General features: G+C 39.5%; 2 protein-coding genes across 7 annotated transcripts; one reads left to right on the forward strand and one right to left on the reverse strand.

Annotated features, from left to right (window-relative positions):
* Positions 1-22,787: 22,787 nt before the first annotated feature.
* On the reverse strand, positions 22,788-32,299 carry LOC115518621 (translation initiation factor IF-2-like). The gene is made up of 4 exons (XM_030322209.1): positions 32,293-32,299; positions 31,152-32,210; positions 29,426-30,836; positions 22,788-23,917 (listed from the first exon to the last, which is right to left on the reverse strand). The coding sequence occupies exons 1-3, from the start codon at positions 32,297-32,299 to the stop codon at positions 30,820-30,822; spliced, it is 1,083 nt and encodes a 360-aa protein (XP_030178069.1). The 3' UTR covers positions 22,788-23,917; positions 29,426-30,819.
* Positions 31,663-118,109, forward strand: WAC (WW domain containing adaptor with coiled-coil). 6 transcript variants are annotated; one of them, XM_030321171.1, is made up of 14 exons: positions 31,663-31,746; positions 32,726-32,762; positions 34,317-34,530; positions 81,855-81,961; positions 87,628-87,743; positions 88,305-88,417; positions 92,739-93,047; positions 105,705-105,950; positions 107,331-107,453; positions 108,378-108,526; positions 111,235-111,353; positions 112,845-113,031; positions 114,523-114,650; positions 116,647-118,106. In XM_030321171.1, the coding sequence occupies exons 3-14, from the start codon at positions 34,392-34,394 to the stop codon at positions 116,714-116,716; spliced, it is 1,806 nt and encodes a 601-aa protein (XP_030177031.1). In that variant the 5' UTR covers positions 31,663-31,746; positions 32,726-32,762; positions 34,317-34,391; the 3' UTR covers positions 116,717-118,106. The 6 variants fall into 6 exon arrangements, with proteins under 6 accessions (XP_030177031.1, XP_030177030.1, XP_030177028.1 ...); XM_030321170.1 differs by having other exon boundaries at positions 34,335-34,530; XM_030321168.1 differs by lacking the exon at positions 31,663-31,746 and adding an exon at positions 31,919-32,342 and having other exon boundaries at positions 116,647-118,109.
* The last annotated feature ends 26,070 nt before the right edge of the window (positions 118,110-144,179 follow it).

The following is a 144,179-nucleotide window of genomic DNA, read 5'->3' on the forward strand; positions in this document are numbered from 1 at the left end:
TGCCCCGCCCCCCCCCCCCCCCCGAAAACAACTACAATAGTAACAGCAAGGATCACTGATCAGAGATCACATAACAGGTATAATAATAATAACAATAATGATAATGATAATGATAATGATAATGATAATGATAAAATATTGCTAGGGTTACCAAAACGTGACACAGAGACACAAAGTGAGCAAATGCTGTTGGAAAAATGATGCTGATAGAATTCATTGATGCAGGGTTGCCACAAACCTTCAATCTGTAAAAAACACAGTCTCTGCAATAAAGTGAAGTACAATAAAATGAGTATTAGGCAGTAAATTGTAGGCAATATGACACATAAAAAGGGGATGGCCGGGGCGGCTCCGTTGGTTAAAAGTTCCACTCTTGATTTTGGTTCAGGTCTTGATCTCACGATCATGAGATCGAGCCCCAAGTCGGGCTCCGCCCTGAGAGTGCAGAACCTGCTTGCGACTCTCTCTCCCTCTCTCTCTGCCCCTCCCCCTCTTGCACTTTCTGTCTCTCTCTCTCAAAAATAAATAAACAAACATTCAAAAAAAAAAAAAAAACCATGAAAAGAAGGATAGCAGCCAATCCCAAACTTTTTCTCCTCTTACCTGTTGCTTTAAATCAGTTCTCAGAAAGAGAAAGTAGAGTGAGCTGCATTATTATTACTATTATTTTTATTTTTACTCTGCAGAATTATCTTTCAGATTTGAGTGATTTCATTGAATGGAGATGCCACAACTAGCCAAAATTAAACAACTTAGAGCACAACAAGGTATATTTCTTTCCGTATTTGAGAACTGAATTAACTACAAGAACAAAAAAACATCCAAAATCACGGTGGCTTAACAAAATAGCCGATTATCCTCTCTCCCACATTAAAAAAAAAAAAATCTAGCAGTAATCTCTCTTGGGCTGGTAAACTATTTCATGGTGCCAGGAAACCAGGATTCTATGTTTTGCTCTCTCATCCTTAGCACATGGTTGCCACGTCATAGTCTGAGATGGCTTCTTCAGGCTCCAGATATCACATTCACATTGTAGCTAGACGAAGGGGAAACGAGTAACAGCCCTTTCCCTTTAAGGACATTTCCTGAAAGCTCCTTGTGCAACATCTGCTTGTATCATATGGGACAGAATCTAGTCACATGACCACATCAAGCTACAGGAAAGTGGGGAAATACAGTCTTCTTCTGGACAGAGATAGGGCCCCTCAAAAACTAGGGATTCCACTGAGAAAAAAAAGGAGAAAAATTATTAGAAGAAAGCCTCTTTGTCATGGAGGGCTTTTAGATTTCTAATGTTCCATAGGTAAATTAAACACATGTTTTTAAATGTTTATTTATTTTGGGAAGAGAGAGACTCACAGAGTGCAAGTGGTGGGAAGGGCAGAGAGAAAGGGAGACACAGAATCTGAAGCAGGCTCCAGGCTCCAAGCTGTCAGCACAGAGCCTGACATGGGGCTAGAACTCACGAGTTGTGTGATCACGACCTGAGCTGAAGTCAGACGCTCAACCGACCGAGCCACTCAGGCACCCCATGTTCCCATAGATAATTTATTATGTAAACAGGTCAGTAGCTCTTCAAACAGCAAAATAACTCCCACAGAGTAAACATCAAAAATCTATTTTAGAATTTTGCAAACTAAATTTAACTTTCCAAATGATGATTTAAGATGGCCTTTTTTGATAGAACCGATGAATATTCCTTTTTCTAGAAGCATCCTTCATGATGAAGAAAGAATGAAAGCCAGTTGGAAAACAACATCTTTTTTTTTTTTTTTTTTACTGTTTATGTATTTCTTTTGAGAGAGAAAGCATGAGCGGGGAGGGGCAGAGAGAGAGAGGAAGAAGGAGAGAATCCCAAGCAGGCTGAACACCGTCAGTGCAGAGCCCAATGTGGGGCTCGAACGCACGAACCGTGAGATCGTGACCTCAGCTGAAATCAAGAGCCGGACACTCAACTCACTGAGCCACCCAGGCACCCTGGAAAACATCTTAAAAGGAAGGAATTTGGTGCCACCACCCAGTTGCATTCCGCTTGGCAAGCAGACAACACTGATACAAGTTTGGAGCCCTGCTGATGGAGTCATATGTCCCTGCTAGGCTGGAAGGACCACATGGCCACACACCTGCTCACATGGGCCAAGGGTGCTCCCTGTCGCAATGTATTTATTGCAGTGGCCCAAAAGCGTATAACATGGGCCAATGGTGAGCTTAAAATAATGTCCCTACAGAAGTCATATCATCTCAATATGATAATGAAGCTTGATTAATTAGGAAGTATTGGACATTTACATGAGCGAAATTATCATAGCATGTCCTGAAACACTGCAAGAAAAACTGGGTCCTAATTATTCGATCCTAAGTTGGATTCAGCTATACTCCTCATGACTCCTTTGATCTATCTCCCAGGAATTCAAGTTATGAATAAATACCTGAGTATACATGTTAGAAAGGTTTTGCAGAAGCGGATCCTATGATGTTTTGCTGGAGCGTTAGAGTCTGTCAGGAGAGTGTTGACAGAGGTAATGATTGCTAGCTGCACAGCCCAGAGAAACCCTACTTTTACGGGAAATAATTGTAGAACGAATCGGAAACCTCTAGTGTTCTACACCACACTGTACCTATAAGCAAATTTTGCTTTATCAAAGATCCCTCAGATGGGCTTAATTTTTCTAAATTTTAAGAAAATAAAAGGGTCTGAAAGAAACCACTTGTAGGATTTCCCTTTGCATTCATTCAAACACAGATAATAATAGCTAATGGATGATACAGAAGCCTTTGAAGGCAGTGATAAACTCTTTGGCGGGGGGGAATGTTGCTAGAGTATGAACTTCCTACACTATAAAAAATAAAACCACTTATTCTTTTCATTCACAAGAGTAGCTTGGTATAAGTAGATAAAATTATGAACATTTTTTGAAATAAAAATTGGCTTTCCTATTTTAAAAAAGTGCTTACCACTCTCTTCAGATTTTATACTGTTTTGCAAAAAGAGGTTTGCAAAGGGAAGTTTGCATTGCAAAACAATCTGGATAAACCAGGGATCTGAATAGTAAGACCTGAGCAACTGTTATTACAGCACTTGAACTCGCTGGCCAAGGGGAGTTGCCTCACAGTTGGATAACTGGTGCTTCTGTTTTGGGGTAACTTCCTGGCACAACTGAGTGCTTCCTTTTTGGACACAGCTGCTCTATTGTAATACTACCAATGTACAAGAGAAAAGTAAGGCCTAAAATGGGGATCCGGAAGCAATGTCTCATCAGTTTAAAATTTTAATCTGTGAGTAAATGAGCATATGTACAAGTGGACAACACCGTGCAAATTACATTGAATATTGTGGTTTTGTGAGCAGGGATCGGTTAGTATCTTGGGGTCATCTGTGCTATCTGTCTGATTAGCCATTTCATATAAGACATGTGGTATCATTTTTTTATACATTTTTAAAAATTATTTTAGAGAGCAAGGGAGAGAGCGCGTGAGTGGGGAGAGGGGCAGAGGGAGAAAGAGTCTTAAGCAGGTTCCGTGCTTAGTATGGACCCCGACATGGGGCTCAGTCCCATGACCCTGGGATCATGACCTGAACCAAAATCAAGAGTCGGATGCTCAACTGACTGAGGCACCCAGGCGCCCCGAGTTATGTAATGTTATCATTCAGATTGGACTCTAAGTTAAGTAGATAATAATTCCCCACACAGAGCTTTATTTTAATTTTTTAGTTTATTTGTTTGTTTGTTTATTTATTTATTTATTTATTTAGAGAGAAAAGTGTGAGTGGGGAGGGGCAGAGAGAGAAGGAGAAAGAATCCTAAGCAGGCACTGCGCTGTCCGCACAGGCCCCAACTCGGGGCTCGATCTCATGATTGGGAGATCATGACCTGAACCGAAATCGAGAGCCACTTGCTTAACCGAGTCCCCCAGGTGTCCCTAATTGTGGTAACACTTGTAAGTGTTCTGTGACATTAAGTACATTCACATTGTCGTGCCCCATCACTACCATCCACATCCTGTTTTCCATCATATCATACTGAAACTCTGTACCAATTAAACACAGCTCTCAATTACTCCCTCAGCCCCTGCTAACCTCTATTCTACTTTCTGTTTCTATGAACTTGACTAAAATCGGTACCTCCTATAAATGGAATCATACAATATTTGTCCTTTTGTGACTGGTTTATTTCACTTCGCATAATGACCTCAAGATTCATCTGTGTTGTAGCATGTGTCAGAATTTCTTCCTTTAAAAAAAAAAAAATGTTTATTTATTTTTGAGAGAGAGAGAGACAGAGCTCGGGTAGGGGAGGGGCAGAGAGAGGGGGAGACAGAATTCGAAGCAGCTCCAGGCTCTGAGCTGTCAGCACAGAGCCCAACATGGGGCTCGAACTCATAGACTATGAGATCATGACCTGAGCTGAAGTCAGACGCTCAACCGACTGAGCCATCCAGGTGCCCCAGAATTTCTTCGTTTTCAAAGCTGAATAATATTCCAGTGTATGTGTGTACCATATTTTATCCATTTATCTGTCAATAGACACTAGTTTTCTTCCATCTTTTGGCTATTGTGAATAATGCTTTTATGAATATTGGTGTATAAGTACCTGTTCTTGGGACGCCTGGGTGGCTCAGTCAGTTGAGCATCTGACTTGATTTCGGCTCACAGTTTGTGAGTTCGAGCCCCACGTCAGGCTCTGTGCTAACAGCTCAGAACCTGGAGCCTGTTTCAGATTCTGTGTCTCCCTCTCTCTGTCCCTTCCCCTCTCACGCTCTCTCCCTCTCTCTCTCTGTCTCCCTGTCAAAAATAAATTAACATTAAAAAAATTTAAATATCTGTTCAAGTCCCTGCTTTCTTTTGGGTATATATCCAGAAGTGGAATTGCTGGATGATATGGTAATTCTGTTTTTAACTTAAAAATAATATATATGTATTTATTTTTGGGAAAGTGCAAGCAGGGGAGGGGCAGAGAGAGTGGGACAGAGGATGCGAAGAGGCCTTTTCACGGACAGGCTGACAGCAGTGAGCCTGATGTGGGGCTCGAACTCACGAACCATGAGATCACGGCCTGAGCCGAAGTCAGATGCTCAACCTACTGAGCCACCCAGGCGCTCCAACTATTTTTAACTTTTTGAGGAATCTCCAGACTGTTCTCCACAGTGGCTACACCATTTTACATTCCCATCAGCAGTGCACAAGTGTTGCAGTTTCTCATATCCTCATCTACACTTATTATTTTCCGTTTTCTTTTTTAATAATAGACATTTTAATGGGTATGAGGTAGTATATCACTGTGGTTTTGGGTTTTTTTTTAATTTTTTTAACGTTTATTTATTTTTGAGACAGAGAGAGACAGAGGGGAGGGGCAGAGAGAGAGGGAGACACAGAATCGGAAGCAGGCTCCAGGCTCTGAGCCATCAGCCCAGAGCCCCACGCGGGGCTCGAACTCACGGACCACGAGACTGTGACCTGAGCTGAAGTCGGGCGCTCAACTGACTGAGCCACCCAGGAGCCCCTCACTGTGGTTTTGATTTGCAATTCCTTAATGATTAATGACATTGAGCACTTTTCCATGTGCTTATTAGACATTTATCTTCCTCGGAGAAATGTCTATTCAAGTTCTTTGTCCATTTTTAATCAGGTTTGTCGTTGTTGTTGTTGTTGTTGCTGTTGTTGCTGCTGTTGCTCTTTAGATATCCTGGAAACCAATCCCTTATCAGATATATGATTTCACATAGTGTTTTAAGGAGTAATTAAGTCCACAGTTATGGCTAAGTAGTGGAGGACTCATGGGATGAACATAAGTTTTGTGTAAATGAATGAAACATACTGATAAGCAGGTCTCATGGGGGAAAGAAGTAGTCCAGAAATCCCCCACAAATGCCAAAGTGAAAGAGTTTGATCTTTCAGTATTAGGCAGAGTCTGTTTTTTATCCTCCTTGGTTGTGTGGGTGTGGCATTACCTGAAGTTTCTTCCTCCTTTTCTCAACCCCAACAACCCTATCAAAGACCCACCCCAGACAGATCAATGATTTGCTTTAGGGCAGTGTTTCTGAAACTTTCCTCACTTAATAATTTTTTCCATATTCACATAATATGTAACATTTCTTCTAACACTTTTCTTTAAATCAACTCAATTATTTATTTATATATATATATTATTTATTTATTTATTTATTTATTATATTTATTCATATATATATATATATTTTTTTAAAGTAGGCTTCATACCCTGCGTGGACCCAACACAGGGCTTGAACTCATGACCCTGAGATCAAGACCTGAGCTGAGTTCAAGAGCTGGATGCTTAACTGACTGTGCCACCTAGGTGCCCCTAAATCAACTCAATTTTCAGAATTGAATTCATCTTAAAAGAAAACTTTAAAATCAATATTGTAAATGGAAAACCAGAATCAGGTGCCCTTCCAGCCGCAGCAGATTATAAACATCAGTTACTCCTTTGTCATCCAGGATATCCCTTGCTGCTGGCCCTAGAGAAGCATGCCTTCTCACTAACAGTGGGCCCAATTACATCTGCCAGCATTTTGGGGTGGGACTATTTATTTGACAGAAGGTGCCATTCAATGGACATTCTGTACTTGTGCACAGGTTTGTGCCTAACGAGTAGAAATGGTCTGATGGTGGCATAGTACCATCACAAATGGTTTTCTTTTCCCTTTTTTTTTTTTTTTTGAGAAAGAGAGATGGCTCAAGTGAGTGAGGGGCAGAGAGAGAGAGAGAGAGAGAGAGAGAGAGAGAGAGAGATGGAGAGAGAAAGAGAGGCCGGGCTCACCTGAAGCAGGGCTTGTGCTCACCTGATATGGGACTCCAACTCATGAACCATGAGATCATGACCTGAGCCAAAGACAGATGCATAACTGACTGAGCCACCCAGGCTCCCACAAATGGTTTGTATTTTTTTTTACTTTAAAAAAAATTTTTTTTTTAACTTTTATTTATTATTGAGAGACAGACACAGAGCATGAGCAGGGGAGGGGCCGAGAGATGGAGAGACACAGAACCTGAAGCAGGCTACTGACTCTGAGCTATCAGCGCAGAGCCTGACGCTGGGCTCGAACTCACAAACCACAAGATCATGACCTGAGCCGAAGTTGGATGCTTAACCAACTGAACCACACAGGTGCCCCAGAAAATGTTTTGTTTTTTTTTTTATAACCATACTACGTGAAACACTACTCTAGCTTAGAGAATAGTTCTTAAGATTTTCTTCTTGGTTGGGGAAAGCCACAGATTCCCACAGGGTATGCTTTGTATATGTGAGAAAAATGTCAGTTGTCTGAAGGTAATTCTTTAATTTGGTGGTCCTCAAACTTAGTAGCCTCAAGACTTCTTTACATCCTTAAAATTAGTGAGCTTTTGTTTATGTAGGTTTTATCTACTGATATTTAACATATTAGAAATTAAACCTGAGAAAATATGAAAATTTCTACTAATTCACTTTGTTTTTTTTCTTTTTTTAACTTGTTTATTTTTTATTTTTTTAAATTTACATCCAAATTAGTTAGCATATAGTGCAACAATGATTTCAGGAGTAGATTCCTTAATGCCGCTTACCCATTTAGCCCATCCCCCCTCCCACAACCCCTCCAGCAACCCTCAGTTTGTTCTCCATATTTATGAGTCTCTTCTGTTTTGTCCCCCTCCCTGTTTTTATATTATTTTTGTTTCCCTTCCCTTATGTTCATCTGTTTTGTCTCTTAAAGTCCTCATATGAGTGAAGTCATATGATTTTTGTCTTTCTCTGACTAATTTCACTTAGCATAATACCTTCCAGTTCTATCCATGTAGTTGCAAATGGCAAGATTTCATTCTTTTTGATTGCAGAGTAATACTCCATTGTATATATATATATACCACATCTTCTTTATCCATTCATCCATCGATGGACAGTTGGGCTCTTTCCATACTTTGGTTATTGTCAATAGTGCTGCTATAGACATGGGGGTACACGTATCCCTTCAAAACAGTATACCTGTCTGTATCCCTTGGATAAATGCCTAGTAGTGCAATTGCTGGGTCGTAGGGTAGTTCTATTTTTAGTTTTTGAGGAACCTCCACGCTGTTTTCCAGAGTGGCTGCCCCAGCTTGCATTCCCATTTGCTAACTCATTTTAAATAATAATAAAGTACATGTTAACATTTTTATGAAACATCACCATATTTTTCAAAACAAAAGACAGTAGCTTCGTTCACATTTTTTAAAATCACTTTAATATCTAGCTTAGTGGAACTCATATCATATCTCATATCTACTTCTGCATTCAGTCTTTTGCAACATCACACATCATGAAGCCTCAGTAAACACTGCACTGTACATTCATGAAAAAGAGTGAAAAAGTCAAAAAATGCTTTATTATTATGAAAAGTTTTGAGGTTCCTGGGTAGTTCGGTCGGTTGAGTGTCTGACTCTTGATTTCAGCTCGGGTCATGGTCTCACAGCTTGTGAGTTCCAGCCTTGCATTGGGCTCTGCACTGACAGTGCTGAGCCTGCTTGATATTCTCTCTCTCTCTCCCTCTCTCTCTGCCCCTCCTGCACTCTTTCTCAAAATAAATAAATAAACTTGAAAAAAGAAAAGAAAAAAAAAGCTTTGACTTCATTGATCTGCAAGAAGGCTACTCTCAGATCTCACTGGAAAGCTCTGCTTTAATTCAGAAAGCATAGTGGTTTAAAAGGCAGATCTTAGAGCTAAACTGTCCCAGGTTTGCCTGCCACTTTAAAAATTTCTTTTAATGTTTATTTATTTTTGACAGAGAGAGAAAGACACACACACACAGAGCATGAGCGGGGGAGGGGCAGAGAGAGAGGGAGACACAGAATCCGAAGCAGGCTCCAGGCTCTGAACGGTCAGCACAGAGCCTGACGCAGGGTTTGAACCCACGGACTGTGAGATTGTGACCTGAGCTGAAGTTGGACGCTTAACCGACTGAGCCACCCAGGCGCCCCTGCCTGCCACTTTTATTATCCATTTGACTTCGGTCAATTAATTTAACTACTTTGTGCCTTAAATAAAATAAAGATGATAATGAGGTGGTAAACATAAGGGTATATATCTATGACATTAGTAAAATAAAATAGAACCTTGAAAGGGAGGTGTATGCAGGCGCTCAGTTTAATCTTGAACTGGAAGTTCATTTTTACTTGTATTTCCTAGTTTATATGTGAAGTTGGACATTTTTGGTATGTTTATCAGCCATTCGTATTTCTGTTTTTGACTCATTTATTAGTTTACTTTATCTCCCTTTTTGTAGAAGTAGTCTTTTTACTCTTTCATGACCTCTTTATACACCATATATATATTCTCAATTCTTATATGTATTGCAATTATTTTCTCCAAATCCATAATTTATTTTGTAACTTTATTTGTGGTGCATTTTTTATCATGAAGAAGTCTTAAATTTGTATGTCAGATCTATCAGTCTTTTTCTTCCTGGCTTCTGGTTTTCATATTTTGTTACACCTAGATCGAAAGTATTCCACATTTTATTTCAGTAGTTTATATTTTAATCTTCAATATTTGGAAATGTAATACACTAAGAATTAACTTTGGAGTATTATGTGAAGAGGGGATCTAATTTTTTTCTTCAGAATGGGTAGCCAATTGTTTCAACATCATTTCTTAAATATTCTATTAATTTGCTGCCGATTAGAATGTTTTCTTTATAATACACTGATTTGTTATAACCATGTGGACCTATTTTTGGATTCTCTGTTTTGTTCCATGTGGTATTAGTCTCTTCCAATATCCATAACATACATTTTAAATTACTTTAGCTTTATAGTAAATTGTAACGTATGGTATGAAAAGCTCCCCTTCATTATTCTTTCTCATAATTTTGAATTTTTCCTGAATTTTAGAATGAACTTGTCAAATACAACCCTAACTCCCCCCAAATTGTGACTGTGATTGGAACTGTATTACATTTATATGTTAATTTGGAAGCACCATCCTCCTTTACAATATTAAGTTATCCCGGGTGCCTAGCTGGCTCAGAGAGTGGAGCATGAGACTTGGGGTTGTGACTTTAAGCCCCACGTTGGACTGTAGTTTAATTAAAAAACAAAACAAAACAAAACAAAAACCAGATTAAGTTATGCCATCCAGGATTTTAAATGGCTTTTAATTTAGTCCAATTGTTTTATGTCCTTCAGCAAATTCTTAAGATGTTCTCAACATAGGTCTTGCTACTTTTTAAAAAACTTATTCTTGGGTATCAAATGGGCTATTCTGTAGAGATCTGTCTGTGATTATTACCCTCAATCAGGATAAAAACTGTAGATAAAAGTCTACAACTGTGAATTTTCTTACGCACCATATTTTTGTTTTGCCTCATCTTGAAAAATAGAAGTTAAGGCATTCAAAGTTTATAGGATGAACAAAATACATCAAGAATTAAAGATGATTTTTTTACTGGCTAAGATAGGTGAACTGTTTGTCTACTAAACTTGTCTGATCCATTAAATTTGTCTCCTCAAGCAAGATAAAATGTTTGAGTCAAAAGTAGATTCCATGCCTCTCCCTGGGTCGTGAAAAGAGAAAAGTTAGGAGTAAAATCCTTACTTTTAATGTGTAGAATCTCAAACAATCATGTGCATCAGAATCACTTGAAGGGATTATTAAAACAGAATTTGCATTGTAGCAAGTTTCCAGGTGATGCTGATGGTGTTAGTCCAATGATTACACTTGACCTCCACTGATGTAGTGAAATGATGCTGGGAGAGAAATTCCAGTAGCCTTGCTGAGATAGATGCAAAAGGAGATGGTAGAGAGAGCATTAAAAGTTAGATCTTGGGGCACCTGGGTGGCTCAGTCGGTTGAGCGTCCGACTTTGCCTCAGGTCATGATCTCACAGTTTGTGGGTTCGAGCCCCACATCAGGCTCTGTGCTGACCGCTTGCTCAAAGCCTGGAGCCTGCTTCCGATTCTGTGTCTCCTTCTCTCTCTGCCCCTCCCTCATTCACCCTTTGTCTCACTCTGTTTCTCAAAAATAAATAAATGTAAAAAAAAATTTTTAAGTTAGATCTCTTTCCACAGTAAGGATTATTATGTTTGGCATTATACTCCTTTAAATTTATGATTTTTTCCTCTGGGTTTAGGTCTTATTCATATCTCATATATTTTTGTATGAAATGTTCTGGTTTTCTGGTTTTTCAATTTGCATACAATTGGTAATCTCAACTTTGAATTCTGCTGTGACCCAAACATTATGTAGTAGAGTGCTTTAAAAATTAGTAAGGTTTTAAGTCTTTTTGTCTCATTTGTTCATTCATCCATCAAATATTTATTGAGCATCATCTGAGTCACATGCTTGGGATATATCAATGAGTAAAAGAGACAAAGATTTCTACCTTGTGGAGCTTACATTAGTGGGCAGGAGATAAGCAATCCACAATAAACATAGTAAGTAAGTTATATAGCATGCCAGAAAGTGTTCAGTGTTATGGGTAAAACAAACAAACAAATAAAAAAGAAAACACATACACACACAAAAATAGAAAAACAAAACAGAGACAGGGGAATCATGGATGCAGGTGGAGGGGGCTGCAATTTTAAATATGCTAATCAAATTAAGCCTCAGTGAGAAGGTGAAATTTGAGCAAGGCCTTAAAGGAGATGAAGGAGTTAGCCAAGTGGACATGTAACAGAAGAATGCACAGTTTATAGCTTGTGCAAAAGCCCTCAAGTAGTAGCATGTCTAGAGTATCTGAAGAACAAGGAGGCCATGGGAACAAGCAAGGGTAGAGAACTGGAGATGGGTCAAAAACGCGAAAGGGTGAGTTCTTTATAGATTTTGGATACTAGCCCTTTGTCCGATATGTCATTTGCAAACATGTTTTCCCATTCTGTCGGTTGCCTTTTAGTTTTGTTGATTGTTTCCTTTCCAGTACAGAAGCTTCTTATCTTCATGAGGTCCCAATAGTTTATTTTTGCTTTTAATTCCCTTGCCTTTGGAGATGTGTCAAGTAAGAAATTGCTGCGGCTGAGGTCAGAGAGGTTTTTTCCTGCTTTCTCCTCTAGGGGTTTGATGGTTTCCTGTCTCACATTCACATCCTTTATCCATTTTGAGTTTATTTTTGTGAATGGTGTAAGAAAGTGGTCTAGTTTCATTCTTCTGCATGTTGCTGTCCAGTTCTCCCAGCACCATTTGTTAAAGAGACTGTCTTTTTTCCATTGGATGTTCTTTCCTGCTTTGTCAAAGATGAGTTGGCCATACTTTTATGGGTCCAATTCTGGAGTGTCTATTCTATTCCATTAGTCTATGTGTCTGTTTTGTGCCACTACCATGCTGTTTTGATGATTACAGCTTTGTAGTAGAGGCTAAAGTCTGGAAAGCAAAATCTATAAAGAATTCACCAAACTCCACACCTGAAAAACAAATAACCCAGTGAAGAAATGGGCAGAAAGCATGAATAGACACTTCTCTAAAGAAGTCATCCAGATGGCCAACAGGCACATGAAAAGATGCTCTAAGTCACTCCTCATCAGGGAAATACAAATGAAAACCACACTGAGATACCACCTCATGCCAGTCAGAGTGGCTAAAATGAACAAATCAGGAGACTATAGATGATAGCAAGGATGTGGAGAAACGGGAACCCTCTTGCACTATTGGTGGGAATGCAAACTGGTGCAGCTGCTCTCGAAAACAGTGTGGAGGTCCCCTCCAAAATTAAAAATAGATCTACCCTATGACCCAGCAATAGCACTGCTAGGAATTTACTCAAGGAATACAGGAGTGCTGATGCATAGGGGCACTTGTACCCCAATGTTTATAGCAGCACTTTCAACAATAGCCAAATTATGGAAAGAGCCTAAATGTCCATCAACTGACGAATGGATAAGAAATTGTGCTTTATATACACAATGGAATACTACTTGGCCATGAGAAAGAATGAAATATGGCCTTTTGTAGCAACGTGGATGGAACTGAAGAGTGTTATGCTAAATGAAATAAGTCATACAGAGAAAGATACCATCTGTTTTCACTCTTCTGTGGATCCTGAGAAACTTAACAGAAGACCATAGGGGAGGGGAAGGAAAAAAAAGTTAGAGAGGGAGAGAGTCAAACCATGAGAGAGTCAAAAACTGAGAATAAACTGAGGGTTAATGGGGGACGGGAGGGAGGGGAGGGTGGGTGATGGACATTGAGGAGAGCACCTGTTGGGATGAGCACTGGGTGTTGTATGGAAACCAATTTGACAATAAATTTCGTATTAAAAAAAAAAAACACAAAAGGGGCCAATTCGTATATGGTTTTTGTAAGCCACTGTTATGACTTTAGATTTCACTTTGAGTGAAATAGGGAGTGATTGAGGGATTCTGAGCAGATGAATGACACAATATAATTTATATTTTAAAAGTATCACAGGCTGTTATGTTCTGCATAGACTATAGGGAGCAAAAGTAGAACCAAAGAGATCAACTAATAGGCAATGGAGCAGTAATCCAGATGAGGGATGATCGGTTCCTCAAAAAATTAAAAATAGGGGCGCCTGGGTGGCGCAGTCGGTTAAGCGTCCGACTTCAGCCAGGTCACGATCTCGCGGTCCGGGAGTTCGAGCCCCGCGTCGGGCTCTGGGCTGATGGCTCAGAGCCTGGAGCCTGTTTCCGATTCTGTGTCTCCCTCTCTCTCTCTGCCCCTCCCCCGTTCATGCTCTGTCTCTCTCTGTCCCCAAAATAAATAAACGTTGAAAAAAAAAATTAAAAAAAAAAAAATTAAAAATAGATATACCCTATGACCCAGCAATAGCTGGGTCAATAGTGGAATCAGAGTGGGGGCAGTGGAAGAACTGAGAAGTGGTCAGACTCTGGTTCCATTTCACAGAATTTCTTGATAAAATGAATGCGTGGTGTAAAAGAGGGAAATCAAGGATGACTCTAAAGTTCTTAGCCTCAGCAACATGAAAGATGGAGGTAACGACAGTGAAATGAGAATAACAACTGAACAGGTTTAGGGTTGAAGATCAGGAAATTAGTTTCAGATGTCCTCTTGACATCTAAATGGAGATATGGAGTAGACAGATATAGGAAATTGGGTATCAGGAGAAAAGTCAAGGTAAGATATACATTCAGGAATTATCAGCAAATGTTTTTGAAAGCCATAAAACTAGATATCATCACTGAGACGTATAAAGGACCAAATCGTGGGACACTCCAATGTCAAGAGACCAGAAAGAAGCATCAGACCAGTGGAGGATACAACAGTACTATAGGGAGAAAACAGAATTTGGCATTCTGGAAATTAAGTGAAGAAAATATATCCAGAAGTAAGGAGTGACCCACTGTGTCAAATATTGCTGTTAGGTCAAATAAGATTAGGATTGAGGATCAATCATTGGGAGATGGGGGGTATTAGTGACCTTTACAAGAGTGGTTTCGGTGATTGGGTGAAAGCCTGATTGAAATAGGCTAAGGTGAGAACTGGAAAGGAGGAATAGTATAGACAAATAAAGACTAGTATTTCAAGAAGCTGTGTTACAAAGGGGAGCAAAGAAATGGAACATAACTGTCAAGGGAGGTGGAGTCAAGAGTTTTGTACTTTTTTTTAAATATAGAAGAAATAACAGAATGCTTGAATGATAGTGGAGATAATCTAATATGGAGGCAAAAATTTGTTAACAGAAGAGAGAGAAGGGAGAATTGTTGAATTAATTATCATTGAGCAGCTGAGCAGATACGATCTAACAAACTTAAAGGGCCAAATAATGACTATTTTAGGCCTTGCGGGTCACAAATATTCTCTGTTGTATGTTTTCCTCTCACACCCAGCCATATATAAAAATGCAGAAATCATTCTTGGCTCATGGACTATGTGAAAACAAATAATAGGATTTGGCCCACAGGTAGTTTGCCAACCCCTGAGCTAGTACACAGGCAGAAAGGCTGATTTTAATAAGAGCATGGAGAATATGCATAGCTTTTGTATAGTCATAGGCTGAAAAGCATAATACACGAATTCAGCTACTGGTAGGTAGACACTTAGAGTAGCAGAAGCTCTCCTGATTTCTTCAATTTTCTCCAGGAAATGGGAAACGTTATCACTAAGGGTAAGATTGAGAGCAGAAAGTGCTGAATATCTGAGGAGGAGAACTGTATAAAATAGTTGTCTATGAAAAGGAGAACACGGATAAACTTGGAGCCAACATAATTGGATTGCCTGCCAGCATTGTGAGATCACTTGAGGATTGTGTTCATAAATTTAAAGTGAGACCTCTTCACACTGTCATTTTTCTTCCAGTCATGGTCAGCTTCCTGGGAGCAAGAGTGGAATAAACAAACACTGATTAGAGTTACAGTTTTGCCAGGTGAGTATGATGAATCAAGAGAGAATATTAAGGAAATGTCCAAAGGAGTGATCAATAATAGACCATGAAATTTAAACAGAGGGAAAAAAGGGTGAGAGGCAGTGAAACAGTGATAGGATCAAATATATTGGAATTCCCAATGAGTTGGAAGAATTGTTGGGAAGCAGGTATTTAGATGAGGTGAGCTGGAAAGATAGAAGAAGGTGGTCATAGAGGGGGATGTGTGAAATTTGGATACTGGTGAATTTGTAGTTACTGGTAATAAGTAGGGAATGACCAAGGGAGTGGCTTAAGTGCCATGGAAAGGAAAGCTAGTCAAGATGAAATCAAAACATTAGAAAAATCATTGAGGAGCGCCTGGGTGGCTCAGTCGGATAAGTGTCTGACTTCAGCTCAGGTCATGATCTCACAGTCCCTGAGTTTGAGCCCCACGTCGGGCTCTGTGCTGACAGCTCAGAGCCTGGAGCCTGCTTCTGATTCTGTGTCTCCCTCTCTCTGCTTCTCCTCTGCTCATGCTCTGTCTCTCTCTCTCTCTCTCTCTCTCTGTCTCAAAAATAAATAAAAACATTTAAAAAAAAACTTAAAAAAAAAAAGATCATTGATATGCATATTAAGATCACCCAGAATGGAGGCAAGAATGTTGGAGAGACTGACAAAGACAAATCATCAAGAAATAAAGGTAACTTTTGTTGACTTGAGGTTTTATTGTTTCGAGCTTAAGAGTAGGTTTTAAGATTTCTACCTTTGAAAGTTTCACTAAGGTTTTCTATGTAGCCAAACTTGATTAATAGTTGGAAATGCTCCATAGACATAAGACAATACGAATTTCCTACTTGTAAGATAGAAAATTATGTTCATAATTATTTTTCATTAGGTTTTTCTCAGTAAATATGGAGAGATCAGTTAGGAGGACATTGTATAGACAAAAGAATGATGGTTTAGATGAGGCTGGTGGTAGTAGAGATGAAAGGAAACAGATGGGGGGACAGAAATTAATGAAGTCAAATCATCAAGAACTAATGATGAATTGGATATGGCATATAAAGGATGCAAGCAACAAGGATGTCTTCTAGGTTTCTATAAAAAGGTGAATGATGGTCTAGCATTATCATTAAGAACAGAGATTCAGGGGCGCCTGGGTGGCGCAGTCGGTTAGGCGTCCGACTTCAGCCAGGTCACGATCTCGCGGTCCGTGAGTTCGAGCCCCGCGTCAGGCTCTGGGCTGATGGCTCAGAGCCTGGAGCCTGTTTCCGATTCTGTGTCTCCCTCTCTCTCTGCCCCTCCCCCGTTCATGCTCTGTCTCTCTCTGTCCCAAAAATAAATAAACGTTGAAAAAAAATTAAAAAAAAAAAAAAAAGAACAGAGATTCAGGATACCTTTGTTCAAAGTTAGCCTTACTTACAAGGTGTGTGATAGCAACATGTTATTTTGCTTCTCAGTTTCCTCACTACAGAGAGCAGGTAATAAATAATATATGAGATTTTTGTGAGGATTAAATGAATTAATGGATGTAAAACACTTATTTCAGCCCTAACACATAGTGAGCCTTCAGTGAGTATGAGCTATTTTTAGCCTTTACTGAAACATTCAAAGGTCATCCATTTTGAAAGGCAAGTAATGATCTCAGCTTCGTATGTTTCAAAGCATATACTGGAAGCACACATGTGGAGGTGTTAAGTAAGTAAGCAGTTGGATAGTCAGGCCTGGAATACAGAAAAAAAAAAAAAAGATCTGGGCTGGAGATACAAATTAGTGTCATGTGTGTTCAGATGGTACCTATTCACAGAAACCGTTGGGGTGGGTAAGATTGCCTGGAAAAAACAAAACAAAACAAAACAAAACAGTGAGGAGAAGACTGATTTTTTAAAATTATTTTTTTAATGTTTATTTATTTGAGAGAGAGAAAGTGGGAGTGTAGGAAGGGCAGAGAAAGAGGGAGACAGAGAATCCCAAGCAGGCTCCACACTCAGTGTGGGGCTCGATCTCACAACCATGATATCATGACGGGAGCCAAAATCAAAAGTCAGTCACTTAACATACTGAGCCACCCAGGCACCCTTGATTTTTTTTTAATTGAGGTAAAACTCAATTTTAATATGACATAAAATTCACCATTTTAACCATTTTAGTACAGAATTCAGTGACTTCCCAGTACATTCACAATGTTTGCAACCACCACCACTGAATTTGAACATCATTCAACAAAGGCAGTATTACTACCATTGGGCAGTAACTCCCAATCCAACCTCTTGCTAGCCCCTTGCAAATACTAATACTGCTTTTTATATCTATGGATTTGGCTGCTCCTGATATGTAAGTGGAATCATACCATATGTGGCTTTTTGTGCCCGGCTTCTTTCACTTAGCATGTTTTTCAAGGTTGATCCATATGCATTGGTACTTCATTTCTGTTTATGGCTGGATAAAATTCCATCCCATCAATATACCACAGTTTGTTTATCCACTCCTCAGTTGATGGACTTTGGGATTGTTTCTACTTTTTGGTTACTATTTGGCTATACGCATTCCTGTACCAGTTTTGAACACTTATTCTCAGTTCTCTTGAGTGTGTATTTAGGAGCAGTATTGCTGGGTCATACAGTAATTCAATGTTTAAACTTTGAGGGCCCCAGAAACTGTTTTCCATAGCGGCTGCATGATTCTACATCCCCACCAGCAATTTATGAGGGTTCCAATTTCTCCTCATCACTGCTAATACTTGTTTTCAAATTATAGCCATCCCAGTGGGTGTGAAGTGGTATTTTACTGTGGTTTTGATATGTATTTTCTTAATGGCTTACATTGTTGGGCATCTTTTCATATACTTCTTGGCCATTAGACTATCTTCCTGAGAGGAATATAGTCAAATCCTTGCCTATTTTTAAATTGGGTTGTCTTTTTATTGATGACTCACAAGAGTTATTATATACTTCAGATTACAGACCCTTAACAGATATATGACTTGCAAATATTTTCTCACATTCATTGGGTTCTTTTTCTTGATAATGTCATTTGATGCATAGACGTTTTAAATTTTGATAAAGTCCAATTTATCTATTTTTCATTTTGTCACTTGTGCTCTTGATGTCATGTCTAAGAATCCACTGCTAAATCCAAAGTCATGAAGATTTACCCAAATATTTTCTGGCATTTGTACAGTTTTGCTATTACACTTAGGTCTGTAATTCATTTTGAGTTAATGTTTTTACATGGTGTGAGAAAAGGGTTCAAATTCAGTCCTTTGCATGTTGATATCCGGTTTTCTCAGCAGCATTCATTGAAAATACTATTCTTCCCTCAGTGATCTGTCTTGGCATCTTTACCAAAAATCAGCTGATCATATGTGGTGCCTAGGGGGGGTCAGTTGGTTAAGCATCTGACTCTTGATTTCAGCTCAGATCATGATTTCATGGTTTGTGAGGTTGAGCCGTGTTGGGCTTTTTACTGACTGCACAGAGCCTGCTTGGGATTCTCGCTCTCCCTTGCTCTCTACCCCTCCCCTGCTCATGCTGTCTCTCTCTGTCTCTCAAAATAAATCAATAAACCTAAAAAAAAAAAATCAATTGACCATAGATGTATGGGTTTACTTTTGAGCTTTTAATTCTATTACATTTACATATCTATTCTTCTGCCAGGACCACACTGTTTTCATTACTATAGATTTGTAGTAAGTTTTAAAATCAGGAAGTTGAGGGGCGCCTGGGTGGCGCAGTCGGTTAAGCATCCGACTTCAGCCAGGTCACGATCTCGCGGTCCGTGAGTTCAAGCCCCGCGTCAGGCTCTGGGCTGATGGCTCAGAGCCTGGAGCACGTTTCTGATTCTGTGTCTCCCTCTCTCTCTGCCCCTCCCCCGTTCATGCTCTGTCTCTCTCTGTCCCAAAAATAAAAAAACGTTGGAAAAAAAAATTTTTTTTAAAAAATAAAATCAGGAAGTTGAGGTGCCTTGGTGGCTCAGTCAGTTAAGCATCCAAATGGGTTTTGGCTCAGCTCACAATCTCATGGTTCATGGATTTGAGCCCCACATTGGGCTCCATGCTGGCAGCATAGAGCCTGCTTAGGATTCTGTCTCCCTCTCTCACTGTCCCTCTCCTGATCTCTCTCACTCTCTCTCTCAAAATAAACAGACATTTAAAAACACTACAAAAAATAAAAATGAAAAAAAAAGTCAGGAAGTATGAATACTCCAACTTTGTTCTTTTTCAAGATTATTTGGGGATCCTTTGTTATTTCATATGAACTTTAGGATCAACTTGTCAGTTTCTGCAAAAAAAAAAAAAGATGTTGGGATTTTGGTAAGTATTACAATGAATCTGCAGATCAATTTAGGGAGTATTGTCATTCTAACAATATTTGGTCTTCCAACATACAAACATAGAACTGTCTTTCCATTCATTAGGTCTTCTTGAATTTCTTTCAAAAATGTTTTGTAGTTTTCAGTGTACATTTTTTACACTTCATTTAGACTGAGTTCTTGGTATTTTATTATTTTGATGCTGTCAATGGAATTGTGTTCCTAATTTCATTTTTGTAATATTCATTGCAAACGTAGAAAGGCAACTGATTTTTTATAGGTTGATCTTGTGATTTTGCCAAATTTGCTTATTAGCTCTAATAATATATTTTGTGGAGGGGCACCTGGGTGGCTCAGTTGGTTAAGCGTCCAACTTCGGCTCAGGTCATGATCTTGTGGCTCGTGGGTTCTAGCCCCGCATAGGGCTCTGTGCTGACAGTTCAGAGTCTGGAGCCTGCTGTGGATTCTGTGTCTCCCTCTCTCTCTGCCCCTCCCCCTACTTATGCTCTTTCTCTCTCTCTCTCAAAATTAAACATTAAAAAAATTCTTTTTTTAAATTAAAAAATATTTTTTTGTGGATTCCAGTTAGTCATGGAATAGAATCCTTTTACTATGCTGCTAAATTCACTCTTGTTGAGATCTTTGTATCTATATTCATTAGAGATATTGGTCTGTAGTTTTATTTTCTCATGGTGTCTTTGTCTGGGTTCAGTATCAGGGTAATGCTGACCTCATAGAATGAGTTAGTGTCTCCTCTTCATCTGCTTTTTTTTTTTTTTTTTGGTAAGACTTTGAGTCTTCAAAGAAGACTTTAAGAAGGTGTTTTTTTAAATGTTTGATAGAAGCCACCAAGGAAGCCATATGGTTCTTGGCTTTTCTTGTTGAAAGTCTTTTTGATTACTGATTCAGTCTTGTTACTTGTGGTATTATAGGTCCATTCTATTTCTAATTGAGTCAGTTCTGGTAGCTTGTTTTCAGGAATTTGTTCCATTTAGATCATCTAATTTGTTGGCATATAATTGTTAAACAATTCCATTTATTTCAAGGTTGGTAGTAGTAGTATTAGTAGTAATGTCCCACGTTATTTCTAATTGCAGTAATTTGAATCTTCTTTTTTTCTGGTTTATTCTATTTAAAAGTTTGTTAATTTTATCGATCTTTTTAAAGAACCAACTTTTGGTTTGATTGATTCTTCTGTTTTCTATTGTTTATTTCATTTATGTCTGTTCTAATATTTATTATTTCTTTCCTTCTGCTTGCTTTGGATTTCATTTATTTTCCTTTTTCCAATTCCTTAAGGTGGAAGGTTAGGTTACGGATTCTAGATCTTCTCTTTAAATTTAGGCATTTACAACTATAAATTTCCTTCTTAGCTCTGGTTTTGCCGCATCCATGTTTTAGTGTGCACTGTTTTTCATTCCTCTTATTTTAAAATTTCTGTTGTAGTTTCATACCATTGTGGTAAAAGAAGATAATTGATATGATTTCAATCTTTTTAAATTTATTGAGACTTATTTTATGGACTAACCTATATTCTATACCAGAGACTGTTCTGCATGCATCTGAGGTATCTTGGAATATCTCCTTCCATCCTTTCAACTCATTGGTTCTTTGGTTCTAGAGTGAGTCCCTTGTAGAGAGGATATAATTAGAACATTAAAAACATCCATTCTAAAAAAAAAAATCCATTCTGCCTGTTAATTGGGGTTTAATGCATTTATATTCAATGTGATTAGTGATAAAGACTTACTTTGCCATTTGCTTTCTCATATGTTGTATATCTTTTATGTTGCTCAGTGCCTCCACTACTGACTTCTTTTGTGCTAGCTATTTTCTAGTGTATCTTTTACTTCTCTCGTCATTTATTTTACTACATAATTTTTAGTCTTAATAGTTGCCCTGGGGACTATAATTAGCAACTAATAACAATATTGTTCAAATAAAAATCAACTTAGCTTCAAGGGTATAAAACAATCTTTGCTCTTAGGCTTCATCCTATGTTATTGCCAATTACATCTTTATACACCATGTGCCCAATCATATAGATTTATAATTACTGGTTTTTGTTGTTGTTGATTTTAAGTCATACAGAAAAAAAGCTACAAATCAAAAATACATTAACTCTGACTTTTACATTACCTATATAGTCACCTTTAACAGTGCTTACTCATGTGGATTCAAGTTATTGCCTAGTGTCCTTTCATTTCAGGTTGAAAAACTCCCTTTAATATTTCTTGTAGGGAAGGTCTACTAACGACAAATTCTCTCAGTGTTTGCTTTTCCGAGACTGTCTTAACTTCTCCTTCAATTTTGAAGGATAGTTTTGCTGGATATAGAATTCTTGACTGACAGTTGTTTTTTTTCTTTCAGCACTTTGGATGTCATTCCACTGCCCCCTGGTTTCCATAGTTTCTGTTGAGAAATCAACTGTTAATTTTATTGAGGATCCCTTGTATGTGGGGACTTGCTTCTCTCTTGTTGCTTTCAGGATTCTCTCTTTGTCACTGGCTTGTGACAGTTTGATTACAATGTGTCTTGGTGTGAGTCTCTGAGTTTATCCTACTTGGAATTCATTGAGCTTCTTGGATATTTAAGTTCATGTCTTTCTTCAAATCTGTGAAGTTTTTGGCCATTATTTCTTCCCTTTCTCTCTCTCCTCTCCTTCTGGGATGCCCATTATGCATATATTGGTATGCCTGATACTGTGCCACAGGTCTCCTATATTCATTTTTCTTCATTCTTTTTCTTTTCTGCTCCTCACGTTAGGTAGTCTTAGCTGACCTATCTTGAAGTCTGCTGAGTTCCTTAACTGATAGCTCACACATATTGTTGAATTCCTCTAGTGAATTTTTAGTTTGTTATTATATTTTTCAACTCCAGAAGTTCTATTTAGTTCCTTTCTGTGATTTCAACCTCTTTATCAATATTCTCTATTTGGTGAGGCTTCAACCTCTTTATCAATATTCTCTATTTGGTGAGACACTGCTGTCCTGATTTCGTTTAGTTCTTTGTTCATGGTTTCCTTTAGCTATTCCAGCATATTTAAAAGAGTTGGTGGAAGGTCTTTGTCTAGTAAGTCCAGTGTCTGTGCTTCCTTGGGGACAGTTTCTATTAGCTTCTTCTTCTTTTTTTTTTTTTTTTTCCCTGTATATTGGTCACACTTTTTTTCTTTCTTTTCTTTTCTTTCCTTTTTTTTTTTTTTCCCCCTGCCTGGTTATTTTGTGTTGAAAACTGGACACTTTGATTATTACAATGTGGCAAGTCTGGAAATCAGATTCTTCTTCCTCCCTGGAATGTTTTCGCTGTTTACTGTGGTTGCTTTTGTTTGTTTAATGACTTTTCTGAACTAACTTTATGAAGTCTGTATTCCTTATTTGTGACCACTGAAATTTCTGTTCTGTTGGCTTAGTGGTCAGCTAGTGATTCAACAGAGATTTCCTTAAGTGCCTAGAGTCAAAAAATGAAGAAAACAATTTCCAGGCTTTATCAGAGGGCTCTTTGTGTGTGTTGGAGCATGTCTTTATCACCCAAATGGGCAATTTATAAATCTATCTTAGATTTCATTAAGCAAATCTGAGCAGATCCTGAACATTAGCCAGAGGTGAGACTTAGGAAATTTGTAGGGTTTTTTCTGACCATTTGCCCCAGGTAGTCTTTTAGATTCCAAGGAATATGTAGGAGCTTTTCAAAGATTTTATTCTCCAAAGTATTTCACTCTTCAGCCTTTCCTCCCAGGCCTTCTGTTGTGTCTATTGTTTGCCCCAACTGTTACTCCTTTCCCCAACTAGCAGCAGCTAATAAACTTGCCTTTAAATGTTCTTGACAAACATCCCCTCGGTAGTCACCTTTGACTCAGGAGAGTTCCACATCAGGCAAAATAAGGGCAAGCCCTTGCCCCAGTCCTTCAGGGAGCCACCAGACAGGTCAAAATAAACTACTACAGTTCTCCAATAACAAGGTCCATTTTGCTACCTCTGGCACCAGAAACCTACACCAGAAATGCAGGCTGTTGTCTTCAAAACTGCCACTGAACTGGGGATGAAGAAATGGGGCTAGGGTTAGTTTAAATAACACAAAGCTCTCCTAATGGGATTCTACCACCTTGTTCTTGATTAAATGTTTGCCTGGTTACTGTAACCTTTTACTAATTTCCAGTTCACATAAACTTGCTTTTGACAATTATTGCCAAATTATTTGCTGTTTATGTGGAGGGACAGGTCCCTGGAGTTCCATAATGGACATTTTTGTTGACATAACCCACAAGAGACTGATTCACGGAGAACTTCAACATTTGGTAGTGGAGTAGAAGAGGATGAATCTGCAAAAAGGAATGAGAGGGGCTGTCAGAGAAGTAGAAAGAAAACAAAGAATGTGATGCATTATAGAAGCTAAGAGAGAATGTAATGCAAACAGTAGCTATTCCTGCCAAATATTCTAAGACCAAGTAGGAAAAAGATTGGAATATGTTCAGTGAAAACAGGTACATAGAAGTCATTTGTGACCTTAAGACTGTTTTTCAAGAAGTTTTCTTCCTTCCTTCCTTCCTTCCTTCCTTGCTTCCTTCCTTCCATCTCTATGCCCAATGTGGTGCTTGAACTTACGACTCCAAGATCAAGAGTTGCATGCTCTACCAACTGAGCCAGCCAGGCACCCAAGACTATTTTTCAACATGATACTGGTATTTTGAGAAGGGTAATTCTTTTTTTCTTTCTTTAAAAAAAAAAATTTTTTTTTACATTAATTTATTTTTGAGACACAGAGCACAAATGGGGGAGGGGCAGACAGAGAATGAGACACCAAATCCAAAGCAGGCTCCAGGCCCCAAGCTGTCAGCACAGAGCCCAACATGGGGTTTGAACCCACAAACTGTGAGATCATGAGCTGAGCCGAAGTCAGATGCCCAACCGACTGAGCCACCCAGGTGCCCCTCTTTTTTTCTTTTAATAATTTTTTTTAAAGTTTATTTATTTATTATTGAGAGCACAAGCTGGGGAGAGGCAGAGGGACAGAGAGCTATCAGCACAGAGCCCGAGGCGGGGCTTGAACCCACAGACTGTGAAATCATGACCTGAGCCAAAGTCAGATACTTAACTGACTGAGTCACCCAGGCACTCCAAGGAGGATAATGCTTAAAGGTGAGGGACTGTCCTACACATTGCAGTATGTTAGGTATACTTGATCCCTGATAACTAAACAGCAGTGGCATTCTTCAGCCTTAAGTCATAACCAAGAATATACAAATCAAAACCAAGAAGTACTGCCACATAGCTCCAAATGCCCCCTAGAGAATAATTAGCACTATCTCTTCATGAACCACTGCATTAGAAAACTGTATTTTGGTGATATTATGGGGGCAGATGACAGTAACCTGGAATGAAACCAGTGAGGTGCCAGAGACAAGGCTTACTGGAAGTTTAGCTGAACTGAGGAATGGGACAGTGTAGCAACTGGGATCAAGGAGGGGATGGGGTTTTTTGACATAGGATTTTTTTTTAATTTTTTTTTTCAACGTTTTTATTTATTTTTGGGACAGAGAGAGACAGAGCATGAACGGGGGAGGGGCAGAGAGAGAGGGAGACACAGAATCGGAAACAGGCTCCAGGCTCTGAGCCATCAGCCCAGAGCCTGACGCGGGGCTCGAACTCACGGACCGCGAGATCGTGACCTGGCTGAAGTCGGACGCTTAACCCACTGCGCCACCCAGGTGCCCCCAGGCATGTTTTTAAAAAAGTGGATACAATCCAAATAAAAGGGAGAGTTTAAACACACAAAGAAAGGGGTAATTGTTAGTGTAAAGTAACTTAAGAGGTGGAAGGAAATCATGGGGAAAGGAAATAACCTTAGAGAAGCTTAATTCCTGTTTTGAAACAGGGACCTTAGGATGATGCAGTAGCATCCCAGCTAATTTCTCTGGCTTCTTCCTTGCCATATAGACTATTCTTAACACAGTAGCTAGCATTACTTTTCTGCTTTTAACTCTCCAATGGCTTCCCATCTCACTCAGAATAAAAGCCAACCTTCTCACAATGGCCTGTTAGATCCTTCATGATCTGCCCCTTAATCCCCCTCCTTTAACCTATTTGACTGCATTTTCTAAAACTTTTCCCTTCTGCAAAAAGGAATGAGAGGACCTGTCAGAAGTAGAAAGAAGTAATCACTCTCCCTCCACCCTCCCCCCCCCCCCCCCCCGCCCCCCGGCTTCCTTGTTCTTACACACCAAACTCCTGCCTCTAGATGTTTGCTTTTGCTGTTCCTCCTGCCAGGAATACTCCTCTCCAAACCGCCAAACAGCTTGCTCTCTCACCACCTTTGAGTCTTTGCTCAAATGTCATCTGCTCAATGACTACTCTATTGATTACTTCTTAATCAAGTCCTTATAACCTTCCGCTCTTCTCCATAGTACTTACTACTTTGTAAATTGCCATACCACGTGTTTGTTTTATTCCCATCTTCCCCCACTAAAAGGTAAGCCGGTGAGGGGGAAGGGAAGATTTTTCTTTGTATGGCTGGCTCATTGATGTATCCCCAGCACATAGTGGGTACTCAGTAAGTTGTTAAGTAGGGAGGATGAGTGTAGGTAGATTTGCAAATTTGGAAAGATAAAATTTCTATTTGATGGCTTCAGTTTGGGAGGAAAGTGATGATGTGATCTTCTGAGAGTGTCGGGGAGGTAGTAAAGTGAGGGGGGTAGATTTGAGGAGAGTGGAAGTTTGAAAACCTGGTTAAAAGTTGAAGAGATGGGGCGCCTGGGTGGCTCAGTCGGTTAAGCGGCCGACTTCGGCTCAGGTCATGATCTCACGGTCCGTGAGTTCGAGCCCCGCGTCGGGCTCTGGGCTGATGGCTCGGAGCCTGGGGCCTGTTTCAGATTCTGTGTCTCCCTCTCTCTCTGATCCTCCCCCGTTCATGCCCTGTCTCTCTCTGTCTCAAAAATAAATAAACATTAAAAAAAAAATTTTTTTTTAAATAAAAAATAAAAAAAAATAAAAGTTGAAGAGATATATAAATAGAAGATTGTCTAGATGTACTTAGGGTTCATTTGATTTTGGTGATTATGAAATTTTAGTGGAATCAGACTGCTGTATTTTCCAATAGCCTTTGGCAGTGTGCAATTGCTCAGATGTTTGGTCTAATTCAGGCCGCAGTTCTGCCAGACAGAGTCAAAGGGTTTAGGGTACAGTTCTCAGTCTTGGCTGTATTTTACCATCTATCACTTGGAAGGACTTTAAAAAGTGGCTAGTTTGTAAATTCAGACCTCACATGAGTAAATAAGGCCCTCTGGACCTGTTAACTATTTACACTATTATCTCTGCTTAAAAAGATACACCATTTACTAATATGGTGCTGTCCTGGAGATTTTTACTCCCCTTTTCTAAATACTGATTTTGGTTACAGCTTTCCTAGTTTTCCACATATTTGAATGAAAGCCTTACATCACAACTCTGAGAACTCAAATGGTTTCTTTTTAGTTATATATTGCAGTTAAAATACAAACTCTCTTGGGGGCACCTGGGTGGCTCAGTTGATTAAGCGTCTGACTTCAGCTCAGGTCATGATCTTGCAGTCCGTGAGTTCGGGCCCCACATTGGACTCTATGCAGACAGCTCAGAGCCTGGAGCCTGTTTGAGATTCTGTGTCTCCCTCTCTGTCTGCCCCTCCCCTGCTCATGCTCTGTCTCTGAAAAATGACTAAAACCTTAAAAAAAATTAAAATATGTATATATATATATATATATATATATATATATATATAAACTCTGTAAGAGCAGAAACTAAGTTAATTTGCTTAATACTGTGTTCCCAAGACATGATACACAGGTCAATGTTTTTGTTTTTTTTTAATGAATGAATAATAACCACCAGCAGTAGGGCATGTATATGCCAGGTGCTGCTAAAGTTTACTTCTGACAAACAGCCTTATACCCTATCAAGCCAATTTTAGAGACAAGGAAGCATAATCACTGAAATTTTAGTAATTTACCTGACGTCACACTGCTTGCTAGTCAGTGAATAATGTAGCCAGAGCTTTATATTATGTCATTCTGATTCCAAAAGCCATGATTTTAACCACTATACTATGCTGTATGGGAGGAAGGCAAGGACAGAGAAAATAGGTAAAAATTTCAGGGAATACATTCTTATTTTGTGATCCTTTAGAAATTCTAGCAAAACTGGGGCACCTGGGTGGCTAAGTTGGTTGAGCACCTGACCGTTGATTTTGGCTCAGGTCATGGTCTCACAAGTTGTGAGACTGAACCCTGTGTCAGGCTCTGTGCTGGGTGTAGAGCCTGCTTAAGATTTTCTCTTCCTCTCCCTCTGCCCCTTCCCGGCTCTCTCCCTGTCTCTCTCAAATACTCCCGCCCCTTCAAAAAACAAAACTAAAAAAATAAATTCTAGCAAAACCTTTTTAAGTCACTTTTACAACTAGAGGCTTGAGGACTTCACTTTTTGACTCTCCTCCATGAATAGGATCACATTAAAATCATGGTCACCTACAGCCTAATGGGCCAATAGTTCTTCCTCTCTATTGGCTGATACGTTAATCTGTTGGTTGAAATATGGATCTTTTGTGCACATACAAACTTGCAATCTCTCAATAGAGAGGAATGTAAATAGTTTAAGATTTGTTATACATGTAAGTTTTCAAATGTTATCTAATACAATATTTTATCCGCATTAGGAATAAGCCAGCTTTTCTCTATTTTATTTGTGACAGCCAGACTGGATCTTATAGCCACATGTCTTTTCTTCTTAAGATTACAATACTTTGCTAGTTTCCTTTTTTAGTGTTTATTTATTTTGAGAAACAGTGAGCCCAAGCAGGGGAGGAGCAGAGAGAAAGGGAGAATCCCAAGCGGGCTCTATGCTGTCAGCACGGAGACCAATGTAGGGCTTGATTTCATGACCATGAGATCATGACCCGAGCCGATTATCAAGAGTCAGATGCTCAACCAACTGAGCCACCCAGGCACCCCTTCTATTTCTTTTAGCAATTTTGTAGGTAAATATCCTTTCATTCAACATATTTTTCTGATGTCACAGAGATATCATTATAGTGGGGGACAACCAATAAACAAAATATGTATTATATGGCAAATAGTTAAAAAAAAAAAAAGAGGATGACAGAGAGAGAATGGTGGGGTGCCATAAACAGAGTCTTCAGAGGAAAGACCTTTCTAAAAGTGAAATAGTGTGAACCACTCAGGCGGCCCAAGTTTTTTTTTAAATGATGGCAGCTATTAAAACATGTTTTTAAGTTGACAGGAGTGAATCACTTAAGAGTGAAAAAATCGTAAAGTAGACAATTCCAAGAGTTAAACAGAATTCAAGGCAAAGGTGGCCAAGTTTGCTCTTAGTAATTTTGACAGTTTATCCACAGTTACTGGAGTATAGCAGCATATTCAGATATAGAAAGGTTGGTAGATGCAATGGTGAGTAGCAGACAGCTGTTATTGATTTCTGATTTTTTTTTCTATTTCCCTGGAGAGATTAGAAGCATGATAAGGATCTACTCAGGAGGAGTGGGATTAAGAAGTTAAACAGCTGTTTAAGAGAACAGGCGTAAACGTATTAGGGAAATTAGACTAAGGGTATGGGGAGAACACAAGGAGCTCAATCCGGAGTTAGCAGGGCTGTGTTTTTCTCCAGCCAAGTTCAACTGCTCCGCAGCAAGCATACAGTGAATTAACCAGGACTGTGGATTAGAAAGATAAAATGGAAGAGAGAAGGAAAGGATTGAAGGTATTCACAAAGGGTTTATAACAATGGATAATGGAATCTAAAAATAGGCAAGGAATTTTTTAAAACATGGGTATAACATTTAGATGTACCTTTTGGTAAATAACTGATTCTTATTTTGTGAGGTAGTTCTATGAAGCCACTGTGAACACTGATCTGTTCCTAGGGGAAAACAGGGTTAGGTTCCAGAAACACTCTGGTCACAACATTTTCATCAGTTTCTATTTAAACATCTTATATTCATTATTGATTCCTTAACACTGAACTCATCACAGTCAAGAGCACAAATAAGAAGCCTGAAAGTTTATCTAGGGCCTGTGTTTTCTCCACAAGGCACATCACATTTTGTGCTTAGGAGTACTAGACAGCACTTTAGCACTATGCTTGGAGGGGCATTTAAAACAGCAAAACCAATAAAAAGCATGAAAAGTGCAAAAACCACAGAAGTATATATATTATGAAAAGTACATTTATTTACAATATGAGAGCTGAATTAATAAGGGAGTGCTATCTTGTTCAACACAGCTGGGAATGTTACATTGTTTGCCACTGTGTGCATGCCCATGAATGCTATGCACACTGATTTGGTGGTTACAAATTTTTAGTGAGTAGGCAAATTTGCAAATATGGAATCTATGAATAATGAAAACTGTACATTGCCTTGTAGTTTCCTCCAGTTCGCGGCTTTTGATCAAACGGTATATGTCAAAGTTTCAGCACATGATTACCATCAAGAAATTAGTAATAATTTTTGCTGCCGGTTTTCAAAAACATTCTGCAAAGGATTTATATATTTGTGTGTACTCTGCTAACCTGTATCTTCAGTGCATTTGTTACAAACGTGTTAGAAATTGCACGTAAGACTCTAGGTTTTTAATTTTTTTCCCCATTTCAGTCACTAGCAGTTTTGTTTTAGTTACCAATAGCTCAATACTTAATAAAAGTATTAAGCTTTTACTGGTCCTCACAAAAAGCAATAATCTTAACATCTGGCAGGGGGACTTGACAAATGAGGGTATGTAAGCATTTTTTCTTCAATCAATTGTGATTTCAGGGCCTCTTCCCCACTTCATTCCTTCTCTTTATTAGGCCCAGCAATAAGGATAATTGTTGGAAACCAAGTCAGCTACTTTTGGATACTGGTTTTTGGTGGGGTCTTGTTTTTTTCTGGTTTCCCGTTTTACCTTTCTCTTTTACGCAAATAAGTATATACTTCCTTTATGTTTATTACAATCTATTCGTTAAGTTAATGCTGCCTTATAAGAAATTCAGCGCAGGGGAAAAACCCCACCTGAATATCAGCCACTAACCACCCCACGCTTAATTTGGGGGGGGTACAACTGACTTTTCCCCTCCCAATACGCCAATGTTGGCATTGCGCGGGTAGCAGTTTATAAAATTCAATTCGTAGCAACTCCATTTAGCACCCCCTATGCCTTTATTCACATGCAGAACGTTCGAATGAGTTTTCTTTCACCAAAGGACTTCAAGGACAAAGAGGAACTAGAAGAGAAAAATGGGAAATAAAGGTGAGGGTGGGGAGGACACTGCCGCGGACGGAAAATACTCCTCAAGGATGAGGCGGGTCAACCCTTTTCCCCTGGAACCCATCCCGCTCCAGATCAGTTTCGGTTTTAATTCACTGCCCCGAGCCGCGCGCGCCCGCGCGCGCGCGCTCCCTCCTCGAACCGGGCACCTTCGCCTTACAGCCGCTGGGGCGCCCGGTCCTCCCGCATTCTGTACGACACCCCGTAACGCCTGCGTCTTTCCTCGCCCGGCAAGCTCGCTTTCCTGCACGCCTCCGGGGGTGACACTTACTTCTAGCGCGTCGACGGGCGAGCTCCGCGCAGCCCCTGCCCACCGAAGGCCGGCCGCGCGCCCGGCTTCCGGTCTGAGGCAGGTGCCCAGGCCCGGGTTCCGGCTCCCGGGAGCGGGCCAAAGGGAGCAGCGGCACGCTCCCCACCTCCCCGAGGGCGGCTGCTGTCGTTGCCAACCGAGGAAGCTCCTTGGTAACCGTCCGCCCGCCGCCTAACCGGGGAGTGGGGGGGGGGGGGTCCGACCACCCCGCCGGAGCCCGAAGGGGCGGGGGCCGGCGGCCGAAGAGCTCACTCAAGGGCACCCGCCCACCCCCGCGCCTCTGGGCGCACGCGCAGCAGCCGCAGACTCCTTTATTTAGTCCGCGATGGCTTCTCTCGCGCCCCACCGTCCTCCTCCCGAAGGCGGCTCCCTCCCCGCGCATCCCGGAGCCCCCGGGAACAGCCTCGAGCGGGTCCCCGAGCGGGACTATCCCTAAACTGGAACGGCAGCGGCCAGATTTGCGTGTGAGGAAAAGAAGCGGTAACCGGAAAGACCTGCCGGGTAGCGAGGAGGCGAGCCAGGCCTCAGAGGAAGAGGAAGGCCGGGGCGGGCCGAGGTTTGCCGAAGGCGGCGTTCCGGAGCCGCGCGGGGCGGGGAGGCAGGCAGAGGGTGGGAGAGGAGGGGCGCGGCGGAAACTGCCGAGGTTTTCCGAAGGCCGCGGCGTCCGAGTTGCCCGGATGTAGTTGGTGGAGCGGCAGCGGCGGCACCAGCGGCGGCGGCGGCGGCGGCAGGAGGCGGAGGAGAAGGACCAGGCAGCGGCGGCGACGGGGGGAGGAGGGGAGGAGGCGGCGGAGCAGGAGGAGGAGAAGGCGGAGGAGGCGGTAGCTCTCCGCGGGGCTGAGCCGGACGCGTCTTCTTGCCCCCTCCCCCCGGTTCGCCGCTGCCGCCGTGTAGTTGGCGCCGCTGCCCGGGCTGAGAGTGAGCGTGGTGTCGGCGGAGGGAGATGGCCCGGGAACGCCGGCGCCACTAACGGGGAGGTGCTGAGAGTCGCCGAGGGCGCGCCGGGCCCTGGTGCCGGTGCTGCCGCCCGCCCGCCGCCTGCGCGCCCGCCCGCCCGCCTCTCGCGGCCGCTCTCCCCCTCCCCCGACACACACTCACAGGCCGGGCATTGATGGTAATGTATGCGAGGAAACAGCAGAGACTCAGTGATGGGTAAATTGTCTTTTCGTTTCGGGCCGGGCCGCAGCGCGGGCGGGGGGCGGTGGCGGCGGCGGCGCGGGGAGGGGGGGGGGCTGTTCCTCCTTATCTGGTGCTGGCCGAGCCGCCATTTTTGTTGTTAACCCTGATCCGGATCGGGCTGGGGAGGAGGAGCAGCCGCGCGAGCAGGCGAGGACTGAGTGAGTGTGGAGGCAGCGGAGGGCCGGGTTCGCGGCGTTTCGCCCTCGTTACCGCCTTTGAGTCGTGTGTGTGTGTGTGTGTGTTCGTTGCCGGTACGTTTGGTAGGTCTCCCGCGGGGAGGGGCGCTGGGGGGGCACCCGTTTTCTTCCTCCCCGCCCGAGGTGTCTCATATCGCCGTCTCTCTTCCTGTTTTTCAGCTGTCACGACCGGAGGGGGGACTCGCAGCCTTACCAGGTACCAGCCGAGGCCGGGGTGGAGGGGTGGGTGGGGGGACGGAGGGGGAAGGGAGGAACTGCTACTCGAGCGCAGGCTTCAGAAGTCGCTACAGGCCCTTCGGTGCAACAAATCTGAAACTAGCACCGCGGGTCCCCTTAAAATTCGTGTTTGGTGCCATTAGCGCTCTCCAGCAACGTTGAGTGACTTATTTTGACAGGTGACTGGAGGAAGTTCAGGGTTTGTTTTTTCTTTTTCTTTCTTTTTTTCTTTTTTTTTTTTGGAAAAATATTCCTAGCCAGGAAGGACCTGACTCGATTATTTCAGTGTGAAGGAATCCTTGGGATGAGGTGATAGGTGACTTCTAAGCAGTATTTATTTATTGTATTTGGGCACTAAAAACAACGTAATGATATTTAAATTAGGAGGGCCTAGGAAGAAATGATTAATTGATCTGCAGCTCTTAGTATGTCCTAAACTATCTCCTCCCCGTTTGAATGGTTTTGGCGCAAGGAATTGCCTTACTAGTGAGAGATAGTGCTTTTCTCTTTGTACGAATTGAGATCTTTGGATACTTGGATAATTCATTCTAATATAGATGGCTCTAGGTATGTAAGGTTCCTTTTTGTTACTGCGGTTTCTGCATATCAAGTTTTTAAAAATTATAGAAGTGGGCCCTGTTTTGAGGGGGAAGAATCTCATAAACGGTAACTATCAGATGACACCAGAAGTAAATACATTCTGCTTAGTACATTTAATCGCTTAAAGGGGTTTCTAAGCTGATAGTTCTGTTATTGGCTAGCCGGAGTTAAAGCTCAAGTTAAAAGCCTTAGGTCCCTTGAAGTGTAAAATCGTTGTTCATTACCTTTGGATAGTCAAGAGATTAAACTCTCTTGAATCTGCTCCTCTGAAACATTGTAATTACACACTGTGAAAGACTGGTCTATTATGGTTGTCTTAAATGTGTGTTAGAATAAAACTGAACCATTTTTCTGAGGGAGTTCCATTAAGTTATGTTAGGAAATAGGAAGTATTGACCAATGTTTTTATACCTTAAAATTATTTTTCCACACCTGCAAGAGTAGGTAAGTTAGGCCTGAAATGTTTTATTTGAATCAGAAAGCTGGAGAACCTGATGCTTTCTTTTTTTGTAGGTTTTCAGAAACCTGCTTCTGCTTATTTATGCCTATCAGTTGTAGAACACAAGATTACACTAGTATACAAGATCATGGACGATGGAACTAGTACATGAGTTTCTACTTTGGGCTAAACTTTGTAATTTGCAGGAAAACTTACTATGGAATTAATGTGCCAAGGTGTTTGGTTTCTGGTATTTACAGTATATTTAATGAAGTGTTTTTTTGTTTCCTTTTTTGAACATGATTTGTATGAGGAGCCTTATCATAACTATGGGGCATTTAAGTCTTGTCTGAAAAACTTAGAGGCAGAATTGAAAATGGAAATTTTAATTTTATTGATAAAAGTTCACGAAACTGAAGTTAATACGCCATATGCTAAAATTGATTTGGTTTATTGTTAAGTTTAAAGTTTCAATTCTTTCTCTCTTTTTTTTGGGGGGGTGATGTTTTACAGGCACTTAAGTATTCATCGAAGAGTCACCCCAGTAGTGGTGATCACAGACATGAAAAAATGCGAGACGCCGCAGATCCTTCACCACCAAATAAAATGTTGCGGAGATCTGATAGTCCTGAAAACAAATATAGTGACAGCACAGGTCACAGTAAGGCCAAAAATGTGCATATTCACAGAGTTAGAGAGAGGGATGGTGGTGAGTAGCTTTTTTAATGAAACTTCCACATATATTTAACAATAGCTCTGTGTAAAACAATAGGTAGCAGTGATATTTCCAGCCTGTGGACATGACCATATGGTTGTGTCATCAAAATATTTTATTTCCATCAATTAATCCCTAAACAAGTCACTATAGAAGTAAGGTGCTGATCTGAAGAGCATCTTAAAATGGATACCAATGGCATGTAATAAGAGAATGCCTTTATATGAATATAACCTATCAAATGCTTTATTAATGATGAGAGAAATGCAGAACATTTTTCCAAGGAAGGAATTTTCACCTTTTCAAGTAAAGATTTCAGTTTATTTGGCTCAGTTTAAAATTTTTATTGCTGCTTCATTTACTTTTATAAGGAGTTCAAATGTATTTCCTACTGATACATTATGAATTTAAAAGTTCAGTAGGGTTTTTGAGATACTTTACAGGTTTAAAAAACCACTTGTGATTATAAAATTCTTATGGGTTTTTGTTGTAAGGATTTAAAATGTTACTTTCTGTATTCTCCAGGGTCTTATTAATGTAATTTCTATGCTGTGTTCATACAAATATTCAACTTTTTAAAAGTATGCCTCATTTCTTTTGTATAGTGCTGTTACCCTTAAGTTACTACCTTACCTCATCTTAAGTTCGTTGTGGTGGGAGGCTAAGAAAAAGTAAATAAATTCAATAACTTCAGATTTAATTTGCCCAGAATTTATCAAAAAATGCAATTTCATGTCTAAAGCATGTATTGAGCAACAAACCAATTTCACTAAGGTGATTAAAACATGTTTTTTTCCCCACTATAAAATTTCTCCTTAATAGGTAACATGTTTGATATACAAATATTCAACAGTGATTGTGCTTTTAGAAGCTACTAAGGAAACTCGAGTGCCATGTGGCTTTCTGCCTCTGACTGCCAACTACCTTCTCAATACTTCCTTTTAAAAAATATCCTGCATCTTCTGGTCTTCTTTTTTGCCTCTTGGGATGGAGAACTGCTTTGTTCAGTGTGCTCAGATAACTCGGAAACATGGGTCTCCTCTGTACATAGTTACTGGGTTGAAATTAGCGATGGTCAGAAGATGGTCAGATTGTGTTGAGATGGAAGAATTTAGATGGTTATTGGATGGGAGGTGAATATAGTTCTGATGAACATAGCTGTAGTTCTGTGCTACTTATGCAGATAAACTATATTTTTGTTTGTAAGTAACCAGTAGCAGGTGGGTTTGGTTATTAAGTGTTAGAAGTTCTTTGATGGCAAAATTACTTAAACTATTAATATTTTTAATTTTGTGGATAAATTTTCCCTTGTGTTATGTACAGTCTGAGATGATACCATTCTCAATCACTCTTATGTAGTGGATTTCATCTTAAACGTTAGCTCTTGGAAGGCAGGTACTGTTTGCATTGTACTGTGCTTTATTTTTCAAATTTTGGTGATTGTGACAAAATAGGATGTGGCACTTCATCTCCTTATGGATAAGTATCTTGGGTTCTCTTTTAGTGATTGTGATCTGGTTTAATGTATCATCAATTTCTAAATCCAGGAAGAAGTCAGTTAAGGTACTCTAGGAAAGTTCTGTAAATGCTTTCAAACATTTATAGTTAACTGTACCTGATAATTCCTTTATAGGTGAAATAATCCCAAGACCATTCTGTTACTTATTCAACAAACATGGGGCAACAATTGTGTTGTATTCCTGGAAGTAAAGATAAAATGTGATCCTGTCCTGGAAACAAGTTTGGAAGACTGACTCTTGTCAGCTAGTGGTGGTTTTAGCTTAACTGCTTACTTTCTCTGTACTCCTTTTTTCTTCATTTTTATTTTTATTTTATTTCTTATATGAATTCCAGATACCTTTTCTAGGCTTTTAGTTTTCTTTCTTTGCATCTGTTTGCTGATTCTTCCATTTGTAAGAAACTTCCTTGTTTTTCTGATAGTCATTTGCCGAGTTAGGCCCTACTTTCTGATTTGCTTTTTAGCTGCTTATCTGTCTTCCTCTGGAGACTTTAACTAATAGAAGCTCTGTTCTGAAGTTTGGAGTGCAGATTTGGTGTCCATTCTTTTAAAGATATGAAGTCATTTTCTCATTTTAATACTTATTTTGTCATTATACATTGACTCCAGGTGTTTGCCTTGATTGCTGATACGTGTTTGAAATGGAGTTTTTCAAAGTGTATAAGTATCATCTTATTACAAACATTTGTATCTTTTTAGATTTTAATTTTTAAATATACATTTACGTATAGATATCTGTACATAGATAGATATTTGTCTATTTAAACGCGAAGCCATTACCCAAAGTCAGATGGAAGTGAGTTGGGTTCTCTGCCCATGTGTTAAGAAACAACTTGATATAAGAATGGGTTACTACATTGTTTATTGATTTAATATCAGATGTGTTTTCATTTTAGTGTTTTAAAAAAATCTAATGAGTTTAGTAAATACCTAATAACGTAAAAGCCTACGTGCTATAAAACAAACGGATGTGGAACTTACAAAATGTGTTTGTTTTTTTCCGAGATTGGATTTTACTGGCATCTATCCACATCGCAACATATTTTTTACAGTAATTACTAGATGTCTTCTGTAGCACCTTGGATTTCCTTGAAAAGTGCCAGTTCAGATGTATAAAATGACTTTAAGTAATTTACCATGAAAAGTAACAAAGCAATTATTGAGAAGGATTGTCTATCGGATTGTTTGTCCTAGAAATCCTTAGCTAAAAGACTGACTGCAACATAATATGTGCAGTTAAGAGTTAAATTTTGTCCTTTAGGATTTATTAAAGGGAATGTGGTTTATTGTAAGTAAAGGGAAGTTCTATGAGAGTATAATATTTTAACTTCGTGAATCAAGCTATTTTTTATGTATTCTGGGATTTATTTGCAAAGCAGTCTTTTGTTTAAAATGTTTTGTTTAAAAATAACCAAAACCAAGAATCTTAAGGGTTTTTTTTTTTTTGTTTTTTTTTGTTTTTTTTTTTTTTTATAGCTTAGACATGTTTTAAAAGTGCAGCTGACATCCAGACCTTAGAAGTATGAGCATACAATTCAGGTTGAATTTGTATTTTCGTGGAATTTTAAAAACACTTTCTGTTTGGTTATGAAAGTATTTTTTCTGGAGAACGAGTTTCAAATGATTATTTTACCAAGTAACTAAATTTAAGAATGATGATAGTACAGATGAGTTTAGGAGGGAAAGGTATCTTTACAAGGATTCTGGAAAGCTGTTCCACAAAACTTCAGCCTCGTGGGAGTTGTTCCATTTTTTCATACTATTCCTCTCAGAATTAACTGTTAAGAAACTTACAAGATACATTTGGAATACTTTTTAGAAACCTCTTTTCTGGGGAGACAGCTCAATTGACTGATAGCAGAATAATCTTTATTGTTTTTCTGATTTGTTGGACTTCATTGAATTTGCATAGCTTTTTAGTTAGCATTCAAATATCTTTGAGTACAAAGTAAAGTACCCTTAGTGGTTTAGTAATTATTGTTCTAAAGATTTTAAAGTTTTTAGCTGCATAGTGAAAGCTTTTATCTTGTTTTGTCATTTAGCTATATATTTGGAGATATTCAGAAATGTATTTTCATCTAATTTTCAAACGAAGGATACTTTGACATTTGAAATTGTTCAGTAGAAACTATTTGGGGATAATGGGTACTTTTATAGTTTTTAAAATATACTTTAGTAACGTTTGAAGCTTTTCATGTTGGATGATAGACTGGTACTTGTGTAACATGGCCTTATAGTTACTCAGATAACTTTGTTTTGAATAGAAAGGAAGTATGCTTTGCATTTATAATGCTAGAAAGTATTATAAAAATAAACAGTTTAATTTGATCCTCATGTTGCTCTTGGGAGGTAGAACAGATAGCATCCCTGTTTTACAGTTCTACAAATGAGGGAAAATTTACTTGTATAAAATTGAATAGTGGACTCTAGAAATTGGTCCTCTATACTCTGGTAGATTGTTCACACTCTCAGATGAAACATTTAAGCATATTGAAAGCTTATTTGGTGGGTGTTTACTATAGCACAAATTAAATTAAGTCAGTTTGCTTGTATCCTCTTAATGCTTTCACCCAGCATCCCCTGTGGTTACATCATACCTAATTTAGTACATTATCAAAACCATGACATTGACATTGGTACAATATATGTGTGTAGTTCTAGACCAAGTTATCAAGTCAGTGTTTTAGTTTTAGAAAGAGTTTTAATGTGAAAGTTGACCAGAGTTTTTGCTTTGATATTTAAAGGCTGTCTTGATTGAACAAAATGTTTTTTAGTTGTGTAAGATATATTTAAAGTTTTTGGTGTAACATATTTAGGATTTTTGGTCCATAATTCAGGAAACTTATTCTAGATTGTCTCTGTTAAGCATCTGCTTCTTGTCTTCTGTTGTGCAGAATGGTTGTGGTGTATGTAGTTTATCATGTTATGCTTGAAAGAGTAAAGATAACAATGAGCTGGGGCATCTTTACAGGGTTTCTGTAAGTGGGACTCACATTCTATAAGTGGGACTATTGCGCTTCTGGGATTCTGTCCTAAGAACTGGAGATAACTCTTTGTTAATCATTTCAAAACCAGTTACTTAGGTCTTGCAAATGTATCCTAAGAAGAGTCTCCTTTCCATTTATGATTTATGTGATAAATCATAATTTTGAAAGCTCTTTTACATTGTTTCTCATCTCATTCTTTAACAACTCTTTGTGAAACAGGCTGATGAGGATTATTCCTGTTTAAGTGGTTCTTAGAAATATAATTTGAAGATCAAGCTAAGGTTTCATATAGTGCTAAAAACTTGCTTTCCAGTTTCAATTATTAATAGTCGCCTAAATACTTCACTTGGATTGCACTTATAACCACTTTTTAGTAGTTAAAATGCAACCATTATACTCCTAGCTACTATCTTCTCTTACCGGGACTGTGTAAGAGCCTGCTGAATGGTGTTCTTTTTGCTTCACACAATCATTTCCCCCCACAGTCCAGAGTGGTCCACTAAAATACTGGTCAGTTCACATCACTCTTGCTCAGAACCCTCCAGGGACTCTCTGTTACTTACAAGGCCTATATGAAAATACTCTGTGTAATCTGGTGTCTGAGTTTCTTCAGCCTCTTCACCTACCACTCTTTCCCCTTGTTTGTGCTTCTCCATTCTGGCCTTATAGGAAGAAGTTCGTTCTTATCTCAAGGATACTGCATGTTATGCTCCTCCTCTCTGGGACGTTCATCTTTCTGTATGTCCTCCTGGTGCGCTTTCACTGAATAATGTGCTTAAATGGCATCCTCTCCCAGAGGCCTTCCCTAGTGTTTGTTCCTGGTCGCTCTGAAACAGCCATCCCCAGCACTGTTTATCCTTTTCATTGCTTTGTTCCTTGCTCATATTTAACATGACTTGATGTTATTTATTTATAGTCATTCTGCTATAACATGACATGTGTTCCTGAAAGGTTTCATGCTATGCAAAATAGCACCACAGGACCTACGGGAAAAATGTGGTTAGGGGCACATTAAAAAGATAGAAATCTAACAAATCCTAGCATAACATTAAATGGTTAAGGAGTCCATTAATAGTGCAGTACATATGGTACTTTGACAAAGACCTGGAGTTAGCTTGTGGAAGTGGGCATCTTTTGAAAGGGTTGCAGATTGTGAGTTATTGTGAATTGATGGGAAGAGGGTTACCTGAAATAACCCTCGTAAAGTTGTAACACAAATTGTGGATGGATAAGAAAGACTCCTACTGGCAGGATGAACCGAGGTAGCTGGCAGATGTTTGGGGTGTGCTTGTGAATTCCTGTGTAGCTTGGTTCAGCTGGGTGCAGTTAGTGTTTTTCATAGGTGAAACCACTCAGAAGTGGTAAATTTGTTATGCTCAAATAATTTCCTGATTTATCAATAGTGCTGGGACAAATTTGTGTTTTCAAAATAAGTGTTAATAGCAGAACTAACTGTATTTTAGTTTATTTTTGCTTATCTTCTGTGGAATACGCTCTAGAACAGAGAGTGAGTTTGTTTTGCTAACTTGTATTCCTATTGTTTAGAACAGTGCCTGACACCTTATAACATTTCAGTAAATGGGTAGATAGAATAGTAGTGGGATTGTCAGTATAATTTAAGGGAAATGAATATTCCAGTTTTCTGAAACAGTGCTTCTCAAACTTCAATGTGTATAGTAATCACCTTGGGATCTTGCTAAAATGCATATTCTAGTTAAGTAGTGCTGGGGTTGGTTCCAAGGCTCTGTCTTTTTAACAAGATCCCACATGGTGCCCCTGTTGCTGGCTGCGTGTGAGTAATGGATCTACAGCAGCTCTGTCCAGTGGAAGAAGATTGTGAGCCACAAATGCAAATCCCACGTATAGTTTTCTAATAGTCATAACGAAGAAAAGTAAAGTACGATTAATTTTAGTATATTTTATAAACTAATTTGTCCAGAATATTACTATTTCAACATGTACTTGATATTTTAAAAACACTTAAGATTCTTTACATTCCTATTTTTGTGTGAAGTCTTTGAAATCCAGTATTTTACACCTGTAGCACATTTCAGTTTGGACTAGCCACATTTCATGTGCTTACTTGCCACATGTGATTATTGGCTACTGAATTGGACAACACATATTCTCCATATTCTGCAGAATATGATCATTCTGTTGAATGATCTAGCTTCACATACTCCTATTTCTCTAAAGAAATTTTTCTTTTTTTTTAACTTTTTTTTTTTTTAACGTTTATTTATTTTTGAGACCGAGAGAGACAGCATGAACAGGGGAGGGGCAGAGAGAGAGGGAGACACAGAATCTGAAACAGGCTCCAGGCTCTGAGCTGTCAGCACAGAGCCCGACGCGGGGCTCGAACTCACGGACCGTGAGATCATGACCTGAGCCTAAGTCGGCCGCTTAACCGACCAAGCCACCCAGGCGCCCCACTAAAGAAATTTTTCATATGCCTGATGATTGAAATATCACGTAAAATGCAAGGTATGGTTAGAGTTGATGAATCCTTGAGCCATAGAGTGCTCCTGTACTAAAATTTTTCTCTGTTAGGACCCATTTGTGATAGAAGAATTAGGAAATGTGGAGAATGGGGGAAAATAAAATTGCCTTAAATGCTGTCACTTGGAGTTAATCAGTTTTCACAGTATACATTTTTATGTCGTAAAATATCAGTAGGGTTCCACAGGTAGCTTTTCCAGAATTTTTATTAAAATGGTTTCATATTCCGTATTCTGTTATGCCCTTTTTGGGGGCTTGTATTTAAGATTTGTGTAGTGGATTCAGTGGACACTTGGTGTTGATGGTATCAGTCTCAGAGGACTGATCAGGAATACTTTTTAGTTCTTAGAGAATATGCATATTTATCTTTTATCCTTACCTAATAGATTGAAGTCTTCTTTCAGTTAGATTAGTGTTTTAAGTCTAGGCTCTGATACTTGTAGCTAGGTGATGTTAGGCACACTACATACTATGAATTTTTGTGTCCTGTTCCCCTAGGATTGTTGTGCCTATTATGTATCTAAAACACTTCCAAGCAGTTAGGTGAGTGCCTTGACTGTGGCACCCTAAATGATTAGGTTTACTCGTATTCCTGTCACTAAGTTAGTGGTAGATCAGCAGGTGTAGGTCTCAGGCTACTGCTTTCTTTAGAGTCAGGAAGGAAAATACTAGATATTTTAGTTGCCGACTGAGGAGCCTGGCAAGTGAGAGCCGTGTCGGGGGCGGGGCGACACGACACGGCAATTCTAACTTGGTACCTGCTCCTACCCAGGACTTCGCAGTTTAAGGTTTTTAGGATAGATGTAAGGATGATTTCCCTCAGATGTGGCTGCTTTTTAGAATCACCTGAGAAACTTAAAGCTACAAGTTCCTTGACTGCCTCTGAATTACTATAAATCAGAGCAGTTTCTAGGATGTAGCCTAGAAAACTGAATTTTTAAATAAACATGAATTTAATTTATTTATAAAGTGCAGGTCTAGAGAGAGTACATGTAAGAGGAGGAGGAACTCTGAGCGAGATTCAGGAATCTAGAAGTTAGAGTGGTTATTTGCCAGATCATAACGTTAACGTGTTACCTTGAGTTTTAAAGAATTTTCTTCTCTTTAATCTTTCCTAATTTATAAATAGTACAATTTCTTTGTAGTTATACGTTAAATACCTAACCTAGTGTTCTGTGGCACATACATCTGATGCCCTACTGTAGAATTCGTGCTGGACGATAGACAAGTTTCTAACCAGTATCAGTGACTGGGCAGGCTGCTAAGCTACTGGGGTGGTACCAGGAGCCACTATCACTGCGTGAGGTAAAACTGTCCTTGATGCTCCGTGTCCTCTGCCGCCACCCACCCACACCGTCCCTGTGCGTTCACATTGTCGTGAGACTGTTGAATGGTGAACTTCATTTAGTTTTTGAGAAACAGGTTTCGCCTGTTGGCGTCCTCTGGCTGACTTCAGGTGTTCATAAACCGTTTTCTTAAAATTGACTTTTGGGAATAAGTGCATTTTAAAAGAAACTTAGGATCTGAGTGTGGCTGGTATATTTACTTAGTGTTAGTCTTTTGTTTAATCTTTCGTTACTTTTGAATCGTGTGACAGTATACCAGAAGAGCGTGACATATGTTGGCTTCTTCTGAAAGATTCTGACCTGTGCTGTCTGAATAGAGTTAGTTGTTTTTGGTAGCCAAAACGCAACGCTAGCAAAATGCGGTATTTTGAAATATTTTGGCTCATATGAGGGAGAAGATCATGGTAAAGTTTCTTCACCTAATATACTGCCTGTTGCCTTTTCTGTGGTGGTTTGGTCCAATTTCTTTTATGCCGTTTTTTTGGTTTCCTCAGGGTTTTAAAGCATTTGTATATATAGTATTGTATGCATAAATATCCGAGTCTCATTTATCATGGGACGTTTAAACTATTAAAAATGTTAAAGTCACAAAGCAGGAGCTATACTTAGTAAACCTTAATTTTATATTTTTGTATAATTATGATAGTTCCTCTTTTATATAACTGCTAAATGTCAATGTTGATTATTTTGGAGAAAGAGGAAAAAGTGCTTAGCCCCTCAGAGTCTCCTCTTTGATTTGGGCCAGTTTTATTACTACCTTGAAAAGGAGTGGGTGAGTCCCTGACACTGACTCATAATTTTGGGATGTTCTTGATGTCTTGGGAAGAACAGGTTTCAGAATGCAGCAGTCATTTTAGTATTTCTGTGTTTAAATCCATTAGTTGATTTTCATTTCCATAGTTCGTGGAAAGACTTAAGTAGGTCAGTCTAGAGCAGAACTACTGGAGCTGTGACTCCTAACTGTTCAAAACTTGCCTTTGTCAGTACATGTTATTAGCACAGTGAGGGGATTATATACCGTTCACTAGTTTGTCCCCCCCATGCCCTTGTACATTGGCACATTATACATTTAGGCTTTGAAATTGTCCTTTGCTGATTTGGGGGCACATTAGCTAAGTTTTGGTTATATAAAGCCTTATGTTACTAGCATTGCTTGTCGTACTGTAGATTTGAGGTAATTAGGATTTGGGTTAAGATAGTGGAAGTAGAATTTAAAGAGAATTGCGGTCCGTATGAACACTTTTGACATCAAAATGGTTAGAAATGCTAAAGAACAGCTCAAGCTTGAACCTGATAGTCTGGGTGAATCCAAGAAACAACTAGTTTTATTCATATAGGAGTGAGGCCTAGAAAGTTAGATTTTGGACATGTGTTATTGGGTTACTTTGGTTGCTTTTATGGCCTTTCTGGAATTTTACTAATATGGGAAACATCAGAATGTCAGTCACGTGGACACTTCTCATTTCTCTTTTGATAATGTAGAATGGGTTGAGTTAAAAACATCTTAAATTTCCTAATTTATTTTCTAAATGTTTGTTTGAGAGAGAGCATGTGTGCACGAGTTGGGGAGGGGCAGAGCAGGAGAGCCAGAATTCCAAGTAGTACCCAGCCTGTCTTGGACCCACGGACTGTGAGATCATGACCAGAGCCGTGATCAAGAAGAGTTGGCGCTTAAGTGAGCCACCCAGGTCCCCCCACATTTTCTATTTTAAAACAGGTTTACTTAATTTTTACAAAATCAGTAGGACTGTATCCAAAGAGAAAGGCCTGTGCAAGGTAGCCATTATATGTAGTTTGTGTTAATTATATGTGTTGTTTCTTCATTAAAATTAGAACAGCAGTGTTGATGAAATGATGTACATTTCAGCTGCTTCCCCTCACTGTAGTTTTATATTAGGTTAATTTGTATGATGTTGCTATTTCTGCAAGTAAAAAAAAGAATCCTCAATTTCATGTGGTTCCATTTAAGTTATTATAGATTTATAGCATATTTTACTGCTTATTAGGGCAGTCCTCATGTTTTCAAAAATATCTAGGATATACTTAAATATATTTTCCTGCCTGGATTAATCTTTTTATTTTTTGTTTTTATTTTTTAATTTTATATTTATTGCCAAAGATGGGTATCCACATAATACTCATTGTGTTGATAACGGCATCTGGGTGGCTCTGTTGGTTAAGCATCTGACTCTTAATTTTGGCTCAGATCATGATCTCACAGTTCTGAGGTCGAGCCCTGCATCTGGCTCCATGCTGATCATGGAGCCTGCTTGGGATTCTCTTTCCCTCTCCCTCTCTCTCTCTCCCTCTCTCTCTCTCCCTCTCTCTCTCTCTCTCGCTGCTCTTTTCCCACCCACCCACCCCCCAAATAAATAAATGAACTTAAAGACCAAAAAAACCCGAAAAACAAATAATGTTTATTGTGTTGACAATGAACATCCTTGTTCATGACTTTAATGGGCATACTTCTATAGTTTCACCTGTAAGAGTACTTTTAGTTTTTTTGTGGGTATTTTACCAAATAAGATGGTTTCTTTTTCCTAGTTTGCCAAAGTATTTGTCAGGAATGGACCTTGAATCTCCTGCTTTTCTGCAGCTGTTAAGAGAGATGATTTTGTTTTTTTCTTCAGTTCATTAATATAATAAACTACAGTATGTTTCTTCATGTTGAAGCACCTTTTCTTGGTCATGGTCTTCATGGTTTTGACGTGCTAGTGTTTTTTTTTCCCCCCCAATGTTTATTTATTTTAGAGAGAGAGAGAGAGAGAGAGACAGAGCACAAGCAGGGGAGGGGCAGAGAGAGAGAGGGAGACACAGAATCTGAAGCAGGCTCCAGGCTCCCAGGTGTCAGCACAGAACCTGACACGGAGCTCGAACTCTGGAACTGTGAGATCATGACCTGAGCAGAAGTCGGATGTGTAACCAACTGAGCCACCCAGCCGCCCTGACGTGCTCGTTTTTATTTTATTTTTTAATTTTGTGTCCCATTTCTTTATGTCCAGAAGTGAGAGGAGAAGCACTGTTTAAAATAGGTGAGAAATATTTTTTTTCTGTGTCTTGAAGCAGCTTAAATAATAATTGGAATTACCTGTTAAAGTTGTAGTTGAATTCTGCTATAAATTCTGCTCTTAATGCCTTAATGAGTGGTAGAACTTTGGCTCTTCTCACGTTTTTTGTGCGGTTACTGATTTCCTTTTCCCTGCTTCCTTTAATATTTTATTAGAAAATGTATTGATAACAAAGTTTAAAATTTATATCTAACAACAGTTTCTCTTTTTTTTGTATTAACATTGTATCTTGTACTTTTCAAGAATCAGACTTAACCAAAGACTCTTTTCTTATATTGGTATTTTTAAACAAGCTACAGAGAAAGAACTCTTGTTTTCTATTTTTATTTCGTTTTTTATTGGATTCTTCTTTGGCCTTAATTTCTTCAGTTGAATCAGTTGGATAGTTTATTTTGATGTTTTGTTTATTGAAAACATTTAAACTTGTAAATTTTCTAAACTTGACTGCTTTGTTCATACTGCATAGGTTTTGATGCAGAGTGATTGCATTTTTATTCATATCTCAATGTGATTCCAGTTTTGTCTTTTTTCTGTTTTTTAGCCTGAGTATTTGGGAGTGTGTTTTAAAAATGTTTAATGCTGGGGCACCTGGACGGCTCAGTTGGTTGAGTTTTTGGCTCAGGTCATGATCCTGGAGTCATGGGATGGAACCCTGTGTCATGCTCTGGGCTGAGCATGGAGCCTGCTTGAGATTCTCTCTCCCCCTCTCTCCCTTGGCCCTTCTCCTGAGGTCATGTTCGCCCTTGCTCTCTCTCCCTCTCTCTCTTTCTCTCTCTCTCTCAAATCAAATGTTTAATGAATTTTATAAACCAGTATTTTAAAAATTACTATTTAACTTTCTGCTAAATTCTAATTTTCTTGGCCTGTTAGAATTATTTTTTCCTTACCTCAGGATAATTATTTTAAGTATTTTGTGGATGTTTGAAAATAATCTTACTTCTTTTTGGTACAAAGAACTGTCAGATCAAGTTCTTTAGTTTTGTAACACCTAACTATGTAATATCAGTCCTTAGTAATTTTAATTTTGATCTGTTTTCTGACTGATGAGAAAGTTTTCTATTATGATAGTTGGTTTCACTTCTCATTTTTTAAAAACATTTTTTGCCTTACATGTTCTATATGTTTGCATGGAGATTTATAACTGATATTTTTTATGAGTGGTAATGTGAAGCTTTGCATGTCTTCATTTTGTCTTTATACAAGAAGAATGATCTTTTGGCTAGATTAAATACAAATTTTTTTTTTTTTCTTTTCTGAAGATACTTCTAAATTGGCGATTACCATTCATTGTTGCAGATGAGAAGTCTGATCTCAAATCTGGTTGTTATCTATAGGTAGTTTTCCATTATGATGTGTGTCTTTTACTTTAATTCTCCTACCCCCCAGCTTGGGAGCCTTTAAGATTTTTCTTTTTCTTCATCCTAAAATGTAAAACTTCACCAGTCTTCTCTTGTAAGTGGGGTCTTTTTTCATACTTCTGCTTATGGCTCTTTTAGTCTAAAGAGAGCCCTTAGAGTTGTTCCTTACTCCTACTGCTACTTTCCCCCTCTTTTTAAAATTGTTTTTGACTCCTCACCTTTCGGAATTCTTGTTATATGTTTTTTGGTTATATTCTACTTCCCTCTTTTCTGATAAACAGTAGACGTTTGGATACTTTTTTTGTCAAATGTCTATTTTTACTTTTTTGAGAGAGAGTGAGTGGGGCAGTAGCAGAGAGAGAGGGAGACAAACAATCAGAAGTGGACTCCAGGCTTCAAGGTGTCAGCACAGAGTCTGACCCAGGACTCGAGCTTATAAACCACAAGGTCATGACCTGGGCTGAAGCTGGATGCTTAACCAGCTAAGCCACCCAGGCACGCCAATTATTCAGATGCTTTTTGAGTGAGAATACATTGCACTCCCGTGGCATATTTCAGCACACTAATTATATTTAAAGATGTGTTCATATCATCTACCTTATTGAAAGTTCTATTTTGCACAATCTATTTTTTTTATAGCTTTTAATTTTATGAATCTGATTCAATAGAAATAGTCTGGGAATTTAAATTATATTTTCGTTTTTTTTCCATGTCAAATGTTTCCTCATAAGGTTTTCTGTTTGAGTTTAGTGCATCTCTTCCACATTATTGGGCTCCATGAATTTTTTTTTTCTTTTTTTAATTTTTTTTTTTTAATGTTTATACTTGAGAGAGAGAGACAGAGCATGAGCGGGGGAAGGGCAGAGAGAGACAGGCAGACAACAGAATCTGAAGCTGGCTCCAGGCTCCAAGCTGTCAGCACAGAGCCTGATGCGGGGCTTGAACTCATGGACCACAAGACCATGACCTGAGCCGAAGTCAGACTAAGCTTAACTGACTGAGCCACCCAGGCGTGCCCCGAATTCCATGGATGTTTGCTGTTTATAGTTGAGCGTTCACATTTGGAAATGAGAATCTAGGTTAGCCACTGTTCAATAGAATATATGGTTGAAATGTTTGATGTTTGAGCTATCTATATGGTAGCCACTAGCCACATGTGCTCGTGGAACATTTGAAATGTGACTAGTGCCACTGTGAACTTCAGGTTTTAGTGTTACTTAAATTTAAATTTAGCCCATTGCCCTTATGCTGTTTCTCTCTCACTTGAGGTTTTTTTAAAAATTTTTTTGCAACTGCTTATGGTCTCTTTATTTAACAAGTCCACTGAAAACCTTTCAGTCCATTAGTTTTTTGAAGTTTTCTCTTTCTTTATAATATTTCTTACGATGTTGGTTTTCCTTTCTCTGTTGCTATTTTCATCTCATTGCCTGCACTGAACAGTTATTATTCCCTGACATGTTCTGTCCTTGCTGCTTCTCATTCTGTAAATCCTACCCTTCGGTGTCCAGGCCCACATGTCTTTTTTGCTTATTAGGCATGTTTCAATATTTTCCATAGTGACTTTCCTAAAATCTCTTCCTAAATTGATTATTCCCTGGTTAATGCTTAGGAATGCATCCTTGATTTCCTTTTCCTTTTTTTTCCTCCTGTGGGGAATTCTAGACCTCATTTTCCTCTTTAAGTATTGCAGCATCCTTTTAACAGATCTTTTGTCTCATCCCTATGCATTGCTATCTGAGTAAAAATTTTAGACTATAATTTTAAACATATTCCCTTCATTAACCCTTAGAAGTCTTCATTAATATTGTATTGCCAACACGATTGCCTGTGTATATGGCTTTCCTCCTTTGTCATGTACTTATCTGGGAAATCTGGTGTACATAGGGGACACTGAAACGAAAAGGGAACAGTTATGTTCATGCCAGAAATCTAACTAGCATCTCAGAGTAGATGTTTTGCTTGTAAATATAGCTTGAAAATTTGAAGAATTTAAAATCTAAGTCATTCTTGCCAAGAGTCCAAATTTCTGTCTCTTCTCAACCTACTGCCTCTCTCTGTGCTACTGTCATGTAAATGTATTTACCCAGTCCGAGAACATCAAATGCTGTTGTCCTTCTGTACATTTTCACAGCTAAAACTGTCCTCTCCTATCCCATTTTTTTTTTCTCTTGGTAATCCTTCAAGATTCCAGCTCTTTATTGTATGGAGACTTGCCTGAACCTTTTTATATTACAGTTGTTTTTTTTTTTTTATGGGGAGGTTAATTGTTTGCATATGTGGTTTGCCTGCTATACCGTAAGCTCCTAGAAGGCAGAAAGTGTTTTAATTTTTATTGTATCAAGGCCTGGCATATAAATGTATATGCTCAGTAATGTTAAATTAATGTCTGGTATGACATTTGACATGTCTAACACATGTCAGAAATAGGTAAGTGGTAGTAATCTTCAGGGAATTACTTGGGTTCAAGTGAGTTAATTTTTCAAGTGCAGTTGAGTAAAATAGTAAGAATTTACTATTTTAGAATTCCTAAAGTGGTTAAACTTGCTTTTGTACTATTCGTGAAGAAAGCAAATAGTTTATTCAGATCTTGAAGAAAATATATAAAGTTTTAATTATAAATTTAAAAACAAATTGTAATTGATGTGCTAATTCCATCACAATACTACCAATCCCTTAAGTAGCCCTGATTTTTAGACTGGTACCAGTAGCTTTATTATAATGCTATAAATACATATATATATAATTAGAATAAAATGACATTTAAAGCACTTTTTAAGTTTATTTTTTTAAACTTTTTAAAAAGTTATTTTGAGAGAGAGAGCGTGCACATGTGCAAGTGAGCAGGGAGGGTCAGGGAGCGAGGGAGAGAGAATCCCAAGCAGGTTCTACACTGTCAACACAGAGCCCGATGCAGGGATCGATGCCATGAACTGTGAGATCATGATCTGAGCTGAAATCAAGAGTCAGATGCTTAACCTACTGAGCCACCAATGTGCCCTGACATTTTAAATGCTACAGACTTTTTAACTGTTCTTTTCCTAAAGCATAGTGTCTTTTCCAAATATAACCCTATGTTTGAATATTCAGTTTTTCGAGCTTTAGTGAAATTAAGAATTTCCCCAGAAATTCTCATATGTGGTGCTCCATTTCTCAAGGGTAAACTCTTGAGAATTACTGCTCTAGTTATTTTTAATTAGTGATTCATTGTGTTGTGATTTTTATTCCTAAAATGATTAAAATGTTAAGATCATTTTGGATCAGGAAAAAAAGAGTGCAGCTATAACGTGGCATATTTGGGCTCATGAATTTGTGCCTCTTGACAATAAAACTATGACTTTTAAAAAGTAAACTCTTTGAAAGAATATAAGCTATTCTAGTCCAGCAGTGGTTCAGTTGAAGTCTTTTGGGGTTGAATACATATTTTGTTGAAAATCCAAGAGCCACAGTAGCAGATCATTCTTAATTTCTCTTTAATAACTCATTTTGTTTTTGATATGAAACATTAGCCAGTATTCCTTCTACCATATTTACCAGTATTTTAATTGAATTACTCACTACTCACTATTTTTTTTTATTTTTTTATTAAATTTTTTTTTTAACGTTTATTTTTGAGACAGAGACACAGCATGAATGGGGGAGGGGCAGAGAGAGAGGGAGACACAGAATCGGAAGCAGGCTCCAGGCTCTGAGCCATCAGCCCAGAGTCCGACGCGGGGCTCGAACCCGCGGACCGCGAGATCATGACCTGAGCTGAAGTTGGACGCTCAACCGACTGAGCCACCCAGGCGCCCTAAATTACTCATTATTTTTAACCCATCTCCAATGTTTGAAGAATTAGCTTAAGATATTTGAGTGAATATATTATAGGCTTTGAAATGGTTTCTCGAGGAGGAGTGATAAATGGTTTGAGAAGTGACACTGGAGAGTCTTAAGGTGAATACTTTGAAGGTTTCTACTTTTTTTGTATGTGAGTATTCTAATTTTTTTTTTAATCACATATTTGTCCCTTTTCCAATTTTTTCTTTGTCTCTAGTCTTAAGGATGTGTGTGGTTTTTAAAAGCTGTCTTGCTTTGAGGAGCACCTGGGTTACTCAGTGGATTCAGTGTCCAACTTGGGCTCAGGTCATGCATGATCTCACGGTTCATGAGTTCAAGCCCCGTTTCAGGGTCTGTACTGACGCCTCAGAGCCTGGAGCCTGCTTCAGATTCTGTGTTTCCCTCTCTCTCTCGGCCCCTCCCCTGCTCATGCTCTGTCTCTGTCTCTCAAAAATAAATAATCATTAAAAAATATAAAAACTATCTTGCTTTGAAAAGCACTGATTTATTTTTGTAGATGTTGGAATGGTGTATCATAAGATTTTTCCTCTAGGCTCAGAATTGATCAAATTAAGTGGAGAAAGTCCATTTGTTGGGCAGAGTGGTACTTAAGTTTTGGCTTGTTAGCCCTGTTTTGTTTTATTTTGTTTTTTTTGTAAACATTGTAATGCTTTCAGTATCACTAAGATTAGTATCAATGGAGGAAGGCAGGGAGGCATATAGAGAACTTGCATTATGTGCAGTGTTATTTCCAAAGACTCTTTATTGGTTAGCCTTTGAATATACATGTCAAAAGAATCATGTTAAGGAACTACTACCAAATAAAATTTACAACGTAAAGTTGTCGGATCACAGAGCCAGAACTCTGAATATTGACTGGATTCTAATTGTCTTACAAGAAAAGTACCTTTTAGGGGCACCTGGGTGGTTCAGTCAGCTAAGCGTTCGACTGTGGCTCAAGTCACGATCTCGTGGTCTGTGAGTTCGAACTCTGCATAGGGCTCTGTGCTGACAGCTCAGAGCCTAGAACCTGCTTTGATTCTTTGTGTCTCTCTCTGTACCTCCCGTGCACTTTATCTCTCTCACTCTCTCAAAAATGTTTAAAAAAAATTTTTTTAAAGAGAAGTTCCTCTTGGGGTTTGGATATATTTTCGGGATGCTGTGCTGCTAGAGATAGATCATTGTTAACTTGATAACAAGACTTAAGGTGGAAACGTGTAAAGCGGAAGGAGATATCCATATCTTGAGATATGGGTTGTAGTTGTGTTTTTTGTTTTTTTTGTTTTTTACTGGTTATTAGCTTTTTTAACCATGGGCAAATCATGTTCATATAACTTCTTGGCTACTGCTTTTTTTTTTTTTTCCTTCCCCTTTTTATAACAAGGTTGGATTGATAATCTCCAAGGTCCTTTCCAAATAAATGGCTTGAGATGTGAGCATGAGAATTTTCTGATTTTTGTGCTTTAATTTGTTTATTTATTTTGAGAGAGAACTCAGGTGCACACACACACAGGAGAGGGGCAGAGAGAGAGAAGCCCAAGCAGGCTCTGCACTTTTAGTGCAGAGGCTGATGCAGGGTGCGAACTCAAGAACCATGAGATTATGACCTGAGTTGAAGTCAGGTGCTTAACTGACTGAGCTACCCAGGTGCCCCTGCATTTACTAAGTTTAAATTGAGAAACAAGATTGACATTTTTGAAGACTAGTATAAACAGAAGTCCTAGAGTTTTTACTGTATATGCTATATATAATATAGAAATCAGATTTTGTTTATATAAAAAGTGGTTTAGTTTTTAACCTTGTCAATATAAGCTTCTAGTTTATTAAATCTTAAGTTGCCCACCAAATTCAGAATTCATTTTTTACTTTATTTACTTATTTTGACTTTCCAGAGTATTAAACATTTTAAACTTAATCTAGTGGTCTAACACCAGTTTCTTGTGGGTTTACTTCTAAAAAAAAAAGTGAAAGATATTATTTGCATATTCTAGAAGTTCTTTTATAGTCTTTGTATTTTAGAAGTGGAGCCTTTCTGGTTTTTATTTAATGGGTGAGAAATGGGCATTATAAAACAGGCATTATATAGTTATATAATGCCATTTAACATTGTGGGAAGAGTCCTTACAGATTTAAAATATAAAATTTAAATTTTTACATTTACAATTTTACATTTAAAATCTGTAAGTGATGGGCCCCCGAGTGGCTCAGTTGGTTAATTATCTGACTCCTGATCTCAGCTCAGGTCTTCATTTCAAGGTTTTGAGTTCAGGCCCCTGTTCTGGGCTCTTTACTGGTCCCGAAGCCTACTTAAAAATATATATAAAGTTTGTAAGTGAAGCATAAATGTTAATTCCTAAATTTGGCAATTTATTTCCAGTGAAAATTGAGAGTCAGTATTCATAATGTTGTGTATGTTTCTGTAGCTGGGGAATGGAATGAGCACTGAGGCTTGGGTGAAACATCCTGGATGTGCATTTATATGATTGTATGAGCTTCAGTTCTCTTTGCATCTTGGTTTCCTTTCCTTTCCTTTGCTTAGCCCTTGATTTTCTTAATGCCCTTATCCTCCCTTATCCCCAATATCCAGTTTTTGAGTCTCTTAGATCATGCCTCTGAAATAGCTTTTGAATCTATTCATTTTTTTCTCGGACCCTGATCCTCTTTTGCCTGAACTAAAGACGTGGGATACTGCCCCTTCCTTCCCTGCTAGTTCATTCTCCCCAGCACAGCCAGAATCACCTTTTTTTATTTTTTTTAAATATTTTTTTTTTCAACGTTTATTTTTATTTTTGGGACAGAGAGAGACAGAGCATGAACGGGGGAGGGGCAGAGAGAGAGGGAGACACAGAATCGGAAACAGGCTCCAGGCTCCGAGCCATCAGCCCAGAGCCTGACGCGGGGCTCGAACTCACGGACTGCGAGATTGTGACCTGGCTGAAGTCGGATGCTTAACCGACTGCGCCACCCAGGCGCCCCCAGAATCACCTTTTAAGGAAAGTACATTTGCTCTTTCTTTATGTAAAAAATCTTTCAGTGTCTTCCACCCCCTTAAGATAAGGTACAAATGTTTCACTGAACAGCTTGCTATATCTCTTTCTCATTTTCTTGCTTTCTTACATGCTTCAGTTCTTTGAGGATAATGAGTTCTGTCACACATGGGTACTTCACACATGCCGTTTCCTTCTAGGATATTGTCTCTCCTCCACCTCCTTTAGCCTAGTTAATTCCTTCCTGTTTTTTAGGGTTCAACTTAGAAGTTACTTCCTCTAACCTCCAGTCCTCAGTCTCGGTTAGTTAGCACATCTGTTACCACGTGTAACACCTTATTTCTGGTGATTGTATGGTAGTGTCCAAAACTTGGCCTCTCATTTTCCCCTCCCAAGCCTGCTTTTCCCACAGTCTGCTGTATATTGTTAAATAGAAAATACAGCCTCTCAGTTGCTCAGGCCAATAATCTTGAGCCTCCTAAACCAGTCTTTCTGCTTTCCTACTTTCTAGCTCTTCAGTTTATTCTCCACGCAGCAATCATATCAAGTTACCCCTTTGCTCAAAACCTTCTCACATGTCCTTACAATGGCCTACAGGCCCGGTGTGATTTGTTACTCTCTCCATTGTTACCTCTGACTTTATGTCTCTAGATTTTACTTTTCATTTGTTTGGCTTTAACCACAATGACCTTGTAGTTCCTTGAGCGTTCTATGCACATTCCTGCCTCACAGTCTGTCTTTGCTTTCTTTTTTATTGGATATCTCAGATGTCTTCTGTCATTTAGGTAGTTTGAAAATGACATAAAAAATGTGGATTAAGAATACGTATCCGAGTAATAACACTGAATTGAATGGAATTATCAAAAGGATTACAGTGACATCTGTGGTACCATGGTTCTTACCCAGGCCAGCAACAGATTGTTCAAATGCTGGGTTTCTCATGAATCTTTTTTTCTCCTGCCAGAGGAGTAAATCTCTAATCTTAAAGACTAAATTCAGTGTGGTAATTTAGAGTCTATAGTTTTTTTCTTTTTAACAAAAAGTGAACATACACTATCAAATATATTCCCAGTAACCTTAACAAGCCTTTGGTATTCTTCAGAATACTTTAGTGTATTTTGGAGAAACCTATATTCATTATATTTTTAGAGAAACATTATGGCTTTTTTTCCCTTTCAAAGAATCACTCGGAGTGTTTAAAAATGCCACTCATTCCCACTCAACGACTACCTGAATCAGAACTTCTAGGTGATGAAACCTGGATGTCTGCATGTTGGGGCACGTAAAAATTTGACAACCAGTACTTCGTGCTATAGGAATGGTAGAGTTATAATGGAATAGAGGAATTAAGGATTCCAGGGCATGATCAGTGGCAGAAAGTTTGGGGTAGACTTTTAATTTACAACTTGTCGGTGTTCCTGTGCCTTCTGATTCTGAATGACATTTTGTTACTTGAGGGTTACACTAGAGAACCTTGAGGAATACTCTTTGATTCAAATCATAGAAACATCATGAACAGTTTGGTAAAGAGAGTTTATACAACTCCTTCTTTCTAGGAAAATGCCTGTTTTGTCTTAGTGCTTTGGTTGCATCAACAAATTTTAGGTGTGTGTTACAGGAATTGGGAACTGTTTTTATATTAGCACTCAGTTTTTAGCCTGAATGTGAATGGGTTATTTTGAGTTGAGGATGGCTATTTTTTCCTATGTGCTAGCAGTAGTTTTGTTATGTGAAAACTTTGTTGCTTTAATCCTTTTAGTGTATAACAGTGTTAAGTTGGAGATTCTCCTAAACATTTGGGACTGGCAGTTGCATACTTTGGTTATATTTCTGTGAATGCTGCTTAAGTCAAAATTGTTTAACTTGAAACAGTCTTTTTCTAGTAAAAACAGGTGGTTATACCCTAAGGTGTTTGGAAATTAGCTTTGAGTATCTGTGTAATTGACTTATAGGCATAATTTAAAGCATTTTCAATGCTGGTGTAAATCCTGTTGAGGCAATATAACAACAGCATTATAAAATTGTATTAATGTCATTTAGTATTATTGTTACCTATATGAAGGATACGAAATTTAGAAAGCTCAGTCTTTAGAGAGAAAACTTTACCTCTGTGAAATTACTCATTTTTTTCCCTGCTGCCACTTTTTCTTCTCCAGTGTTATGTGCAGCAGTCTACTTTTATAAAAATAAATAGTAAAAAATTTTTTGTGAGTGGACCAACCTATGTAAGTTAGGAATTTTTATTTTTCTTGGTCTTCATTATTGCACTCCATTGTGTTAAAGACTGTAGTTATATTAATGAAAGCACATAAAAAATAAGTGAATTTGCTTCAGAATCAATAAAACCTGGCAAATTCAAGAACTTCACGGAATCCCAAGGTAGGACTGTCCCAAGGATTAAAAAGACGCTGCCAAGAGTGGAGCATAATATTTATACATTGCAGGCTTCTTAGTTGATGAAATTGGTAGGCACCTAGAAGTCCAAGGTTGACCAGAAAAGAAGTTAGAAGATTTCAAGGAATTGTAGATTGAATCTGTAGTAGTCCATTGGTACAGATCAACGAACATGAATTTGTTACTGTAACAAATGGAATATGTAATTGTAAGAAATTACTTGGGAAAGTGATATTTTCCATAAGATACTGATATAGCAAGTAGAAATAAATTGGACGTCTACCATGTTAGAGAGTTCGAGAAAAGTGCTGCTTCATAGAAAAAGCTGAAGAAGAGGAAATAAAAATAGTCCAGGGAAGTGTAGGGGTTGTTAATAAAGAAATGTTGAAAGTAAGGGTTGCTGTATAGAAATGAGGAAGGTAGGATGCCTGGGTGGCTGAGTAGGTTAAATGTCCATCTTCAGCTCAGGTCACAATCTCGCAGTTCAGGAGTTTGAGCCCTGCTTCGGGCTCTGCTTACAGCCTGGAGCCTGCTTCGGATTCTGTGTCTCCCTCTTCTGCGCGTCTCCATTCATGCTCTGCCTCTCTCCTTTAAAAATAAATATTAAAGGGACGCCTGGGTGGCTCAGTTGGTTAAGCCTCTGACTTCAGCTCAGGTCATGATCTTGCAGTTTGTGAATTCGAGCCCCACGTCTGGGCTCTGTGCTGACAGCTCAGAGCCTGGAGCCTGCTTCAGATTCTGTGTCTCCCTCTCTCTCTGCCCCTTCCCCGTTCATGCTCTGTCTTTCTCTGTCCCAAAAATAAGTAAACATTAAAAATATATATATATATTTAAAAAAAAAAAAAGAGGAAGGTAGGCATACGACTGTGAAGGGAAGAAGTAGGTTCCAGGCAGAGAATAGTAAGTGGCAAGGGCTTCACATGAGAATGTGTTTGGAATGTTTGTTTGAACAAGATAGCTACAGATGTTTTTAGGGTGAGGGTGATAGAAGCTCAAGAGAGGTGAGGCAAGGGCCAGATCAAGCAGAGTCTTGTAGGCTTTTGAAAGGATTTGGGGTTTTACTGAGATGAACCATTGGAGGATATTGAGTGACTTAATCTGTAGGAACAAGACAGGTAGGTCACTTAGGACACTTGCATTAGTGGAAAGAGACCATAGTGGCTTTGGATTCGGATGAAACAGTAGAAGTGGTGTGATTCTGTTGAAGCTGGAATTATCCTTTACTGCACTGAAGAAGACTATAGAACAAAAGGTTTGGGGTTGGATAGAATTGCGAGTTTTGTGGTTTTGGGTTGTCTTAAATCGGAGAATCTTGTTCAGACATCAAAGGAGTAGGCAGATGGCTGGGTCGGAATTTAAGGAGGAGTTTGGGTTTGAGTCCTCTGCATATAGAGTGAATTTAAAAACTAGGAGACTAGATTTCACCCAGACTAGAAAATGAGTAATGATGAGGGTTCTGCAGCCTTTCTTTTCCGTAGAGGACCTAGATAAGTAAATATTTTTGACTTTGCAACCATATGGTCTCTTACAAATACTCTGCTCTACCAGTGTAGTGCAGTGGAACTATGATATTGTACAAAGGAATGAGTGTGGTCAGATGGCCAGATTTGATTAGCAAAAAGTTTGCACACCTCTGCCATCAACAAATTAAGATATAGCTGCAAATTTCTGGTGGTGCCACCGTGTTTAGAAGTCAGGGACTTCTCCATGTTTAGAAATCAGAGAGTGACTAGGAAAGGAGATGGGGAAGGAACAGCCAGTGGAGTAAAAGAGAACCTTAGAGTATCTCCTGGAAGCCAAGTGAAGAAAGTGTTACATGATGTTTGTGATGACTTCTGTCTAGGTCTGTCAGTAGGTTGGGTAACGTGAGAACTGGTGTCCTAGAGGGTATTGACCTTCAGCAGTTTCAGTGGGCTTGGGGGAATAAAGACCTGATTGGAGTGTGTTTAAGAGCATAGAAGAGGTGAAGACATTGATGAACACAGGAGTTTTGCTATAAAAGAGTAGAGAACAGAGGTATGGCTAGAGTAGGATGTGTGGGTTAAAGGAAAGGGTTTTCCTTCCTTCTCCCCCCCCCCCACACTTCCTGCCTCCTCTTCCCCGCTCCATCCCTCTCTCTTTTTTTGAAGAGTCATTAAAATATACTGATAGGCTGATGGAACCGATCTAGTAGTGGAAGAACTTGCAGAGGGACTATTGCTGGAGCAGTGTTGAGATTTAGTATACAAAATAAATGTTTGACCTGAGATAGGAGCATTAACTATTCATTGATAATAAGTAAAGAGGACAGCCTATTAGTATTTGAGTGTATATACTGATTGTTCTTTGTCATTTAATTATAGCTGGAGAGATCACTATAGCACCATTTTTTAAGTAAATCATAGGAAGATTTATTTGAAACTATAGTTGCTAAATTGGTGTTCTTAATGCTTTCAAACTGCATCCTTTGGTGCCATTGGTGTTCTGCAAAAGTACCTTGCCAGGCCACTGTTAGCAAGGGAAGAGAGACCAATTCTATTTGTATCTGTTTTATATATCTCTTCTGGGTAAGATTTGTTTTTGGAAAAAGATTCTTCTTTAAAGGTTTTGAAAACCATTTGTCAAAATATTTTATATTTTGTTCATATGAAGTGATAAATGTCAGAGTTAAAAGAGGGCCGCCTGGGTGGCTCAGTCAGTTAAGCGTCCGACTTCATCTCAGGTCCATTATCTCAGGGTTCATGGGTTCGAGCCCTGTGTCAGACTCTGTGCTGACGGCTCGGAGCCTGGAGCCTGCTTCAGATTGTGTCTTCCCCCACCCCTCTCTCTGCCCCTCCTCCACTCACAATCTGTCTCTCTCAAAACTAAATAAATGTTTAAAAATATTTTTAAAAAAGTAATGGAAGGTGATGATCTACTGCACCTCTTCAGAACTCTATGCTCCCCACTTAATTGAAGAAATACATCATTAAAAATAAAGGAAGCCTCTTGTGTAACTGCCCTTTTTCAATCATAGTATCCTCTGGATGTCACCCTCTCAACCTTGTCCTGCTTCTTTCCTAGAATTACCCTGATTTTGGTATTTGTTGTTCCCAAGAATTTGTCTTCTTTTGATTTTGTGTCACCTAAAATGTACTTTTACAAATTTTCTTTTGACAGAAATGAAGAGTTTACCTTTATCTTATTTATTTTTTAAATTAAAAAAAATTTTTTAATGTTTATTTTTGAGAGAGAGGACAGATAGTGCAAGCAGGGAACGGGCAGAGAAGGAGACAGAATCCGAAGCAGGCTGCAGGCTCCAGGTTCTGAGCTCAGCACAGATCCTGATGCTGGGCTCAAACTCTGGAGTTGTGAGATCAGAACCTGAGCTGAAGTTGGATGCTTAAAGGACTGAGCCCCCCAGGCGCCACTAAACTACTGTTTTTAAAAACACTTATTTAAAGGTAAACGTTTCGGGGCTTTGTGCTGACAGCTTGGATCCTGGAGTCTGCTTCAGATTCTGTGTCTCCCTCTCTACCCCTCCCCCACTCATGCTGGCTTGTTCTCTCTCTCTCTCTCAAATATAAATAAACATTAAAAAAACTGAAAAAAGAGTAGTTCAAAACAGTCTGTATTAGGTAGGGTTTGTGGATGTATGTGTGTTTTAATGAGATTTGACCCTAGATTGCAAAACTTAAATTTTTTCATTAGGGGGGGATGGTGAGTGAAATACTTTCTGGCTTTCTCTGCTAGACTATTGCATCAGAATCTTTTGTCGGTGGGGTGGTTGGGGAAGGGTTAACATTGAGACGACAGGAGAACAGAGAACAAGAACTGATCATGATACACGATATATTGCAGACATTTGAGATGCGTTGTTTTCTTTTTTTTTTTTTTTTTAAGTGTATTTATTTATTTTGAGAGTGTGAGTGGGGGAGGGCAGAGAGAATCCCAAGCACGCTCAGTGCTGAGCCCGACCCTGGGCTCAGTCTCCCCATTGTGAGATCATGACCTGAGCCAAAATCGAGTCAGACACTTAACCCACTGAGCCATCTAGGCAGTCTGAGTTCTGTTTTCTAGTAGATTTTCTAGATGTTTTCCCCCCAAGCTCCTAAAAGACAATGACATTAGTTGAAAATCTGATTCAAATAGAGTGATCTCACCTTTTATAGCATGCTCTTTGGTCTGGTACGTGTTGTCCTTGCATATAATAGATGCTGAATAATATGATTTAATGAGAAAATAATGTTACGGTTAATAGTAGTTTTTGAATTTGAATATAACTTAAGAATATACTTTTAGGAGATAAAGGTAACAAAAGTTAATAAAATTGACAATATTTAGGCATTTTCTGTTCCTTATTTGAAGGGGTCAGACTAATTGAATATTGGTTTTCCTATACCATAGGATAGGAAAAAGTTTAGTGGGGATAGTCAATTATGTTAATACCAGTGAATTAGTGACATTGGGGTACAAGGAAAAGAAAGAAAATTTAACATTAGGGCAAAGGACTCTAACCTATGTTTGTCTTCCGCTTATTAATTCTGTAGCCTTGGGCTCATTATTTAAAATTTTTCTCTGGATTTTGAACTGTAAAATAGGTATTTTTACTACCCCTCTCAAAGACTTGTTTGAGGACTAAATGGAATAATGTACCTGACATCTGTAACAGTCCCTAACGTGTACAAGGTAATCAAAATATGTTACCTTGTTTTTTTTTTTCTGTTTCGTGATACTTTCTGTTTTGAGTAAAAATCTATTTGATTTAGGCACAAAAAGCCATATTCTTTCAGCATTACCCTTTTTAAGTAATCTCTTATTCCTCTCTACTTGTACCTAACATTTCTGTCTTTATTTTTGGCTTCTGCCCAAGCTTAGTGATTGTGTTCTAGAAGGTAGAACACATGAGATTTTGGATTTCAACAAAAAAAAGGGAATGTTTAATGTGGCACTGTTTTTTATTGAAAATATTTCTTAAAATTTAATTCTTAAAATGCTGTATTTTATAGCTTTAATCAATTAGGTTTCAGCATTTTACAGCGAGCTTGAGCTGAACTGTCTGAAGTCTTTTTGATTACCTTCTACTTTTAAAAGTTTATGGCAATATAATGATAGCAACACAAGAGACTTCTCTATTTTTAAGAATTACAGTAAAACTTTATTTGACTAAAATAAAGTCTTTCTGAAATGACATCAAATATAGAAGTGTAAAAAAGAAAAGGATGGTGTGAAGTTCATTGATGTGATTGGCTGGTGTCGGTGTTGTCTCTGCAAGGCAAGATGATTTATGTGAAGGTGATAGAATGAGAACATGGAGGTTAGACAAGTGAACAGGGTGATTAAATATGAAACAGACTTTGTGGAGAGGAGGAAGTTTAGTGGGGATAGTGAGGAGCAATGATGAAAGTCACCTTCCAACAAGAATGGCTTTATGATTAGGGACTGTGAGAGAAGAAAGCCACAATGTCCCCTCTACTTGTCATCAACAAGCAGGGTATAGAAGGAGCTGTCACACTTGGGTTTAAATCCCAGCTGTTTGTTTTTAGCTGGTTTCCTTTTTAAAAAAAAAATCTTTTAATTATGAGGTAATTGTAGATTTGCTTGCAACTGTAAAAAATACTACAGAGAGGCTCAGTGTACTTTTTATCTAGTTTGCATGCATGCAGATAATATCTTCTGTAACTATAGTATACTATCATAAGCAGGAATTTGACATTGTTACAGTTGTAGGTGTGGAAAACTTTTCCTTTCCCTTCTGAGGTTCTTTGGCTGGTCTAACAATTAAATTGGCATCAAACCGATAAATAGGAGAAGACAATTTGATTTCCTATCTACAAGAGCCCCAAACAGGGACTCATGAGTCCATCAGTTGAGGCACATACGATGTCTTGAGTCAAGGAATGGGATGGAGCCTGGGGCTTCATAGGGCGGAAGGTAATTCACAGGATGATAAAAACAGATGTTTGTAATTAGAAGTTTGCCCTGCCATACAAATAGGTCTTTTAGTTTAAAAAGTTATCTCAGGTAATTAGGAAGCTCGTACCAGAAAAAGACTATCTAAATTCTTTTAGGTAGTTATGGGAGAGGGAGAACTTTTCCCTGAGTCTGTAGGGTCTTAATTTTCTTTAGCTCAAAAATATCCACATGCTGAAGTGGCATATTTTTGAGTGACGTATTCTGCTCTCCTTCACAGTCTCCTGTGGCTGTATTCAGATTTTTTACCAATTTTACATGCATTGCATATGTGTGTTTCATGCAATTTTATCACATGAGTAGATTAACATGACTGCTGTCACAGTCAAGATACAGAACAGCTCATCACAGTAACTTCTTGTGCTTTTTATAGCCACATCCACTTCCCTCCTTCCACTCAACCTCTAGCAAGCTAACTGCTCTCAATCATTACGATTTTGCTGTTTGAAGAGTATTATATAAATGGAATCACAGTATGTATGTAACCTTTTAAGATTAAATTTTTTAACTCCTCATAATTCCCTTCAGAATCAAGGGTCTGTGTATCAGTGATGCATTTCTTTTGTATTGCTGAGTAGCATTCTATGGTATGGTGAACCTCAGTTTGTTTAACCATTCACTTGGGTGGTTTGCAGTTTTGGGCTCTTACCAACATAGCTGTGCGTTTCACGTACAGACTTTTGTGTGAAATAACTTTTCTTTGTTACAGATAGCTAAGGTACAATTGCTGGATCATATGGTAGGTTAGCTATTTATTTAACTCTTATTTTTTTATAATGTTTGTTTATTTTTGGGAGAGACAGACACCGTGAGCAGGGGAGGGGCAGAGAGAGAGGGAGACACAGAATTCGAAGCAGGCTCCAGGCTCTGAGCTGTCAGCACAGAGCCTGACATGGGCTCAAACTCACGAACTGTGAGATATGACCTGAGCTGCAGTTGGAAGCTTAACCGACTGAGCCACCCAGGTTGCCTTAGCTGCTTAGTTTTTTAATGACAACTATAAGTAGAAAAATTTTCACTTAATGGTCATCAGTCATCAAACTGTATTATTATAATTACTGTTGCCAGAATTCAATCCTCGTGTATTGTCCTCTCTAATTATATTCTTCTGTAAGTCATGATACAAATACCTGCATGTTTTTTAGGAAAGCCTTTAATCACTGGATGCTAATTTAATGTTTCAATATTTATATCTAATGTAGAGTGATATTAAATGTATCAAATTTGCTTTTTTCCGTTTTACTTAGAATGTAATATAAGCAACTCTCCTGGGTAACTTGTACTTTCATATTTGGTCATTATACTTATTGGAACAAATAACACTATTCATTTAATAGATTTAAGGCAATTTTTAACCTGTCAAACTCTCAAGCTGTTATATTTTCACAGAGGTACATATTGCTGCTACTCTCTTTTTAAGACATTTAAAAATTGTGTTCAAAAAGCAGTCACCTACTCTAGAGTCCGACGTAGCATGGTGCCAATACCTACTAAACTGCAGTTGTCAAAAAACTCACCGTAATATAAAATGCAGTCAGCAGTAAAATTACTGGATGTTGTTTAATCTGCCTTTGAAGATTTAGGAGACTTAAAGAGGTTGTAGTATATGTTGTAGCCTTTGGCACTTGTCTATCAATCACCTGGGTAGCTCAAACAAACTTGAAAATTCTCGTTATTAAAAGTGGTGGTATGGGACTAGAAATCCCATAGTTTCTTTTGATACATAGTTAAGTCTGTGAAACTAAACAGAACTCTAGGGAAGAATGATTTCTGGTTTATTCTGTTAGTGTCTTGTACCATCTTTGGTATTTGCTCTTCAGTATTTGTCAAATGTGAGTACTGTGTGCAGCGGGGCGAGGGGTATAGCCGAGTGCTTTTATGAAATAAAATTACAACAAAGGAAACATTTAAAGTCTATTTTGAGTAAATTAATATTTGCTGTATAATGTCATTTGGCATAAAAGTTTTCAAAATAATCAGTAATCATAAGTGGCTCTTGATTCCAGATGTTAAGCAGGTGAGTTTAGCTGCATGTAGTGCACACTGCTATCTTAGCAGTACAGCTTCTCTCCGTTTGAGATTTGTTATTTCGATTTTTCTTATGATTGTTAGTCTGTGTTAATCTACTAACCCCATCTTTCCCCAGGTTATGAGTACTTTAATTTTTGAATTCTTAAATATTTGATAATGTCCTACTATTGTTCATTATAAATGGCGTCTTGGTTAGAAAAGTAATTTTCTGGGTCACATCCATTTTCTTCTTTTAGCACAAGGCATTATCACTTTGTATTCTAGCATTTAAGGTTTCTGTGGAGAAGTATGAGGTCAGCCCTTTTTTGTTTGTTTTATAAGTGACCTGCTTCTGCTGCCTGGATGCTTTAAGAATTCTTTCTTCATGCTTAAAATTCAGCAGCTTTACCAGACTGTGCAGGAAGATATGCGTCAGCTTTATCGGTTTTTAATTTTTCCTCCTATATGGTGACCCCCTTCAATCTCCAGAATGAGATCTTCCTGTATTTCAGGAAAGCTTTTTTTTTTTTTTTTTTTTTTTTTTAATACTTTAGTGTCCTGTTTTCTGTTCTCTTCTTCAGGACCTCCAGTTTTATGTATGTTGGCTTCATTTTTCATCTGTGGCATTTTATCTCTTAAGTGCTAGCATCTCTGTTGTTTTGTCTTCTGTGCTTTGTGTTATTTTTCAGGTCTGTGTACCTCCTTACGGATGACATCACTTTCAGCAATGTTGATTCTTTTATTACCTCAACTGTTGTATTTGTTTCTTTGATGATTGCATCCTTAAGTTTTTCCTCTTATTTCTTCCAGCTCCCCCACCCCTTTATTGTATCCTTTTGTTTCTTGTTTTGCTTTTGTTCCATAAAATTCCTGTTCTTTGTACTCTGAGATAGAACAGAATTTGTCTAAAAGTTAACTTTTTTCAAAGTTTTCTCTTCACCCTACTAATGGTATATATACCATTACTTTGGTCTGTGCATAGGTTCTGTGTAGGGTGGTTTCTGTGTACTTGAGTGAATTTGAGTATCTGTGTGTGTGTGTGTGTGTGTGTGTGTGTGTGTGTAAACTGTGATTCATTTCTCTTCGATTCTGTTTCTTATTCTCCTGGACACTACATTAATTGTATCCTTAGAAATTGTTTTTTTATAAAATGCTCGGCGATTAGGGAAAGGGGTATGGGAAGTGTCTTTTGGGAGGAGAGTCATGGAAAGGAGTGTCATGAGAAGGCAGTTCATTTGTTTTTTTCTCAACCCACACTGTATGTGATTAACTCTCTCTTCAGAGCTCACTTTTGGGGTCAGTGCAGAGGTTTAGTGCAAAGGGCCCTCCTTCCTGTTTCAGGTAGTTCTGTACTTAATTGGGCCAAAAAGTCAACAAATGGGCCAAGTGACCTTTCTCTCCCAGCTCTTCTGCCTGCTGTAGTTTTCAAAATATATCCTAACAGACTTTAGAGGAACTGGGTATTGGTCTTTAGCACTTTTCTGTACTGAATATGGATTTGATTTTAATTTTCTCTTGAAACCATCTGTCAGGGCCAGTTTGTTGGGTTGTGACCATTCCATTGTTGGATTTGATTAAATTTTCTGTTCCCCCCTCCCCCCACCCCCCGATTTTGATAGGTTTTATAGAGGACAAATATAGAAACTTGTTCATGTGGTCATCCTTCTGAAAGTCTGCCTTCAATGTAATTTTCATTACCAAGTTTTTGTGCTACGTAAATCATTTAATTGTTGAAATATATTTATCATTTGAATCATTGAATTACAGGCTTTTAAAATCAATTTGGAAGTAGTCTCTTAAGATGACTCTTCATGGTTCTTTTCAGTGTTAAGGTATTGCTAACTCCATTTTTGTATGGGTTGGGAATTCTGACACCTAGGTAAGTGGTCACTAGAAGACACAAATATTTCTCTGATTGGGTATTAGGATATTTGCATGCTATGTGGAGTATAATGTTGTCATTAGAAACAGTGATGTAGAACCACTTTTTTATTGAGTGAAAGTGTTTCTGGATATTTAGGGGAAAATCCACGCATTAAATAAGTAGTATGCTTCTGTGTTTGGGTATTATATGTACATGTAGGAAAAAAATCTAAGAGGATAGAGTTATTTTTCCTGATTTTTTTTTTAGGATTATGAGTATAGTTAGTATTAATACCTGTTTCAGATAAGTTATTGCAATTTAAAAAAAAGTAAAAAAAAAAAAAGGCTTGATTGGGAGTGTTCTTGGTATTAAAACGTATTACTTGGTGATAAATGATCATTATGTATAAAGATCATCCCTTCTTGAAGTTTATCTTCTTCATACTAAGGAAACTACCTATTCCTACAGTTGGTAATTTGTTGTTAAAAGTCTGTTTGAAATTTATCAAATGCTCTCTCAATCTGTTTGTTTGTTTTTTTTTTTTAACGTTTATTTATTTTTGAGAGAGACAGAGCATGAACGGGGGAGGGTCAGAGAGAGAGGGAGACACAGAATCCCAAGCAGGCTCCAGGCTCTGAGCCATCAGCCTAGAGCCCGACATGGGGCTCGAACTCACAGACTGCGAGATCGTGACCTGAGTTGAAGTCGGACGCTTAACCGACTGAGCCACCCAGGTGCCCCTCTCAATCTGTTTTTAAAAATCGGCATTCAAGATTTATATTCATGCAAGTTCGATATTCAGATATTGTGCTTTCCTGGCTTGAGGTGCATATATAGTTGTGAATTCTAACTTCTGTAACGCCCTATGTTTCTTGTTGTCTTTGTTAGAATTCTGTAATGGGTTTCTTTTATGATTGAGTCTGTTTCTGGAACACATGATACATTATAGGAATTCTTTTTCCTTGAAAGCTTGAAACAGTTCCTAAATCAACCTCTGTAATCTAAGTCTGGCTAGAGCTGTTATTGGACAGGGAGGGGGGTGAGAGATGGAACCATGAGACTGAAGGGAGAGTGAAGAGATCTATAATATTTATCCAAAAAATGTTGCCATAAAATGGATACGTCGGTTAAACATTATCAGCAAATGTGATCTGTTGAGCTTCTCCTCTTCTAATTATTGAGCTTCTGTTTTTATTTTTAAAATACCTCATAGTAAGCAGCATTTGCATCTATGTTTATAAAACTGGTTTAGGCAATGTGTCAGTGTTTACTTTTCCCTTTAATAGACACCCATTTCACAGTTGGAGAACACCTAGACACAGTGTCCAATGTTACATTACTAGTAGCTGTATGTAAAACTTCAGCCCTGTCTCAACGCAAAAGCAGGATGGCTTAGCAGCAGAAACCAATGGGAGTTTTGGAATAAATGCTGTCTGTTTATGCGTCTCCACTAAGGAGCCATGGAAGAGCAATATAAAAAATGTCTTACCTGGGCTCCTGGGTGGCTCAGTCGGTTAAGCCATGACTCTTGGTCTTGGCCCAGGTCATCTACCGGTTCGTGAGTTTGCACCCTGCATCGGGCTCTGCGCAGACAGTCTCGAGCCTGCTTGGGATTCTCTCTCTCCCTGCCCCTCCCCTGTGCAACATGCTCTTTCACTCTGTCTCAAAATAAATAATAAACTTTTAAAAGAGAGATATCCTAACTTAAAAGTTCTACCTGTAAGGGAAAACCCAATGTTTTCTTTGAGGTTACTCTTCTGTAACGTGCTGCCTTTTTCTTTTAATACCTCATAATTTTGGGAAAGTACTTTTCCAATTAATATAATGGTGTACAGGGAGGAGGGTAGAATAATTTTTTACTAATATGTACTAATTATACAGTTTTAGTGGGTGTTGGCAGGTAGTGAAGGTCATCTTGACACTTTTTTGCTGTGTCATATTAGTTACATTTAACAAGTGAAGTTTATATACTTATATATAACCCACAGGATTTGTTACTACTACCTAGCTTTTTGATAGCTAATATATAGAATTTATCTGTATCATTCCTTTTGTTTTATTTATTTTTAAGAGCGAGAGAGAGAGAGACAAAGTGTGAGCCGGGAAGGGGCAGAGAGTGAGGGAGACACAGAATCCGAAGCAGGCTCCAGGCTCTGAGCTGTCAGCCAGATCCTGTCGCGGGGCTTGAACTGATGAACTGTGAGATCATGACCTGGGCCGAAGTTGGATGCTTAACTGACTGAGCCATTCAGGATTCTGTGTCATTACCTTTTAATCCATTTATTTTTTTTTTTCAACGTTTATTTATTTTTGGGACAGAGAGAGACAGAGCATGAACGGGGGAGTGGCAGAGAGAGAGGGAGACACAGAATCAGAAACAGGCTCCAGGCTCTGAGCCATCAGCCCAGAGCCTGACGCGGGGCTCGAACTCACAGACCACGAGACCGTGACCTGGCTGAAGTCGGACGCTCAACCGACTACGCCACCCAGGCGCCCCTGTGTCATTACTTTTTAAATGATACTGTATGGAGGCTAGAGGTTCCAAGGATGGGACTGAGCATGTCTTCAACCCCTCATACTCCCATCACAATAAGAGAGTATCCTGCTGTACATATCGGGCTTCCATTCGTGCATTTGTTTTATTTTAGTCTACTGACAGACCCAAGCACTGTTACAGGTATTCTAGCTGTGACATGACAGGCAAAGTCCCTGTGTTCAGGGAGCTTTTCTCTCCTAGTAGAAGAGACAGACAATATGAAATAGACAAACAGGATAATTTCATATTGTGGTCTGTGCTATAAAGGAAATAGTGATTTGACATGGTAATGGAATGTGACAGGAGGTGGTCAGGTAAAGGCTCTTTTAGGGGGTAACTTGTGAATTGACATTTGCAGGAAGAGCAGCAAGCCATGTAAGGAAAGAATTCGGTGGCTTAAAGTTGGGAAAATACTAGGCAACTGTTTCTTTGAAAGAATTTTCTTCTTTAATCTTTTGTGTTATTCTTAAAGATAAATACTCTTAAGTCTCCTTTTTTCATGGTGTACCTAGTACTGTTCAAAAGCATTGGGGGGAAAAAAACAAAATACTCAAAAGCAAGTAACAGTTCTTAATATTTTGAGAGTTCCTTGTCTGAGAGATAAACTCTGTTTTTCCCTTAGTTTGGCTTCCAAGGTCCTTCAGTAGTTTTTTCTTAATTTAGCTTTACACCCCTTTTAGCTCATCTATAGAAAGTTTATGTTCCTATCCCACTAATTTTAGTGGGAATCGTTATTGCTCTCTGAACCCTTGTCATCCTGTGCTTTCCTTACGCCATTTCTCATATTGTTTTTCTTGACTGAAGTTTATTCTTCATTTCATTTTATCCAGTTAAATCTTTTGTTAGATGATCTTTGTAATTTCCTTTACTATCTTAATATAAACTGAGAGTTACAAGTGTGTGAAACATATGAGAGCGTAGCACATACTTGAGGATTCCTTTGTTTTCATCTTGCGACCATTTCTAGATTGAAGAATACCATGAGGCTTCCAAAGTTGAAACTGATTACTTTGCTCAATTGATTATAGTCAGGAGGTAAAATTACTTGGAGACACATAGGCATGACAGGACCTGCCTCTCTTTCGCCTTGTTTGCTGTACTCTGTCTAAAGGCATCAGCTTGGGAAAGAATAGTTTCCAACTACATTGTCTCCTACCCACCTATTCAGAATCTTAGGATAATTTGGTAAGTTTCCTAAAACTCAATTTTTTTCATGCTAACCTATGCTATATTCTTTTCTCTTTCAAAGGAATGCGTTCCTTACTTTGGCGAGCCACATAGTTAATATAAATACAAGAAAACAGAACAATGTGAGTTGTAATCTAATTACACTCCATACAAATAGCTGTTAAGGAGAGATATGTGCTATGAGAGGGGGCTTGTTTTAGGTTGGAGGATTAGGAAGGGCATTTCTAAGGATGTGGCTTTTAAGCTGAGACCGAAGAAATGGATGACCAAGAGATAGGCAGATAAAGAATGGGAGATAGAGGTGAGATAGAATGTATGAAGGATCTAGGGTAGGAAAGAACTGGGCATGTATTCAAAAACTTGAAAGTGGCCAGGATAGCTCAGGTGTAGAGAGCAAGGTGTGGTTAGTGCTGCAGAATAAGGCTGGAAGGGTAAGTAGGGCCAGAGAAGTTGAATGGCTTCCCACTGTAACCATTAAAACTCAAGACACCTGTCATGATTGAAGATACAGGCTTGAGAGATTACTTCAACTGCTCTGTAGAGACTGTTTTCAAATGGAGACCAGAATGAAAGTGGGAGAGCAGTTTGAATATTACAGTGAACCCAGTGAATTTCTACTGGAATTCATAAGAATGAAGAGATCCTTACTTCAAGATTAGTTCTACATCAGCCCTGTCTTGCTGTTTGCTCTGTGTCGTACTGAATTAAGTGCTTGAGATCATTGAAGAGTCCAGGGTCCTGTGTTGGTAGTTTTTTCTAAACAAGTAGAAGTAATTCTGCACACTGTCCAGCCAGTATCTTATTTGACAAGTGAAGATAATTGTAGAAGGTGGGTGATCCTCACTTTTATTTAGTAAGGCAGAGGCAAAGTCTGGACTGAAGCCCATATTTACCTGCTTGAGTGCTGTTTTCCCCACGTGGTTCTCAATTTTAAATGTCTTTTTAAAAATTGAGGTATAGGGGCGCCTGGGTGGCTGAGTCGGTTGAGCATCCAACTTCAGCTCAGGTCATGATCTCACGGTCCATGAGTTTGAGCCCCGTGTCGGGCTCTGTGCTGTCAGTTCAGAGCCTGGAGCTTGCTTCGGATTCTGTGTCTCCTCTCTCTCTGCCCCTCCCCGACTCACGCTCTGTCTCTTTATCAAAAGATGAATAAACGTTAAAAAAAAAAATTGAGGTATAATTCGCATACCACACAATCGCCACCACCACCACCACCCCACCAGTAGCAGTCACTCCCCATTTCTTCCCCTCCCTGCCCACTCCCCAACCACTGATCTGCTTTCTGTCTGGAGAGATTTTTCTGTTGTGGACGTTTCATATAAATGGATTACATGTGGTCTTTTGTGACTGGCCTCTTTCACTTAACATAGTGTTTTCATGGATCACGTATGATGTGTCATGTGTCAGTACTTAATTCCCTCCCCCCCCCCCCACCTACCCAGCTTAAAGTTTCTTTACTTCAGTAATTCTTAGATCCTTTAAAGTACATTTAAGTTTTCTATGAGAGAATATCATATACAACTTTTTCCAGATTTACATGACCATGTGACATTTTGTATTCAAAGCATCTCATAGAATTAGAGTTTAAGAAATGATGAATTAAGGGTTTCTGTCTAAGCTAGACAAGTCAAAGTCACATTTAAGTTACGGCAGGTTTTTTTTTTTTTTTGGTAAGTTTTATTGGTGTGTAATCCACCTCCTGTACAGTTGACTAATTTAAAGGGTGCAGTTCAGTGGTTTTTAGTATACTCCCAGTTGTGCAACCATCACCACCACCCATTTTAGAACAATGTTATTACCCAAAAAGAAACCCTATAGCTTTCACCTTGCCCCCAGTCTTAGGCAGCCTTTATGTCTCTATAGATGTGCCGATTGTGGATGTTTCATCCTAGTGGAATCCTACAAGGTACAGTCTTTTGTGACTGGCTTCTTGGATTTAGCATAACATTTTCAGTTCATCCATGTTACACGTTATGGCAGTACTTGTTCATTTTTATTGTCGGATAATATTCTGTATCTTATTTATCTGTCAATCAGGTAGACATCTTGTTTGTTCCTATCTTTTTTTGTTTGTTTTATTTTTGAGAGAGACAGACAGTGCACAAGCATGGGAGGGGCAGAGAGAGAGGGAGACACAGAATCTGAAGCAGGCTCCAGGCTTTGAGCTGTCAGCACTGAGCCCGATACGGGGCTTGAACTCAAGAACTATGAGAGCATGACCTGACTGAAATTGGAGGCTTAACCGACTGAGCCACCCAGGCGCCCTGGGTTTGTTCCTATCTTTTGGCTGTTATGGACTCTGAACATTTGTGGACACATGTTTTCATTTCTCTTGGATATATACCTAGAAGTAGAATTACTGGGTCATATAGTTCTGTGTTTAACCTTTTAAGGAAATGCCAGACTGTTTTCCAAAGCAACTTAGTATTTTTTTTTTAATGTTTTTTATTTATTTTTGAGACAGAGAGAGACAGAGCATGAACGGGGGAGGGGCAGAGAGAGAGGGAGACACAGAATCGGAAGCAGGCTCCAGGCTCTGAGCCATCAGCCCAGAGCCCAACGCGGGGCTCGAACTCACGGACAGCGAGATCGTGACCTGAGCCGAAGTCGGACGCTTAACCGACTGAGCCACCCAGGCACCCCCAAAGCATCTTAGTATTTTATATTTTCAACACCAGTGTGTATGAGGATTTTGGTTTCTCTACATCCTCCTCAACACTTGTCCATCTTTTTTGACTATAGCTATCCTCATGGATGTGAAGTGGTGTTTCATTGCAGCTTTGCTTTGCATTTCCCTAATAGCTAATGTTGGTGAGCATCTTTTCATGTGCTTTTTGGTCATTTGTATGTCTTTGGAGAAATGTTTGTTATCTTTTAGTCATTTAAAAAGTACTGTTTGGGGACGCCTGGGTGGCTCAGTCGGTTAAGCGTCCGACTTCGGCTCAGGTCATGATCTCGTGGTTGGTGGGCTTGAGCCCCGCCTGCGTCGGGCTCTGTGCTGACAGCTCAGAGCCTGGAGCCTGCTTCAAATTCTGTGTCTCCCTCTCTCTCTGCCCCTCCCATGCTCATGCTCTGTCTCTCTCTCTCTCAATAATAAATGTTTAAAAAAAATTTTAAATAAAGTACTGTTTGTCTTTTATTGAGTTGTAAGAGTTCCTACTAGTAGATCTAGGTAAATGTCCTTTGCATATATATGATTTGCAAATATGTTCTCCCATTCTGTGGATTGACTTTTCACTTCCTTGATGGTGTCCTTTGAAGCACAAAAGCTTTAAATTTTGGCAGAGTTTAATTTATATTTTTTCTTTTTTCACTTGTACTTTTGGTGATGATTTGAGCTTATATTTACTTATTAACAGTTTTAGTTTCATCTCTTACATTTAGGTCTGTGATTCATTTTGTATTATACGTATGTATAGTGTATAATGTATGTATGGGGTGAGGAAGGAGTCCAACTCAACTTTATTCTTTTGCATGTACACCTTCCCTTAAAATATGTTGTAAAATTCCATTTCTAGTCTGTAGGTAAATATAAATATGTTACCTACACGTTAGAGTAAGAAAGATGTGGGTAGTTCTTTTTTTTTTTAATATGAAATTTATTGTCAAATTGGTTTCCATACAACACCCAGTGCTCATCCCAACAGGTGCCCTCCTCAACACCCATCACTCACCCTTCCCTCCCTCCCTCCCACCCCCCATCAACCCTCAGTTTGTTCTCAGTTTTTAAGTCTCTTATGTTTTGGCTCCCTCCCTCTCTAACTTTTTTTTTTTTTTTCTTCCCCTCCCCCATGGTCTTCTGGTAAGTTTCTGAGGATCCACATAAGAGTGAAAACATATGGTATCTGTCTTTCTCTGTATGACTTACTTCACTTAGCATAATACTCTCCAGTCCATCCACGTTGCTACAAAAGGCCATATCTCATTCTTTTCTCATTGCCACGTAGTAATTCATTGTGTATATAAACCACAATTTCTTTATCCATTCATCAGTTGATGGACATTTAGGCTCTTTCCATAATTTGGCTATTGTTGAAAGTGCTGCTATAAACATTGGGGTACAACGCAACTTTGTTCTTTTGCATGTACACCTTCCCTTAAAATATGTTGTAAAATTCCATTTCTAGACTGTAGGTAAATATAAATAATATGTTACCTACACATGTTAGAGTAGAAAGATGTGGGTAGTTCTAAAGGAAGTATGTAATACATACTTTTTACAAAGTAGTTTGTATCACTGTGCAGAAAAATAGGTAGCATATTCATTTGGGATAAACATAAAGGATAGCAGTACTGCTTTTAAAACAAGCTTTATTAATGAAATTCAGTGAAAGCTGCATCTTTCATTTATCTCTGCTAGTTTAATTTTTGGTCCTTACTCTTAACAAAGGAATCTCTTTGATATCATTTGTTTGTGATAGATACAACAGCAGGTATATTGTATGATGTTGTTGGTGATGAAGTTTTTCAAAGTGGTGAGCATCTTGGTAAGAGTTTGAAACAGAACTAAGTACTGTACAGTACAATCTAAATTTCTAGAAAAATTTGCATATTGTGTTAAGCAGAATTAGGTTCTAGGCTTAGCTAATTATAAGCTAATTTTTTAGATGGGACAGATCTTTGAGAAATGGCCTCTGTACACTAGGCATCTCTGGCCCTCTTTCACTAATTGTCAGTGGGTACCTTCATCTAGAACGGTGCTGTCCAGTGAGCCATGTATGCAGTTTTATTCTACCAGCCAACATCTGACGTGAATTTTATTTTATTTTATTTTATTTTTTTTTTCTGACGTGAATTTTAATCATATATACTATTTAACCCAACATATCGAAAACAGGTCATTATGTAATCCATATGAAAATATTAATTGTGCTATTTTATATTCTTTTTGTATTGAGTCTTTGAATCCAGTGTGTGTTTTGTACATACAGCGGATTTCAATTTAGAGTAGCCACATTTCAAGTGCTCAACAGCTGTGTGTGGCCTAGTGAACTATCACTTGTATAACACAGATCTCGAAGGAGTAACTCAACTACAGGGGACTGTCCAGTGCAAGCCTGTTGTCGACACATTATCTTATTCATTTCCACCCTCACCGAGAAGCGTAGTCTGATTAGCTACATTTTGCTTTTCCACCACCATTGAGCTCGTGTACAAGTAGTAAATTGGAGAATGACATCAATATAAACTGAAACTGTGTTCGTTCATATGTGAAATTTTTTTTTCTAGGCAGGGAGAATCAGAATAGCAGGAGTAGGTTATGACCTTCAAATAGAAAGGATAAAGCCCTCAACCAGCTGCTGCACAGGCAAGACCCCTAAAGTCAAGTCTACTCCTCCAGCCTTCATGGCTCCCTGTCTGTGGCAAGTTGCACTTTCTTCTCTGTCCATTTTAACTGTAGCCTCAATGCTCAGAACTTCACTTCTCTGTTCTCAGCCTCAGCAAACTGCATTTCTTTCCTAATTTTTTTTGCGTTTTTAATATCCCCTGAAACAATCTACAACCGTGCTGAGCTGCTTGCCTGTGCTATTCAAGTTTTTGTTTATGCTCTGGTTGTAATAAAGTTGCATAATTTTGAGTGATTTGCTCTTAATCTATTTTTCCCATAAGACTTATTTTTAGTGTGAGTTTGCAGAATTTAAGGTTTTTCAGGAAAATATTTGTCATGTTATGGTAAAATTACTCATAGGTGTGGCTTTCCTTGTAAAAATCTCCTTATTTTTAACTGTTTGTGGCCTCTTTCTTTGAACTGTTCAAAGGAAGACTGAAGACAGTGGAAGGCAGTAGAGCATTTAAAATAAAAGTGTGGCCCGGATACTGACCATATTAAAACCCTCTTATGAAAAATTTATGTCTTGGGGGTCTCATCCCATATACCATGAATCAGAATCTTTGTGACATTCAACCTTGAAATCTATATTTTTTTAATATACTAAAGTTTGAGATCTGCTGAACCTTATTCAGGCATACTTACTATCTGCTTTTATTAGTTTGAATACCAGTTTAGGGTGGTTGAAATCTTGCATTTAGCATTCTAGGTATACCTTACCCATTCCAGTTATTTGTTGAAGGCATTAAGACTTAATTTCTAAGTCTGAGGATCTGATAACGGTTGTTCTGAATAAGGATACAAATGCTGTGATATTTATCCCTGAGTAGAATGAAAACTGTTGTTTCACTTTTTGAAAAGCTGGTTGCATTTCCCAGCCTTGTTTGATCATATAGAAGTTTATACCTGCTGTTTTTCCTCTACGCAGGCGCCCCTACTTTATCTTAGATTAACGCCCATTCTAGCAATATTTTAGTATTGTAGGTCTCACAGTCATTGTTACAATTAAAAGAGAAACAGTAGCCATAGGTAATACTTAAATGGTTGGCTCTCACTGTGTTCTGATAAAACTATTGATGAAAACTTACATCCAGCAGGTTGTATTTTGCTGATACCTGGATTCTAGTCTGACATTAGCATCTAATCATGTTAGTACATCTCTGTTTCATTTCTGCCTTTGGTTAAGCATAGACCTATAACCCCTTTATTCTACTCCCCACCCTACCTTTAAACCTAAATCTCAGTAATATCCTTTTCTTAGAGGTCTTTAAGACTTGCTTCACCAGTCCGCACTTTTAATTTTTTACGTTATCATTTAAAGTTGATTTTATCCCGCTTATCCATAAATACTACCTTTCTCAGATTTTTTAAGTAGTGAGCCCTTTTTTGGTAATATACAGAGAACATTGGGGAGCCTGGGTGGCTCAGTTGGTTAAGCATCTGACTTCAGCTCAGGTCATGATCTCACTGATGGTGAGTTCGAGCCCCTCGTCGGGCTCTGTGCTGTCAGTTCAGAGCCTGGAGCCTGCTTCAGATTCTGTGTCTCCCCCTCTCTCTCTGCCCCTCCTCCATTCACACTCTGTCTCTCTCAAAAATAAATAAACATTAAAAAAAATTTGTTTTTAAATATACAGAGACCATAAAGGGTACCAGACCATATAAACAACTTTTGCTTCTATTATTTTCCTGGGCCAGACAGCATCCATGAGACTGTCTTTAACCGGCTTTATATATATATTTATATATTATATTAATTATTATATATATAAGTGTGTGTATGTGTATACGCATTTTTTTCCTCACCAGCATATAATCTTCTTTTGTGCACTTGAATAGTCACTGGATATAGTATTAAAATTCTGAGTTCAAGTTTTATGCATCTTTGGATATATTGCCATCCACAAATCACTTATTTTTTCTCTCAGTCTTAGACTCTGCAACCTAGTAATAAAAATTTGTGTTCTGGGGAACCTAGGTGGCTCTGTCGGTTGAGTGTCTGACTTCAGCTTGGTTCATGCGTTCAAACCCTGCATTGGGCTCTCTGCTGTCAGTGGGGAGCCAACATCGCATCCTCTGTCCCCCTTTCTGTGTACCTTCCCTGCTTGCTTGCTCGCTTGCTCTCTTTCAAAAACAAATACACATTAAAAAACAACGGAAAACTTGTGTTCTTACTCTGAAACACACAAACTCATTGTAGGGCAGTATACAAAAACTCATGTGAATTTTTAAGATAAAAGATTTAGAAGAAATTTTGTGATGTAGCACTTTTTGTATAGGTATGGCAAATGTAGCTCTGAAAATCATAACCACCATCACCATTAACTCTGATGCTGGGTGTGTATCATCACTATACTCTTCTACTTGGGTGTTACTTCAGTTTGGAAAGAACTACATGGAGAAATGAAGACTCAAATGGCATACCCCCCAAAACTGCATTAGAAGATAATATAGATTGTAGCTTTTATTATAGAGAGTTAGTTTTAACTTAATATCATGTTATTCAGAAGCAAATCTGCCCTGCCTTAAGTCCTTAAGCACACCCTTCTGGTTAGAATGTACGGATTTATTGCCTACCATATCATATCATGCTTTTTATAAAAACCTCTTTTACTTAGTTTTGAATTCTGTTTAAGAATGTCAGTTTATTTTTAGTCTCTTACTAAAATATCTGTGTCTTAATCTTGCTTCTCACTTCTAAGTTTCAGTTGTTTTGCTAAGTGGTCTAGATAAATCTGTTTCACAGGATGTAGACTCTAATCCCTATTGAAAAAGCTCCTGTCTCTGAAAGTGCCTTCTCTCTTAACAGCTGATTCAGTTTTCTCTTCTCTCTAAAGTCTTAGACTGGTGTGCCTCTATACTTGGCGTTTTTGACGATTATGTTATGCCCTCTGAAAACACATACACCAGGCCTGAAAGCTCTCTGATACCATCTGTGTCAGACTTGTGGAAAGTACACTGTTTCTTCAGAGGCGAGAGCTTAGCTAATTGGGTGGTTGTCAATTTTTGAATTTTTGTTGATAGTAAGAATAACATTAAAGTGGAGTAGATTCGTGGATTTTAACCTCATGGGAGGCTCAGTCAGTAGACCTCATTCCTAATATACCTTATGTTTATTTTTTTGAAGTTTGCTTATTTTGAGAGAGACTGAGAATAGCACAGGTGGGGGAGGGACAGAGACAGGGTGAGAGAGAGCATCCCAAGCAGGCTCAGCGCTGTCACCGTGGAGCCAGACAGGGCCCGCATTCACAAAACCCATGAAACTGTGAGATCCTGACCTGAGCTGAAACCAAGTCAGATGCTTAACCAGCTGAGCCACGCAGGCACTCCAAATATACCTTACGTTTATAGAGTACTTCACTTATGTCTTCTCAACAAATCTTTAATTTGGGTCTTTATTTCATAGATTTAAGCATAGATTGTCTTCCTTAAGAATATATACAAGTAAATGTCAGGGCATCTAACACAGGCTTCTTAAAGGATTATTCTAGGATTCTTTTCAGTCTTTAAAATTGGCCTTGATTTTCTTTATTTTCAACATATCTTTGGAAATTTCAATGGGAATCTCAACTCTACTAGGGATGTATAAATATGACATTCCAAGTGTGTATTATTCTGCTTTTTATTTGTAAACCTGACTTTAAAATAAGAGTTCTAAAGAGTGCAAATTTTGGCATAGATCTGATTTTCTTAAAAACCTGGGAGTATTGCCTTTTCTTTGTAACCGAGTGTGTTGGGACTTGGTGATTGTCTAAGAGGCTCACAGGACCCAGTGTGTAATTACTACCCTGGCTATGACCTATTATTGTGAAAAGATACAAAGCATAGTAGTCAGCTAAGGGAAAAGGTATGCAGAGTAAAGCCTGGAGGAGACCAGGTGTGGGCCTCCAAGAGTCTTCTTCCAGTAGACTCAGACAAGACATACTTCTTCGTTCCTTCAGCAGTGAATTGTGACAATACATGTGAAATGTTGACTACACGGGAGGCTTATTAGAGAATTAGTACCCAAGATTTTTACTGGATTTGGCTTGTCGTTACATAGGCACCTCTCCCTAGCACGTACCAAAAATCTGGATTCCCAATAGGAAAGCATATGTTAAGCATAAACCATATTGCATGCACAAACAGCTTAGAGCCAGTGAGCAACTGTCAGCTGTTGTGGGAACTCTCCAGAAATCTAGGTTCCCACATATGAGCCAAAGGCCAACTGTGTAAGCGGGCTTTTCTAAGGATAGCAGTCTTAGCCCGGCTCTGATAACTTTTCTGCACACTGAATTAATCTTGACTGATTTCGTCTTGATTGTGTTTTATGTTGTTTATTGAAGAATGTTTAGCCAACTGTATTAAAGTTTAGGGTGTTTTATATAAACACATGCCATACAGCAAGAAAAAAATTAAAAACAAGTAGATGAAGAAGTCATCAAGCAGTAGCCTTGTTGAGAAATTTCCTGTTATACCACCTCCGTTTTGCCAGGTTCTTAAGTAACCCTCTTTTGTCACTTGACTAGCTTTTTTGGGTCTTTGGATCTGCTTCTGGCATCCCTTGCAAACTGGCCCTTGTCCAAGGTTAAGTGTTGGTCATTGCCTTTATTTACTCTTGCCATATTCTTACTTCATTCCAAGCTCATAGTGCTTGTTTATATTATCATGCAAGGTAAAGTTAGAGTCTCCTACCTTTCACTTCTAATGGAGGAGACTTCCAGATCCCCTTCTGAATTCCTGGTTCTGTGTAGATCTGCTGACCACTTCCACTTGGGTATCTTAAAACTTTATAGTCCCCTTCTGTCCCCAGTTCACTTTCTTATCCACCTAGTTTCCTCTGCTGATATAGTTAATTCTTAATTATTTCTACTAATAACAACTCTGGTTCTAAGTGCTAATTCCTAGACCAGTCATCCATTTAAATTACTCTTCCCACTTTTTTGTTCATTATAGGGTACCCTCCATACCATTGACAGCGTAGTTGTTTTTCTTTTTTTTTTTTTAACAAAAGTTGAATTATGATACCTTGTTGCTGAAAAATAAACATGTGGAATGAAATTTGAAATACTAGCAATTAGACTTTTATGATGAACCTTTTCATATCCTTACCAGCGTTTTTACAAGTCTATGTTTTTATATCTTGGCTTTAAAATTTGTTTGTTTTTTTTTGTTTTGTTTTTTTTTACTATTTATTTATTTTTGAGAGTGAGAGAGAGGGGGGGAGACACAGAATCCGAAGCACTTCCAGGCTCTGAGCTGTCAGCACAGAGCCCAACGCAGGGCTAGAACTCCTGACTCGTGAGATCATAACCTGAGCCGAAGTTGGACGCTTAACCGACTGAGCCACCCTGGTGCCCCCTCTTTTTTTTTTTTTTTTTTTTAAAGACTGTGAACACTTATCATCTCTGATGGTCTCTGAGATGTGTGGTTTATTCATAAAACTTATGAATTACTTTAAAAACCATTCTTAGGTAGAGTTGGTCCTGTTATTAGGGGACTTGATAACATTTCACCATCTTGAAAGGGAAGTACTTTCCCTAAGATTTAGTTTTCTTGATATTGTTTTAGTTAAAAAATTGGCAGAACTCTTTAAAATAAAGTTGTAGGAGCTATTTAAGAAATTGAAAAATAGGGGTGCCTGGGTGGCTTGTCAGTTAAGCATCTGACTCTTGATTTCGGCTCAGGTCATGATCTTGCGGTTCTTGAATTTGAGCCCTACATCCCCACCTCGGGCTCTGTGCTCACAGTGTGAAGCTTGCTTCTCCCTCTCTCTGCCCCTCCCTCCACTTGTGCGTGTACTCTCTCTCTCAGTAATACGTAAATGTTCAAAAATATTTTTTTTTTAAAAATTTTTTTTTTTCAACGTTTATTTATTTTTGGGACAGAGAGAGACAGAGCATGAACGGGGGAGGGGCAGAGAGAGAGGGAGACACAGCATCGGAAACAGGCTCCAGGCTCTGAGCCATCAGCCCAGAGCCCGACGCGGGGCTCGAACTCACGGACCGCGAGATCGTGACCTGGCTGAAGTCGGACGCTCAACCGACTGCGCCACCCAGGCGCCCCCAAAAATATTTTTAAAAAGAAATTTAAAAATAATTGCAAAAACATATTGGATATTTGTGACTTTTAGTTGTGTATCGCTTGAAATTTTGTGACTTTTTTCTTTATGTGTGGTTGTGTTTCTGTCTTTCCCTAATATAACTTATTTAAAAAAAAAACAAAAACAAAAACAAGTTGCCAGAAATGATATAGATTAGGTTTTGCTCATCTAAATATAGTTAACATTTTTCCATAGGCTGTCAGCCATGTAAGATACATGCTCTTCAAGCCACATCTTTAGTTGGCTCACAAATGCTTAATATTGCAAGAAGTATGAATATGTATATATTCCTGATGCTTATGTAAAATGATTTAGGGTTACATGGTGATCTGTAGTATGGTAGAAACCAGTTGAAATTAAACATGAAATACGATTTATAATTCACTTTGCTCTTTATTTCTTTTAAGGGACCAGTTACTCTCCACAAGAAAATTCACACAACCACAGTGCTCTTCATAGTTCAAATTCACATTCTTCTAATCCAAGCAATAATCCAAGCAAAACTTCAGACACAGTAAGTATATAAACATGCTCACTTTTGGTTTTTGGGTTTTTTCTGTTTGTTTCATTTATTGCCCTACCCACCTCCACTCTCCACCCCTTCAACCAAGTCTGTTGTTGTTGTTGTTGTTGTTGTTGTTGTTGTTGTTGAATCTAATGTCTTTTTTTTTTTTTTAAGTAAATGTTGACCTTTTTAAAAATGTATTTGAAGTAATGAGCTTACCTTTTAGTAGAATTGAGAATACTTGGGAGATACCACTTTGATATTTCTTCACTTTTTTACTGTACAGAGCAAAATCTACCGTTGCAATATCTGAGATATAAAGATCTGTAGATTATGAAACTTCTATAGTTACCTAAAGTGGTTTAACTTGAGCTTGTTCTCCTTCTATAATATGTACACATCTTACAACATCTGTTAAGAGCATCTCCTGTGTTACACACTGTACTAAACACTAGTGATGCAAAGATTCCTGTCCTCGAGGGAATTTAAGTCAGGAATTTTAGATATTTCTGAACTGAAGTAATAACTCAGCTTGCATTTTTTAAAGTCAGGGTTCAAATGAAAGTTGTAACAAGTCCATTTTACAAAAGTTGCCAAGCATATGCTAGGTTGTAGCTATATAGTACTAAGAAAATGTGTCCCATCCTAAAGGAACTTTTGGACCTGTGGTGAAAACTGAAGAGTGAACAGTTAAAACAGTGTGCGTTAGGGGTGCTTGGGTGGCTCAGTCGGTTGGGCGTCTACTTCGGTTCAGGTCGTGATCTCGCAGTCTGTGAGTTCGGGCCCCGCATCAGGCTCTGTGTGAACAGCTCAGAGCCTGGAGCCTGCTTTGGATTCTGTGTCTCCCTCTCTCTCTGCCCCTCCCCTGCTCACAGTCTGTCTCTCTCTGTCTCTGAGAAATGAATAAACCTTAAAAAAATTTTTTTTTTAAACAGTGTGAGTTAAAGTTGCTTTGGGAGCACTCAGAAGGAGAACTCCCAGCTTGGATGAGAGTAAGATATTAAAGTACAAGTAACACTACTGAGCAGATTGAATAGAACTTAGCCAGTTGAAGAGGTCTGGAATTTGTGTGCTATGCAAAGGGAACAGCATCTACAAAGACAGTAAAGTGTGAGATAGCCCAGTGTATTTGGAGAACGGCAAGGATTTGGTAGTGTGAAAGAATGGCAAGAGTTCAGGTTACAGACGTGAGTGGGAGCCAGATCACAAAAAAAAATCTTACCAAGGAATATGAATTTTATAGAAAGGCAGTGGAGAGCTATTGAAGCATAGAATTGGTGAAGTAACCTCATACTTGCAATTTAAAAAATTCTGTCCGGTAGTACCTTGGAAAACCTAGGAAGGAAAAAACAACTAGAAGACTATAGAAGTGGAGGTTGAATCCAACAGATTTTGCTTTGGTGATCATCATGACTTAATCAGCATTGAAAGGTGCTTGGGATTGATTATTTCTTGTCCCTTGTTGAAGCAGTGTGGATAGTACATTTCTGCAGAAACTCGAAACATAAATGGTAGTATTTTCATAAAGGTAGATTTAGAATGGTTTTAAATATTGTATTAGTCAGGGTCCAGGTAGGAGAACAAAACAATATTGGATATTTCAGCACAGAAAATTTAATAGTGCAAAGAATTTTATATATAGGATTAAACAGATACTGCATGCTTTTGAGGACTGAAGAAACAAAAAGGAACATTCAACTATTGCATCTATAGTAATCACCATTAGGGCCAGAGTACAATAAGAAGACGTTGTGGTTATTAGAACCTAGTAGTTTAGAGGAGGAGTCCTGCAGAGATCTGGTTAGAACCTCAGTGGTATGAAGCTAGTTCTGGTTTCAGACAGCAGAGAGCCAGAAACTGGAGCCAGCTGTGGCTGCTAGGCTTCTCCTTTCTCCTGCCTTTCAGTCCTGTTCCAGTGCCTACTGTTGGCAGAATCTAACGGGAAGCCAGGTGACTAAATAGAATGTAATTTGCAGTATCACAGAACAGCATAGAAGTGTTGGTGTTGGGGTGCCTGGGTGGCTCAGTCGGTTGAGCATCCGACTTCAGCTCAGGTCATGATCTCACAGCTCGTGAGTTCGAGCCCTGCGTCAGGCTCTGTGCTGACAGCTCGGAGCCTGGAGCCTGCTTCGGATTCTGTGTCTCCCTCTCTCTCTGTCCCTCGCCCGCTCATGCTCTGTCTCTGTCAAAAATAAATAAACGTTAAAAAAAAAATTTAGTAGGAGTGTGGTGTCGAGACTGAGACAACAGCTTGGTAAACCTTAACCGGTGTTTACCAAACTACTTGTGAGGAGTCATTTCCATTAAGGTGTATAGTCAGGATTTTAGGATGAATCTTTTTTGTGGAAAATGGCTCCATTAATTTACAAAGTAACAAGCAATAACTTAAAGTTCCATTTATCACTCACAATTCTGATTTGGTATTTGCTGACAGTTACAGTGGCAGGCCATGTGGACATTAGTTTAAACAGAATCTTTATTCAAGGAAAACTAATTCTGGTTATTTTGCTTTCCAAGATGACAATGAGCAATCAGAGAAGTTTCATCAACCCAAATCATGTTAGGGGATTTCATTATGTGGGTGGATGCTGAAGACTGTACTGAAATGGAATGAATTAAGTGTTACATGTTTTCAGAATCAGGATTTCCCTTTTGGTAAATTTCAACTATAGGTATATAATTAATCTCCAAGCAGGTGTCTTTTTTATTATAATGTACCCAGTGGGCATGACACATGTTTTATAAAGTATAAATTTAATCTTACCTGAGAAGTTAGCTTTTGAAACTTCTGCATGTTACTTAGTTGTAAACTGACTTTCTCTTCAAATCACTTCTAATGGAAGTTTTTGAGTAGAAAATAAAACATAAAATTAGTCTTTAATATTTTCATAATGGAAGAAAAGATGAATATTAGGTAACTTAGGTCAACACAATATGGAATAACTTTTTAAAAAAGTAGTTCTTTTTTCTCTTCGAAGTTTTCACGTTTTAAATCTGTCTTTGAAAATCTTATTTAGTTATCTACAAAGACATTTTATTGTTGGGTGATTTATATTTATAAACTGTTGAAAATCAAATTGAAGTTGTCTTATTTTTTCAGTATTAGATTAAGATGCTCACATGTCCTGTGATGATGAACATTTATTGTGGTTTAACACAGAACCGAGCCCATGGTAACTAGGAAAAGCTTTTTGAATGCATCCTCCTCCCTAATCTAAATCATAATAGGATTTACCTCATGTAGATTATTTTAGATTAGTTATGCGTATTTGTGATTTTTAAGAGGCCTCTAAATTGCTTCATTTAGAAAAAAAAATTATTCCCATTTAAATACATAATTGGTATCTTCCCTTCTGCCTGTCCACCAATTTTGATTTGCTAGGGATTCAGTCCTAGTTTGAATTCAGTCCTAGATGACTTTGCATTTATATATCAGCTCTACTGTTATGGCTTAAGTATCTTCATATTTTGGAGCTTTTCAGTTTGAGGCCCTCAAGATCTAGTTTCTGTAATCAGCCTTGCCCAAAGATACTCAGCTTAATTTAAAAAAAAAAAAAATTTTTTTTTAAACGTTTTTATTTATTTTTGAGACAGAGAGAGACAGAGCATGAACAGGGGAGGGGCAGAGAGAGAGGGAGACACAGAATCCGAAACAGGCTCCAGGCTCTGAGCTGTCAGCACAGAGCCCAACGCGGGGCTCGAACTCACGGACCGTGAGATCATGACCTGAGCCGAAGTCGGCCGCTTAACCGACCGAGCCACCCAGGCGCCCCACAGCTTAATTTTTTAAAAATTAGAAATTTATCAGAGAATTCTTAGGACTCCATGAAATTCTTTTGTTACAGTAAATGCCATCTTAGATGTTGTTGTTCAGTGAACTGTTCCTTAATAACCATTCGTAGGTTAATTCCAAGATTAACCATTTCTTTCCCATGGTCTCACTTGGGGAAGAAGTAGTGGGATTCTGTATTCCAAGAAAGACAGTAGAAAGGGATATGCTTTTTTAAAAAGAGAAAAGCAGTGTTTGCATAAGAGGTAAAAGACATTTTGAATTGGAGAACAGATGGTGCCTATGGAGTACTAACTGTTTAGTACTATTCGTTAAGTGCAGTTGTTTTCATTCTTTCTCAAGATCTTTCTACATTCATGAGTTTTGAGAGCCTTTGTTTATCTTCTATCAGTATTTGCCATATTAAAAATTAAAACTTGGTAAATATGAAAAATAATTTTTAAATTGGTCAATTGTAAACCCTTTATATGTTAGCGTATGTAATGTTTTTATGAAAAATAACTATAAAACAAAAAAATAGAATCGAATTATCTCTTTAACGCTTGTCTTAATAGAAGATACCTAGAACTTCACATCTGCTCTGCATTCAATCTCCCATGGTTGGGTTCCTGCAGCTTGGTACTTGTAGGCTACTTCTGGAAACTAGAAGGATTGAGAGTTAACTTTCCACTGGTATCAGAAGTTTGGAGGCACATGGGTGATTTCCAGTAGCTTCATTTTTGGGGAGCATACTCCCAAGAGCATAAATGTGGCAGAATCTGCAGTATTTTTTCATCTACCCTCAAAATTATCGTGACCTATTTAGAATTGGAATTGATTTGGTGGAAATAATGGGCATCCAGAAACAGGTGTTGACCCTTTTTTCTGTCACAATTAGTTTTGTGACCTGTGGACAACTTGTAAGTTCTCTAGGCTTATTTCCTACTTGGTGAAATTAAAGCAGGGCATGAGAGTTTGTTCCTCAAGCTTTAAAATTGTTCACTTTACACCGGTGAGCCCAGAAGAAGTGTGGACTACCAAACTATGACATTGTTTCATTTTGATCTCAAAGCTCCTTTGAGAAAATAGTCAACTTCATCTAGAAGTACACTTGGAAACCTATCCGATTTCCTGGGGCCATTGCAGGCACTTAGACTTCATACTTTTTGAGATCAGTTCCATGGAAATGGGGCCTCCTTTCAGACTTTTCTAATTTCTTTATAATTTAACAGTATCTATAAAATACCTAGAGAATGTGAGAATTTTTGAAAGGCTGGTTTTTGTTACAGGGAAATGAGTGATGCTGCTGACCCTGTGTATTAGACAAGGTTTAGCTAACACTTGGCCCATCTCATGGATTTTGAAGGTGAAACAAATTTATAGCACAAAGCTGTGTTTACATTTTTTTTTTTAATTTTGTGCCTTTTTTTTCCACTAAGTAAGTTAATATAGGCAGGATGTTCTCTTACATTGTATGTGAGTACTGTTGTGCCATGATGAGTTTAGAACTGCTGCACTGTCCTGTCACCAAATCAGTCAGTTGAGTGGGTTTTCTAAAACACTCTCCCTCCCGCTGCCGTGTGACTGGATTTCAGCAATTAAAATTACAATAATGGGGAACTTTTTGTAATGCTTTTCTACTGTCAAGATGTGTTAATTTTGCATTTCTTATTCTGTGCCTAATCTAATGTAATCTGTTTAATTTTATAGGATTTTCTATTGTTATTTTTGATGGTTTTCAGTAGACCAAGGTCTCCTAAGATATATATACAGAGAATTACATTCTAGATCAAGATCCCTTTGTTTCATAGTCTTTTTCCATATATATGCTTTGAAAACCTTTGGCATTCTTGATATTGGTTGATTAGCATTAACATTTTCTAACTTGTAAAAATGTATTTTTAAGCCTTATGATTCTGCAGATGACTGGTCTGAGCATATTAGCTCTTCTGGGAAAAAATACTACTACAATTGTCGAACAGAAGTTTCACAATGGGAAAAACCAAAAGAGTGGCTTGAAAGGTATTTGCTCTTATTGAAAAATATTTCTTCTTGATTCTACAAGTTAATATCTTAGAACATTCTGAGTTTAGATTTCTTATAGTGAAACTCCTCGTTCTCCTCTTTAGTTATAGGAGTTGGCCCATTGTGTTTTCTGTAATTTCTCTTAAAATAAAAAAAATAACTTGGACAGATAAGCAGCTGTCCCCAAGGACTTTGTAAACAGTATATTTAATTATAATTTTATATCATCCTATATTTATGTGTCTTATAATTTGTAATAGAGATCTTTATAATTCTTAAAGGATAATATGTTTCCTTCATACATGTAGAATTAATATTGGAGAGTTTTGGTTGTAGGGTTAATGGCATATAAATAATTGCTATAATATTGCCATCACTGAGAAACATTAATGTTCTGTTAGCTATGTCTCTCTCATCTTCCACACCACTTGATAGTATGGCTGTGTTCAGTTCTTTTATTTTCCATATACCATTTTGTTTTGACCATTTGTTGAGAAGTGGCACATGTAAACTCATTGTACTTGATATTTTATGGGTTTATCCATGTTTTATTTTTAGAGAACAGAGACAAAAAGAAGCAAACAAGATGGCAGTTAATAGCTTCCCAAAAGATAGGGATTACAGAAGGGAGGTGATGCAAGCAACAGCCACTAGTGGGTTTGCCAGTGGAAGTAAGTATTAATTATTATTGTCTTTGCAACAGTATAATGTTTGATTCACTCCTATAGATCATGTATTTATCTCTGTATGCATAACTGTTTACATATGTAAACTAAAATAATAGTAACATACAGGGTTTCTTTTATGTCAGATCTGTCCCCTAAACCTCCACCATTTTGATTGCTGAAAAGAAAAAGGGTGCACAGAGGAATAGTACATCTATGTATTCATCACTACTCATAATGGCTATAATGCAGCTGAATTGGTGAGAAATAAAATTTCATAATGTGGACTGACTGCTTTTTAAGGCAGGAGTTTTGTGTTTTTTCACCTTTCCTGAATTGTGTCCTATTAAACTGGACAGTGAAATCCCTTCCAAAACTCAGTGTTTCCATCTAATTATTGATTTGTGGCCACACACAGATCGTGACATCCAAATATCGGTGCTTTGTGTTTATCAGGGAGTAACTTTTTTATCCTCATAGCTGGATACTGATTTTGTCATAACCCTAGATCTGTATAACGTCTCCATAATGTGGGCATACCTTAATATTTTTTGAGGTCAGATTATGTCTAAGTGGGACAGTATGAGTCCTATACTTTTATTTCTTAATTCAAATTGAGTTTGAATTTGAAGCTTTTTACTAGTGGTAGTCTATTCCCAGTGACTTCCCTTGCCTGGAATAGAATTTAAATGCCACTGTAGAATTTTTAGGCTCTTTGTCAAATTTGAAATTTTGAGAAGAATCTTAAAAAGATGTGTTCTGGAAATTCTTGGACTTAAGCATTTGAATCTTCCTCCTGTAACTTATGTAGAGGATGTGTTTGGTCTCAGCAGAGGATGCTGATTTTTTGATGGGAAAAACTTTAAGGTGAAACAGATAGTTAACAGTTCTTCAGCACTGAATGTTTAATTTACATTCCTTGGAACATTTAATTTTTTTATATTCGTGAAATTGTACTTAATTCTCAGAAAACAATGACTTAAAGTACTGAAGTAAAATTAAAACTATTGTATTTTGAGACAGAAGGCTTGGGTTGTAGGTCCATTTCACTTACTACCTTAAGTAACTGACTTCTGGCAAACAATCAAAAATGAGATAAAGGTTTTTCTTTCCAGGTTAAAAAAAATAGCACCCTGCTTATGGGCCTCCCGAACAAACTGCAGAAAAAGGGATATTAGGAGGTATGGAGAAGGAGTGGCAAATGGGTGTAAAAATAATAACTTTAATAAGATATTGGGGCAGGCCTCTCAGTGGCTCATGGTTCCCGGATAGGAAAACAGAGCGTAGTGTGTCTGCTTTATTCTTTCCAAAATACTCTTATCAGTTAAGTCCCTTTTCCTCCCTTGAGGTAGAGTACATGAGAGAAGTAGTTAAAGATCTGATGCAAATAATGATAGAAGTGAAAATGTTATTTTTTTGTCTTTTTAATAAACCACCTTTAAGGAAATAAAATCAGTTTTTAAATTGTGTGCATCTTTTTCTTTCAAAGATGAAATAGTTTTTTCCTTTTTTTCCATAACTTCACAAGTGAGGCATGTTTATTGTTAAAAAATTAGAGGGGTCAGTTTTAAATTCCGTCAGCCAGGAACATTTGGGGTTATACTTTTTTTCTATATGCTTACAAATGTTTATAAAAACTACATATGTGTGTGTGTGTGTGTGTATATATATATATATATATATATACACATACATACATACACGGGATGATATGTTACTGCTTTTAATCTTTTTTTTTTGTTCAGTAGTATTTCAAGGAAATGTTTCTGTGTCAGTTTATAAATCCATATGTGTTAAATTGGCTGCATGGTTTTCCATTTTTGGTTGTGCCCTCATATATAAATAAGATACTTAGGTGGTTTTTTGCCTTTTCCTAATGTCAACAGTGCTGCGATTCCTATTATTACTTCCTCAGCCAAATTCCTCGAAGTGCAAATGATGAGTCAGTAGGTCTGACTTTGTGTTGAAATACAGTCATGAGTCACACCTTTTCAGTTTTAAGTAATGTTTGAGAAAAACCTTGACTTTCTCCTTTTATTTTTCCTTAATTGATCAACTGATTTGTACTTAAGTGTGGTAGTAATGAAGTCATTATGCCATTTCAGTGCTTAACTTGGTCTATCCAAAAAATGTTGGCAACTTTCCCGTATGTCCAGTGCATTGGTGTTCATATAGGATAAGGCCTAAAGCTTTGTAGTTCATAAATGCCGATAAAATGTGTGGGGCGAGGCGGGGCAAGATGGAAAGGTTTTATATGTAAAGACATCAAGGTAGAAAATAGATTTGTTTTTTGCACTATAGCAAATAATGTTATCCAGAACTTGACATTGAAAACTTTCTGGATAAAATTTTTAATTTGACATTACTGCTGCTAGGTTTTCATTGTCTTTAATCTGTGCCTCATAGAATGATTGCTCTGTGCTTAGAGAAACCTTAATTTGGGGTTTCTCAACAGTAGCACCGATGACATTTTGGCTTGGGAGATTCTTTGTTGTGGGACGCCGTCCTCCATACCTGTATACTGTGCCTGGCCTCTACTTGCTGGATACCAGTAGCACACCTCCTCTCTCCCCAGTCGTGACAACCAAAAATGTCTGCAGACATTTGCCACATGACTTTGTTGTGGGGGGTGTGCAAGCAGAGTCATTGCGTTAACTGTTTTGTCTAGAGTTGTGAATAATAGAAAGTTGTTGAAGCTGCTACTTCCTTAGCTCCTGTAATCCTGCTGCCATTTTTTTCCCTAAAGCTTACAAGTGAAGAAGTATCAGCTTTAATTTTCATCTGAATGCATTTGCTTGTTGTACTTTGACTCCAGTCATACAGAACTGAAAGGGACTTTTGTTGGTGTCCAGGAAAAAAAAGTTCTTGGTAATCAAGTGACATGATTAGGGGGAATTGGGCATGGTGTTATTTGTTTTATCTGTCCCGAAAAGTTTCTATTGTAGTGGTATTCTTCCCAGGAAGACATTCTAGAACAAAATTTCTTAAGTTTCGTGTGCTGCATGCAAGTCGATGGTTTAATGATGAGTTAATATCATGCAACAGATGTTTGTATTCTACTCTGATAGCTCAATCTGTGTGTTCTTTTTTTTTTTTTTTTTTTTTTTGCTAAGGTTAATATATGTGTAACTTATACCATTGAATTTTATTTATTAAGTCAAAAGACTTTGTGTTTTCGTACAACTGAAGGTTTTTTTGGCAGTACCCAGTACATTTTGTTTAGTGTAACACGTGGGAGTTGTGCACTGAAGATTTGGAAACTGACTTGTAGTTTCAATATACTTCCTTCTTTGCACTGTCTTGATCTCTAGACTCAGAGGAACCACGAATTGGAAAAAAACTAAAATATTCAACAGGGAGGGCATCCTTTGGTAATATTATTGCATATGTGCTTGAATCTTAAGATGTTTCTCTACTTGAAAGTTGCTTAATTTTTTAGTTATAAATTAGACTATTAGAATTTTGGCTATAGAATTTTTGATAAATCCAAATTTTGTTATCATGATTGTTGAAATTTTCCTTGTACTCTTTTTTGGAAGTAGAATATTTCTGAGGTTTAAATATTTTTGTGACTTTAAATCGGAAGGAGATGTTTTTAATAGAACTGGTAAATAGCGAGAATTTTCTGACTGTGCTGCCAGATGTAGGCTTTGTATTTTCAGATAGCATTATCTATAACTTGAGTTTATAACTAAACGGTATTATTAGCATTGTATTAAAAATATGAACTGATTTATGTTTTGAAAGCACAGTACATCATAAATTCAGCCATCCCAAAATAAGGTCATTTAAGCCCTAGCACAAACTACTTTAGAGACCACTAGTTAGCTACTTTACTATTCAGAACAATCAGGCTAATAAAGCTAATATTCCTTTGCAGTTGAACCACTGTGGATAATTCAATTATTAGAACCTGTGGTCCATATTTTAAAGGAATGGACCATTTCCCTTTTCTATTTTAAAATATTTAAAAAGGTTTTCATTTGAGTAAAATGTTATAACTCCATATATTTATTTTTTTTCCATGTTTTGTGTGAACTGTGGTGTGGTTCTAAAGAATCGCCCGAAACTAGTAGCCCACTTGAAATCTGAGTATAGATTAATGCTTAATTACAGTTGAGCTAAAATTTCTCTCTTTCAGTATTCGGATTTTTATATATGCTAGTGGTAAAACTGCAGATACTAACTGGGCTTGCAGTTTTATATCAAGATACAAGTACAGGTATGTTGCTAAATTAGCTGATGTTAAAGACAGGATTCTAACGTAATCTTTTTTCTTCCCCCTTCCGTCATTCCAACATCTCTTTTTTCGAACTGTGAACTAAAGTGGAAGACAAGCATTCCAGTGATGCCAGTAGTTTGCTCCCACAGAATATTTTGTCTCAAACAAGCAGACACAATGACAGAGACTACAGACTGCCAAGAGCAGAGACTCACAGTAGTTCTACGCCAGTACAGCACCCCATCAAACCAGTGGTTCATCCAACTGCTACCCCAAGCACTCTTCCTTCTAGTCCATTTACGCTACAGTCTGATCACCAGCCAAAGAAATCATTTGATGCTAATGGAGCATCTACTTTATCAAAACTGCCTACACCCACATCTTCTGTCCCTGCACAGAAAACAGAAAGAAAAGGTATGCCATTATTACTAGATGATGCACGTTGAACTATAGTTTCTGAGTTTTTGATTATATTACATTATCTCCATTAGCTTGAATAAGACTCTTTAAAAGTCTTTTAGAATGTTACTGCATAGATTTAGGTCTAGAGTTAGCCATATTTAGCTTTTTCTTTTAATTTTTAATTATGAAGCTTTTGCACTGTTTTTTGCCTTCGACACTTTGAAGTCAAGTGCTTAATTTATAACAGTAATGGTTTAAATAACTTCTCAAAGTCAAAGGACTGTCCCTTCATATTTGTATAATTTTCAGGTTTTGTAATAATTGTCATGATGGTTTAGTTCAGATATGGTCTCAATTTTCTGTTAATTAAAATTTAATATGAATATAATATGAATAGACATTTTAAAGCTTGTTATTTCTGCATACCGTGCAACTATTGGTTTTAATTTGTGAATTAGAAAACTGTGTCATGGGCCGTAAGATAGAGTCTTAATGTCTGAATTAGAACTTTAATCTGAAGAGTAGAAGTTAAACTTTGCAACCCAAATTGTGTTTTTATACAACTCAGTGCTGATAACCGTAGATTGTTAAAAGAGTTAAGAGAAAAATTGTGGCAACAACTACTTGGGAGGTAACACACAACAGAAGCAGAGCGCTGAGATAATTATATCTGCGTGGACCACAGTTCTACTAAACTTCACACGTAATAAGGCCTTTTAAGAAATAAAGGCAATTAAAAGGCATTAAGGAAGTAAATTATGGGCAAGACCCATTAGCAGACTAATTGGCAGATTAGCATCAGTAACTATTGAGAAACTTTTAAACGTCCTATGAGTTTGGGAGATGCTACATGGATCTGATGAGTCTTTAAGCTTTTAATCTATTACCTGATTCGTTATTTCACATTGATTTGTTGACAAAGGGTTCTCATAGTTCTGTTTCTTTTGTTTCTTGTTTCCTTTTATGCATGTTACTTGAATTTCTCTTGTAGTAGTGGTTACACATTAAGCCACACTTTTATCGTATAGTCTTTTTAATACATTAAACCTTAAGCAGGTTGTTCCAAATGTCAGATTCCCCTAAGATGGTTTGTACCAGAATTCATACGTGTAAGTCCTATTTACCTTGATGCAGAATTAAGTTGAAGAGAATTCTTGAGAGATGAAATCTGAATTAATGCAGTAATTGTTAATGTGATAGAACTTTCTAAAGGATGTTAATGGTTTATAATTTTGATTATTTGGTCACAGAAATTTTATTTTAAAATCCTGTCAGTTAAAATCCTGTGGCCTTTAAAAAGTCTTTGTCTCATTTCCTCTCTTGTTCATTTAACACTTACTTCTTAGCTCTTACCTCCCTTTTGAAATTCTTTCTTTCCTTAGCTTCTGGGATACTGCCACTCTTCAATTTACTAATTCTCTTTGCCCTCCTTAAATATCGGTATCGTTCAGCCTTTTCCTGTGGTTTGTTCTTTTTTTCTTGCTCAGCATGTTCTCTTTTGCTCAACAGTTGTTCTTGTGGCTGCTTTGTCTACAAAGGTGACTCCCAAATCTTTATTTCTAACTCCTACTACATATATGTGTCCCAGATTCCTCCCTTTCCCCACAATTTATTCTTAGGTTCTCAGTGAGTAACTACACTATTCTCCCAGCTATTCCTTGTTCTTCAACAAGGTTCATCTGCACCTACCCTTACCTGTCTATTGACAAATCCTGGATTCTGCCTTCTGTATCTTATGTGTGTGTGTATATATATATATATATATATATATATATATCCTTTCTCTGGTTATTGTTACTACTGTTATTGAAACTCAGGGCATCTCTTTTGAAATAACTATCTGATAACCGCTCTGCTTCCTTCTACCCAGACTTATGGTGGCATCATCATAAAATTTAGGTTGGATTGTGTTAACTTCTTTGTTTAAAATTTTCTAATAGTTCTCCATTATCCACAGGATAAAGTCCATACTTTTTAGTAAGATGATCATAGCAAGTACTTGATAGTCTCGTTGCCGCCTGTCTGACTGGCTTGATCTCCACCATTCCCCATAATTCATCTTTTGCAAACTTGTACATTTCTTAGGGCATGTTACATTCTTTCATGTTTTGAGCCTTTGCTTAAAAGAAGGACATGTTTGTTCTTCCGTTCCATCCTGTTGAACTCCGTACTCTTTCTTTAAGAGCCAGCTCTAATGTCGTTGGGTTCTCAATGTCCGTTAACCTTTCCCAGTCTCTGTGTTTCCCAAACATCGGGTGTGTTTATTTATTACAGCACTTACACATTTTAATTTTAGTTGCTTTAATTAAACTGTTTAGGGTTAGATGTTAATTGCATGTTGAACTTGTTTCACCTTCTGCCCTCTCCCTCCATGCTATAAGCACCATTCCTGACAAACTTTTTAAACATCATTAAAAATTAACTGTGTACCAGGTTTGGGGCTAAGTGTTTATCATACAATTTAGTTTATTCCTTAAAACATAATTATACGGGAAGGTGGTGTATCTCTTAGCTAAGAAGAGCCTGAATGTTGCCACCTGGTGTTAGAGGCAGCTTTGCCATTGTTTCCATTAAAACTGTAGGTAATGAAAGACACAAATCTATATTAATTTGGACTCCAGTAACTCAAAATTCCTGACAAATCGTAGATATTATAGGAAGAACCTTGATTACTTTGGAATTGACTATTGATAGAGGGAAAATCGTATAATCTTTGCAGGTACTCCTTGCTTCCGAATTGAAGACAATATTCTTATATATGACTATTTGGATCTTTTCAGATTGTTTAGCACTTAGTCTAAATTTGTGAACTGCTCATTAATTTGAAATATATTTTTTTCCTTAATGGAGACATTCATGTTATTTAAGTTAAGCTTCCTATTGACTCTTCTCATCAATACAGTGATTTCTTTGTTTGGATTTGCCCTAACAAATAAATTTATATTGAGAGGTTGATGGTTCTGGTAAGATCAGACTCTTTGGACTCTTGGTAATAAGTGCTGATAGTATAGCTAAGCCCTATCTAGGGATATCAGTGGTAGGGTGCTGTATTAAGTAATACAAGAGCAAGGTCTTTGTTTTGTTTACCACTGCTCTGTCTCTAGTTCTTGACAAAATAATAGGCAGTCAGTAAATATTTGTTGTAGAAGGATAAATACCTGAAAGAAGGGTAATGAGTGTGTTAAAGGTTGGGGAAACACCTGCAGTGGTCATGTTTTAAAAAATGTATTTGCAGAAATAAAGTATTCTGTATTTGTTGTGAATCTAATTAAAAGATACCAGCAATAGATTTAGATGCCAAAATGCCAGTGTGCCTTTTGAGAAAAAGAGCCCAAGATAAATTCACATGCTTGCTTGAGAAGCCAGAGTGTGGAGAATCTGAAGCTCCTGTTTTATAGGGAACAATCCTGGTGTTCAGTAGAGTGAAACAAGGTCGTGTATCTTTTAGATCTGTATCTGTTGCTAGGGTAACATTTGAACATCTACTGGCAAGATTACTCTCCTGAACAACCGTATAACAAAGTAACAGAGATAGTGATGTGCTTAAAAACCTAAAATTTGATTTTTATCGGTTGGCACCCCATTGACCATTCTAAATCGGTCCTAACTCTGCCCTCCCTTCTGGATTTGTGACATGACAAAATGGGCAAGAGACCTTTGCTTTGGCCAAATAACTGCCAGTCCAGAGGAGTTTAATGACCTTAATTATATTATTATTTTTTTTTTCCAACGTTTATTTATTTTTGGGACAGAGAGAGAGCATGAACGGGGGAGGGGCAGAGAGAGAGGGAGACACAGAATCGGAAACAGGCTCCAGGCTCTGAGCCATCAGCCCAGAGCCCGACGCGGGGCTCGAACTCACGGACCGCGAGATCGTGACCTGGCTGAAGTCGGACGCTTAACCGACTGCGCCACCCAGGCGCCCCATAATGACCTTAATTATGAAGTTTCTTATTTAGTAATTTAGAGTTTTGATTTATTAGCATAGATAAGCTTGAAAAGTAAAGCAAAATGGCCACAGAAGCAGATCTATTCAGTGATTTACAAGATAGCTTTTAGGAGATTAGCATATCTAACTATTTACTTGGTTCCACACTCTTAATCTAATGGGAGGGGAGATTAGTCCTTCATTAACATGAGGTGTGAGTTAGTCACTTGGAATAAATTTCCCTTTTGTGTTTTGATGGTATCTGTAGTCAGTGTGAAACCTGAATGAACCTGAAGACTTCAGTTGGTCATTAACCAGCTGTAGTGGGCCACCTTCAGCCCTGAGTTGCTTTGCTTTATAATAATTTTTAGGATTAATAACTATTCATGAAAATTAATAAGACTGGCCATAGAGTTACTCAAATTTTGTTGAATAACTGAATACGTTAGTGGAAGAATTTAGTCTGTTCTAATCAATAAGTTTAAAATGATGTTAGTCAACCTAAGATGGCACTTTGAACAGTGGGACAGGAGAAATGCAGTACCTGTGATGAAAGAATATTAGAAAATACAGTTTTAATTTGAGAGGTAGGGGAGGACTTTTTAAATCAAGACCCAAAATGCATTTGCCTTTGAAAAAAATGTTGATAGATTTGAACACGTAAGACAAATGAGCAATGGATATGAACAGGCAATTATAGAAGAGGAATTTAAAATTGCCAGCTTTGGCTTACAGTTATAAAAAATTAATGGATCAGAGACCTTAAACCTAGAAGCTAAAACTATAAAACTCAGAAGAAAACAGGTGAAAATCTTTAGGACATTGGATTTGGTGGTGATTTCTTAACTATGACACAAAAAGCACAGGCAACAAAATAAAATAAATTGGACTTCATCAAAATGAAAAACTTGTGCATCAGAGGACACTCTAGAGTGAAAAGACAACCCACAGAATGAGAGGAAGTAAATTGTAAATCATATGTCTGATACAGAATTAATGTCCAGAATATATGAAGTCCTGTAACTGAACAATTAAATGAAACAACTTGGTTCAAATATGGGCAAAGGATTTGAATAGACGTTTCTCCAAAGAAGATGTTCTAGTGGCCAGTCAGTAAGCTGAAAAGGCATTCAGCACAGTGAAATACATAGTTCACACCCATAGGATGACTACTATAAAAACAGCAATGAAAATAAGTGTTTTTGAGGATGTGGAAAAAATTAGACCCCATGTACATTTCCTGTAAGATTGCAAAAATGATGCAGCTCCTTTGGGATACAGTGTTTCCTCAAAAAAACAAAACCTGGAATTACCGTAGGATCAGCCAATTCTGTGCTTAGGTACATAGCCAAGAGAAGTGAAAGAGAATCAAACAGGTATTAATACATGGACGTTGTTCTTACCAGTATTCTTTACAGTAGCCAAAAGGTGGAAACAGTCCAAGTGTCCATCAGCTGAAACAGGATAAACAAAACGTGTGACACATGCAGTGTTAACCCTGAAAAAGGAAGGAATTTATGACACATGCTGCAACATGGATGAACCTTGAAGACCTTATGCTAAGTGAAATAAGCCAGACCCAAAAGGACAAATACTTGTGATTCCACTTCTATGTGGTACTCAGAGTGAGCAAATTCAGAGACAGAAAGTAGAATAGTGACTTCTAGGGAGCAGGATGGTGAGGAATCCTTGTTTAATTGGTTACAGAATTTTTGTTTGGAGAGATGGAAAAGTTCTAGAGATGAATAGTGGTGATGTTTACATTGCACAACAATGTATATACTTAATGCCACTGAATTGTAAACCTAGAAATGGTTAAAGTGGTAAATTTTATATTGTATGTATTTTAACAGCATAAAAATTTTCAAGAGAAAGCTTTGTCAATACAAATTGGAGAGTAAAATGAGATTTTGCGTCCTTAAGATTAGTGACAGTTAACAGTTGAATGTGGGGAAGCACAATCGGTGGGAATATATAAGTTGGTTATTGCAGGAGTCATTTTAATAAAATCTGTTAAAAGTTTTAAAATGTTTATCCTTCATATCTGTTAGCCTAAAGATTTTCTCAGTTGAATAAAAAAGCAAGTTGCAAAAATATATCCTAATATATTTCATATCAACGCCATACTTAAGTACCTTAGTGGATGGATAGATGATTTAAAGTATTCATGAGTTATCAAAGTAAAAATAAATGAAAGTCACAGATTATATTGCTGTCAACAAGCTACTTTACAGTTTTGTTTTGTTTTCTTATTCTATGCTTGAATACTTTGTTTCCTTTGCAACTTCTCCATGTTGTAATTTTCAGTGTCACACCACTACTACAAAATAAGACAAAACAAACTGCCCTTGTTGCATCGGTGGTTTGTGCTTGTTCGCATGTCCTGGTGGAGTGGCATTACAGCAACTGTCCAGACATCATAGGAGATTAATGTTTAGAAATGCAATATACTACCTTTTACTCTTTAAGTGCTGTATCTGTTTAGATCTTACTGTGTAGTTCAAAAAGGAATTACTTGGCATACCAGAAAAATGTAGGTCAGAAATAGATTTTGACTTTGGTTTATGCTCTTGGGTATTTTGAATGGGTGCCTAGAATTAGAAGAGGTGAATGTTACTTTTAACCTTAACTCAGAGTGTAGTAACAGATTTCTGTGTGATTTGTATGTGCAGTTTAGTCTTTAGTAGGTTTCGCCCCCTACTGGTAAGCATTGGAAATATAAATGAATAATTCATAGTTACAGGCATAAAGGGAAAGAAAAAGGTTTTGTCAATGCATATATATAGAAGTTAAAATCAGAGGATAACATACTTATTTTAAGGCTCATATTAAAGTGAATAATTGGTTAGAGATCTGTAAATCATAGAAATATCAGATGGGAAAGTGACTTAATTTATTTAAGTTTAAAACAGCTTTGGGAAGAGACTAAAAAAACGCTCAAAGGAACCTAGGTTGGTTTGAATGCTTGGGAAAGTTTGCTTTTAAAGGAATGAGACTAGAGGCTGATATTCTTTAAAAGTGAAAGCCTATAGGAATGGCTTTGTAATGCAAAATAGTTTTTATTTATGTTTGATACACACTTGTAATGAGCATGTTATTAAGTATATCAGCCTTACTTCCTAACAGATTAGATTCCAGATTAAAAGGTCTCATAGAAATGTTAATTACAATTAAATACCTGAGGGCACCTGGCTGGCTCAGTTGGAAGAGCTTGCAATTCTTGATCTCAGGGTTGTAAGTTCAAGCCCTAAATGAGGTGTAGAGATTACTTAAATAAAACTTAAGAAAATTACATGTCTATATAGAAAAAACCATATTTGATGACTGTTCCAAATAGTTTTGTTTCCTTTCTTATATTTTTTTAAAAAAGAGATTAAGATATTTTTGAGAGACACAGAGAGAGTGTGCACGAGAGAGAGAGAATCCCAGGAGGGGCAGAGGGAGACAGAGAAAGAGAAGTGGGGCTTGTGTTCCTTCTACCTGAAGGGGAACATGGGCTCACACCATGTGGGACTCAAACTCATGAACTGTGAGATCATGACCTGAACCGAAGTCCGATGCTTAACGACTGAGCCGGTCTGGTGCCCGAATGTAAGATTATTTAAAATAAGTTTAGGGGCGCCTGGGTGGCGCAGTCGGTTAAGCGTCCGACTTCAGCCAGGTCACGATCTCACGGTCCGTGAGTTCGAGCCCCGCGTCGGGCTCTGGGCTGATGGCTCAGAGCCTGGAGCCTGTTTCTGATTCTGTGTCTCCCTCTCTCTCTGACCCTCCCCCGTTCATGCTCTGTCTCTCTCTGTCCCAAAAATAAATAAACGTTGAAAAAAAAAAATTAAAAAAAAAAAATAAGTTTAAATAAGTTAAATTTATCTCTAAGACTGTATACTGTTAATCCCTGTTTTGAAAATAGCATAAAGTAAGCCGTTAATTGGCTGTTTGGAGACCTTAGGCTTTCCACCCCATTATCATAAGTTCTACACCTAGAGGTTAAGAGGGAGAGGGAGAGCACATGTATGTGGACCTGGGCCTTAATGACAGAATCAGGCACCCATTCAACAAATACTTGTTGATGCCATCTTGTTGCCAAGTCCTATTTTTGTACCAGGGCTACAGAAGTAAATACAACAAAATTCCTCTCTTGAAGGAGTTCAAGTTCTAATAGGAGGGAAACATAAAGATAATAAACTATATAATAGAAGATTCTGAGTAATATGATAGATCTGTGTTAGGACAGTCAGAAGAACTCAGAGGAAAGGTACCCAACCAATACCTTTTGTGATATTTAAAAAAATTTTTTTTAATGTTTATTTTAGAGAGAGAGAGAGAGACAGAGCACGAGTGGGGGAGGAGCAGAGAGAGAGGGAGACACAGAGTCAGAAGCAGGCTCCAGGCTCTGAGCTGTTAGCACAGAGCCCGACGTGGGGCCCAAACTCACGAACCACAAGATCATGACCTGAGCTGAAGTTGGACGCTCAACCGACTGAGCCACCCAGGCGCCCCACCTTTTGTGATATTTTAATGATAAAACTAAGACTGCCTTTTGGGGTAGCATATTTATATTAATAAGCTCCATTATTTTCAGTTATACATGTAGATTGAGGCAACTAATATTTTAAATGTATAACGTAACATGCTTTGGAAGGGCGTTTGTATGGGTATGTGTCTTAGGGTGGAGCTATTATTTAAAATAGCATGGAAATATTTATATGAGGAATCTAAAAATATAAAACCAAGCTTATAGATACAGAGACCAGATTGGTGGTTGCCAGGGGGGAAATGAGTAAAGGAAGTCAAAAGGTATAAACTTCCAGTTATAAAATGGAAGCATGGGGACAATAATGTGTAGCATGGCAACTATAGTTATTAATACAGTTAATATTTGAAAGTTGTGCATATTTGAAAGTTGCCAAGACAATCAATCTTGAAAGTTCTCATCACAAGAAAAATAATGTGATCATTTCACAATATATATGGATAAAGATTGTTGAACACCTGAAACTAATACAGTATTGTATGTCAATTATACTTCAATTAAAAAAACAATCGTATACTGAAGACCTGCCTTGAAAAAAAAAGATTTAGTTTCCCTGTCTTGCATCTTATCCTTAACTCTATTTACTCCTATATGTTTGTGGTATGCTTTTTTTATTTTGTTTTGCTTTTGTTTCCTTTGGTTTTTAAAGTTAAAAGGAACCTCGGAAGTTCTCTAATCTATGTTTTCAAAATCAGCAAGGATGTCAGAATCACCCATAGAATTCTCACAAGTTCAACATATGCTCGGGCCTCCCCAGGTTCAGTAGGAGTGGAGTCCAAGTATCTAGGTTTTTGTTTTGTTTTGTTTTAATTTTGTTTCAGCTTTATAGATGATTCTGATCAGCATTTTGTTGAAAACTAATATTCAAAAACCTTTTAATAGAAAAATCCTGGCCTTTTCGATCAAGATGTTACTTGTTTAAGGGTCTCATAGGTATTTAGTAGTACCAGCTAGTTTTATACTGCTCATCAGTAATCTTCCACAAAACTTCAAAAGAAATTTATTCTTATGGTAAATAAACATTAAAACTAGGAGGTAAGGATATTTAGGTTTTGTTACTTTATTTCTTTATAGTGATGTGTATTAGTTTTCTATCTTGGGAATGTTTCCTTTTCTTGGATTAAAGGGTAACACTGAAAAGTTTTTAAGTTGTGTTGATTTTTTTAAAGTCTGGATAGATTTAACAGCATCAAAATACAGTTGGAGACCGTTTTTACCTTCTTTAGTCATTATATCACTGTTCACGAGTTCGAGCCCCGCCTTAGGCTCTGTGCTGACAGCTCAGAGCCTGGAGCCTGCTTCGGATTCTGTGTCTGCCTCTCCTTGTGTCTCTCTCTCTTTCTCAAAAACAAATAAACATTAAAAACATTCTTTAAACATTAACCAGGAATGGCCCTAAGGGGGTGTACCTGGGTGGCTTAGTTGGTTTAAGATCCTACTCTAGATTTCAGCTCAGGTCATGATCTCAGGGTTGTGAGATCCTGCCCCTTGTTGGGCTCCCTAATGACCTGGAGTCTGCTTGGGATTCTCTCTCCCCTCTCTTTTTGTGCCTCCCACGCTCTCACATGTGCCTGTTCATGGGCCCTGTCTCTCAAACTTAAAAAAAAAAAATTTGCCCCTCAGCAATATGTTGACTAAGCTGACCCTTGTGGAATATGATCTGGAGAAAACTGTTACTATAGTCTTTACCCCAGAAAATGTAATAACTGACAGCATGTTTTCACAGAGAAAACCTTACTTCATTCAAGTTTCTGTATATTTGTGAATCCAGAACAGCAGGGTTAGACATGATAAGCGGTCTGCTAGGCTTAATAACCCTCCTTTAGAATGTGTGCCTTACAAAAATTAAAATGTCTTATACTTTATGAATTGGTCGTAGTTGATCAGCATAGCCTTGAAATGTATTTATAGCAGCTGTGAGGTCCATACTTGAGAGAGCTATTGCCCCTGGTTGTGTTTTACTAGTACAGTGGTGGTGTAAAAAGGCTGATAGAGGAGTCCCTTTTCAGTAAGTTTGCTAGTAATTCCCAGCTTCTTTGGGGACGTGAAGATTAAAGAATGTTTAGTTCTAAGAATTGGAAATGAGGATTTACAGTTACTAGGTAGCAGTGTAATATTCCTGAAACTTTTATGCCTCGTAATAGTCTTAATTTGGGTTGTACAATGTATATATGAGCTTGAAAATCATCTTCAAGAAGTGGGTGTGTATGGGAAACTAAAGATACTTAAGCAAATCTTCATATTTAGTCTTTAGGCCAGTATTGTAAGAGCGTGTCTGAATATCTTGAATAGTTGAGTCTTAATGTTTTTTACCCAGATGTCCTCTAACTCATTTTTTCGTCCATTAAAGTTACTGTATTAGTAAAATCCCATGATATGAAAATAGTTTATGTTCATCTTTCTGTTGGTAGACATTTAGTTTATTTCTAGTTTTGTGCTAAAATGAAAACAAGCATAGTACTATTATAAATATTGTTGAATATTTCTCCCAATTTACATACATTAGTTTCTCTTAAGGGTATTCTACCTAAAGGGAATTACTGAGTCATCAAGTGTGTGCATCTCCACATTTCCTAGATAATTCCCAATTATTCTGCAGTGTGGGTACATCAATTTAGTGTCCATCAGAAATGTTCCTGTTACTCCTTTTCAACATTTGATATTGTCAGATTTTCAAATTTTTGTCAATCTGGTAAGCATAAAAGGATATCCTGTTGATTTGCATTTTCCTGAATATCAGTGAAGTTGATTACCCCGTGTTTTCTAAAGCCATTCAAGTGCCTTCTGTGAAATGTCTTTTTATTTCAGGTCTTCTGTTCATTTTTCTATCATGTGGTTTCTTTCTTGATTTCTAGGTAAAGTACTTCGGTTATCAATACTTTGAATGTAATTGGTTTGTTTTTTGTAATTTTCTGTATCTAGATCTCAAAGATACTTTCCTATTTTCCTTTACTAGTTCTAAAAACTTAAATATGTATACAGAAGCTTGATCTTCCTTAAATTGGTTTTGTTTTAAATGTAAGTTTTTATACTGGCAAGACACATCTCACTAGCTGTGTTCTTTTTCTTCACGAATTTTGTGGCTGTACCAGCCCTTGTCTTTTTTATTTTTTTTATTTTTATTTTTTTTTAATTTTTTTTTTTTTCAACGTTTATTTATTTTTGGGACAGAGAGAGACAGAGCATGAACGGGGGAGGGGCAGAGAGAGAGAGAGAGGGAGACACAGAATCGGAAACAGGCTCCAGGCTCTGAGCCATCCGCCCAGAGCCTGACGCGGGGCTCAAACTCACGGACCGCGAGATCGTGACCTGGCTGAAGTCGGACGCTTAACCGACTGCGCCACCCAGGCGCCCCAGCCCTTGTCTTTTTTAAGTAAGTTAATAGAATCAGCTTGTCAAATGCTGCTAAAAATGCTATTGGGGTTTTGACTGCAATTACGTTGAATCTATATACATAATTTGCATGGACTGCTTTCAAATGATGATAATTTTCCATGAATGTTTTATTTTTTTTGTGTGTGTTTATTTTTAAATACTGAATATAGTGTACTGGGATCCTTTTTATTGCCCACAGTTTAAATGCTACAAATAGAAATAGCTAGTTGCCTTATATATTATAAAAGTATGTAATCGTAAAACTCAATTGTTAAGTATAAAAGTTCAAAGTAGGGAGTCTCCTCATTCATCTGTCCTTCCCCTATTCTGGAGGTGCTCATCATGGTGCCAATCTTGATTTGTATTCAGGCCATTGTGTTTGTTAGGAGGATTGTTACTGTGGTCATAAACATTTTCATCTTAAATTAAGTTCAGGAGAATTACGTTGTCCATTTATCCTAATGGAAGCTTATTTAACGGTGTAGTTAATTCATAACTCTTTGAAACAGCATTACCAGTAAACAGCATGGTACTTTCAGAATCAGACATGAATGTGGTTGAATCACTGCTTTATACCAGGTGTTGTGATTTCAAGCAAGTTCCATAATCTCTCTTTTTTAGTTTTCTCACCTATGAAGTTGGGATATAAAAATGCCCTCCCTCATTATTCTAATCAGTCAAATATTTACTGAGCCCCCTCTGTGCTACCTTGGAAAGATTAAATGAGGTTACTTGAGTTAGGTGTTTGACGCAGGAAAGTTGTTTTTTTGCTGTCGGTTCCAGTTTTCTCTATTCAAGTAACTTTTTTCAGCCTTGTTATCTCCTTTTTACCCAGAGTCTACGCCAGGAGACAAATCTGTATCACATTCTTGCACAACTCCTTCCACATCTTCTGCCTCTGGACTGAATCCCACGTCTGCACCTCCAACATCAGCTTCAGCAATCCCAGTTTCTCCTGTTCCACAGTCCCCAATACCTCCATTACTCCAGGACCCAAACCTTCTTAGACAGTTGCTTCCTGCTTTGCAAGCCACACTGCAACTTAATAATTCTAATGTGGACATATCCAAAATAAATGAAGGTAAATTTTCATAGTCAAAACTTTTTAAAAATTCATTTGCATTGGTCTTTGTTTCATTTTGAAATTCACATTTGAACTTCATTTGCTAGGATTTATATACCCCCCATAATCCAAGACCTTTGGTATTGTAATTGCATTAGCAATATTTGGATTTTTTCTGTATATTATTTAAGACTTGCTGTGTAGCTGGTAGTTGGTGGAGATGAGCTGTTCTGTGTTTGCGTAATGTGTATGGTGAGTTTTTTTTTTTTTAAAGTAAAAACAGCATTTCCAAAAGCTGATATGAAAATACTTGAATTCTAGAATTTCAAAAAAACCTCTTGTATAGGAGTACATTATTTGGGATATTAAGCTAATTAATAAAAGTAGGAATTCAGGTAGTTTCTTATAATACTTGAAAAAAATTTGAGGTGAGAAATAACATTTTTCTTGTTTTTCTAGTTAATTGCGGTATTCCAACTTTGCTTGTCAGCATGCTACTTAAAGTATTTAGGTAGTCACCTCAAAGAAGTCTGAATAAAAATGGATGTAGTGTTAATTCACAAACCATTCAAACAGTCCTAAAGGCATTGCAAAATTTTCTGTTTAGAATAGTCAATTTTGACTTGTCTTTGACTTGTCTTTGACAATGACTTTGTCCATTGTGGTCCCAGAATATATTTAATAGTAGTGTTAAGTGGTTATTTTCTTCCTTTATCTTAAACATACAGCTATTTCAGGCTAGTTGGTCAATAATCTTCTGTCTTTATTGTACTTTTCTGTATTTTGATTTTATTGTGTGATAGGTAACTTTGTTATTAGGGATTGTGGGGCTTTTCAACAGTTTGAAGAAATGATAGCGTAAAAAAATGCCAACAATAAAAAATCTTGTATGTCGAAAATACATGGTATTCCTAAATTACCTAGCTTTTTAATGTCTGCCTTTAAAAGATTGTTGGAGGGCGTATCAGTGCAGGATTTGAATGGTCAGCTTGTCTAATAAAGCATTTGCATGAAATAGCTACCATTTATTTATCCAGTTAATTCCAAGTAACATACTGAGCACTTTAGCAGTGGATGAATAGGTTTCTGGTTATATAATCAAATTCCCGGGAACATGCTTTACTGTTTTTATCAAGTCTTGGAGGAGTTTCTTTAACTGAACACCTAAATTTTAGTGTGAAGGAAACTACTGTTTTCCTTTGCTATAAACTGATTAAGTTTCTTTTCCTCTGTCTTGTCATTTCACATTTCTAGATCCATTTTATTACTCCTATCTTCTAGAGTTCTAAGTTTGAAACACTGTAGTTTTCTGTGGGTTCTTTTGAGTTTTCAAGTTACTACTAATGCCATAAATGCTTCTGTGTTTTTATTTTAATTTAAGGTATAATATGTTTTTAGTTCTTACAGCAGCTGTGACACAAGCCTCATTGCAGTCTATAATTCATAAGTTTCTTACTGCTGGACCATCTGCTTTCAACATAACTTCTTTGATTTCTCAAGCTGCTCAGCTCTCTACACAAGGTATTCATATTCTTAGGTATCACGAGAATTGCATATTAACTTGGAGGAGGGTTTCATAGCAAATTTTTCTTTAGTCTTTGAAGAAGTTAGCTATAATAATGATTTGGGTTTTTTTTAACACCAGTATATACAGTATTTTTACTTACTGATTCTTTCTGAGATGAGGCAAGCTTTGACATTTGTTTTGCAGTATTGCCATTAAACCTGTAATATATATTTAATTCAGAATTTAAGTTGCCAGTGAAATATTTTACTCCAAAGCTAAATGTAAACTGATGCCCTCAATCTTTGTGAGACATTGAATGTATTTTAAGAGTTGACGTTTGGTTTCAGCTTTGATGGTAGATGGTTTTTGACCAGAGGATACAGAAATGCTCAAGTCTTGTCTTGAATCAGCCATTTCTCTTCTCTGTGGAGGTATTCAATGGAGAGGGACATACATAGGGAAAAAGAGAAGTGAAAGGGTCACTTTGACTTGTCCCCCGGCCCCAGTTCAAAAAATTGATAAACTGAGCAGGAATACTTGTTCTGAAATTGAAATGTAATAGTGAAAAGACTTCTATTCCTCTGGTTAGCCTCATGAAGCAGGAGATACAGGGGGATAACCAGGCTTACGTGTAGAATAAGAAAGAGGAAATAAGGATGGTGAGGGTGCCTTCCCATGTAAGAACAGGTTCAGGCTTACCTTCTTGCTCCAGCCTAAGAAAGGGGTTAGGGGAGGCACACATTAGGTGTGCCTGTCTAATCCACGGCTAATGTAGTCCATGTGGCCCCAGTGAGTACTTCAGGTTCTTGACTTTTCTCGGATAAGTGTTAAGTGTTCTCTTTGCGGGGCAGGGGGCCTGTGAAGAGATGGAAAGACCTCTTCACATACATTACAGAGGTTTTGGTTTCTTTGAAATTAATTGCTTCACTTTTTTACAGCCCAGCCATCTAATCAGTCTCCAATGTCTTTAACTTCTGATGCATCATCCCCAAGATCGTATGTGTCTCCAAGAATAAGCACACCTCAAACTAACACAGTCCCTATCAAACCTTTGATTAGTACTCCTCCTGTTTCATCACAGCCAAAGGTATGTCGCTTTTGAGGGAAATTTGGAAAAGAAACCACTCACTTTTAGAAAAACCAACTTAATGTTTTAGAATCTGTAGGGTCAAAAAAGCTCTCTTTGAGAATGTAGGCAGTGGTGGAATGAATGAGGGGTGAGAATAGATGCAGGTTAGACTTGGTAAACTGAGGGCTAGATAAGGGAATTTCATCTGTGCTTCCTCTTTACACACTGATTCTGTTCTCTTACTCGCTTTGGGATTTCTGACCTGGAGAGTGGGATAAAGAAGCATATGCTAATTGTCTTAATGTTTGTAGAATTGTTTAAAAGGTAGGAGAGAACATGTTTTCCAGTGACTCCTCCTACCCCATGCTTTTATTTCAGAGATGAGTCTGTTTCTGTGCTGATGCCTTTAACGTATATATTTAACGTCACATGAGAATCAACGACTGTTTGCTTCATTTAATAGATAAGAAAACTAAGCCTTCAGTTAAATCTAGTTTTTTGTGATGGACTCAGAATTTGAGACCTAGGTCTTTCTGAACACAGAACCCATTTTACTAAGCTATACTGCCTGTGTTTGTCCAGGAGAAATCTTCTCTAGATGGCTCCTCAGGGCACAGTTAGAAAGTTGCTGGTCTCTTCCTTTTGGAATATATTTAACAACAACAGTGCTGCACCCCAATTTTGTACTACATCATTTGAGTCTTGCCTACAGATTCATAAGTAAATCCCAGTCCATGCTCATTCTTGGCTTTGTAGTCCTACTACCAGCAACACATTAAGAGATTTGGAAGTTGGTATGTACAAATTGCATTTGTTTTTTCTTAATGGTAAATTTAGGAAATTCTTTTTAGTTGTTGTAAAAAGTGGGCTGTTTCAGTCCTTGATGCCAAGGAATTTTTTACTGAAATAAAATCATAAGCAGAAGCCTAAAAATAAAAGTGCCTTGATCCATAACTTGAAATTGTTGGTAGGCCAGCTTAGGTCTTCCTGTTGGCTTATCCCTTCCTTTTTCAGTCCTTTATGCATGTTTTAAGGTCAATGTGGATTGAGTTTTTAAAATTCTGACTTAAACTTGTTAGTTTATTGTGCAGTTTCTTATTGTTTGCCTGTATTTTGATGGGAGAATTGTGAGTTTCAGCTAAAGAGACCTTATTCTTAGGCCTTATCCTTAGAGCTTAAAACTTAACTTCAGGGTGGTGTCTTAAGAGTATAATAAATGATGACTGAAAGGGAAGTAAGTGGTAGTGTTAGTTTTATAGTCAGTTATAAAATTAGCATTTCAAATCCCTTAAGCATATGGCTATCAATTTTTTGCATTCAAAAACTTTTTCGGGGTGCCTGGGTGGCTCAGTGGTTAAACAGTCGACTTCAGCTCGGGTCATGATCTCCCGGTTCATGAGTTCAGATTCTGTGTGTCCCTTTCTCTCTGACCCTCCCCTGCGTGCGCGCTCGCTCGCTCTCTCTCTCTCTCGCTCTCTCTCAAAAATAAACATTAAAATTAAAAAAAAAAACTTTTTCAAGTTTTTTTTTTTTTTAAGTGGACATTTGGTATTCTATAGATCTTCTAAAAATGGTCTTTATAAAAGGACATGTTCTTTTACATTCAGAAGTTTACCAGGCTATCCGCAGATTTGTTTTGGAGAAAATTAATCAAAAAAAAGAAAAGAAAAAAATAACTGCTGTCGGAGGATGTGACTTAATCACAAACGGCTGTTGTTGCCTTTGTGCCTTAATTTGGGGCTTATGTTTAAAACTACTTGTTTTCCCTCTCAGTGGCATCTGAACCTGCCTAGTATATGTATCACCACTGACAATTATGGACCTCTTCTTGTTCCACCTCTACAGGGTAACATCTCTTTGAAGACCACTCCAGTTGAATTTTGCATGGGCCGTACCTATACTAATATATAGGCCAATCTATACATTCTCTGCACATGTCGTTGAAATTTGAGCCAGCTGTATTTATGTGATGTGTTAACATTAATTTTTCTTGATCTATAAGTAACAGTAAATCAGAAAAGCTATTTTAGCATATTGGAAAGAAAACTTTCCACAACAGTAGGCACAACATTAGGAGAACTAGTTTCTTAGACTGTTGTGCTAAGAAAGTAGTCTTTTTTTAAATAATTTTTTTAAATGTTTATTTATTTTTGAGAGAGAAGAGGGGGAAGGAGCAGAGAGAGAGAGCGGGGGAGACAGAATCCAAAGGAGGCTCCAGGCTCCGAGCTGTCAGCACAGAGCCCGATGTGGGACTCGAACTGACGAACTACAAGATCATGACCTGAGCCGAAGTTGGACACTAAACCAAATGAACCCCCAGGCACCCAGAAAGTAGTCTTAACGGCCTTGGGCCGTTTTATGAAGAAATTAGATCCTAGTCTCAAAACTTGACTGTCTTCTAACTACATGAACTTGGGGAACTTACTTGATTTCACTTCTTTAAATCTCTAGATTTTTCACAGTTCAAGATTTTTCAACCAGATTTGGAGGGGTGTGTGGATTTGGGGGCCTTAAATTACCATGATTTATACTATTAAATATGTCTGTATCGCTAATACTAATTTTATTATGAAACAGAATTAGGACAGTTTGTGTTACCTTAAACAAATTACTAAAGAATAGAAATAATAGGTACTTTTCATTGATAGTACTTTTGCTTTTATTTAGTTTCCATGGTATTTGTCTTATGTGATAGAAGGATATCTCACCAGATTTTGACATTTCAGGTTAGTACTCCAGTAGTTAAGCAAGGACCGGTTTCACAATCGGCCACACAGCAGCCTGTAACTGCTGACAAGCAGCAAGGTCATGAACCTGTCTCTCCTCGAAGTCTTCAGCGCTCAAAGTAAGTTGATAGGTGTTGAAACATTTTTTCCTTAATATTGCATGCTGCATTGTTTGAATATTATAAATATATATGTGTAATAGAACTTGATCTTGGAAGAATCCATGGATAGCCTTTGTTTTGTGCATTATAAGATTTATAAAGGGAAATCTTATTACAACTAGGTGATTTATCTCTAGTAGTGAAGCTGGGTTATTCTTGAAGAAAGTGATTCCTTTCTTTAGAATTTTACTTAGTGGAATATGATGGGATTAACAATATGTGATACTTGTATAAAGAGGGCACATGAGTGTATAATACTTTACTTGTTGGAAATGACATCATTTTTAACCTCATAGCAGTTTTAGATTTTGAGTGTATTGACGAAGCCAAAAATGTTACAATTAAGACTTGGGCCAGTATTTATTTCCCAGCTGGTCTGTGTCAGGTTTTCCTGATAGCTTTAACTCTGACCCCTATGTGGATTGCTTGTCAGATAGGGCTGTGTTGTGTTGTCACTTTCTTTGTTAATTAACAAATACGACTTTAAATGATTTTCATTTGATTGATTTTCCTATTTTTATTTCTTGCTATGAGGTGGCAAAATAATTCAACTGTTGTTTTTATTGTTGTTTTCTAAACAAGCATTTCAGAACTTATACATCCAAATGAGAGTTGTTCCCTTCAAAATAATCACCTTGGGAAGCTGTCTTCTTACTCCAGCAATGTTGCCATTGCTCAGAACATTTTTGGGAAACTCTTCTTTTAAATTGTCTTTAGAGGCGGCAGTATTATTTTAAATATCCTCAGTGATGAAAACTCTTCATCCTTTGGGAGATTTAGTTTTTGGAAATAACTGAAATTCATTCAGAGCCAAGTCTGGTGAAGCAGGTAGGAAATCAACTTGGGTGATTAAATTTTTGGTTCTCACCACCATATCCCCAAACCCTAGCCCAAACCATACAGTTTTAAAAGAAGATAACCAATCTCAGAGTGTTACTTTTTTGGTCTTATTTTGCCACTAAACTCCTTCATTGCTCTCCAATAAAATGCCTGTATTTTGCTTCACATTATCTACCCTCTGATTCAGTATTTCGTTCTGATGTTAAGCAAAGGCAATAGATTTTTTTCCCCTCCATATCTACATGTATGTAAAATAGAATATTCAGTTGTTCCTTGTATCTACAACGGTTAAAACTGGACCGTTTCTAACATTCTTATTAGTGTCTCTGGTATACGAAATCAACAGTTTCTGTTGTCAAATTTAGAGAGCAGTGGTAGTTTAAATTTAACTGACATTAGTGTTAAAAGGGCTCTTTTTCCCCCCTAAAGTGTGGAGAGGAATACACGATATAAATACAGTTTGGATTTTAAATTCTATTTATTTGATGTTCAAATAACAAATTTTTCTTAGGAATTTGGATATCTTTAAATTAATAGAAGGTATTGACACTTTCTAGGATACCTACTTTTTTAAACATACTACACATTCAACTTTGTTTTCTCTTCCAGTAGCCAGAGAAGTCCATCACCTGGTCCAAATCATACTTCTAGTAGTAATGCATCAAATGCAACAGTTGTACCACAGAATTCATCTGCTCGACCTACATGTTCATTAACACCTACACTAGCAGCACACTTCAATGAAAATCTCATAAAACATGTTCAAGGATGGCCTGCAGATCATGCAGAGAAGCAGGTATGTTACATGATTCACAGAAGATGTTTTACCTTTGGGTGAGTGACGAAAATACAACTTCTACTTTTAGAAAATCTAATCCAAATCACTGAATGTAAGCTACATTTTAAAATAACTAATTTCTAATTAGATTGTCTGTAGTCATTTTATAAAATATTTGATAAATAACTATAGGGTATTTATGAGGTGACTTTTTATCCTATTAAAATAATTACTGTTACAGCTACTATCATCAAATACTCAGCAGTTAGCACCTGTGCTGAGTCCTTTATTTTTCTCCACTTCTCAAAACTGTTAACCATTGCAGGTAATGCTTTTCCCATTTTACCAATGAGTCCCTTACGACCAAATAAATTCTATATCAAGGTCACCCAGTTAAATCATGATGGAGCTCACATCAAAGCCATAGTGTTTTTTCCACTCATCTGGCCACTCTGATATTTAGAACCCGTTCATATAGTTAGTCTTACGTCGTTCTCTCCACTAGACTAGCAACTAGAAGTGAGGCAACAGTTTTGCTTTGTAGTGAGGGACCTTTGGACAGTGCAGTTAACTGCCACTGGCTTCTCCCTTTGAGCAGATTACTGACTGTCTGAAATTTTCTCTCAGTTCACAGAGATAATGTTGTGTGTCTTATGACACAAGAAAACAGTGAGGCCCTTTTATCAGTGTTACACCTGAACTTTACTCTAGCTGACTCAGCATCTTTTATTAACCACAAATCATGAGATCTATCCTAGTGCTGTGCATTACTGAAATTGGAAATACTGTTTTCTCAAGCAGTTGAAGGGGAAATCTTTGAAAAGTTCTTTCCACCATTAGCGATGGGATTTCTTTTTTTAATTTAATTCAATTCAATTTTATTTTTATTATTATTTTTTTAATGATTATTTTCAAGAGAGAGAGCACAAGTGGGGGAGGGGCAGAGCGAGAGGTGTGGATTTAAAGGAAAAGAATTAGGGGCGGCTGGCTAGCTCAGTCAGTTAAGCGTTCCACTCTTGATTTTGGCTCAGGTCATGATCTCCTGGTTTTGTGAGATCGAGGCCTGTGGCAGCACGACATGGAGAGCCTGCTTGGGATTCTCTCTGCCTGTGCCCTGCTTGCACACGCACCCTTTCTCTCTCAATAAGTAAAATAAACTTTTTTTTTTTTTTTCAACGTTTATTTATTTTTGGGACAGAGAGAGACAGAGCATGAACGGGGGAGGGGCAGAGAGAGAGGGAGACACAGAATCGGAAACAGGCTCCAGGCTCTGAGCCATCAGCCCAGAGCCTGACGCGGGGCTCGAACTCACGGACCGCGAGATCGTGACCTGGCTGAAGTCGGACGCTTAACCGACTGCGCCACCCAGGCGCCCCAGTAAAATAAACTTTTAAAAAAAATAAAAGGATTATTTTGTAATCTTGGTTTAAAGTTCTACTCAGCAGTTTGATGTTTTTTTGGTATGTGATTGTGACATATTTTCCACGATTTGTATTTCTTTAACTATAGGCATCAAGATTGCGAGAAGAAGCCCATAATATGGGAAGTGTTCACATGTCAGAAATTTGTACTGAATTAAAAAATTTAAGATCTTTAGTCCGAGTATGTGAAATTCAAGCAACTTTGCGAGAGCAAAGGTAAGTTTTTCACTGAAATCCATTTTTGTGTGAGCGTTGTATATCTTCATGTGAAGAATATAAACCACATCTCACTTCTGATATTTAAAGTTCCTTCTGCTATATCATGTTCCGTACTACTGTAACTGCATTTTTATAGTTTAATAGTATTCCTGGTGAATGGTAATGGCATCTAGATTTTAATTCTCTAACCCATGGTAAATGCTGCGATAGACTTCTTTTCCCCTTATGTTAGAACTCTGTAAGGTACAGTAAGTTTTAAAAAAATAAAATGTTTGTGTGCCTGGGTGGCTCAGTTGGCTAAGCATTCGACTCTTGATTTTGGCTCAGGTCATGATCCCCATGGTTGTGAGATGAAGCTTCACAATGGGGCTCCCCATTGAGCATGGACCTCGCTTAAGATTCTCCCTCTCCTCTTTCTGTCCCTCCCCGACTTGTGCTTGCACGCTTTTTCTCTTTCTCAAAAAAGAAAAAAGAAGTGAAATGTTGAAACACTGCATGTTAAGTATACAGGAATTTTTAAAAAATAAAACTATTTTTTAAAAGTGAAATGTTGGCAGCAGCTGATTACAAAGGGTCTCTTCTTTAATTGAGCATGGGATTCTGAGGATGCTTGTTTCAGCTGAAATTTCAAATCGTTATTTACATGGTGTTTGGATCATCTGTGGATCCCTTGGGAATTACAGTAAGACTATAGTTGTCCCAGCAAGTATATCTATTTTCTGAATTGTTTTCACTTAAACTCTTCCTGTCTCCTATTTCTTAATCTAGTATCATACTCCAGTAAGGATACCTACATCCCAATAAATAGTATAGATATTTTTTAAATGCTGATTACAGAATGAAGGACAAACTTTTAATGGCTTCACATCCTGTGTAAATCACTGGTTTATAGGTAGAGTTACTCTTAACATGAAACCACAGATACTTAGTAAACACTAAGTTTGAGTTTATCCTCAGCTTGGAAAAGTAACGCATCTTGCAGTCACTAAAGCATCTGGAGGTACATTTTGAGTATCACTTGAGAGTTGTGTACTCTAGGATTGCTCTGAAAGTACTTCTAATAGACACAAAGCTTGACTTCATTTTGGCTTGGTAAGATAGACAGTTTGACTTGTAGGAACTTGCAGCCTCAACTGTTGACACGAGTGTACACGGGTAAATACCAGCCCATCCCTCTTAACGAGATCGTGCCTAATCCACTGCTACAGGTGGTAAATGGCCCACTTCACAGAAGAGAGGGCCAGAAGGGGAACAGTTTCACGAAGCTCCTGGAAATCTAGTTGCCTGTGGAGTTGGTGTTTTACTAACATTTATTTTAAATATATGTGTCACTTGGACTGTGACGTGGCTCTGTTTTCATGGGTCTGTATTTATGTTGGGAATTGTTCTTCAAAACGATTAGCCTCCTGCACCTAGTTAATTCTAGGCTTACTGGATTGTGGCCCAGAAGTCATGCAGTCTAAGTTTATCTCCTATTTAATCTCCGCTGCCTTTTGTGTGTGGGTCTCTGATGATACAGTAAACAAATACATTTTATAAGTCGGTCTTAATATCGGGGCACCTGGCTGGCTCAGTCAGTTAAGCACCCGACTCTTGGTTTCCGCTCAGGTCGTGAGTACAAGCCCCGCATCAGGCTCTGTGCTGACAGTGCAGAGCCTGCTTGGGATTCTCTCTTTCTGCCCACTCCCCACTCGTGCACACACGCTCTCACTCTCGCTCTCAAACTTAAAAAAAAAAAAAATGTTAATCTTTATATTCAAATTAATTGGAATTTTTAGGAAACTAGGAACATTCTAACTTTTGTCATCGTAATACTTTAATACGTATCATACACTCACTGGTCATTTTGTGTTAAACCCATATTTAATTACTTAGTCTGAACTGCAGTTACTCATTTTATCTTTTTTTAAGATAATATCTGTAGTTAAAAATTTGGTTTTTGGTAACATTTATATGAATTACATGAGTTCTAATGCCTTCTTTTATTTTTCAGGATACTATTTTTGAGACAACAAATTAAGGAACTCGAAAAGCTAAAAAATCAGAATTCCTTCATGGTGTGAAGATGTGAATAATTGCACATGGTTTTGCGTACAGGAACTGTAAATCTCTATTGCCCGATCTTAACATTTTTGAGCTGCATTTAAGTAGACTTTGGACCGTTAAGCTGGGCAAAGGAAATGACAAGGGGATGGGGTCTGTGAGAGTCAATTCAGGGGAAAGATACAAGATTGATTTGTAAAACCCTTGAAATGTAGATTTCTTGTAGATGTATTCTTCACGTTGTAAATATGTTTTGTAGAGTGAAGCCATGGGAAGCCATGTGTAACAGAGCTTAGACATCCAAAACTAATCAATGCTGAGGTGGCTAAATACCTAGCCTTTTACATGTAAACCTGTCTGCAAAATTAGCTTTTTTAAAAAAAATTTGGGGGGTTAATTTATCATTCAGAAATCTTGCATTTTCAAAAATTCAGTGCAAGCGCCAGGCGATCTGTGTCTAAGGATACGATTTTGAACCATATGGGCAGTGTACAAAATATCATGAAACAACTGTTTCCACACTTGCACCTGATCAAGAGCAGTGCTTCTCCATTTGTTTTGCAGAGAAATGTTTTTCATTTCCTCAGTGTGTTCCATTTCCCTCTGAAATCCTCGATCTGATTTTATCCATTTTTTTTAAGGCTCCTCTTTTTCTCCTTTCTTAAGGCACTGTTGCTATGGCACTTTTCTATAACCTTTTCATTCCCGTGTACAGTAGCTTAAAATTGCAGTGATTGAGCATAACCCACTTGTTTGTATAAATTATTGAAATCCATTTGCACCCTGTAAGAATGGACTTAAAAGTACTGCTGGGCATGTGTGCTGAAAGTACATTGATTGCTCAACTAGAAAGAAACGGCCCAATGAACATGGTTGTGGGAGGGGAAAGAGGAAACAGAGCTAGTCAGATGTGAATTGTATCTGTTGTAATAAACATGTTAAAACAAACAAAAATTGTTATTTTTCTTTTCCTTCGGTCAATGCATATTAGAAATTGAACTACCTGGGGATTCTTTATCAGAACTATTCTTGTTGAATATTTATACTTAATTGAAATAATTCCTTAAGGGAGGTTTTGTTTAAAGCATATTAACAGGAAATTGTGTATAAGATATTTAATGAACTAAGAAATTCAACAAGAATGATTAAGTCACTTCCCAAGTGGTTGTCATTTGTTATAAACCCTGGTTTAACCTGTCTTGCTATTATGACATTTCATTTTGAAGGATGTTTGTGTTGTAGCTAACTGTTCAAGTCTGGTGCTGACTGCTGTTCTTAGCCATCACAAAACGCTAAATTTGTGTCATTGGAGCTTCCTTCTGTTACCTGGAAATGGTGGGAAAGCTCAGCTTTGTATATTGTTTCCTAAAGTATATTAAAATAAAAAAAGAAACTATTGCTACTATAAAATTACCTTGGCTTTTTTTTTTTTCTTTTCTAAAATATTGGTCACATGGCCTTAGCATGACACTGCCAGTATTCTATCAAATCACAAGGGTTTCTTTATGCAGAAAATTTAATTTCAATTTCAAAAATCTTAACCGATTTAGAGACTTTTTTCCTATTGAGGCAGATGTATTTATGTGCTTTCAGAACTGCCAGCACCAAGGGCTTATTTTGTGATGTTAGACATGTTGTTGCATTCTGGGATACGAAAATTCCAAAATTGCTCTTGTGCTTCAAGCATATTTAAAGCATAGAAGATCATGCTCAAACCTTTCAGTAAACTTTAAAAAAGTAAACTGTAAGTGATAGTATGGATGATACTTTCTAAAACACATAAATGTTCCAGTGTAATTAAGAGGAATCACAGTCTTCTACTGGAAACTGATTTTTTGTTGTTGTTGTTGTAACTTGAGCTTCCTTTTAAAAATGTAAGAAAAGACGACTGTCAAATTCTATCCTCATGGAATGTTCATACCTGTAAGATTGTTAACATTTGCTGGGCTTGATTAGTGCATGTAAATGAAACTCCAAAGGGCAATGTTAAGCGAGAACTCTTCACTGATGGAGTCCTGTATCTTTCCTGGAAAGAAGTGAGCAGTTTGTGATGTAGTAGGCAAATGTTTCCTGGTCAGATGGCAACTTGACTTGTGGTTTAAGGTAAATTGGAATTTTATTTGCTAATAGTTTATGGATCTATGTCACCTTATTCATTTGCTTTGAAAAAATGTTTACATCCCTAAATGAATTGCTCACATATATATATATAGGAGAAGATGCCTAATATGAAATTTCCTGGTGAATTTTTAAACAATTAAAATTTTTGTGGAAATATTTTTACAATATTTGATTCACTTATTATTCTGTAGTAAATTAATCATTGCGTTTAATACATTGTGTCCAGCTACAAACCTTCTTGAGATAACCAGGGAGTATTTCTTAAGATAGGCATGATACCCAAGAAGATTCTTCATACAGTCGGCCTGTTGCCATGGCTTGGAACACGTATCTCATTTTGATGGGCACCTTGGCTCAGATAATTTGAAAATAAGAATGCAAAGAGTCCCTAGGAAACCTCAGGGTTTTTATTTTAAAAGGACATTAGCAGTCTTCTATTCAAACCTTAAAAACTGGTGTCGTAATAAAACGTATTTTGTGAAGGCGAGTCTGTTAGGAAGTCTTTACCCTGAAGAACCAGATTTCCTACTTTTACATTGTTTTCTGTTTGACTAGTTTGACTAATTTTTCATTTCAAACTTTGGACTATGACTCCAGATTTTAAGCACACTGAAAACTCCATTCTTCAGCTCTTTTTAAAGACCTGATGCTTCTTTTAATAACCCAAACGAATGGTTTTATCTTCTCAATTTTATATACATTTCACACTTCTGAAACCTTGGAAAGGAGGTGCTTAAAACTTTGCAAAGTGAATTGTTATCCCATTTCCAACAATCTATTGTTTAAACATAACTAGCTTTAAGGGATTATTTCAAAGGGGGGGGGCACAAAGTAATTTATTCTGCAAACCGGAACTATTGTAGTTGAGGACTTAAAGCTACTGTATTTAGATGTGGGTTTTGAATATACGGATTTCTTTTCAATACCTGTATATATGGCTATATTCTTGTATTTGTACTGAAGTGTACAAAATGACACTTAAAGTAATAAATATGTTTTGACTATATTGTGCAGTTATTTCAGAACAGTCTTTTGAAAGTCTTAGTCTTAGAATGCATAATTTGCATTTGAGTAAGAAAATACCAAATTACTGCAAAAGTTTTACTACGATTCAGTAGTTTCCATATAATTTAATCGCACTATTTTGATGAAAAATTTAGCTTAATCTTTTGAGGTCTTGAGATCCTCTTCTAATTTGCTGTACCCTTTTTTTCCTGACCTCTGAGGTTTGGGAGTGCCCTGAAAGTACAGTCTGCCTAGATGATCTCATCTTGGCCCTTGGCTCTGAGAATCCCAATCTTTGGTCGGTTTCATCCACATTAACCTCCAGTCTTGAACCCTTCAGCTCCAAACAGCAGTCAGTGTAGATACTTGCCTTAACGTGGCAAATTCTCAAAAAAAACAAAACAAAACAAAAAGCCTTGTGCCTCAGACTTCATTCCCTAGTGTCCCCATTTTCAGTAATTGATCCCGTCATTCCCCATTGCTTGAGACCCAAACGGAGGAAGCATCCTTTGTCTAGCACCCTGTATTTAATCCATCAAACCTGGTTTCCAAAATATATTTTGGATCTGAGCGCTCATTACCTCCATGTTTACAACTCTATTCCAACCCACGATCATCTATGAACCAACCAGACTGCTGGCATGATTGCCTAGTCCGCTTACCACCACCACCACCATACGTACCCAGTCTGTTCTCTATGCCAGAGAGAAATGAGAAGCATGTATCATTCTGGTCGATGACTTCACATACAACAAAGTCCAAACCTCTCCCTGTAGCTTGTGCTCAAGGCCCTGAATACCCACTAGATTCTCCCTCTCACTGCAGTCTCACCTCAGGGTTTTTAAAATATCTGGCTGGAAAGCTCTGTTCTTGGAGACTTGTACAGCTTGCCGCCCATTCAGTCTCTTCTCGAAGGACACACAAGCCTGTTCTGACCTCCCATCTAAAAACACCGTCACTGTTCGTTCATTTTCTTCGAGAGAACAGTGTCTGATACGTAGGAAGTACCCCAGAAATACTTGTTGGAAGGGATTAAGAAAAAGGGCTATGGAAAAAATCAACTTACAATTTGTAAAGAAACTTTTTCTTCAAGGGTTTTGATTTTGGTCCTTACACCTTGGGAGATAGGCATGAAACAGCAACTAGCTTTTTTTCTTTTTTCTTTTCTCTTTCTTCCTTTATTTCTTTTCTTCTTCCCTTCCCTACCTTCCTTTCTTTCCTTTACTGCAACTTACTATTGGTTACCAAAACCTAACTCCATACCTGTTCTTATTGTGAAATGTGCTTTCTAGACACGTTTAATCAACGGAACCAGTAATCATTAGAGGCCCCTCAAGGTAGGGATGCTTTCACAGGCCTGTTTGGTTCGGATGACGCCTTTACATCCAAGGAAACCGTTCCGACTTTTTAGGACAAGAGTGTAGGCAGAAAACACTTGACAACACTCTAAGATGTGTCACAGAACATCTGTACCACGTGTATAGATCCTACAGGAAAATGGCTGGGGTGTGGGAATGGCCTGCCTTTATGACAGGTGGGAAGATTTAAGATTGACAGGCCCTTGACACCATTGTATGCACTTTATAAACAGGATCTTTTTCCTTTTTTAAGGTGGGTACCATCGCTTAGTTTGATCATACTATGTGGCTGTGTTAGCATCACAATACGTTTTCTTATCCCTTTTAGGTAGTTACAGGATTATTACCTTGGATGTGAAAGGCAGAATGCAAGCACAAAATTGGGTCTTTTGTGTTTTGTCTACCTCCCAAACCTAGAAAGGTCAGCACATAGTGGCTGCTCAGAATTTTTGTATGAATGAGTGAGTGAAATACACATTTTAAATATTTTCTCTGTTAAGTTTGCTCAAACTTGTATTTAATTTTTAGGCATAATGTTTTCAAAAATATTTTTTAAATTAAAAGTTTGTTACTAGAGGGGGCTCCTAGGTGGCTCAGTCGGTTGAGCGCCAAACCCTTGATTTCAGCTCAGGTTATGATCTCACGGTTCATGAACTCAAGCCCCACATCAGGCTCTGCACTAACAATGCGGAGCCTGCTTGCGATTCTCTCTGCCCCTCCCCCCCACCCTCTCTCTCTCTCTCTCTCTCTCTCAAAAATACATAAACTTAAAAAAAACTATTAGGGGCGCCTGCCTGGCTCAGTCAGTGGAGCATGTGATTCTTGATCTTGGGGGTAAATTCAAGCCCCATGTTGGTTGTAGAGATTAGTTAAAAATAGTCTTGAAATTATTGACTAGAGCTTTGAATAGAGAGTCACTCTGAAGCTTCGAAAAGCCTCTTGCCTAATTTTTTTTTCATTGATGCCTTGAATATCCTCTTAAAAACTAAAAATGTTAAAATGATAAAATTGTACCATGGTTGGACATGAGCTCTAATTTTTAAAACACCAGTGCAGTCTCAGGCTACATCTCTCTATACCAGTTTCAGAAGCCCAAAACTTCCAAAGATACCATGTAAAAACACTGACAACGGAATTGGAGGATAAGGTAGCTGATGAAATTTCACCCAACGCTTAACAAAAGTATTTAAGGAGGCAAAATATTTCTCCACAAACATCAAAACAATGAAAGAAACAAAACTTCTATGATCTTTGAAAGGTGATGGAGAGAACGGAAAACAGAAAATTTTGGTATAATTTACCACGTTAAGTGATCCCCAAATTAGTGAGGGTTCAGTCCGAAAATAGAGGTCACCTTAGTTATTTCAAAAGAGAGTTTGAAACTAACGGCGAATGAAAACAAGGCAGCCTTATTGGAGGAAATGTCAGGGGAGACCTGGGAAGATGGAAGGGAGGGAGGGAGCAGGATCCAAGGAAAAGACAAAACTTCTGACCAAATGCCACGTGAAGCAGAGGGAGGGAGAAACCCAGACTTTCCCTCTTTTTGTCCTCTAGTTCTGCCTACGTCGGCAGAACTTACTCAGAAGCAAGAGGACGAGAGAGCTTGGGACAGTCCCTGAAATGCTGAGAAGGGTAGAGAATGAAGGGAGAAAAATGAATCTGAGGGCAAACCCCCAGTATAACCTCTGACCCTACCAGCAGACAAAAGGAAGAAAGAATGTCAATTCAAGCCACCTTTCCTGACAATAATGGAGGCACGTCTATGAAGTTCTAAGAAATGTGTAAGAAAATGTACTGGGACCCAAATATTGTATTTAGTAAGCTGTTCAAATATAAAAGCAACAGTGACTCCCAAACATGAAAGGGTCAAAGACTGTTATTCAACTCTTGAGTCCTTGAAGAAAACAACTGACAAAAGCTAAGAGATGAGTGGTGAATGGTGATAAAAGAATTACTGGTGATACAGAAGCAATTTACATACGCAACCTCAGAATAATGGGAAAAGTACATGAATTCAGTAAAATGTGGCAATGTTGAAATAAAACGGGAAATGGTCACAAGATGTGAGGAAATATAAGTGCCTTCATTTTTGTTAACAGAAAGTCCAAAGTTGATCAAGAAATAAAGTGGTACGAAGGTACACCAGGTTCTCACTCTAGTGACATTCCATTGAAGTGAAGGCAGAACAATAATAAGTTGAAAAAGCAAATGCATGCAAAAAAAAAAAAATCGGAATTCAATACATAATGCATGATAAATGCAGAAATAATTGTGAAGAATATAAAACAAGGTACTAAATTAGAGACCCACAAGGGAGTGGATTGTTAGCGATTTTAGATCATGTGTTTAGGAAAACGCTTAAAGACTTTTTAAGGCATGACTTTCGAGTGAAGATCTGAGGAGTGAGAACAAGACAGCCAGGTGAAGCTTATTGTGTTGTGCTTAATAAGTGTCAATGGATGAAGGGACGAAAAAAAATGTATTTATAAAATGGAATATTATCCAGCCATAAAAAAGAAAGAAATCCTACCATTTGCAACAACATGGGTGAACTTTGAGGGCATTATGCTGAGTGAAATAGGTCAGAGAAAGACAAATACTGTATGGTATCGTTTTTATGTAGAATCTAAAAAAGCTGAACCCATAGAAATAGATGAGACTGGTGGTTGCCAGGGACTGAGGGGTGAGGAAATTTGGGAGATGTTGATCAGAGTTGCAATTATAAGATGAATAAGGTCCAGGCATCTGATGTGTAATATAGTGACCATAGTTAATATTGTAGTGAATACTTGGAAGTTTCTAAGAAATTAAATATTCTAACTACCAAAAAACAAAACACACACACAAACACACACACACACACACACACACACACACACACACAAACTAAACCCAAAATCATGTGAGACGAATCTTATTATGGTAGTGGAATATATACATGTATCAAATCATCATATTGTGCACCTGAAACTTGCACAATATTATACATCAACTATTTCTCAGCAAAACTGGGAGAGGGGAAGATATGTGTAAGCCTGTGTGAAAAAACTTTAGGGGTGCCTGGGTGGCTCAGTCAGTTAAGGATCTGACTCTTGATTTTGGCTCAGGTCATGATCTCAAGGTCATGAGATTGAGCCCCATGTCAGGCTCTGTGCTGGGCTGGAGGCTGCTTGAGATTCTCTCTCCCTATCTCTATGCCTTCTCCCTACCAATCAATCAATCAATAAAATTTTAAAATGTCAAAATCCTCAATATATTCAATGTAATTTCAATAAAGTACCAACTTTTTTTTGGTGGGAATTTGATAGAATGATACCTACGTTCACCTGGAAAAATCAACGTACAAATTATTGGAAATAATTTTTTTCTTTCTTTTTTTCCTTTTTTTATTTATTTATTTTTTTTTTTAAATTTTTTTTTCAACGTTTATTTATTTTTGGGACAGAGAGAGACAGAGCATGAACGGGGGAGGGGCAGAGAGAGAGGGAGACACAGAATCGGAAACAGGCTCCAGGCTCTGAGCCATCAGCCCAGAGCCAGACGCAGGGCTCGAACTCACGGACCGCGAGATCGTGACCTGGCTGAAGTCGGACGCTTAACCGACTGCGCCACCCAGGCGCCCCATCCTTTTTTTTATTTATTTTTGAGAGAGACAGAGCGTGAGTGGGGAGGGGCAGAGAGAGAGGGAGACACAGAATCCGAAGCAGGCTCCAGGCTCCGAGCTGTCAGCACAGAGCCCGACGCGGGGCTCGAACTCACGAACCGCGAGATCATGACCTGAGCCGAAGTTGGACGCTTCATCGACGCAGCCACCCAGATGCCCCAAAGCGTTTCCAGTTTTGAACACAATATGAATTCCCTGAGAGAAGTCTTGTGACAAAAAAGTGCAGGTGAGGGTAGAGAGAAGCTTGCTTACAAAATCCTCTTTCCCTGCCTTTGTGCCCTTCGGTTGTTTATCCAGTTATGTATAGAAGTTGCCAAGATGTGCGAACATTTGCTTTAGCTAACTATTACGGTCACAACAAGAATTTTTCAAGTGACCGGAGTGATTAGCTTCAGTATCGAGGGCCAACTCTGGGTGCCATCAGCTTGGTCAGGCCCTTCGAATCCGCCTTCCGCCTGCACCCTTCCCCCTCCTCCACACCCTACAGAAAAAGACACCAACTTACACTTTCGGGGCCTTCCTTCAGCCCCTTCGTTTGTTGTTCTTTTCCACTTTGTTTTTGGTTCCTTTTGCTAGGCTCTAACGTTTCCTGGTTGAGCATAAAAATGGAAAAGAAAGGGTGGCTCAGTTGGCTCAGTCTGGCTCTCGATTTCGGCTCAGGTTGTGATCTCACTTCTTGGGATTGAGCCCCGCGTCCGTCTCTGTGCTGACCGAGCAGAGCCTGCTTGGGGTTCTCTCCTTCTCTCTCTCTCTCTCTCTCTCCCTCTCTCTCTGTCCCTCTCCCACTTGCACTCTCTCTCTCTCTCAAAAATAAATAAAGTTAAAAAAAAAAGATTCGGGCAACAACAGATGCTGGCGAGGATGCGGAGAAAGAGGATCTCTTTTGCATTGTTGGTGGGAATGCAAGCTGGTGCAGCCACTCTGGAAAACAGTATGGAGGTTCCCCAAAAAATTAACAATAGAACTACCCTGCGACCCAGCAATGGCTCTACTAGGCATTTATCCACGGGATACAGGTGTGCTGTTTCGAAGGGACACATGCACCCCCATGTTTATAGCAGCACTACCAACAATAGCCAAAGTATGGAAAGAGCCCAAATGTCCATCGAGGGATGAATGGATAAAGAAGAGGTGGTATATATATACAATGGAGTATTACTCGGCAGTCAAAAAGAATGAAATCTTGCCATTTGCAACTACATGGATGGAACTGGAGGGTATTATGCTAAGTGAAATTAGTCAGAGAAAGACAAAAATCATATGAGAACTTTAAGAGACAAAACAGATGAACATAAGAGAAGGGAAACAAAAATAATATAACAACAGGGAAGGGGACAAAACAGAAGAGACTCATAAATACGGAGAACAAAGTGAGGGTTACTGGAGGGGGTGTGAGAGGGGGAATGGGCTCAATGGGTAAGGGGCACTAAGGACTCTACTGAAATCATTGTTGCACTATCTGCTGACTAATTTGGATGTAAATTTAAAAAAAAATGATTAACAGGAGAAAACCAAATTTTAATTTTGTAAGTATGGGAGCCCTGTAAAGACGGGAGATTCCGAGGGCAGTCTGGTAATTGAGGCTTCTCTAACATCCGGAATTAAGGCAAAGGGTGGGGGTCTGCGGATACGGAGGGAAGGTGACATGTTTGGAAAGCAAAGTTTGCCCTGTGGGGCAGGTAAGTTTATTAAGAAAAAGACATCTCTCTGGTAAGGCCATCTTCCAGGTCTAGGTCTCCTTTCTCATGTAAATTTACGTCGTTGAGCGACGCTAAAAGGCTTTCCCTGGATCTGCTGAGTTTCGATTCCCTTTAGCTCGAACTAACCCTCAGGCCCAAGCGACGTATTCTGGGGTAGCAAATTTCGCTCCACTTAATTGACCACAGTATGCAACTCTTCTGTCGCACGCTGTGTCAGGTCAACTTGTGTTGGGTTGGGCTGGAACCACTGAGGTCTATCAAGTAGAGGAAAATTCCTTATGTCCAAGAAGGTTTGATGCTACCCCCGGGGGGTGGAGGCTGGAATCCAGTCCCACAAGATTCAGTTTGCCCGTGAGCCCTCCCCAGCCTCTAGAAATTCTACTCACTACTCACCTGGAAGGGCGCGCATGCGCGTGGGCCACATTCCTAGATTTGGACATTAACCCGTGAACCCTGCCTAATCTGTCTCCTCCCACTCCCAGTGATGCTTGTGACTTTTTATTGGAAGACTGTCACACATACAAAAAGTTACCACCGTCTGGATTCAATACCTGGGCTCTCTTTTGTCCCCCGGATCCGTTTCAGAGCCAGACGCAGACGCTGCGGCACTTACCCCTACGCCCTTCAGTGCGAGTCTCCTAAGAGCGAGCCTGTTATCCTACATAACCAGGACACCGTTGTCACAAGGACAGGTACAATTTCATGGAACTGGCGGTTAAGGAAAATTAGGGGAATAGAGGTCAAAGCAGGGCCGACTTGGCTTCCCACTGTAGAAGCGAGCTTTTAGAATCATTCTTCCCAAGCAGACTCGCAAGTGTTACAAGGAGCGTGTTTCTTTTGCAGTCCGAAAAGCAAACCGAAACAAAGACAAGGGGGAATCCGGGCCTGTAGGTTCTGTGTCTGGTGGCCGCTCTGGGTGCTTCGCGGGCCTGGGCACACCTGCTGCCGCCACCAGGTGGCGGTGTTGGGCTGCCGTCAGCCAGCTCACCCCAAATGGTGAGCTAGCCCCCCAAGAAACTTTAGGTAGGGAGCAAGAGAACGGTTACGTTTTCAAAGTCAATGTTAGAACCGCAGGCAGACCCTGAAGAGGCAGGAAGGGGGAAAATGACAGAGAACTTATTTTCATGAACGCACTTCGGGGCTCAGTCGGTTAGGCATCAGACTTCGGCTCCGGTCATGATCTCAGGGTTCGTGGGATCGAGCCCCGCGTCAGGCTCTGTGCCGAAAGCTCAGAGCCTGGAGCCTGCTTCAGATTCTGCGTCTCGCTCTCTCTCTCTGCTTCTCCCCTGCTTGTGCTCTCTGTCTCCCTAAGTATAATACCTGGCATAAAGCAGACGACTTTATAAATAAGTGAACATTTAGTGAATACATAAACGAAACAAGCAAACGTATTTTTTTTTTAAGTATTTTGTGGGCGTTCAGCACTGTGTTAGCCGCAAGCAATTGGTAAGTTTCTCGACTGAGAAAGGAAAAAAAAAAAAGGAAAGGAAAGGAAAAAAAAATCTTCCCCTAAAACTAAGGATGTTCCAGGAGTGACCCCAGAAGCTGCCTCATCTGTGCCTCTGGGCCCGCGAGAACTGAGAGCATTCGTGGTATGAGGGAGCAGCTGGGTTCTTCTGTCCTGATGTGCGGAAGGCTGCTCTGGACAGGGGTCCCCAGTACCTGCCGAGCCGCAAAGCAAGGCTTGTGAAATAAGAGAAAATAAAAAAGCAGGGCACCTGGGTGGCTCAGTTGGTTAAGCGTCCCACTGTAGATTTCGGCTCAGGTCATGATCTCCCGGTCCGTGAGTTCAAGCCCCGCGTTGGGCTCTGTGCTAACAGCTCAGAGCCTGGAGCCTGTTTCAGCTTCTGTGTCTCCCCCTCTCTCTCTCTCGGCCCCTCCCCCCACTCACACTCTGTCTCTCTCTCTCTCTCTCTCTCTCTCTCAAAAATGAACAAACTTGGGGCGCCTGGGTGGCGCAGTTGGTTAAGCGTCCGACTTCAGCCAGGTCACGATCTCGCGGTCCGTGAGTTCGAGCCCCGCGTCAGGCTCTGGGCTGATGGCTCAGAGCCTGGAGCCTGTTTCCGATTCTGTGTCTCCCTCTCTCTCTGCCCCTCCCCCATTCATGCTCTGTCTCTCTCTGTCCCAAAAATAAATAAACGTTGAAAAAAAAAAATTAAAAAAAAAAAAAAAAAAAAAAAAAATGAACAAACTTGAGGGGCGCCTGGGTGGCTCAGTCGGTTAAGCCGCCGACTTCGGCTCAGGTCATGATCTCGAGGTCCGTGAGTTCGAGCCCCGCGTCGGGCTCTGTGCTGACAGCTCAGAGCCTGGAGCCTGCTTCCGATTCTGTGTCTCCCTCTCTCTCTGCCCCTCCCCCGTTCATGCTCTGTCTCTGTCTCAAAAATAAATAAAAGTTAAAAAAAAAATTAAAAAAAAATAAACAAACTTGAAAAAAACTTTTAAAAAAAAGAGAGAGAGAGAGGCAGAGAGAGAATCCCAAGCAGGCTCCTCACTGTCAGCGTGGAGCCAGACATGGGGCTCGAACGCACGAACCGAGAGATCATGCCCGGAGCCGAAATCAAGCGTAGGATGCTTAACCGACTGAGCCACTCAGGCGCCCCTCGATGACATTTTTATAACCCGAAATTACAGGCTGTTTGGGGGAACTATTTTGAACTCAGGGCTTTGTGCTGCTTTTCCATAGGATGCAGACCTTTCCAGCAACTTCCCTCTGGCTGTCCTGCTGAAGAGCTAAATAAGTGTTTGGGAGCAGCACCTCTTCTCCTGGGGAAGGGCACCCCTCCAGTGGTCCCGGGGTGCTCCCTGATGGAGGTGAGGTGCTGGAATGTGGGAGGGAGGCCTCCCTTGGGTCTTGGGGGCCGAGCTCTGCCCTGGCTTCTCTTGCTGCAAACGTTGGTGGGTGGAGTCGCCTTGGCCGTGGGCTGGGGGTGCCAGGCCGGCGGGTCCTCCGTGCGCGGCGTGGCCAGGGACCAGTGGACGCGGATGAAACCGGCAGAGGCAGTCCTAGCCGCCCCTCCTGCCTCGGGCCGCCTCGCCCCTGCCCATCGCTCTGGAGATTCTACCTGAAACCTGAGACGGTGGACCCCAAATTACCTCTGCAGCTGGGGACCTGCCTTCCCACCTGTGCTTTGAGGAGAAGAGGCCGTTTCTGGGGCAGATACGATGCAGGGTTTTCCACACGAAAGTTAAGGTCTGGTCAAGTAAAACAGATGGGGTTCTTGTTGTGCAGGACACGTCCGACTTCCCCCTTCCCTTACTCCCGGTCTCCCAACCTCTGCCAATGGTTCTGCCCCTCACAGCTCCGAAAAACCAGAGTCCTCAAGGCAGGTGGCACAGGGGGAAAGAACAGTAGCCCCGGACGCCAGGAGCTCAGAATGGCTAAGGGGAAGGCAGGGCGGACCAGTTAGCTGCAGGGTCTCCAGTTTTCTGTGCTGGTCAGACCCAGACCGGACGGCACGCAGCATTGAACTCTGCAAGACGGGAGCGATCCCCAGAGCTAGAAGAGAGGCCACAGTGGTGATTAACGTGGTAACCAAGGAATTGGAATGATTAATGCAATGAAAAGTGTCAGACCACATCCCACGGTGGTCTTCTAATACCTGAAGGGGTGTCACCGGCCGTGCTCCACTGTTCTTTGTCCTAAGGATGATCGAACAGGAAACGGAGTTCAAAAATTCTGTAAAATGTGTAGGTCCGATGAGAGGGAGACCTTCTGGGTCGTGAAGGTCATTAGGCCCAAGAAGGGATGTAGAGGGAGGTAGCACCTCCTTGGGGTCAGCCCAAGGGCCAGGCCCGGTGTCCTGTTGAATGGAGGGCCTGTCTCTCGCTCTATTTGAGTTAACAATGAAATGGGTTTCGGGGGCGGGGGGGGGGTTGGGGGGAAGAAGAGCGTGTGGAAACTGACAGGCAGGTGAGAAATGCGTGTGAAATGGCAAAATGAGTCAACCCTGACACCTGTCACTTGGAGGAGAAGTCAGAAATATTACCTTTTGGGGCACCCGGGTTGTTCAGTTGGTTAAGTGTCCCAGTTCGGCTCAGGTCTTGATCTCACGGTTCGTGGGTTCGAGCCCTGCGTCGGGCTCTGTGCTGACAGCTCAGAGCCTGGAGCCTGCTTTGGATTCTGTGTCTCCCTCTCTCTATGTTCCTCCCTGACTTTCACACACACTCTCTCTCTCAAAAATAAATAGACATTAAAAAAATTAAAAAAAAAAGAAATATGACTCAAAAAAATTTTTTTAAACTTTTTTTCATTTTCAGGAGACAGAGAGAGACAGAACATGAGCAGGGGAGGGACAGAGAGAGAGGGGGAGACACAGAATCCAAAGCAGGCTCCAGGTTCTGAGCTGTCAGCACAGAGCACGACACGGGGCTCGAACTCACGAACCGGGAGATCATGACCTGAGCCGAAGTCCGACACTCAACCGACTGAGCCACCTAGGCGCCCCAGAAATACTACTTTCGTGATGATACTGTACTTAGAAACTACTTGTGCCTTGGCAAATAATTATCACCGGTGACCCTTGAGCAGCATAGTTGTTGAGGCCCTATCTTCCTTCCAGAAGCATAGGCCCATCCCCGAAGCCTGTATGCGCCTGACGAATACTAGCTCAGGCCTCAGTTGTGGAGTCCTCACTCTGGCAGACCTACTGCTGACGTCAGACGAGGAAGTCTGCTCAAGCAAAGCTACACGATCGGGTCTTGGGAGGGTTTATTTATCTAGAAAACCGAATCAGGCTTGGACCTAAAGCCAAAAAACTGTGACGTACCTAGACCGGAGCTGGGAAAACACATCCTTCTAGTTTTCAGAACCTTTTTGTCACATCTCCTCATTTAGAGTTTATTTAGGATGGTGACCGCCACTCCAGCCTTCTCATACTTACTGTTTGCATAGCGTATCTTTTTTCATCCATTTGCTTTCTGTTCATATGTGCTTGTATATTTAAATTGCACGTCTAAATAGTTAACACAGGTATATACATAATACATACATATGTAAAATCTTTATCTGACAAAGCTTGCCCTTTATTTTTTTTTAAGTTTATTTATTTATTTTACGAGAGAGAGTTCAAGTGGGAAAGAGGCAGAGAGAGGAGAGACAGAATCCCAAGCAGGCTCTGTGCTGAGAGAGCTGACTCGCGGCTCGCTCGATCTCATGAACCATGAGATCGTGACCTCAGCTGAAAGCAAGAGCCGGCTGCTTAACCAACGGAGCCACCCAGGCACCCCAGAGCTTGCCTTTCAATCGGAGTGTTTAATTCATTAATGCCTAATGTAATTATTGATACATTTGGGTTTGGATCTATTGTTGTATGACTTTTCTCTTGGTCTACTCTGTTCTCTTTATTTGTCTCTTTTACCTCCCCACTCCCTTTTCTTTTTTTAAAGGTTTTTTGTTGTTGTTGTTGTTTGTTTGTTTTTTTAAGCAATCTCTACACCCAGCATGGGGCTCGAACCTACAACCCGGAGACCAAGAGTCACACGAGGCAGCCAGGCACCTCCTCTCCTCACTCTCTTTTTAATATCACCTCCATGTCTCACGTATGCAGCCTGGGTCTCTCTCTCTTGAACTCCAGACTCTGAAATTCAATTCCCTACTCAACACCTGTGTTTGCATATACAACAGGCATCTCAAACTTAACATACCACACCCAAGCTCCTGACAGTCCCCTCCCTAACTCTCCCGGGGGTCCCCCTCTAGGACAATGGCAACTCTCTCCAGTTCTTCCAGCCAAACTTTGGGGTCTTACTTGGCCCTTCTCCTTCTCTCACACCCCACATTCAACACATGCACATCCTGTCAGTCTTGTCGTTAAAGTGTCTCCAGAATGCATTACATTCCACAGCCACTCCGGCTCCCAGCCTCTACCATCCCAGACCAAGTGCCATTACCTGCGCCATAGCAATGGTCTCCAACCGGTCTCCCTGAAGTCCATTTTCAACATGGCAGCCGGAAGGATTCTTTTTAAAGCCACGTTGTCACTTCACTCCTCTGTTAAAAGCCTGCAATGCCCTTCGTTTTCTTAGAGGAAAAAGGGAAGGGTTTATGATGACCTATAAGACTGCTCCCCATTATTTTTCTGTTCTTCTGTCTTTTTCACTCTTTCCCTTGTTCCCTCCATTCTAGCTGCCTTCACTGTTCCTGTACCTCGGCGTATTGCAGCTTTTTTTTCATTATTGCCCCCACCACGGGCAAAAGGGAAATGTCATTTTTTTAGATATTTTTCCTAATCAACCCTACCCTCACCCCATGACATTTTAATACCACGGACATACAGGCACATCTTATTTTCTTGTGTTTCGCAGCTACCGCAGCTGTTACACGTCGGAGGTTTGTGGCAGCCCTGTGTCGAGCTTCTACAGCATTTGCTTGCTTCGTGCCTCTGTGTCGCATTTCGGGAATTCTCACAATACTGCGAACTTTTTCATCGCCACGATATTTATTGTGACGATCTGTGATCAGTGATCACGGCTCGCTGAAAGTTCAGATGATGGCTAGCATTTTTTAGCAATGAAACGATTTTGAATTAACCCATATGCGTTGTTTTTTAGACGCAATGCTGTTGCACTCTTAACAGATGACACGGTAGTGTAAACACCACTTTTATGTGCTCTGGGAAGCAAAAAATTCATTTGACTAGCTTTATTGAGATAAATATTCCCTTTATTGTGGTTGGTCTGGAACCGAACCCACAATCTCTCTGAGGTATGATTGCACTATATACATGTTTACTTACCATCTCCGTTTCTGTGCTTGCCTGCCTGCCTGCCTTCTTTCCTTCCTTCCTATTTTCTTTTTCTTTTTCTCTTTTTCTTTCTTTCTTTTCCTTTCTTTCTTTCTTTCTTTCTTTCTTTCTTTCTTTCTTTCTTTCTTTCTTTCTTTCAGATTTTGTTTTTTTTAGTAATCTCTACGCCCAACGTGGGACTCAAACTTACAACCCCAAGATCAAGAGTCGCATGCTCTATGGATGGATGGCTGGAGCCAGCCAGGCACCCCTGTATCTGTGCTTTATACATTAAAAGAGTAAGATTTTCAGGGTGCCTGAGGGGCTCAGTCGGTTGGACGACTAACTTCGGCTCAGGTCACGACCTCACGGTTCGTGGGTTTGAGACCAGCATCAGGCTCTGTGCTAACAGCTCAGAGCCTGGAGCTTGCTTTAGATTCTGTGTCTTCCTCTCTCTAGGCCCCTCCCCCTCCCCCGCTCACATTTTGTCTCAAAAGTAAATTGGGCGCCTGGGTGGCGCAGTCAGTTAAACGTCCGACTTCAGCCAGGTCACGATCTCGCGGTCCGTGAGTTCGAGTCCCGCGTCAGGCTCTGGGCTGATGGCTCAGAGCCTGGAGCCTGTTTCCGATTCTGTGTCTCCCTGTCTCTCTGCCCCTCCCCCGTTCATGCTCTATCTCTCTCTGTCCCAAAAATAAATAAACGTTGAAAAAAAAATTAAAAAAAAAAAAAAAAAGTAAATAAACATGAAAAAAAAATTTTTTTTTAAAGAATTAGATTTTCATCATCCTCCCAAGAATGACTTTTCACCGCCTTAGGAGGATGTCTCCCCTGTTGGGAATGCATACTTTCACTATTTGCATATAATTCTACCTCAGGACCTTTGTACTTACTACCATCTGGCACCTTTATATGTTCCTTGGCTGTTTTTTGTTGTCTGTCTGCCTTCATGAGAATGTAAGTCCCAGGAGATATTTGTGTTCTTTGAGGCATCCCAGATGCCTGGTTCCCGGCACACAGCCCGTGACCATTCAAAGCTGTTGAGGGCCCACACGCCGAGCTCACTTGTGCACACCTGCCTCGGTTTTGTGTGACTTCGTCTGCCACCATGTCATCTTTTCTCCCTTTTATCAACCAGGTCCTGTCCTGGCTTTAAAACTCGAATCAACGGGCGCCTGGGTGTTTCAGTAAGTTGAGTGAGCGTCCGACTTCAGCTCAGGTCATGATCTTACTGTTTGTGAGTTCAAGCCCCGTGTCGGGCTCTGTGCTGACAGCTCGGAGCCTGGAGCCTGCTTCGGATTCTGTGTTTCCCTCTCTCTGCGCCCCTCCCCCACTTGTACTCCCTCTCTCTCTCTCTCTCTCTCTCAAAAATAAATAAACATTAAAAAAATAAAACAAACAAATAAATAAATGAAACTCAAATCAAGCAGCAACTCCTTCCTGGCTGCTTTTCTGGCTTGATGTCCTCAAGAGTATTATAAAGTTCTTTATACCCCACACTCCTGGCAGGAGATAGAGAATTAGAATTAATTACCGAACTTTTTTCCCTTTGGTCTCATCTGCCTCAAAACGATTCGGGCACCTCCTTGGGCACTCACTATGAACACTACCTTTTAGCCTCCAGAGGCGCTTGGTTATTCCTAAAATCACGTATGTTTGTGTGCCATCGAAGACTGTGTGTGTGGACGTGGGGGGTGCTTCTGAGTTGGGCGTGTGGACACGAAGGAAGGAGAGAAAACCATTTAGTCTTTAGGCTGATTAACACTGTCTAAGTACGCTTTGGGTACATTCAGTTGGCCTTGTGCTACTGGAAATAAAGAATATATTTTTTTGTTGTTGCTGGTTTTCATTGCATTAGATCATGTGGTTTTAACCCAGGGGCCTCAGGAAGTGCACAGTAAATTCGAGCCCTCGATCAAATAAAACGAGTGCGCTTAAACTGCGTTATGGTTGTGCCACAAATGCTAAAAGTTCAAGTTGACATTCCAGCCCGAGCTCCTAATGTTATTAGTGAGGAGCCCGGGGCGGGGTGGGGGGGAGGGGGGGCGGGGAGCAGAGAGGGTATCGACTTCAACACACATGCGGTGACGTTTGTGGCTCCACAAGAAATTGAACTTGGTGATAACCTCACTCCTTTGTGTTTATCCATTTTCTCGTGTGTTCAGAGGTCAGGTCTGGGTAGGACAGTGAGTGTCCGTATGTTTTGCCAAGTAGATCTTTTGTTGGGTGGGCATCTGAGAGGAGGGACAGGTTTTAGGGAAAATCACTCTCTGGCCCTCCAGCCCCCCCACCCCCCCCCAGCTCGGCTCTCCAGTGCTGACGGACTGAGGGTGGGGAGGGGCTGTCCTGTAGCGGGAGTGGGGCCTGCAGCCCACTACCCCTGCCCCCACCCCCCCCAACCCCCCCCCCCCCCCCCCCCCCGCCACAGGCTGGCAGCGTTTGGCCTTGTCTGTGTTCTGTTTGTCAGCAACCTGGGGAACGTGAGCAGTGAGCGGGCAGCATCTCAATTCAGAGAGCAAGCACCATCAGGGACGCCTGGCTGGCTCAGTTCATGCAGGTGACTCTTGATCTTGGGGCCATGAGTGTGAGCCCCCCGTTGGGCCTGGAGATTACTTGTATTTTTTAAAGTTTGTTCATTTTTTTAGAGAGAGTGAGAGAAAGCGGAGAAGGGGCAGAGAGAGGAGAGAGAGAGGATCCAAAGCAGGCACCACGCTGTCAGTACAGAGCCTGATGTGTGCCCTACTCACCAACCCCAAGATCATGACTCGAGCTGAAATCAAGAGTCAGACGCTCAACCGACTGAACCGCCCAGGTGCCCTGTGGAGATTACTTAAAAAAAAAAAAAAAAAAAAAAAAAAAAAAAAGGCAAATAGGGGCGCCTGGGTGGCTCAGCCGGTTAAGCACCCAGCTTCGGCTCAGGTCATGATCTCACGGTTCGTGAGTTCAAGCCTGTCTGTGCCGACAGCTCAGAGCCTGGAGCCTGCTTCCGATTCTCTGTTTCTCTCTCTCTGCCCCTCCCCCACTCGTACTCTGTCTCTCCCTTTCAAAAATAAACGTCAAAAACATTAAAAAAAGAGTAAATAATATTAAAATGTTGCCTATGGAACATACCAAGCCCCAGCACACAAGCCCCAGACGGAACCACATCTGGAGAGCCAGACTTTTCGGGCAACCGTGGCAGCCTTTGGGCGTAATTACGAGAAGGAGAAGTCTGTGTTCAGGGTCTTCTCTGGTATCCTTCCTTCGATCTCATTCTCCTGTCCATGGTCTGTCCTCAGGTTTCAGTCCCTTAGCCTTCTGGGAATTAATCTTCACAGCTCACCAGAGTCTCCGGTGATGTTTTAGTTTTAATCCTTGCAACATTCCTAGGAGGTGGGAATTATCGTGACCTCCGTTTCATCGGTGAGAAAGCGGGAGCGGAGGAGACGCTGAGTCAGGTGACGTATTTTGGCATCAAAATCATAGATCATGTAACATCCTAGATCATATAACCCAGGCAACGTGTAGATTCTGGCCAAGAACCTCAAATCCTAAGATTTTCCCTTATCAGGTAACCAAAGTAGTAAGGATAGCCAAATGCATTGAGGGCTCCCTCTGGATAGTTGTTTATGCCATGTGCCTTACATATAATGTCTCATTTTTTCCTCCCAATAACCTCGTGAAATGGTTTTTTAATTGCCATCTTTATTTATTGTTATTTATTTTGAGAGAGAGAGAGAGTGAGCACAAGCAGGAGAGGAGCAGAGAGAGAATCCCAGGCAGGCTCCTCACTGGCCGCGCAGAGCCCGATGCAGGGCTCGAGCTCACAAATTGTGAGATCGTGACCTGCGCGGAAACCGAGAGTCGAATGCTTAGCCCCCTGAGCCACCTTTATTCCCATCTATAAAATGAGAAAATGGAGGCTTAGGAAGATTTAAAGACTTCAACCAAGTGTCTTCTGAACAAATCGATCCATTAAATCCACTGTAATTTAAAAAGAAGTATCGGGGTAAAAGGGCGCCTGGGTGGGCTTCGGACTTCGGCTCAGGTCACGATCTCATGGTTTGTGGGTTCGAGCCCCGCCTCGGCCTCGGTGCGGACAGCTCGGAGCCTGGAGCCTGTTTCGGATTCTGCGTCGCCTTCTCTCTCTGCCCCTCCCCCATTCACACTGTGTCTCTCTGTCTCTCAAAAATGAATGAACATTAAAAAAACTTCAAGAAAAGTAGTGGGGAGAAGGAAGTGGGGGGAAAGGATAAAGGGGAGGGGGGGCGGGAGAGGGAGGACCGTGAAAGAGACAGAGGAGGAGGAGTCTACAAGAGCCACAGACCCAGTCCTGGCTTGGCCAGCGTCCCAGTGGGTGTTTGAGTCCAGAGCGTGCCCACGGCCACCCGCCGCCTCCCCAGGCCACGGCCTCCATCGGCCCCCGAGGGAAAAAGCGTTAGGTGGATGTGGGGTCAGGAGGTTTGTGGGTGGGAAAGCATTACTGAGCCGTTATCTCAGATGCCAGTAGTTTGTATCAGGGACCAATGTAATAGTGGAGGAAGGGGCATGACTCCCACCTAGTTTAGCTGGAAAGGTAGTCGCTTGCGTGCGGCAAGTCCAAGCCAGGAAGATCCCAAGGGAGAGACCAGCTGACCACTCTGGGTGGCTCTCAGTTTGCTAAAAACCCTTCTGCCAACTTAGGAAAGTTGGCAAAGCTCGCTTAAGTTTTTTTTTTTTTTTTTAAGGTTTATTTATTTCTGAGACAGAGAGAGACAGAGCATGAGCGGAGGAGGGGCAGAGAGAGAGGGAGACACAGAATCAGAAGCAGGCTCCAGGCTCTGAGCTGTCAGCACAGAGCCCGACGCGGGGCTCGAGCTCACGGACCGCGAGATCATGACCTGAGCCGAAGTCGGTCACCTAACCGACTGAGCCACCCAGGCGCCCCAAGACTCTCTTAAGTTTTTATTAAAAACTTTGTAATGCATGTTCTGCCCCTCCCCCTATTGCCAGCACTGCTCACCTCCAAGTGCAGACAAATCCGGCCTTTGTCCTTGCTCTGCACAGCCATTGCCACTCTCCCAGGCCCATCTCCTTCCAGCCGGTGCTGGGAGACTAATCATCCAACTTTCGTGGAGGCCAGCAGGCCAACAATATTTTTCCATGCCTCTGTCCTTAGACACCTGTCTCAAGGGATCCGGTTTTGGTGGACCAGGTTTTGGGTGTAAGGGCAGAAAGCCCAACTCGGTGCCCTGAGGCTTGGGAGCTCCCCACTGGGCAGCACCTACTCCCCCCGTGTTCCCCCCCCCCCCCACCTCCCATTATCACTGACGAGCGGTGCAGGCCCCTGCTCTGGGCTGAGGCTCTCGGGGTAGATGAGCAAGGTTTTTAATCTCTCTTGCAAAAGCTCTGTTCCAAGAGTCACTGTTCGACAAAACGATAAGCACGGTTGAATCGGTCTAAGAGTCCGTGTGTCCTCCAAGGGAAGCATTTAACAGGATACGCGGGGGTTTTCGTTCCTTTACCCTAAGAAGGAGGTCGGACTTCCCTAGAGCTGCACTGGAGTGTTCGGCAGGAAAGACTCTTCTCGGGCAGCGCTCCCAGGACGGGTGACGGAGAATGAGCCTGATGAACCACTTCAGTCATGTTGTTCGGGAAGGTCATCATTGTTGACGGTGAAGGGGTGCGGCCTCGTTCTGTCCGCTTGCAGCCATCACTCTATACTACCAGACTGCCAACTCTCTCCGAGGACTTGCTGTGAACTGCATTAACTGACGACAGAAAGGAATCCAGCAAGTGATCAGACATTCTAAAATCAAAACCGAGAGCTAAGTGCTGAAAGCGGCCTTGTGTCCGTCTTATCCGGGGAGTCCTCGTCTAGGACGCTGGGTTGTGCAGAAAAATTATCTGGTACTACTAATGGCGGTGACTGAAATACGATGCAAATTCATTCACCGTTTCCCTTAGACTGTTGGAAAGCCACACTGCGCGAGAGTCGGGGCCTTCGGCTCAGGTTTCTGCTGCGTTATGGCAACGGAGCAGGAGAAAACAGCTTTCTGAATCATCTGGCTTTGCGTGTGTTAAAGCGATACCTAATTAGCACTTCAAGGAAATGATTATTTGGGTAGAAACAGTGCCCCAATCACCCAAAAGAGTACACTCATGGGCGGCTTGGTGAAGCATGAAGAACAGAGAAGACTCGAAAGCTTTCGATGACCTGTCCTGAGTCCCCCTTCCGCTGCTCTTGGGCTGTGTGATACTGATCAAACACGTGACCACTTGGAACTGCGGGTTCAGCCCCGGAAACTGAGGATGGTAACATCCTCCTTATCCGGACCATGGGGTTGCCAGGAGGAACAAAAGGAGTAAAGCCAAAGCTCTCCGCAGATTGTAGAGCACTATATTCGTATCGGTTACCGTTACATCCTTCTCCATGAGGTTAGCTCTGGGAAACAGGTTGTAGGTTATTTAGGGACCTGTCAACAGGGGTCGGTTTGCGTGTCTGTCTGAAAGAGCCTCCCTCTTGGCTGGCAGGGCGGGTCAAGCTCTCTGAGCCGTATGTCAGTCTGTCATTTGGAGCCTCGGTACTTTGGTGCTTCCGTCACAGTGCTCAGCCAGAGGTTCCCGAAGTGTGGTCTCCTATCAGCAGCCCCCTGGGAACTTAGTAGAAATGCAAATTCTCAGGCCCTGCCTCAGAGTTTCTGAATCAGGAACTCTGGGGGAGGAACCCACGAATCTGTTTTAACAAGCCTTCCAGATGATTCTTCTGCTTGCTCAAGTTTGAGAACCATTGAACTAGGTCTTGGAGCCTCTGCAGAAACCAAGAACAAGGGCCCCTTTAACAGCCTGTTACTCATCCTTCACAATGTGAGCGGGCAGGACAAAGGGGGCTTAGAATTCCAGACCCAGGAGGGACGTGAGAAGCCATTTGTCCGGTTGGCTCATTCCATAGCTGAGGATTCTGCAGCCCCGAGGGGTCAAGCGAGATCTGACCCCAAACCAGGCCGAGAGGTGATGTCAAGACGACTCAGTCCGGTGCTCTTCGCCTCCGTCCCATTTCCCTTTTGCGTCCAGATCACAAATGCCATGCAGTTGCTACTCAAAGAAGGGGGTCCAGCACAGAGAAGCAAAGTCAGGTGGAGAAGCTCGGCTTGGTTAGACCCACTTATCTCCAGCCCAGAGGGCAGGACTCCAGGGGAAGTCATGGCTGCCTTACTTGCTCCTGGTCTGGAAGATGAAGTTATCTGCAGGTTCTTCGTAATTGGTGGCTCTCCCGTCCATTGTCCTCAAAACACAAATGAGGTATGGACTTCGGAGGCCCTGAGGTGTCTCTTCCAACGGAAGCCACTTCCCTGATTGGTGTGAAAATTCTGGCTGGTAGGAAGGCTGGGATTCCTAGATGTTTCTGCTTATGCACTTAACGAGCACTGAGGGTGAAGGTCAGGGATCCCATAGAAGATTTCTGCAGAGGAAGGCCAAGTCCTGAGCAGAAGGGGCCTGCAGATACAATCAAGCCATCGGGGAAAGCAATCACTGACAGCTGCCTAGGCAGGTTGGTTCCTGCAGCAAAGACTGATGCCCAAGAATGACCCCAAAGCTCATTCCCAGAAATACTCTCTTCAGGCTCACAGGACCTGAGAGAGGTTTGGGAGCGGCAGTGATTCAACCCACTTATAAACAGCCTTTGTTCTCAGCAGTCAAATGCCTCCCTTTCTCTCTCTCTTTCTCTCCTCCTTTTCTCAGTCTCCTTCAAATTACTCCATTTGGCAAGAGGTGATTTTACCTTATAATATGGCCGAAATGTTTCTATGGAATCTCAGCTCAGAACGCTAACAAATTTCCTTCTGTATCTTTGTTCAAGGAGAAACTGACCCCGATTTACCAGTGAATGCAATGGCCCCTCACACCTTCCCACCTTTTGGATGGGCCAGAAGGTCGTGCCCTGAGCCCTGAGTCTCAGTGCAGCTGGTGTGACCTTGGAGAGCCACATAGCCTTCTCTTGGTTTCTTCCGCTGTAAAATCAGAGACGGAAGTGATCATTTTCATGATTTAATATAAACAGTGGCTGGCGTGGCCTCATGCAGCTCTTAGTACCCAGAGGAACTGTGTGGTTAATTTCAGCAGTCGAGACTGGCAACTCGTGTAGAGTTGGAGACTGAATTATCCTGTTAGACCCTTGGCTTTGATCTTGACCCAAATGAGAGTCAGATTTTCATGCCCCATGGCGGGAAGAGTCGGGTAGCTCCAGACTTCGATACAATCCTGCCATGCTTGGTTCTGGGGGAAACGTCCATCACCCATCTTTTGGTGGAATACAGATCAGGAGGGGAGGGGATTTTCGTTGAACTCATCTGCGTGGAGGGTTTCTGTCTGTTTGCTTTTTAAAGCTGGAGCTGGCCAAAAAAAGTCTGTGGATTTGTAGAAACAATGCACACATTTAGACTTTAGAGATTAGGAGTCATGCTCTGTGGTGGTTCTGTTCAGTTAACACAGTTCCACTGGAAAATGTTAGAAACCAAGGAATGAACCAAAGTCTTTGAGAGTATGGACTCCTCTGCGGGGAGAGTCCTGGCTTGCCGGTGGGTGACACAGGCAAGGGTGTTTTGTTTAGAACAATGGTTGCTGTTGTTGTCCACGGCTTACCTGGAGTTGCAACCACCACCTTCTCCTGGCCTTACACACAGAGAGAAGCCTGTTCATTGTTGTCCAAAGCCCTAAGACGATTCTGGAAATAGGGCTCACCGCCCTCTTACTGAGGTCACCACATGACACTGAGACACGGTTATTAAAATATTGACTCGGAATCTTCCCCTCGGTGACCTCGATACTTGCCTCGACAGCAAATCACAGCTCCTGTCTTCCCAGCTGGGCGCTCCTTCCCTCTCACCACAAGGGGGCGAGAAAGACATGCCCCCGGGGGGATGTCCACCCGACAGGGGAACCGACTCTGGGCTGCAAAAACCAATGCAATACACTCTCCGAAAAATAAAAGTGACCACAGATGTGCATAATCTAGTGCTGGCTTGGGGAAAAAGGGTTACCCTGGTGGGAGTTTTTTTTTTTTAACCCATTTTTTTTCTCCAGAAAAGAACACATTAGTTTAGGTCACTTTAAGGATACATGGGTAAGAATTCAAATGTGTGATAAAAGAGAGGGTCTGGTGATGGGGAACAGAGGCCCAGTTCCCAGAGCTGTTACTCTTGCTTCAGGACCATGTGATGTGCAGGACATCTGGGAAGGATACCGGGGAGGACAATGCTTTCAAGAGAAGCGAGCCACTAGGCTAAGTTATGGTGAATCTATTCCTGGTTTCGGAGTCCAGTTCCAGGCACACCTCGAGGGGTACTTACCAAGGAACTTAAAATACTGTGCTAGCAAAAGCTGAGAAAATAAATCTACAATTACATCATGAAGAAAGACAGGAGACCTACGTGGGTTCTTTCTCTCTTTCTGCTTCCTCTTTTTTTTTTTTTTTTGGTCTGGAATGAGGATATGATATGAAATCACTTATGAGGAAGGTTGCAAAGGCCTGGCGAGCACAATTTGTCTTTATTCCCATTGAAAGTGAAATCTGTCCAGCAGTCAACTGAAAGAAGATGGGCAGAAGGCATTGTTTAGACACTTGTCAGGAAAGGGATACAGAATGCCTTTTGGTGACACAGGCAGTACAGGGTGGGGAGAATCTGAATCAGTTGAAAGTGGTTTTTGAGATTTTCTCCTTGGTCTTGTACGGATCCCAGCCTTGAATTAAGACCATCTATATTTACGTAGCTGTCTTCACGTGGGCCATCTGCCCTTTGGAGGCTATCATTTCCTGCCCGTGAACCAGTCTTGTTAACGTTAGTTAAGGGCTGGGTCTCAGGACTGTGACTAGCTCATACTAGGCTCATTTTGTACATTAGAAAGAGGCACCCCCTCAAGCAGGCACAGCCAGCTTCAGGGTACACAGCCAAGTCTGAGAGTCACAGCTGAGCCTCAGCCCTCCCTCCTCCCCACCCCCCCCCCCCATCAGGGGGACAGCCTCAGTCTTGAACAGCTCTGGGCAGCCCAAGTTCACTCTAAGGTCCTTACTCCTTAGATGAGTTCCAGCGCCCCGCATTTTTCCTACTTCTGGAAAATGACACAGCGTCGTCGTCTTTAATATTTGAGCTGTAGCTGTAATTAGAGCATCTCAGTGTTGCAAGGGACGTCAAAGTGTCACCTGCTCCAACAATTACTTCACACCCCCAACCCGGGACTTCATCTCCGCACTTGGGAACCACACGGTGTCTTCAGGATGCCTCGTCCGCCTCCGGGTGGCATTATTGCTAGGAAGTTCTTCCTTATTTGAACTCTCCCTGGCGACTTCTGGCGGGTGTAGCTGGCACCCCCTGGTCCTTGTTATGCCCTCTGCGATTATACAAGCAGGTCTCTCTCTCTTTTCAATCACTGAAAGTCTTCCCTTCACATTTATCGTTCGATAAATGCTCTACTTCATCAAAGGCCTTTTAAGGTGCTACACTGTGCCTTGAGCTCAGGCGTTTCGAAATGGTCAGATCAGTGCAGCCTCCAGTACAACAGTCATCCCTTGGAGCTGGACTTTTAAACATGTATTGGCACCAAGTTGCCCTGCCGGAACCTTGTGTTATTATTCACATCTGTTTTGAAGAAACAACGCTTCTAAAGGACCGATGGGTCACCTGGCTGCCTTGTGAAGGCCTCCTCAAAGCATTTCTTGAAAAGCAGTAATTTTTATTTGACTTGCTGGAGGAGGTAATGTCACTTGCTGTGTTCCACCCTGATTTCATTTTTGAAGCTGTCTTTCACCGAACCTCGAAATGGTCTGCGAGACCATTCTCCTGGTCGGTGTCCCATCAGTGACAAAACAGCTCTAGCGAGATGTAACGATGTTTGGCCCCAACCACACCCTATGTTCATGTGCTTTGTTTCCCACGTGGCTTATCTTCAAGACCCCACTT

This window comes from Lynx canadensis, chromosome B4 (assembly GCF_007474595.2).
Source record: "Lynx canadensis isolate LIC74 chromosome B4, mLynCan4.pri.v2, whole genome shotgun sequence".
Lineage (NCBI taxonomy): Eukaryota > Metazoa > Chordata > Mammalia > Carnivora > Felidae > Lynx > Lynx canadensis.

What these genes read in the sequence shown, in the direction of transcription:
- WAC (XM_030321168.1), top strand. Translation starts at nt 32,302, where the DNA reads ATGGTAATGTATGCGAGGAAACAGCAGAGACTCAGTGATGG. An exon ending in CATATCCAAAATAAATGAAG is followed by an intron (nt 105,951 to 107,330) that starts GTAAATTTTCAT and finishes ATATGTTTTTAG; the next exon opens with TTCTTACAGCAGCTGTGACA. An exon ending in CAGATCATGCAGAGAAGCAG is followed by an intron (nt 113,032 to 114,522) that starts GTATGTTACATG and finishes CTTTAACTATAG; the next exon opens with GCATCAAGATTGCGAGAAGA.